Here is a 140,216-nt window from a genome sequence, read left to right as displayed (position 1 = left end):
GTAAACAGTCACCCAAGGGACAAAAAAACATGGAGACATTTGAGCCTTCAACAATGTGAAGCAAGAGCTTTCTCACAAAGCCTTGACTCCTCACATGAGATGTCTTACTCTGAAAAATTTATCCTGACTCCCAACAACGTTCAGGGTTTGACCTAAGGCATGATTTATAGGCTCCATCTTAGGCCTTGGCTGGTGGCTCAGTGAACAGGTGAGCTGATGAACTAGTATGTGTGTGTCTGACAGGCAGGGTTTGAGGCCTGGCTCAGGTTACATGGTTGCTTTATACGCATATCTTTGTGTATAGATGATGTAAAGTAAAAGATAAATCTTTAAAAAAAAAACATGTCTATTTGTAGGTGCTGGTGGCTCAGTGGGCAAGTAAGGGGGTAAATCTGTAGCTGGCAGTCATTGGCCAAGGCTTACTTGAGGTGTTGGTTTTTTCCTTGTAAGCACACAGTGCTGTGTAGAGGTGATGTCAAGTAAAAGATAAACCCCTAAAAAAAAGCTCCCTCATCAGCTGGCCCTGGTGGCTCAGTGGGCTGGGGGTGAGGTCTGGGCTGTCCCTGCAAGCACACAGGATCGAGACTGCCTCTGGTGAGCTGAAGGGGCTGGAACCTGGTGGGGCACTAAATCTGGCAAAGTGAGAGAAAGAGAGTGAAAGCCAGTATGTCCCACCTGGGGCTCCTGGAGAGGTGGAAGGAGGGGTTATGCTGCTCTGGGCCATATATAAATTATAGCTGTTTATTATTACACATACTACCTTTTGCATTATTGCTTTATTTTTTCCTTTTATATATATATTTTTGCTTGCTGTGCTATATCAACTATACTGTTTTTGTTGTACTATTCACTTAAGTAACTTTATTCTGCAAAGTAAATAAATGTTTACAGATTAACATAACCCCCCACTTCCCCCCCTCACGCAGGCTCAAGGTTTTATAGTTCATCCCCACATGGGTTTGGATGCAGAGTTCCAGCACCAGTCTCAAACACTCACTAACTCATCGAGCTACTGACATAGACAGGCATGATACTTTTTGTGGACATTTATCATTTTTCTGCATTTATTTATAGAAAGAATTAAGTAAGACTTGAACTAAGAACAGCAGGGTGGAAGGTGAGCACACTCTTATGATACCACAGAGCTTTACAAAAACCTGCCTGTTTTTAAAGAGTTTATCCTGAATATGGTTTAAGCGCCACGCCCTTCTTTCAGCCTTGCTCAGGAATTCAGCTGACATGTCATTCAAAAGATGGGCTGAACGGCTAATTTGGTGGCTCAATGGACAGGCAAGGGGAGGTAAGACATGTGTGCATGACATTCATGCTTCAAGGCTTGGCTGCCATTAAGAAAGAAAAAAAAAAAAATCAATTTTCTTTATAAGCACACGCACAGTTGTGTCAGTCATATAGAGTGGAGGATAAATAGTGCTTGTTGAAGGCACCATTGGTTCAGTGGTCTGGTGGTGTGTGCTGGCTTGGCACTATGAAGCACTACATCAGTGCTGTTTGTTGGGACTTTTGCCTTTTCAAATGCAGCAGCGTTTGCAACCCAGACTTTCCACTATTCACTACACCATCCAAGGTCAGATATCACATTTTCATTTTCTGCTATAAACGTATGAGTAGATATTTAATATTTAAATTAGACCTTTATCTTCAGTTAGTTGCTGAATATATCACGCATAAGAGGGCAAATTTAGACAGCAACTCTCTTCACAAATATCAAAAGTAGTAGAAACTTTTTCGGGAATACATGTAATACTATTTCCAGGTGAAATCTGTAATAACAAATCAACTACTTTGTCTAAAACAGGAAAATAGAGGAAAGTTGTCGTTAGAATGCTTTAATGTATAAAATATAAGACTTGAAATGGGAACAAAAGAATCAACCAAACACCTATGTAGTTGTTTAGAAAAATTGTACAAATTATACAAAAATTAATTCAACATTTGGAAATAAGATATGTGTAATTCCAAATTCCAGTTCAATCATCATATAACTAGACACCAGCCTTTCTTAAAAATGGTTTATAAAGTATTAGCCCACAGTGGGCTGCCAGCCATCTTTCACTTTAACGCAGATGGATTCCAGATCTCCTCACTTGCCGAAGACGCTCCCCGATGGAGCTTTGGGTTTGTCCAATGCCGTCTCTGTTCCAGTGCGCAATCCGCTAAACACAGATGGAGCTGTCTTGCCCACACGTTCTGAAATCAGAGACAATGGACATATCACTGCACCCATCCCATAGTACTTTTTATCCTATTCTATTACAATGCTTGTATGCAGTACACTGGATGATGCACAAAGTACTCTAATGTATATACACATTAAGATCTATAGACCTGTGATGTAAGGAATAAAACACTTTATTTTTTATTCCTGTTGCTGTTATAGTTAAATAATCACCACCATGGTGGTGTGATGCGGCCTGAGGCGAACCAGAGTTACTGTTACCATCTCAAAGCTGATTTCCATTAACACCACATCCTGAAGAGTTTTATTCCTTTTATACCACAGTAATTTGCCAAAACTAACCATTTACATTTACAAGAACAAAATGAGGTATATTTATAGTTGCATTTAATGTGGAACATTTGCGAAACAATTTCGTTTCAGTCATCATTTGCATTATAGCAGCCTCCCTCACCAGTCCATTTTTTCCTCTCTCATGAAGACAATTAGACAAATAGCTTTCTTTAAAATAGCTTTAAAATAGCTTTCTTTAGTTACAGCTTTACCTCTGATTGTTACAAATGCTGACACTGGACACTCCTTCCATAAATGTTAAATACACATCTCCTCACCAACAACCACACCATTGCAACAATAATACACAGAAGGGTCCGCCATGGAAGTGCCAAGAACAAGAACATTAGCATTAATACAAACCTGCAATTTTTCTTATAGCCAAAACTACTAAAGAGCTGTTGACCAATCAGAATCGAGCACTGAACAGCACTGTGGCTTAAGCACTGTGACTTAATGTAATATTTCTTATATACTTAAGCAATATTGCACAAGCAAGAGTGCTGTTATATTGAATACACACCACGAGGCCGCAGGTCATCTCATCTGTGCTGATATTCAGTACAACAGTACGATTGTGAGTGTGATACTGCTTTTATACAACAGTTCTATTAGTAGAACTGCTCTATTTTTGCTCCATCCATGGAAATAGTACCCTAAGAAGCCGCAGCTGGATAGAGCGTTGCGTGTTGCCATATAACACAAAGACTGACTGACAGCCTGAAGTAGTTACAGTTTCATAGTAACAAACTAATACTAGTATTGGAATATTATGTGAACACATCAGACAGAAAAACAGTGAAATATTCCAGTGCCGTTATAATAATATCAGCATTCTTGGAACAGAGCTTGACCAATCAAGTTAGTGGACCAGAACTGTTGAATATTTATATTTACACTACAAATAGTGGTATACTATTAAGGTGAAACATTTGAAACTAATAATAGAAATAACGACACATAAGTGAGTAGGTTTATATGAAGCCTTTAAAAACAGAACTCCTAACTTAACCTGAAAGCAGTTGGGATAATAAGGAACGTGTAAATACAGTGGACTGAGATGGACAGACTCACCACACTCCACCATGACTTCATACGTTTTACTCTTCACTTCTCCCTTCAGGCCCAGCTTACTGCGGGCCCCTTTCAGGTCCTCCTCCTTCATAGGCGGACGCTTCTTCTTCTTCACCTCTCCTGGCTGAGGGAGTCAATCAGACGATAAAAGAAATCTGACTTGATTCTCGGGCGACAATGAACACGTTACATTTGCATATTTGTCGACATAAGCACGTACCTGAGACATGTCGTATGCCCGTATGATCCTGACTAGCAGCAAGCTGGCCGTTTACTTGTCCCACTCCTATCCCTGTGTCCTTTATATATCTTTCTCTCAGTGTTATCCTCTCACTGGTGCTATCTCTGTCTTTCTGTTATCACAGTGTATTATTAGATATGACGTCAGTGACAGTGTGGCCAAAGTGGATGATCCTTCTCATTGAGGGTGACGGCCATGAACAGCTGGACGAAAAAAACCCAAAACATTCCCATACCTCCCACATAACATTATACTTCATCTACTCTACTGAAATTACTATAATGAGACCCACTATAATGCTTTATAGTTTTATTATGACACAGCTCTGTATAATGCCCTTACATGTGACGTACAATATTCATTTAAACAACAAACTATGTGTAAGTGTCACATCAGGTCAGTTTAATATATAAAACAGAAGTTTGTATAAAGAGGTTTTATTCTCTTAATATATGCCCTTGAATATATAAAATGAGTTTTAACAACAGGATCCAAATTGAATGTTATAGTAATATTAGATAAAATATTGTAGTAGCATGATTCATTTTTCAAATATAGGCTAGATAGTTTCATTTCTTTAAGTAAGATAAAGCCTATATTGCCAAATGTATCTGGCTCTTTTAACACCATAGAAGTATGACACGTTTATTTTAATTCTATGATTATGACGTATGAGAACAAAGACAGTCATAATAAAGAACCAAGAAAAGGTGTTCTTACAAATATTGTTTTTCATAAACAGCCGTTGAATAAAATTGACTGTCTCTTTAAAAATAAACAATGACTTTAATTAATAAGCCCTAAAACATTCTTGACACATTAACCACTAATGATTTTGTCAACTGAGCAGATCCTAAAACAGGTCTTAGGCTAGACACAGGGACAGTGACGGGGACGTCTATAATCATTGGGACATTTTCCGATAGAAGCTTGGTCACAGCAAAACAAAATAACAAAGCACTTTTTTTCTGGGACAATGAGTCAGCCTCAGTGAATGAGTGCAGCAGTCAGAGTGTGTGGATGTGTGTGTGTGTATTTTTGGGGAAAGCAGGCTATGAATAGTCACTGAGGCGATGTGTCTGGCACTCTGCGTGATCTGGTTAGACTTAAGAAACACTGGCAAACGCTGGCATTAAAGAGTCAGTATTTTATGTACTGGAAATATCTGAAGTTAGAAATGTCATGAAAACACTTTTTTTGCGATACGATATATATTATTCTTCACTATCAAGCTCTGCTTTATTGTTGAGGAAACGTTGCAGGTCCTGTGAGGAAGATATACATGATCAACATGGCAAAATGGCAGCTTTTATTATTCAAATAAATAAATAAATAAATAAATAAATAAAAATCCCAAACAAAATCAGTCCAGTATAATACGTATTCCTGCTAAGTATAACAGAAAAAAAATAAATAAATATTACATATATATATATATATATATATATATATATATATAAAGGTCACAGATTACTGATATTTCTCTAGCTTTTGTTATCTGAGTTTTTAAATCTCTTAGCTTCTGTCTTGCAATAACAATTCACAGGACAAGACATCTTATTTAACAGTGTTTTGGCTTTGGCTGGAAGTCGGTTAATGTTAGTATTAAAAAAAAAAGAATTTATTACTTTATTAATTAATTAGAGAAACACCCTATCCTGGAAAATAACATGAACATGGTCAGTACAACTTTTTTTTTTGTAGAAATACACTATCCTGGAAAACTATCCTGAATTAAATATGGTCAGTAAAACAAAAATGTGTTTAATTCTATATTATTTATTCATTTATTTATTTTTATTTTAAATAGAAAAACCCCATCTTAGAAAATAACATGAAAACAATAAAAACATAACCTGAATAACCTGAACATTGTCAGTATAGTAAACATTTCCTTGTCCAATAACAAAGGCCCGGTACTCTAAAGTCTGCTTCATTAAGATCAACAAGCCGTGCCCTAATGCTACATGTTTGTCTGTGTGTGTGTACGCTGACATGCTGTGTGTATATTCCAGGCTATGCTCAGGCTGTCCATACAACACCTACAGTGAGTGCACTGTGTTATGTCTGCAGTCCTGCTCTCAGTTTACACTTACCATGTTTTCTCAGTAACCGGATGCTCAGCATGCTCACTCACATCGTTGATGCACTGTTTATGAACTCCATTGTGGTTAGGATTCGGTGCTCTCACCACCTTAGTCTGGGTTTGATTCCCAGTCAGGGAAGCAGCTTTACTATATATGCATTAAACCCATGGTGTTCTATGTTGAGAATAGAGGTTATCAACTGTGGTTCATGTGAGGATGCTGTCAATGTTAGACCATGCTTTGAGCAGGAATATCAAATGTTTTAGTGAATAAGCAGTGAGACTTGGTGAGAAATGATACCAGGAACAATTGGTGGCACAAAATAAAGAATAATTGCTCTGTATTTTTGTTTGTAGTGGCAGTAAGTAAGACACACCTAGTGCAGTGTTAGAAGTATCAGCGTTCTTACTGACAGAGCCTTCAGAGGTGCAACTCTCAGGCTCTAAAAATCTTTATTATGTAAGCCACGGGTTACCACACATGCATATTTTAGTGGTTTTCCTGCTTCCTACACACCTGATTCAACTAATCACCGAATTAACAGCTCTGTAGGAGCTGAACTGAGTGTGTTAGAGCAGGGGAAACACTAAAGTGTGCAGGACAGAGGGTTCTCCATGACCGGGGGGAAGAACCTGTGGTGTATGCATTAACTCACTGGTGTTCAACATCTGTAGTCATTGTTCTGAGTGAAAAATAGGACCTTGGTGGGATTTGAAAACAGTGAACTGAAGAATCATATTTTAACAAATTAACTCATTAATTCACTTTTTTTTAGTTTGAACAGAACAAATATACTTCGTAGACCCCTGCTTGAAGAATTAAAGAATTTACTACTATGTAGAAAGATTATCTTTCAACAGTTAGCGAAGAACTAGATTAACAAAAAGGCAAGTGACACTACAGGGATCACCAAAACCAAACACCAAATCACATGCGGTGCACCATATTTGAATCCGAAATCAAACCGACCGGTCAGCAATGAATAAGATATCTTTCTTTTGCGACCGCCTGCTGTGCCTGCGTGATTGCTAACATATTGTGTGGATTATCCAGGGTATGCAGTGCATTCGTTCATCTCCACGGGTCATGCTTTACATTCCGTTCTGGGCTTGCCCCATGTCAATGTTCCTCAGGTGCTGCAGTCTGTGCATGTTTCTAACTATAGCTAAAACAAACCCCCATCTCTCTTCCTGGTGGTCTAGTGGTTAGGATTCGGCACTCTCACTGCCAGGGGCCGGGTTTGATTCCCGGTCAGGGATGTACTATTTTGTTAAAACAACACTGTGAAACGTTTGAAAGTCTTTTTTTTTTTTAATAGTCAGTAGGCAGTAAAAGAAATTTTACATTGTTTATTGAAAAAGCATGTAATGATAACGCAACTTGTGAGTAATCCCAATCATGTAGTAGTTAGTATTTAAAGATTTTGGTGCCTGAACACCAACTTCACCGAAGTGTCCATGATCAGTGTTTATCAAAACAAACATAGTTCACCATCAGCATTACTGCCAATCATCACAGTACTCCAAAATCAGCAGGCCAAGCACGGGCACGAGAACCTCGAGACATTAGAACACACTCACGCCGACACCAGGAACAACTGGCGGCACAAAAGTCCACAAAATGTGAGAGTTTGTACACTGATTCTCTCAAAATCCTTAGGGGAAAATGCTACAATTTATACAGAACGCCAAAATCCGAACTTTGCTACAGACAAGGCATAATGTATGAGAATTACCGAAGGGGAAAAAAAAAAAAAAAAAAAAAAAGAAAAAACAGTTCTATGCCTATCACATAATACACCAGATGTTTTATACATTAAAAAAAACAAAAAAAAACAATAAGAACAACAGTGACACCAAAGTGATTAAACAAATTGTGCAAAAGGTGACCAACAAATCAAAATCTCCCACCTGGACTAAGGAACCGTAAAACACTGCAGAACAGAAAGTCACACAGACACAAACACACAGACAGACGAGCATCACCCAAACACACACTTTGCAGAAAAGGATTTTCACAGTTATGCAAGGATGTTCCACTGTATATGAAACCATATGAATAAATACTGTAGGTAACTTTAAAAAAACAAAACAAAAACAAAAAAACCCACATTTGTTTTGCTTTATACTGCTTGCCAAACCATTTGTTCCTGAGATCTTCGTGCCACACAAGTTCAACGTAAACATGATTAAACCGCCACACTTCTTATTATTATTTGTTCTACATACAGTTGACGAGACAATGAGCTAACAAGACAGAAGGTAAATGTTAAGGTAGAGGTGTGCTTGAAGACTGGGTCAATTCTCCCAAGTTAGATTTTGCTGCTTCCGTCCTCCACATAAAGTACATCCAGGCTGAGCGGCCATTACGGCCATTACAGCCATTACAGCCATACAGCAAATCCAGTCTATGGATATGAAGAAGCAGCACGGATCACCAGTGCACTCTTTCCTTAGTAAGGTGGTCGATATCATATAAAAACCGAAAGATCTGAGATCAACAGTGGTTTGTAAAGAGACTTGGCTATAGAAGCCAGCAGGAAGGAGTCATGTTCCTCTCCCATTGTTTCGGGGGTCCAAGACACTCCCACAGCTTCACAGCTCCATAATCAGTACCTAGGGCTTTGTTCAGGAGTGTGTTATTACTCCTACCTGCAGATCCACGCACAGATGGAGGTCTGGACACATGCTGATCTCTCTATCAGACTAGCAGAAGGCAGCAGAGTGAGTCTGTGACAGGAATGAGAAGGTCTAAAGCCTGATCTCACATCAGACAGGAATGCCCAGTCGGTGTTTCTTTTTCTTAACAGTTTTGAGACCGGTGAGCCTGCGTACATCCTCGTCGCCGTCCGAATCCTCCATTTCGTCATCCGCCGAAAACAGGATCTGATCAGGGTAGAAAACTTACAGTTACTTTCTTAAACACACATCTTTAAGAATTCAGTAACAAACATACACACACACACACACACAAAAAAAAATATGTCTTAGGACTAGTTTTGGTTTTATTCATCATGAATTGCTCATTATTAAAAATGACACACTAGTGAAATGCAATGAAGTTGTGATTAATATGTAAAGAATAAAACAATTTAGGCGTGTGCTATTTTAGGAAATCAATCAAACACTACAGTGGTGTGGCGTGGCCTGTCATGAAGTTGAGTTACTTTTCCTATAACCGCATACCATGAAGACTTTCATTCACTTTCATATTTAGATAGTTATAGCTGTATATTACTACCATATTATATAACTGGTGCAAACTCGTAACTTTTAGTCCATGACCAACGTCTATGGTTTAGTTGTAGCAATTTTATTGCCTTGCTGTGGCGAGGCGGGATTATGGGCGATTCATTTCCTGGTGAATTTGTAAACCTTGGTTTAACAACATGTCCTGTAGTGTTTTATTTTTCTTTCCACGGCAATTTGCCAACACTAACATTTTTTTATTTATTAAAAAACAACAAATCATATTTTTTTAATCTATTTACAGTTACGTTTAATGTTGTGGAACGTCCATGTCCATTTCACTTGCTTTATAACAGCAATAAAACAGTCGTCTGCTTACCTACATTCTCATGAAGTCACAGCAAAAATGCAGCTTGTTACAGAGAAAGTCCTCCGTCCTTAAGACTTTCCCCATGTTGAGAAACATTTTTTTAATAACTGTTCCACAGATTAACACTGGAGACTCCTTCTAAAAATGGTAAATAAATCTCCTCTTACAGAAAGCTTCACCATACCAACAATTACAGGTTTTTTCTTTGTTAAATAACAGCACACATTTAAGTCTCTTTGTTATTATACTTTATTCTTATGCTCCAAAACTGTGCAACTCACTACCTTCTGATCTTAGAGAAGCCCAGTCTTTTAGTGTATTTAAATCTTCTCTCAAAACTTATTTCTTTAGGATAGCTTTTACCAGATGACTTTTTTTTAAATGATTAATTATTAATATTATTGTTATTGCAATAATTATTGTTATTGTATTTTATTATTAGCTGTTTTTGATGTATGCTTATATACTTTGTTTTATGCTATGTACATCTGTTTCTATTTTCTTTTCCTATGTAAACAGGCTTGAGAGGTCTTTTTAAAGGTGCTATATAAAATAAAACTTTATTATTAGGCTTAGACTATATGAAGTGTCTGCCATACACGTCCGTGTGTACATTGTTACTATAGAAATGATCAAGAAGTGTATTAATATAAACCTGTGATCTGCATTACAGCCAGAACTACCTTCAGAGCTGCTGTTATAGAAAATTAATCAACACCCTCTGACCAATCAAATTCGAGATTCAACAGCGCCGCGGTATAGTGGTGATTTAAATACTAAGAAAAATAACTGATCATTTTACTAATTACAGTAAAACCCTTTTGTATGTGGAAATTAAGAAAGAACGTTTTGATTTTTCTTTTTTTTTTTTTGATTAATACCATCATTGTAAGCATCAGGTTCAGTGCAATCTTTTTACACACAATATTTAGAGAAATGTAATAAAAGGAAAGGCCATAATATGAACCTGAAAAGCTCTTTCACTTCACAAGAAGATTCAAATTCATTGCCACTGCAGCACAGGAATCATAAAAGCGAGATGCTTAGAAACCCGGTATACAAACAATTCAAGTTTACACACACAACCTGTGTAATAACTTCTACAACAAATGACGCAACCATACTAAATGATCTGAAAAGCAAGGGAGAGTTAATGGTTCATAAGAACTCTTTGCTCCATGAGCACAACCCTCATCCGTCACACAGCTAATGAGAAAATCAGAAAGAGTAGGTCCTGTGTAAAGGATATGGGGCGAGTCATTCTCAGCCACACCTGCTTCATAAGCCTATAAAATAAATGTCTCACATTCAGAGCAAACAAAAAAAACAAACAAAAACACTGAGGCAGCCAAGACAGCAGGGTTTATGGGTGAAGCCATGTTACGTAATTACCTCTTAAAGCATTAGATGTCACTCACCAAACCTCATTAGCTGGTTTATTAGTTCATGTCAACATTCTGACCAAAAATGTTTTAGACAATCTGAATCTGTGAGCTGTTAAATTATTTCTCAGTTTAGGAAAGATCCTAAGTCCAGCTTTAAGCTCCTTCCTGAACCCAGATGTGTGCGTGCGTGTCTGTGTGTGTGTATGTGTGTGTCTGTGTGTGTGTATGTGTGTGTCCTCACCTCTGATTCGGAGTCGTCGTGAGAGAGCGCTCGTCTGTAGCGCACCTTGCTGCTACCTCGTGAATCGTCCCCAACCTCTCTCTCCTCCAGCTTGGCTTTTGTCCTGCCTTTCTTCATCAGGAAGTTATCGACGACCCAGAACATCAGTGCCTGGCCACGCACACAAAAATTTATAACTGCTACTAACTCAAAAGATCTCAATGTCTCAGTAAGGAGTGTTGTTTCACCAGAGGAAATGGACGTTCTACTTACATTAACGAAGAACGGCACGATTAGCATAACGAGAGCCAGCTCCAGCTGTGGGTTTGTGATGGGGTTCAGCATAGCCAGCTGTGCACCGTGTACATCCAGGCACAAAAACAAGACATAAGAGAATATTCAGGATAAAGTTGAGCTTACACGACACTCCTTTCATCTTATATCACATATTTTTCACATTTACTTGCTCTTGTCTAATTGGAAGATGCATGTAAAAATCCTCCTGTAATTATAAGCTGTTAAAGTCTCCCAAAATGTTGATTAATTTTCTATAACAGCGGCTCTGACAGTGGTGCCAGCTGCAAAATTTATATTAATGCACACATTTTAATACATTATCTCTAATTTCTATAGTATACATACACAAGGAGTTTTGTGACAAATGCTCCATATAAACAGATTTTTTTTAAAAAAATGCATGTAATCATGGATATGATGAAGTTTTCTGTAACATTTATGGAAGGACTCTCCAGTGTCAAGGCTTTGTAACAGCCAGAGATAAAACTGTGACTTTAAGCGTTCACGTCTTTATAGTTTCCCAGTCTTACAAACTTCAAGAGAAAGAAAAAAGAAAGAGAGGCTGGTAAGGATGTTCCACAAACTTAACTATAACTATAACTATAACTATAACTGTAACTATAAATGGATTAAATGAATGAAGTGACAGTCTTTGCTCTGGTATAAGAAGAATTAAACATGCCAGGATGTGCTGCTATTGATTTTCTTCCTCTAACAAAACATCTCCTAGTGTTTTATACCTTAGAAATATATAAGAGCCTATAATATTTAATGGTTTACCAGTGAAAGGAGAAAAGGGTGTGTTTACATATTAATATTCTATTATTATATATCTATATTCTATAATATTAATTATATTCCTATTCTATTCTTCTTCTTCTTCTACTTATTATTACATTCTATTAATATTTGCATATTAGCAGAATCTGATTTCTTTAGCGAGAATATTTTTTTAAATATTGTCTTTAAAAAAAATCAAGGTTTTGAGTGACTTTAATGTGAGTTTTCCAAAATTATGACCAAATCCTTGGGCTTCCATTAAAAGACAAACTAGAGCCCGATACTGCAGAATGTAGAACCCATCGCTCGTATACATACAGGGATAAAAATAAAAGCTGCAACTCAAATCAAATCTTCAGTGTAAAATGCGTCACTGACCTTCTTCCACTGAGGGATTAGAAGCACCAGGATGATGACCACCTTCTCAAACATCATAATTAGGATGTATAGCGCACACTGGCCTGCCCAGGCAGTGCATTGTACTGGCTCCCCTACACACACACACACACACACACACACACACACACCAGTGACTAACAATATATTGCAAATGGAGCATTCAGAATACATTTTGGCTTCCTTCATTAAAGACAAACAATATGCGACCATGTTTAAACCTGCCTAGCCTAACAGCATCAGCACCAGCGTACAATATGATGTGTAAGAGGAGAATATTAATCCCAGCCCCTTTCATAAAAAAGCCATGTTCATAATCCTCTATCATACTACATGGTTGAAAAGAAGAGCTGAATGGATGACATTTGCACGCTAGACGCATATTAGTGCAGGTCTGTGACGTGAATAACAATTTCCTCATCAAGCCTGACAAGCCTTTAAATAAGCACGGACGCAACTGCTTTGTGTTCTTCTGAGCGAACCATTCCAGTGCTACGACTAATCAGTATAAATTACTGGGCGTTAATCAAACAGCAGAATAATTATCACACCCTAGCAGGTTGTTGGTGCAGAAACACAGAGGTGAGTTCACGGTACACCGATATCAGAGACACGCACTTTAAATGTCTATAATGTTAAAGGTGCTTCTAGACCTGTAATTACCATATAATTTCAAAGAGACATCAAATAATCTTTGCAATATTACTAAGCAATAAATCTGACTAGTTTCCTTCTTTTAATTCCAGGCATTCCTTACATATTTTTCAGGGCCAGAAATGAGCTCCGCCCCCTTCTAGGACAAACACAACAGAGCTGCTCTGTTGTGCTGCTTTTCCTTAAGTTCTTAGTCACAAACGAGGGGGTGGGATGAATTATTTACATTTTTTTAATAATTCTTTTAGAGATATTCAGTACTGCTATCAGCAGAAAATGCTGGATTGGATATCAGATATATAAAAATAAATTAATCTGCTCAGATTCTGTAACAAATCTAGCCTGAACTATAGCTCATTGTAATGTAACGTAAAGAGACATAAAGTAGGTCATGTGATGATAAATTAGCCACTGAAGTGAGTAGTGAGTGGCTATTTGGCAATTTTTATATTGGAATTACAGTTAAATTGGCTAGTTCGCAAATTTTTTTGACACATTTCCACATGTTTCTTTCTTTCTTTCTTTTTTGTTTTAAAGTTGATTAGAATAAAAAGCCGCAGTCTGGACTAAGATATGCTGATGGCTGTGTATTCCTTGCTGAGGTTAGTTTAAGCAGTTTTACATCTTAAGTTAAGTTTTAATTAAAAATTAATTAAATAATAATAATAACAACAACAACAACTTCCACTATTAAAAAAAATAATTAATTAATACAATTACTGAAAGAATAACAATAAATTAAAATATTTAATTTTAATTAATTAAATGATTTATGGAATAATTTAAACATAATCAGCACTGGCATCAGAAAAAAAAGGGTATTGTACAATCTCTATTTTTATTGCAACTGCAATTAACTTTGCAGACAGCAAAGGGCTCTCTAAATTACAAACTGTACCTTTAAATTGAAACTAATTATGACTAAAAGACTAAAAATGAACTTTTTTTTCAAATTGAGGATTAACCTGTATTTCAAAAGGAAAATGAAATTTAAAAAATCTTTACCATACTCTCCGAAGCGCAGCGAGTCCCACTGCCTCCACTCGACCACGGCACTGACGGCCTTCACACCACCATAAATCACCAACATGCCCAGTGTAGCATCCAACAGAAAGTTTATGAGGTATCTGGCGGCATGACACAGGAAACAAGCTCACACACAAGGAAACGTGCACCATGAGAAAGAACACAGTTACACACGACGACAGCAGTGACGACACTAACAGCACCGGAGACGCGGACTCACAGTGAACACGGGTCCTCCTCGGTGAGGTCTGACAGGTACACATTGGCAAAGTGAATGAAGAGCATCCCAATGGCCTGTTTGGAAGTGTCAAGAAACCTAAAGGAGGAGTGAGAGGGAGGAGACATGAGCAGTGGGCAGGGCTAAGGGGCCCCACAGACTTTAAATGTCCTGTTTATTCAATTTTTAAAAAATGTCATATTGACTGCACATGTGAATATGTTCTATCGGGGCTTCATAATAATTACCGCAATCGTTGTCCATTTTTTTTAAATAGAGGTACATTTAAAGGAAAAATCCCCCCTCACATGTTAATCTTGTGATCTTCAATGGCATACAAGATTTATTTTTTTTAAATAATGAAATTCTTTAGTTTATTTTACACCAAAGTTGTTCGACTATCTGCTCATAGTGGTACCTGTAGGATTTAGCTCTTGCTTCATGTCTACCTAAAGAGAGCGATGCAGCGGCGCTTTAGTCTGTCCAGCTCTCTCACCTCTTCTTCCGTACACTCATGAAAGCTTCACCTTTCATGCTAATACCCAAGTCAACGTCACTGCTAACTAGCTAAGCCAACATTTGTGTCAACATCTCCACTATTTCTATGCACAATTTCTCATTTATATGACATCGAACACTTTAATGTTTAAATTGGTGTGCAAGGTAAGAATCTCTTGTGCTTTTGTTTTTCAGACCTATCAGTGTAACCTGACCATCATTCCTTATGTTTGAGATCGCTGAAATGTTTGATTGTTACTGTGCTAGCAGCATGGGACACAAACACAAACTTCTAATGGAAACAACAAAAATACAGCACCAACCAACAAATTAGCAGGAGAATCACTAAACACACCATGAATATTTCAATCTAAACATATTTAATGTGTTTCAGGGTGGACTTTTCCTTTAAGCAGCAATCACGCAGGCTTCAGTATATACACCAATGCAATAGAATTCTGATAAATTATACAGCATCGCTGTGACTCAGTTCAAACTGTGAATGCCTTACCAGATCCTCCAGGGTCTTCTTTCGTGCTTGGGTTCTCTGAAGCGTTTCACTGCAGTGGAAGGACAGAAAAAAAAACACACACACGCACTGAAATGAGGTCTGAGCCACAGATTGGATCAATAACAGCTACCAGGAATATTCTCTGCTAGATATAGCTGTCCAGCTCTAGTCCATGAGGTGCTGGGGGAAATAAATGCTGCAGTGCAATACTAAAATCCTCATAGAGCACTCGAGGAGTTATTTAAAGTACTAGTAAATAAGACAAGCTTCCCAATAACAGCTTACTATATAGAAAAAAAAATGTATCTAACCAAATCTCTCTAAAAAGAAATGCATTATAAAGTCCAGAACAAATATCAGACGTTTGCAATAAAAAGATGGAAATTTAATTAGAACATAAGATTCATAAAGCAAAAAGCATTCTCCCTAAAAAAAGCTTTGACCAGAGCACCTTTTCTTGCTCTTATATGCTCAAAAAAAGCACTCAACAACTATACCACCACAAATATTGTGAACAAAGGAACAAACGTACTTTTAAAATATTCAAAAATTACATTTGTCACCCCTTAGTTGATTCTTAATCTTTATTTCTGTTCCTTCATACAATAGAAAATCACACAAAGTAATCACGTGAGGTAACCTTTAAAAGCATTCCTTCAAATATTACTCAGCAGTTTCCCTGAAAGGTCACATGTGCAGCGTCTGAGTGCAGACAGCGAGAGACTCCAAGACTACGAGATCAGATTTCACATCCATAATGACGAATCTGCATTACTAAATAATTCATTGGAATAATATGCAAGTCTGCCTGCTAGGCTGCCGCACACCAAACTATCAGACAGTCCCGTGCATGGCGTCTGATAATTAGACTATGATGGATGGTCCTGTGCAGAAAGACAGGCAGGGATATTCATCACTTTTATTTTTTTGTCTATACTACAGCAGCTGGAACTAATCTGACAGAACTGCTATTCAGACAGCGAGTGACAGCAGCTATCAGAAATAAAGCTGTCGCTGTTTCTGACAATGGTTGTTGTGTTTGTAGCACAGCAGCAGTGTATGCAACCCTTTCCCTGCTTCCTTTTACAAACCACAACCTAAATAATACGTAAATTGGGATTGACAAGCAGGGAGGTATAAACACTGCTCACAAAAAATCCTAGCAGGCAAAAAAATAAAAAATAAAAATAAAAAATAAAAATAAATAAATTTAAAACGGTGGACGAGACAGCTTCATGCTGTCATTCTACTGCGTTTTTTTTTTACTGTTGGCTCACAAAAGCAATTTTTGCAAATTCACACGTCAAACTCACGTATATAAAGCGAATGCTACTAGTAAGTAAATGCGTCTTTCACGTCCTGTGTCCTTTCCCCTTCAGTGAATTACCTTTACCACTCTAAGAAAGGTGTTGCCTCTATAAGAAGAATTTTATTTGTGTTTGGTCTGACTGTTAGCTCTGTGAGGTGAATTTTATTTGTGTTTGGTCTGACTGTTAGCTCTGTGAGGTGAATTTTCTTTGTGTTTGGTCTGACTGTTAGCTCTGTGAGGTGAATTTTCTTTGTGTTTGGTCTGACTGTTAGCTCTGTTAGGAGAATTTTCTTTGTGTTTGGTCTGACTGTTGCCTCTGTTAGGAGAATTTTATTTGTGTTTGGTCTGACTGTTGCCTCTATAAGAAGAAATTTATTTGTGTTTGGTCTGACTGTTGCCTCTGTAAGAAGAAATTTATTTGTGTTTGGTCTGACTGTTGCCTCTGTTAGGAGAATTTTATTTGTGCCTAATTTGACTATCGCTTTAGCTAAGAAAACAGAAAAGCATTTTCAGGTGTCCTGTATCGTGTCAAAATTTGTAAGTGCTACGGCTAAACCTTAGCTGTTAGTCATGGACCAAAAGTTAAATGTTTGATCCAGTTATATGATGAGTATCTACGTAAGGAAACATTTGTGAGTGCACTGTTATAGGAAAATTATCAAAGACAGGGTGGCGTGATGAGGCCTTACAAGAAGCAGAACAAATGTTTTATTCCTTTTATACCACAGCGATTTGCCAACGATTGCAAATGTTTATTTATTAAAGAATGAAAAGTTGTACTTTTTAATCAATCTGCAGTTATGTTCAATGTAGTGTAGCATCCGTGATCCACGTTATTTCATGTTATCACGTACATTATAACAGCTTTTACAAGTTACAGCTTTATCACTACAAAGTGACCAAGCACCAACATCAGAGACTCCTTCCAATGGCCGATGAGTATTGTCATATTACTGCATTTTGGACTTTTGGACTGGAGTGTTTACTCAGATTATCAGTACATCCTTGACGACCCCGGTCAGACCACGTCTCAGTTTGGTTCAGTTTCTAACACATCTCTGTAAATTAACTGAGATTCAACACTTCTTGGTAACCTGACTGAAATGTGTTTAGAATCTAAATATGGCCTGGCTGGGAATATTTAAATAAAATATTCATACAAACTAGCTACCACGTTAAATCCACTACACCAGCTTTTCCTTTATATGCACCTTATATATAAGAGGAGAAAAATCTGATCCAAAGGTGTTTGAGTTTCCATGATGTAGAAATGTGCCAAGTTAGTACGTCCTGTTTGATCAAGATATGAACCAGGTGTAAGTCACACACACACTCACACGCTTTTACAAATAGTAAATCCATCAGATTAGCTGTAGAGCTAGTGATTAATGTCACTAGCATCTGAGTACATGTCTTAGGTTTATAAGTGCAGCAAACAGATGAGTGTTTATTTTTTCCCCCAGATAGATGAGCTAAATGAGGAGTTTTGACAGTTTGTCAATCAAATAAACCACACTCCTGGTTTGATGGTTTCCGATCCAGTCCTGGAGGTGTAGTTTCCAGCACAGTTCGACATCATTTTTCTGGTTGACACGTCTAACAAACATGGTAATTAACTGGAAACAGTGAATCAGCTGTCTGAAAGATGAATCCACATTAACATATATATATTACACACACACACACACATTCTGCATTCTGAAAATTTGATTCCAACTTTTGGACCAATGTCTCTACTATTTCTATGTTGGATTTCTCACCAGAAAATACTGAGTGAGAAAAGAAGCACTTGCTCTTTTTGTTTTAAGGAGTTAACAGCAAAACTGTTTGCAAAAATGTTTGAGATTGTTAATTTTTCTTTCAGTTATTGCAATGCTGCCTTCAAATCCTGTCAGAAAGATCACACTTACTACGCATTTGAATACCACCATGCCACCATGTGTCAAGCAAGAGATAACAAAAAGTCACGGTGGCTGCTAATATGAATGTGATGTCTACAGCAGATGGCAAAATTTTGCATGTTCTGTTAAGTTCTTCATGTTCTGTCAGTAAAACAAATTTCAATTTGATTTAATTATATTTTAAAAACGAACACTGTCACAAAGAAACTTAACAGCTATCGCGATATAGATTTATCCCTAACGAGCAAGTCAGAATGCGATGGTGGCAAGGAAAAACTCCCTGAGACGACATGAGGAAGAAACCTTGAGAGGAACCAGACACAAAAGGGAAGGGAAGGGCACTTCTTGTTGGTAATGAAACAAAAAATAAAACAAAAAAATTAGTTTGCTCACTTGCTCATTTTTTTCCCCTGTCTAAACCCACTTGAACACACGCTATTGAACTCGTACGCACGAACTTCCGAGGAGGACTTGAAGGCAGCATGTCCGCACTAACCAGCGTCGCCCTGTGACATCATCACGGCACACAAGTGCTAACTTCATACAGGAATAATGAAAATACAAACCTCAACTGACAAAGTAACACTTGAATCTGTAACCACATCACTACTATTTCCATTTAACCCTATTTCAGTTTCAGGCTGGAGTTTTCCTTTAAAGTGTGTGGAACTTACACATGAGGGTGCTGAAGGCTACCACCCCGAGCAGGCCCTGCAGGAAGATCCCGAAGCTGTCCATCAGGTCTCCGTTAGCGCATCCCTTCATCTCCGTGTCCGTGGGAGAGGAGTTGGAGGGCAGCAGCGGCCCTGACGCGGCTCCTTCCCCGGCTCTGGACACCAGGTGTCCGGCTGCGTTTCCTTCCTCGGGTCGGGACAGCAGCATCGCGCTGACTCCGGTGTTCGCCATGTTTACGAGCTTTAGCGGGATATTTTCAACTCCTCAAAGAAATGACAGAGCTTCCGGAAAGAGAGCGGCCTCTCAGGGGAAAGTGTGTGTGTAAAATGTTAGTTAATGTTTTTTTCCATCCTTCATTTTCTCCTGGAAAGCTCAGTAAAGCGGATATATTATTATATAACCCATATTTATTTATTTATTTATTTAGGTTTAAACCAGTCTACCTAACATCACTAAGGACGCTATGGATCAGCATCCTAATGAAGCAACCAGGTAGCACTTAGCAAGGATGCTAATGTGCAACTAATCATAATTTCCTCACCAAAACTGGTTTGTTTGTTTGTTTGTTTGTTTGTTTTAACTTAAAACCGTGTATTTGACTTCTTTAAGTCTTGTTTATGCTAGCTTGGTGTGCTAGTTTTGTAGCTACTAACCTACAATGAACAAAACAGCAGGCTATGTCTACTAAATATCAGCCTTTTCTCTTTTTTATATTTCTAGCAAGTTTAGTTTGTATAAAATGTCATTTTCTTGCGTACAGCAGCAGCGAAAGCGCCTTTAACATCCAGCCCGGGTGATGAAGCTCCTGGGTCGCTTCAGTCTCCGAGTCGTCTGGTCGTTTGGTTTTATCCACATTTCCACAGAAGAATCGTAGTTCTCCTCCACATCACATTCAGAGGGATTTATTTTCATCCAAACCCCCTTCAACTACATATAAACACGTTTAACACCGCAGCCTGCGTCCACCCTGACATCCTACTCAACTTCCCCTTTCCCACGTAGTGACGTCTTTAAGACGCGCGCAACATGAGAATTCTGGGAATTGTAGTACACGTGGGTGCAGCCTTAAAACTACAACCATCAGAAGTAGAACCATAGTAGAATCATGATTCACAGTTTCATGAGAAAAAAAAAAAAACGACAGGGCGTGATGTAATAGATAAATAATCAGTAACACTGTGGTGTGATGCAGAGTCACCACTTATAAGCTGATTATTTTCCATTTTTCTAAATTCGTTCATTGTTTTATATTTAATGTTGTTGGATGTTCTTTAGAAAAAGAAATGTGGCAGGTAAGAGGACGACTGTTTATAGCTGCTATAATGTAACTGGAACTAAATTGTCTTACAGAGTCACGCTTTTTGTCCTTTTATTGTTACATTTAAGGTTGCAGGACGTCCATGAGACAAGTAAGTTCATGTTATCACTGACATTAGACGTTCCCTTACTTCCCTCGCCCGCCTCATTTTCTTCCTCCCTTGGAGTTAATAAGACAAAAAAATGATGCCTTTTATTTTATTGAGAAATCGGAAAACACAGACTGCTGTCCTGAAGATTTTTCTGACACTGGAGACTCCTTACATAAATGCTAGATAAACATGTTCTTACTGCAAACTTCAACATATAAATGATTATAAGTCTTTCTATGTTATCTTACGCAATTATGTCGAGCATCCACCGTTCAAGGCCCTGTGTATGAGCTGTTACTATAGAAAAGATACCGTATTAGAACAAGCTCATTAATATAAACCTGTGGTTCTGTTTGCAGCCGTAACTACAGTCAGAGCTGCTGTTCAACACCTTCTGACCAATCAGATTCAAGGATTCAACAGCGCTGTGGTAAAAGTGTGGTTACCATAAAGTCCCACAGTTTAACTATTCTATAGTGTGCCGGAGTAAAACCATGATATCATCATGGTTACTATAGCAAGGGCATGGTTATAGAGAGTCGTTCCTCTTATGGCTGCTCCCGTTAGGGGTCATCAAAGCAGATCATTGGTCCACGTACTTAATTTGGCACAGTTTTTACGCTGGATGCCCTTCCTGATGCAACCCCCCCCAGTTTTACCCGGGCTTGGGACCGGCACTGGGAGCGCACAGTTGCGTGGGGTTGGTTCCCTAGCCAGGAATCGAACCCGGGCCGCAGCGGTGAGAGTGCCGTGACCCAACCACTAGTCCTCCAGGCACGTGCATGGTTAACCAGAGTAAACTGTAGTAAAACCATGGTTCCGTTTCACCCCTATAACCACCAGGGGTGATGTAGGACACCTAAATAACCTCTTGTGTGTGTACACACAGATACTGAGACATGTCAACAAGGTAACAGTGAAATATGATGCAAAATTGGCTCGTGGTGGTGGAGAACCCTCCCGAGTAAGGTACGTCAACCGGCTGAGTTGAGGACTGTCCATCTGGCCCTGAAGTCATGAAGTTCTCGCTGGTTCTGAGACATGGCTATGTTCTGGTCTGCTCAGACAACACTGTGACAGTGAGTTATATCAGCTATCAGTTCTGCCTTGTGCTGCAACATTCTAGATCTGTACAAGAGCTCTGAATGATTAAAGCCTAAAAAGAGAAACGGTAAAAAGAAACTTGTGTATTTCCATTAAACATTCCATCACGTCACTAAGTATTCAATGAAGTACACAAGGCAATTCGAGTAATTATGGAATTTATTTACAGCACCCTTTCTGAGAGAGACAAAACATTAGCTCCAGTTTAGTTTATTTTCTTTTAAATAACATTTCACAAACATATACAATTTAAATGTAAAATTAACATTAATTCAAATGTTTTTGACCAAACTGGGAAAAATGGGAACAAAATCAAACATGGCAAGAAGACACACACATAATATGCTTGCAAAATTCACCATTTTTAGCACAAATGCTTGAAGATGGAACGAGATAAACAGGAAAATGAAATCAAAATGAGGTTTGTGGAACTCCTCTTGAGAGCACTCTAAATCCAAACGCAATGCTTGAAGCCCAAACTTTACGAGTTGAAACCAGTTCTCGACTTGCATACTTTATTATTTTAGAATCGGATAGATCATCCCAAATTTTTATACAATAACCTGAATCCTTTGTGTGCTTGAATACTAACCACGACATTAATCACATTAACATTGTTATATTAAATTAAATGTCATTTTTTAATGCAGCGACACTTCTCTGCTTGAACGCAAGTGTCAAACTTGGGGGGGAAAAACAGTGCTTTTAGCATCTATACAAAATCCCACCGCAAAAACCAAATACCAGGCCTGAAAATGAATGTTCATGTTTACTTACAGTGTAATCCCCAAACTTTGTTATTTAAAAAGAAAAGGAACTGGGACATTTAATCCCTCTAAAGGGAATATCTGATATTTACACTTATATACAGACAAACTACTATGTACACGTTTGCATACCACTTACTATACACGGGCAATTGGTCTTTGTGCTTAAGATTCTTGCATTGTCATCCGCTCAACGATTATTAAAGGTTTCAGAAACAAACAGCTCGCTTGAGCCTTAAGGAAAACACTACCTAATGACCGATTATTCACTCTAATAAATCTGGTAAAATCGCCTATAACGCAGGTTCAGTCTGAGCAGAGCTTCGTGACAAACACCACTGATTTCTCCCACACCAGCTTCCCCTTCAGTAGCTTATTTCTATCTAGAACAAAACTCTAAGGAAAAAAGAACACACCCACACACGCATACACACAATGAGAGATAAAATAAATCCTCCCCCGCTGTCTGATCCTGCTACTCTCAGCTGGCAAACTGCTGGTAAAACGCCAGTTTGACCCTCTCGATGTGGTGGCACAGCTTAATGGCGGGACCGAGTTTCAGGTCCATACACTCCTGCACAGTGGGCAGGTTTAGCAGTAGCAGGGCCTGGCCGTCAATCTCCTGAAACAAACAAACAAACAAACGATGAGAAAATGGCTATGCACAGAGTGAGTGATTACTGCTGCAGGGGTAAAAGATTTCAAAAATACCAAATGCTAGAGGTCAGTAGTGTACATCAATATAACACATACTGTATCAAAGAGATGCTAATTGTAAGAAAAGTGACTTTTCACTTAAACTGATCTAATTTTACAGATGTGAAGCTCCCTCTATCAGATGATGCAATATGCATCTTGATACGTTGTATATGATGCAAAAATTATAGTTAAGTAAATAAAGATTCAATACATTTTAATTCACTAATTATCTGATATGACTCAGTTCAGCACCAATATTCGTTTTCAGATTCAGTATGACAGGATTCGGGATTCGTTTCGGCACTGACGGGATTCGGTTCAGCACTGACGGGATTCGGTTCAGCACAAATACGATTTGGTTTTGGATTTGATAGGATAGGATTCGGTTCAACACTGACGGGATTCTGCTCAGCACTGATAGGATTCCGTTCAGCACTGATATAATTCGCTTCAGCACTGACAAGATTCAGTTCAGCACTGACGGGATTCGGTTCAGCACTGATAGGATTCGGTTCAGCACTGATAGGATTCGGTTCAGCACGGATAGGATTCGGTTCAGCACTGGCGGGATTCGGTTCAGCACTGACGGGATTCGGTTCAGCACTGATAGGATTCGGTTCAGCACTGGCGGGATTCGGTTCAGCACTGGCGGGAGTTGGTTCAGCACTGATATGATTCGGTTCAGCACGGATAGGATTTGGTTCAGCACTGATATAATTCGGTTCAGCACTGATATAATTCAGCAGCACTGATATAATTCGGTTCAGCACTGATATAATTCAGCAGCACTGATATAATTCGGTTCAGCACTGATATAATTCGGTTCAGCACTGATATAATTCGCTTCAGCACTGATATAATTCACTTCAGCACTGATAGGATTTGGTTCAGCACTGGCGGGATTCGGTTCAGCACTGACGGGAGTTGGTTCAGCACTGATATGATTCGGTTCAGCACGGATAGGATTTGGTTCAGCACTGATATAATTCGGTTCAGCACTGATATAATTCAGCAGCACTGATATAATTCGGTTCAGCACTGATATAATTCAGCAGCACTGATATAATTCGGTTCAGCACTGATATAATTCGGTTCAGCACTGATATAATTCGCTTCAGCACTGATATAATTCACTTCAGCACTGATAGGATTTGGTTCAGCACTGGCGGGATTCGGTTCAGCACTGACGGGATTCGGTTCAGCACTGACGGGATTCGGTTCAGCACTGATATAATTCAGCAGCACTGATATAATTCAGCAGCACTGATATAATTCAGCAGCACTGATAGGATTCGGTTCAGCATTGATATAATTCAGCAGCACTGATATAATTCAGCAGCACTGATAGAATTTGGTTCAGCACCAGTAGATATTCGGTTCAGCATGATACGATTAGATTCAGGTCTGTCAATAAAGCTCAGTTTAGTTAAATTTAACATGCTTTGATGTGTCCTAGTTTTGACTCTCAACAATTTGAACAGCAATTTAAAAATATATTTCTTCATTGTCTTTATTTTTTCTGAGAATTGGTAGAATCCGTGTACACACACAACTGGCACAATAAATGATTTGTAGTATGTTAATGTTCTCATCTTTAGTAAGCTAACTTACTATTTTTTGCCAAACCCTAGATTACTCAGTTTACACACACCTGCGTCTTTACTATAATAACCACAGCGGATTTGAGACTGGATGTGACTACAAACAAATCGGATCTGCTAATATGTAATTTGCAATGCAGATCCTTAGAGTAAAAATAAGTTGTTTTTTTTAAATAAACCAGATTGATTTCTGCAGTGTGGAGTGAGTAATTTTATTTACTCACGTAATATACAGTACATTAAGCCTAAATTAGATACTTTGCGATAGTCGGCGGTGAAGAAAATAAGATAATCACCTGATCCATGAAGATGCGTGCGAGTGGAGCACAGTCGGTGGTCCTGATGAAACGCACCACGTCTGTAACGCTCCACTCCAGGGGACTGCTGTCCAAGCACAGCTTCTGAGGAGCCTCAGGAAAGGGACTCTGAGTGATACAGAAACAAACCTTAGACTGGGGTAACAACTATTTCAGTAAATTGATGTTACTGTAATGAAAGATAATGAAATATTTGTTAGAAACGTCTCTGTTATGACCTCTGTAAAATGTCCTGAAGTCAGAAATATATGCAAGATGTGTGCTATGTGTACTACTTGTAACAAGTATAACAAAATGTAACATACAGTCTACGTATAATTTTGTATGGTGTGATTACTTTGGGTGATGGAGGTCTGTTCTCGTCGTCTGAGTATGAAGGAGAGCGAGCTTTGCGGCGTCGGCGGGTGGGCCGGGGGGTTTCAGGAGGAGAGGGTGAGGGTGTCGGGGGCTGTGATTTCTTTTCTGAGTATTCAGAATCTTCCATCAATTCGTCCTGCTCGGAGCCGCTGTCGTCGCTCAGCGAGTCGTCTTCATCCAGGTCTTCCTCGTCAGCGCTTCCCTGAAGAGCCACAAACAAACCAGAGGCGCTTTAACACTACAGGTGAATAGGGCAATTTTCAAAAACATAAATAAGTTAATTATATTATTACATTATATATTATTTACTAAAATATTAGTCAGAATGCTGATATTCATACTACTATTTTTTTGTATGGGAACTTTGTCAACATTATACATTTATCTATGCAAATTTGTCTTCATCTAGTTAAAGAGTAAATCAGTAGACAACAAATACAGAAATCAAATCTTTTGTTGTTAGAATTTCACTGTGAAGACATGCTCCAGTGAGGAAAGTTTGATGGAATATCATTTTTTTATCATTGTTAAATCAGGAAAACACCACGCACTGTTATTATCCACATATAATCAACATTTTGGGAAATTCTTCTGTAATATCTATCTAAATATGGACAAAAGTGAAAATTTCTAGAAACAGATTTTTGGTGCTGAATATAGAAAAAAACCTGGTTATGAGGAAATGGTATTAAAAATAGAATGTGATTTTGTGGATTTCTGCTCTAGTGAGTGTGATTTATAAGGTTTATAAGGAAAATTGACATGCTGTGATTATGCCAAGTGGGCGGAGTTTAATGCAGTGGTCATGAGTAGACAGTTGAGTTTAATTTTCTGTTGTCTTTTGATATTTTCATTACTACACTTTAAGGTAAGACGTGTTTCTACCTCTAGTATCTTGCCTTAATAGAAAAGAAATTCTTTCATCTGTGAGCATATGTCTACATCTACTAGGACATGGCAATAATAAACTGTAACACTCAGGATGTGTTAATCCGTAAATGCGTCCTATTTTGAAAATAATGGACAAAGATATGAAGTGAAGTGACGTTTCGTTTGCCAGGTCCTGTATTTTCAAACACTGGGATGCTTTTTGCTTTATCTTGTTATACTAGAATTTAAAAACATCTATGTTCTTCTTTTCATTAATGAATGATGTGAACACACACATCATTACGCCTCTATTTACTACCGTTGCTATGGTTACATCTCCGAGGGCATTAGGTCACTCTGTTCTTGTTGCATTTAACTGAAAGTTCCTTTTTTTGCAAATCTGTGTATTTTTTTCTTACTTTTTTAGCAGAGCAATTTAAAAAAAAAAGCAAAAATCTTAGTAATCTTAGCCTGAACTGACACAGTTTTTGACCCTATCTATGAATATAAAAAATAACAACAGCCAAACAGAAACAGTTCTCTTTGCCATGGTACAAATAAATGGAATTATGTTTAATATGTGGCTTTTTCAACTGAATAGCATGCATCTAGCTTTATTTGAACTTTTCTAGCATGCAATGTGATGTATTTATTGGTGTAAAGTTACCTGAGGAGACCCTGCAGGCGTGTTGTCCACGGAGGCGGAGGAGCGTCTCTTCTTGTGGACGAACAGCTGCTTCCTTCTCTTCTTCCTCCTGCCTCGTCTCTTGACACCCGCATCCATGTTGGAGTGGCCTCCCGGTGGACGACCTACACGTCGGCTCTTCTTCTTCCCATAGTAATATGCTAAAAAAAAAAAAAGAACACAGCATAATTGAATTTGCATCCAAATTAAAAGGTGTGGTTGGCCTTGCAAATAACGAAGTATTCGGCAAATGGCTATTTAAATTAGGGATTTGAAAAAGCTAGTGAGAAGGTCACTGCAGAAAGCGGCTCGCATATGAATGTTACTCACTGTATTTGGTTTTGGTGAGCACGGAGCAATTCTCTGAGCAGCGCTCCAGCACCATGCGCGGCCCGAACAGATTAGGACAGCACTCCAGCTTAACGCAGGTTCTTCTGCAGAACTCAGCCACACGGTCCGCGGTGCGAACGATCTCCACTGTTGCTCTGTAGCTCTTCCCTTTGTATCTACAAAGTAGACATGCACACTCGTTAGGAAGGCTAAAATCAATCCCAAGAGACAGGGATGCAGCTCAGGAAACATGCACCAAGTACACCCCAACAAATCATTTTCATTTTTCTTATTTTTTTTATACAAACATGTAGGCATCCTCACTTGGCTTTGAGAATCTCTCCATGACCCTGCCAGCGTCCCTCCTGGTCCAGCTGGAGCTCACGGAGCACACGACTGGGCTTGTAGGCTGAGTTAATCAGCAGGGACAGCACCTGAATGGACACACACACACAGGAGGGGTAAAACCATCCAGTTTATTATTGAATGTTTAACAGTGGCAGGTTTTGTTCACATCAATTCACAGAACAGGTTAAAGAATTCTAAAATAAATTGACAGGCATTGACAGTAGAAAAATATTGAAGTTATTCTAAAATTTTCCCAAAATGAGTTTCCATGATTACATTTCTTTGGGGAAAATAATTTGAATGTGTGGGGCAGTGAAATGTGGAAAATTGTGGCTACAGCCATTTTGTTAGCCTTTTTTAAAAAACAGAGAGCTGAAAATCTTGGAATGGAGTTGAAAATGGAGTTAGTACTGACCATGTGACAGGATTTTATATTTTATGATGCTGTAACCCTGGCCTGTCATCTAAATGATGACACAACAGGAAAGGGGGTGGACAGTGTAGTGTGTATTGGAAATGCGTCCACTTTTTAGATATTAATAGGATCTGGATTTTTATGTGGGTAGAAATATAGTCTAATGGTAATTTATGTTGTCAAGCAATTTCTTATGCATTAAAAATGTATGATATTCAAGGTAATGTATTGAGTAAATATAATACTAGAGAACAGAACAGAACAGAACACAACCTAATAGAATCAAACCCAACAGAAGAGGACACGAGAGAACCGAACACAATAGAACACATCCGAATACGTAACACTGAACAGAGTAGAATAAAACAGAGCAAAGTAGAATAGGACATGACAGAACACATAAAAAAAATAGAAAAGAACAGAACTGAATAGAAAACAATATAATAGAATAAAATAGAAATGAATGTTCTATTTTATAATGTCAAACAATAGCTCGAATGAACGCAGTGAAATGAAAAACAACAGAACAGAACAGAATAATAAATATAGCTCAGAATATGACACAACAGTACCGAACAGAAATAAACATGGACACAACAGAATACAACAGAAGAGAACAGAATAAAATAGAATAGAATAAAAGGCAATAGAAGGCAAAAGAATACTACAGAACAACGAATAAAGAAAATCAGCAGGGTTCAAAGAGTGATTGAGACATTTATGATAAAAATGCAGAGAGAGAGAGAGAGAGAGAGACAGAGAGAGAGAGACAGAGAGAGATTATGCAACTCTTCTTGTAAGGACAGCATGATGGAAGGTATTGTGTTCATGACTCATTGCAATTCCTGCTGATGAACACTGCACATGGAGCCAAAACAGCTGCACTTTTCTTTAATACGTACCCACATTTTGGGTTTCCATTCAAAAGACAACACTGTAGGTTCCTTGTTAAGATTTGCCAGTACATATTGAAAGTGATCAGAGATCACAGTAGAATAGAATAGAATAGAAGACAGTAGAATAAAAACAACAGAATACAATAGAAGACAACAACGGTATAGAACAAAGAATAAAGAAAAGCAGCAGGGTTCTGAGAGTTACTGAGACATTTATGACAAAAAAAAGCATACCTCCTTGAGCACCAGGACGCAGTTACCCGGACCTACACACTGCGGCAGCTCAGCGATGCGGCCCTTATTGAGGTACGGACCGGAGAAACACCTGTGGTTAAAGTAGATCTTGGGGCAGCTGTACTTCCCATTAGCCTGACCTGTTACACAACAAATATTCTTCCAGTTATTGAATATTCAATATTCATTTGCTCTCAGATGGATGGATATGTTCTAAAGCAAACAGGGACAAAGGTTTGAGACTGTATAATTCGACTTAAAAAAAAATGCTGCTACATTTTTCACATGAATATTAAAAATAATGCGGTGTTATTTAACAAACAAAGTGTGTATAATGACTGATATGGTAAACTGTTCTGAAGTTTATTTAACATTTATGGAAGGAGTCTCCAGTGTCAGTGCTTTGAGGTAACGCTGCTCCTTTAAGTTTTCAGAAAAGGGAAAGACTTGAGGAAAGAAGACTTTCTGGTTTCTGGGTAACACAAAAAAACTAAACATTAATTTTTTTATTAATTTTAACTTCAAGTGAGAAACACAAAGAGGCTGATAAGGGGAACAACTGTTTTTAACTGTTATAATAAATGAGAACAGGAACTAACTTGTTTTGCTGATGTTCCAAAACATAAAATGTAACTATAAATGGGTAAAAGGTGACACATGCCGTTCTTTAATAAATAAAAAACTGTTAGCGTTGGAAAATTAGTGTGTTATAAGAGAATAAAACAGCCAGACTGTTAAAGGAAAATAATCATCTTGTGGTTGGTAACAGTAACTCTGCTTTATCATACCACCCTGTAATTAATTATTTTCCTATAACAGTGCACCCCAAGTGTTTTGTTCCTTACTTATCACTGCAGTTTTGAAACTTCAGAGGGTTTGTGTTAAAACAAATGAACAAGGAAAAGCGTGCGCTCTTTAGGGTATGATAAAAGGACGTGTATGTGTGTGTGTCAGCATGTGTGTAGGTGTTTTCCAAACACTTACTCATCTCTGTCTGGCTGTTCAGAGGCTGTTTGAGGGCATCAGGGGAGGAGTCTTTAGCTGGCACTCTGCTGTAGGTGTAAGACAAAGAAAGGATTAGTCTGCAAATACTGAAATTATACACAGCTATTTGTCGTATTCAAATGGTGATCCTTACTGCCTCTCCGGTTGCACGACGGCGATTTTCTTCTGCTTTTCAACTGCAATGAGAACCAATACATACACAGAAATCAATAAACCTGCAATGACAGACTTTGACACAACTGAAGAGGCAACATTGTGCAGTTTATAAATGATTTAACAGAAACGTGAAGATCCTCATGCAGCTGGTGCAATGATGAGATGAATGATGAGGGAAATTCTGAGAACATAATAGTGAGGGTGTGTGTTAAGACAGAACAACAATACTGATACATGTGCTAGAAAATATTCATCTAGTCCTGCAATTGCTGCCTGTAGGGGTGTATGTGATCACTGACATTCTCTCTCTCTCTCTCTCTCTCTCTCACACACACACACACACACACACACACACACACACACACAAAATAACCTTTGGGTTTGCAGGGGTACTGAAGAGGGTAGCCATTGGTTTCACACCAACTAACAGGGAAGATGTCCATGGAGTCCATATGAGTTATGATCTCTGGAACAGGTTGCTTCACTCCTGTAGAGCACAGAAAGAGAACTAAAGTTAAAGAAGCATTATGTCATTTTAAAGTCCTCTTCTGCCTGCTATGAAAACGCTAACAAGGCTCCCTTTTCCAATCATCCAACCCCACCCCCTCTATTGAGACTACATACGTCTCTTGTGTTGCCTTTTTATGAAACAGTGCTGGTTAATGTTCTAAATGACCTACATAGCTCAGGAGTTAAGTTCATACTATCACATACGTCAAATCACATACATAAAATGTTTCAGTCAGGATTTAGGCCTCATCGCACTACTGACAAGCGCTGGTTACAGTAGTAAATGTTCAACTACTGGCTTTGGATCAGGGTTGTGTCTCTTTGTTTGTACTACTTGATCCCAGTGTAGTTTGCATACCACGGATCACAAGTTTATACTAGATGATTGCATGACTTTGTGACTTTTGCACAGTATGTTTGGTACAGCTACACTACTTGATAAAATCATTTGCAATTAAGAGCTTGCTATATTAAGGGAAAACAAATGTTCCAGCAACTGCAAGCTTTCAAAACAAAATATTGCAGAAATGCGTGAATCACCTTCTAGTCTAATCCAGATATGTTGACCTTTGACCTTGGTGACTGTGGCCACGTGAATGTTTTGAGGGCAAACAGGATTAACTGCCTCCAACATCATGGACTCTTTATAGCACTGATCAGATGGGTCCTGATACAAGGAAAGCACACATGCAAAACTTCTTTTTACATAGAGCTACAGGATAAGTTCAACATGAAATTATACATTTATTTTGTATCTCTGGTGTTCTAACACGCTATAATCACAGCTGAATTATTGTGGAAAGAAACAAGACCCACAGAGGGGAAGCAGTGTTGCGGGGCTGGCTCGGCCTCGCACTGTTTCAGATAGTCAGCCCAGTCAAAGTCCTGCCCTTGGTACCCTACACACACAATAGACAAAAGACATCATTTAACAAGCAGTGATGATGAGAGTACCATACTATTATCTGCATCACTGTCATTTGTTCATTCTTCTCTGGATAATACAAAAGTGCCTCAGCCCAAAGAACTATTCAAATATTTGAAACACAAATTATCTGCATATTAGTCATCCTCAACACTGCCAGCGACGCCTTAAATGTACCTTTCAGTCCATCTCTGTTCCAGTGTCAGAGATGACTAATATGAAACGAAGGGTTCACCATTTGTAGGATGCTACAGAATGATTTGTGTTTGTTTTATGCTTAGCTCTTAATCTGAAATTATTCAGGGCTTACCATGCCATTTTTATTTACTTAAAAATGTTTAACCTCGTATGTGCTATTAGAAAACACACTGCGTGACGCATTACATTCGATATCTTCAATTCTGCCTGATTTCAAACCATACAAATTTATGCAGACCAGAAAAACAAAACATTTTGGATATGGAAACATACTTGCAATTGTTTCATTCATTAGTGAGACCTATGGCAATGGAAAATCTAAAGAAACTTTTTGCAAGCATACATTTGAAATCTGTCGTTGGCACATGAGAAATTCCAACATCCCCTTTATCTTAAAGATCCTACAAGAGACTGCAGTTCAGCAGCTAAGCTCATAGTTACACTTGAATCATACAAAAAAAATCTTAGACAGGATTGAAGACTTATCACAGTACTGAAATAGCGCTGGTTAAAGTAGTAAATGTCCAGGTACTGGATTACACTCAGTGTTGCACCTCTTGTACTACTTTGATATCAGTGCAGTTTACATACCATAGATCACAAAATTCTACTAGATAGACAAGAAAAGTTTAGGAATAAAGAACAGCTCTTTCCCGGTTCAGATCTCATGCGAATGAACATTATTATTCTTTCAATATTAATGGCATCCCTGTGCATACAAAAGTAAGGTTTGGTGTTCCACAAGGTTCTGTTCTAGGGCCACTGTTCTTTCCTCTATATATGCTGCTGGGCACAATTATTTGTAAAAAGACACCACTAGCTTCAAGAGACCTAAAAGCTAACATAAAAGGTAGAGTAATGTCAAAGGTGAGTATTTTAACTGTTATACCTGGGGGTGGACTGAGCTTCACTCCATTCTTGAAACTCCACTGAGCAGGAAAGATTCCAGGACTGTCCCTGTGACAGACGAACAATCTGCTTCCTCCTTTTCTCTCGGCTTCCTCTCTCATATCATCCATCTGCACCAGGAAGAACTGATCACTGAACACCTGTAAAGCAAAATACACATATACACAGTATAAATAAACATTGTCTGAGTAGAGTGCAGATCAGAGATCAGATTCCCTACGAGGACTGCTGCTTATGAATAAATGTAATTTGGCTTTTATATATCCCAGTAGAAGCAATGGTCATTTTGTATTTTTCTTTCTCTGGGTTACAAGAACACATGCTCATGCAAATCACCTGCTTTTAGCGTGACGAAAAAAAAAACAACTCCCATAAACACAAGAAAATAAGGAAGTGAATCTCTAGCACTAACCAGAGATCCATTTCTTGTAAATGCTTTAAGGCATGAGGGCATGAGGAAATAAGGATGCTCTTATGTTAACCAAGAGTAAAATTGCCTGAGAAAAAAAAAAAAAGCTGAGGAGGCATGATCATTAATTTTTGGGCATGATGACACAGCAATGTAGAAGCACCTCTTATAAATCAGTGTTTGTAAATATGTGGGAGTTGCATGCTTCACCCTGCTGTGTAATAGCATGAGGGAGTTTAGGAGGGCTGCCGAGGCGGCGTATGACTGCCTCCGGGGAGGCAAAAAGAGAGAAGTTAACAGGAATAAAAATAAGCAACTGAAACAGAAATAAACTAAAAAAAAAAAAAATTCAGAGATGTTCAGCACTAAAATGATATGCTCAGTGCTAAAATCATGATTACTCATATCTATTACTGAGTCAGTTTAGGAACAGTGACATGTATCATAACATTAAAATGTTATCACAGAATGCACGTTTATATTATACAACATCTTTACAAATAAACTTGGGATATGTGTAGGAATAATACACTGCCTGTTGTTACAGTGAAGTGGAGGGTGGAAATAAAATAATATTAATATAGAAATAATTAATCTATGAATTAATATTAATTTAATATTAATAAATAGGCAGCTTGTGATTAACCACTCGCTAATTTTGAATTAGCGCACCAATATGACAGTCAATACTGTTTAATCGAGGAAACCAAAACTTCTAATCATGATCAAAATATGACTACTTGAGCAGTTCTACTGAAAAGATCCACAATATAAAGATATTTGGTTAATTAATGTCCAATTTTATGAATAAATTCTTTCTTAAGAAATAGTCTGTGTACAGACTAATCAAACTGTAATAATTAATCAAGTTGTAATAATTATTTCTGTAGTGACATGGAATTGAAAACCTCACTGGAGTTCTGTGTTATTGCATCATAAAATCTAAGAGCCAATCAGGTACTAGCATGCAACATCAAGAGAGTGGTCAGGTCCATGTAGGGTTGTGTGTTTAAAATATGCATGTTCATATAATCTGGATATCTTGATGAGGGTAAAAGTGTACACTTCCTGTTACCTTAGGCAGAAAGATAAGAGTGTGTTATAATTTAGCTCTAATGGTAAGACAGATGAGTGTGTCACCTGGGCAGGTGAGTGTGTTACCTTGGCAATGGAAGCAGGGCTGATGGTGAAAGGCGCAACAGGATCCACTGCCTCCAGCTTCATCCCCTCAGCAAAGCAGTGCGGAGTGATGGCTGGACGATCCTGCACACACACACACACACACACACTAAACATCAGCCTACAACCTGTTATGCTTTCCCCATTTACACATTCATAAACTTGCACATTCAAGTAAATGATCATATGTACCGAAGATAATCATTTGCTCACCTTATAGAACTCCTCACTAATACTCGAATCCTGTGGCTGATTAGTGATGGCCTGTCTCACTTCCTCCCATTCCTCCTTAGTGCGCAGTGGAAGCAAAACTACACACAAATGCAAGTCATACAAAATAATTAAGTCAGAATAACTACGACTTAAACAAATATACAGCAATGTTTATCTCCTACAAGCTAGTGGACTCTGATCTATCAGATTCCACATCCCCTGCTGTATTGATCTGCTAAACTGTAACACAGCTCACTGTTTAAGCCAAAGTGAAAGGATAATGACTGAAAAACAGTCAGACAGCAACTCTAGAAGAACTTTGCAATCGGTGGAATGTAACGATATCTGGATTCCCACAAAGAGTACTATAATCATCACGAGCTTGCTCAATAGCCAATAAATTATCATTAAATATAAATAATGTGATTCATTCGATACAAACCAATCGTACATATTTATATCTGAACATGAAGGACCATAAAGCCTAACAGTAGGCTTGCGGACAAAGAATTGTTTTGCTCCAATTTCCAACTGGAATGTATCTATAAACCAGTCTCTGCTTTCTACAGAGGCAGGAAATGTGCTTCCCAAGATGTGGATTGCTAAATAATACATTTTGGCAGAAATGCTTTCAGTTATAAATTGAAATGAATAAATAGGACTGCATTCCTAACAACTGTTCTAAGCTACATGAATCATATTTGTAGAAAAAGTGTAAAACCCCATTCCTATCCCATTGAAACCAATTAATACACTTATAAAACATGCTGTTGCTTTCTAATTGCTTTCCTAAAAGCTAAGCAGAACTGAAAACTGCACTAGAGAAAAGCTTTCTTGAGCCTTGAAAGTCACATTAAATGATTTCTGGTGTTGAAGGCATTACTGAAAAAAATCCATTTGGAGTTTCTCTAAAGGCATGCTGGGGAAAGAATTTGGAAAAAGTGGATGTGTAAAAAGTTTCTCTGAACTTTTTATCCATGGCACAAAGTCATATGTTTGGCAGAAACCCAAGACAGCTTATCATCCTGAGAACACCAATCCCACAGTGAAGCATGGTAGTGGTACCATCGTGTTGTAGGGATGCTTTTCGCCATCATGGGAAACTGGTCATGGATAAGTGCAAGATGGATAGAACCAAATACAGGGGAATCTATATCTATTGTTAGGAACCTGTTCCACACAACCTGTTCCACTCTGCAAGAGACTTGGGTGGAGGTTCACCTTACAGCAGGACAACAACCCTAAACATACCACCAATGCTACACTGAACCTGAATGTGTTAAAATGATCCACTCAATGGCCAGACCTCAATCCAATCGAGAATCCGTGGCAAGACTGTTCACCGATGCGCTCCATCCAATCTGACAGAGCTCAAGAAATTTTACAAAAAATATCACAATCCAGATGTGCAAAATTGATAGAGACATATCCCAGAAGACTTGCTGCTATAATTGGATCCAAAGGTGGTTCTACCGAGTAGACACTTAAGCAACCAACAAATGTCTGCTTTTTGTTTAATTATCTTCCAGAAAAGAGTGGTGTGCACTCAGTGGCCCGAGCCCACATGGCTCACCTGATGGAGGTCTGAGGGTGCAGCCATGCTCTTTGGCCCAGCCAGGGAGGTGGAGCAGGGGGTTCAGGTAGAAAGTCCAAGTGATGGAGTCTGTGTCGGGGAGTCCTTCTGTGCCAGCGTAGCGGAGACGGAGTCGGCCTCCGACGTTATCCTCGATCGCTGCACCCCAGGCCACTCCGGCATCCTCTTTATCCACCAGCTCCACACTGAGACCCGGACTCAGCAGGTCTACAGGGTTGCAGCCACGCTGGGCCTAAGATTCACGGAAAAATAAAAAAGCACACCCTTAAGACTTTCCATGCTTCCTCTATACACATATAGAGGACACGTATTACTCATATGTGTAAACTATACATATGTTTATATTACTCACCCCTTCCAGCAGGTTGACCGGTGCGCTGCAGGATTCTGACAGAGATTTCTCCAGCAGGGACTCCCAGTCCTGATGTTTCTCTCGCACACCTAAACACAAACACCACCCGTCAAATAAAATACAATTGTTGTTGTGTGCAAAAGCATTCACACAGACCCCTCACAACACCCGAAACCCGACTACCTTCTTGGAAATTGGATCTTTTTGCTTTTACCAAGCTCTAAATTGCCTTTCTTCATTTTTTTTAATTGACCAGAATTGGATGCTCAGTCAGCGTGAGTGTAAATCCACTTGGCCTGTGCAATACATGCTACTAAACATATTACACAGTGCGTCTTGCTGGCATGTGAGCAAAGAGTACTGGCACATTTTGAATGGTGTATAATATTGAGCTGTAATCTAAAATAGAGCACAATCTAGCCACAACACAGGTTGGCCCATCCCCCCACTTCCTCAACACAGTACACAAATCAAGTGTGAACTTGCACAATGTTGCATGATGCTGCCAGGAATAAAACCAGCTGAATTATAATCATATCATAGGTTAATGATGTGCAGCTCTTCCTGGACTATGCATTGCTTAAAGGGAGGGTATGATGCAGATTTTTTGACCGACTTACTACTCAGCACATGGGTGGTGCGTTTTCATGTATATTTATTACTGGAATAGAGTGCAATTAAAAATTAAACACTAATTTTACTCTCTAAGAACATGGAGCATTTGTGAGGATTACAAAAAGACGTATTAGCTGTTGGAAGAAAACAATCACCCATAACCCCCTGCTCTCACCCTCAGGCGGTCTCATGGGTCGACCCTGCTGCCTGCTCCAGCCGATGGGGTGCAGGTCTGCGGTCATGACGTCACACCAGAAGTCGGCGCGCCGGTCGTCCTGGTAGCCTTCATAGCGCAACAGCAGCAGCTGGCCACAGGTGGTGATGATGGTGGCCACCCAGTAAGCGCCGTCGGGTTCTCCACGCACCAGAACCTCCAGCTTCATACCCGGAGTCAGACCAGTCTGCAGACCTTGATCCATCTGAAGCACAGCAGGTTATTTAACTGAAAGTTACATTTAATTACTTTTTTTTTTTTTACTTATGAATGAAAGTATTACCTCCAAATTAGCACTTTGAAATTCATTTTGTTCAAGTGGTTAACTGTCTGATTCCTATTATGTATTATATAAAATAGCAAATGTGTTAGCATTAGTGAAAGTGAGTGAAAAAAAATTATATTTCCATTTAAAAAAAAATAACTTATTTCCAGTACATTTCCAGTACTGGCTGTATGTAACCAATCACAACAGCCCTTGTGGTAATGAAATAAGGTAATATAACTATACTAAACTATTTATAACAGTATGTATAACAATATAAGACTATTTAAAAAAATCCTTTCTGATGAAAGGAGTATTTGAGTTAAGTGTAACATGGAATAAAATACAGAAAACACTTTAAAATCATGCAGGTTGGTTGCAGTTAATCATTTATGATCAGTTGCAGGGTTTATGATCCTTTTGTATGCTTTATTTAATCTCACAGGACTATTTTACATCACACTGATTTTGATTTTATGGGCAGCTGAAAGCTTCATTTCCTTTTATTTGTGAGTGCTCGTTTTAATTTACTTATGCTTCATTTCTCTTTAATCTATTATCTATCATCATTTCCCTATATAATGTTTGCCAGTTGTATTTTTTTATTAGTTTTTATGATTTTATCATAAATATACAGAAAACGAGACGCTAGTAGGGCTCAGTAGGGCTTTGCTGATTAATAATATACAAATGAACTGAAAATTAAATTACACTCATACACTCACACATTTGCACAGAGTTTTTTTTTTTATGAATATGGTTTAAATTTATTTTTTAGTAACTGGAAAGAATAGAAAGAGGTTATTTTACAATAAGTGTGAAAACTGCACTTCTATAAAATGTACAATCGTTAGAGCATTTGCATGGCTGTGTGTTATTTCATGATGGATATGCAATTCTGAGACTAACTGCACACCCCAAATCAAGCTGTGTGTGTGTGTGTGTGTGTGTTTGTGGCATCAGCAAGAGCATGAAGCAGGAGAGGAGTTTCAACACCGAGCTGTTTGCTTACATGTTTGAAGGCATGGTGAGGTACAGACAAAGCCCCCGTCTCCTCCAGATAATCGTCCCAGTTAAACTCTGACATGTCCTGACCAGAGTCCGCGTCTGAAACCGCACAGAACATGACATATCACATGCTACATGTATATCATTAACCCCCCACACAAACACACATACACACGCACTCATACGGTAGGTACTAATAGGTGTTGGCAATATGTCAAAAACATATTAAGCTATGTGAAGACATTTTTATGACACAGTTTGGATCAAGGTTTATTGAGGTTTTGATGACAAAGCACATAGCTTTCCTGAACATATTATTAGCTTATTATTGTTCATGCAGTTTAATAAGTTCAGGCCAGGGCTGGGTGATATGAGGATATGATATCCATATTATGATAAACTATATTACAACACAATTGTCTGAGATATTACAGGTATTGCAATATCTTTTTACTACATTTTTATGGTTTTTTTTAATTAATGTTTAAAACTATACGATTTTTTTCAGTGATAAATATTTCCTTAGTTTATTTGGCATTATTGGAAGGAGTCTCCAGTGTTAGCGCTTTGTAAAAGCCAAAGGTTAAGCTATAAATTTAAGTTTTCCAACACAGGAAAGTCACAGGAGCAGTTTACGCTTTGTGGTTTCTCCCTAGCATGACAAGTTGTAATTTTTTGTATTCTTAACATCAAGAGGAAAAAAGGTGAGATATAGCTGCTATAGCTGCTATGACACAAGTGAGAACAGGAACTGACTTGTTTCATAGATGGTCCACAACATTAAACATTAGATGTAACTATAAATGGATAAAAAGTGTGATGCGTTGTTCTTTAATAAATTAAAGCGGAATGAGGAATAATACACTTTGAGATGAGCTGTTATTAAGCATATAAAATAAGCAACTGTGAGGTGGTACCAGTAACTCAGCTTTGCGTTGGTGCTGGTGATGATTATGTTCCTGTAATAGCATGCACCCAAAGTGTTTTGTTGCTTACTAATAACAGCGACATGTTGCTGATTCAGCCAATTTCCACTAAATTTCCACTTTCATTATGATCCAAATTAAATGCATAAATTTAACTTATTTTAAAGTCATTAGGATCTCGTATTTTAACTGCCAACTAGAACATTTAAACGTGTGTATTAATGGCACATTTGCAATTATAAAAAAAAAAAAAGGAAAAAAAAAAAAAGAAAAAAAAAAGAACCTTACCGGACTCCAGCGCATCTTGGCTCATTTTGTAACTGGATCTCACAGGGCCTGTAGGAGGAAAAAAAGAAGAAGAAAAAAAAAAAAGATCAAAAAGATGTAAGAGCTGAAAACGGCTTAAAAGAGTGTGAAAACAAGAGAGAGAAATGATGAGAGGAAGCGAGAGAGAGAGAAAGGGAGAGAGAGAGAGATCATGAGACAGAGATCAATGCGGAGATAAGCAGGCGTTGTAAAAAGCCACATCTGACCTGTCAGTGTGTGTGGGAGGGAGAATGTAGAGTGGTTTTTAAAATACATACTGATGCTTTGAAACAGCGTGATGCCCAACAGCTAAACAACTTCAAGGCATAATTAAAAAGCCAGACTCGTCTGTGTTTGCGTTTCTGCTACCAAAGCACTGCCCTCAGACTAATACCCATAAACTAAAGAATTAATCCACTGTGTGGGAGATGAAAACCAACATCATGATTGGGAATATTTCCAAATATATAAGGAACAAAATCAATAATGGTTTTAGCTTTATTACAGGTGTAAACATCTGTCCACTTAATCCAGCATCATGAATTACGAGATTTAAGTCAGAAAATGGCCCTCACCCAAACAATCAGCAATAACATAAAATGTCCTGGGCTGAAATTCCCCAAAATACTGCAAAACAAAAAAGGTTAAATTGCCGAGCAAGCATTACACTGAATACTCTCTCTCTCTACTATTTGTGAAACTGATTCTGATTTTCTTTTTCAACAAAGCTCATTGCGATGTCTACAATGATTAGGGATCACACACACTTCAACCCAGAAAAGGACACACACACACACACACACACACACACACACAAAACTATAGCTATAGAACAGCTATTTTCCCACAACTGCCACATGGGCCGTGACGGGCGTGAACGCTGCACACATTTGACACTCAGCCCTATTGATGTGCTAATACTGTTGAAGGACAATTCTTCTTTATCACTGTGATCCAATCTGCTTTGAAGGACAGTTGCATCTGCTTTTAAGTTTATTTTTTTCTGAACATACTTATTGTCTGCAAATCACGCATAACAACAAAAGCTTCAACCAACCAGTGCAATAAAGAAATTTATTTTAATAAACTACACTGTGATAATCACACAATTACAGATTGTTGCTTATCTAAATGTCCAAAGCAATGCACAAAAATCGACTAATAAAATAAGACGAATTACATTCTAAAGAGGGAAAAAGATGCCTTTAGTACCAGGGCTATATATAACTATATTAAAACTTTAACCTCATGTTACAGGTATATACACTGAAAACATGTCATGATAAATCTCTCACTCTATAAATAATATATATTTTACCTCCTATATAATATAATGAGTACAGTACTGAGAAAAAGGGCATTGTTATAAACAATTTCAGAAACTGCTTCAGAAACAGTATCTGAAGTTTACATAGAATGGCACGAAAAACAAAATGCATCCTGTGAGCGGCAGCTTGCGGGCGGAAACACCTCGCTGATGAGAGAGATCAGAGGAGAATGACCAGACAGCTGACAGGAAGGCTACAGTAAGTCACATAACCACTCTTTCCAACCGTGGTGAGCAGAAAAGCATCCCAGAATGCACTACACATTGACTCTTGAGGCGGATTGGCTACAACCGCAGAAGACTATATCAGCTTCCACTCCTGTCAGGTAAGAACAGGAATCTGAGGCCACAGTGGGTACAGTTTCGCGTTGTGGCACTGAAATCCTGCCTAATCTGTTTAATCAAACCTGTACAATGCACGTCCTTCCTCTGTGGACTCTTTCAGACCTCAATTAGCTTCTTTCCTGTTACCAAATTCCACCATTTATATGACAAGTTTAATTTCAAATATAGTAACAGGAAATCCTCTTTCATTTTCGACAGCAATTTCAATCTAAAAAAAAAAAACCCAAATCAAAAAAGCAGTCACTTGATTTTCAGCAAACATATTTATATCTACTGCCAACTAAAGCATCGCGTGTTAAACGCTAACTAAACCGAAAGTTCGGAAACTTTACTGCTCTTAATGTATGAAACTTTGAGAAAAGACTCACTCATGCATTCTCAAATATAAACCATTTAACACTTTCAAGGAAAAAAAAGCTTAAACGTACAGAGAAAACAGTTAAAACAAAGTGGCATTAACTCCACAGCTCCATTCACCCTGAGCTGTCAAGCTGTCTTTGTGATGCTTGACATCTCTATTAAAGGAAAGATGAGGGAGCGACAGGCTCGCCCTGACAGGCGCTAGCTGACCCGAACCACCCGCCGTGACCCCCCCCACCCCACCCCACCCCACCTCACAGCCTCACCGCCACCACAGCCACCTCCTCCTCCATCACATTGTACTCAGTGTGGAGCAACAGAGACGTGGGGGATTGTGTCCCAGAGCTCCCCAATGTTGGAGTGAAAGAAAAGGCCAGCCTCAAAGCCCCGCATGCTGCTCTTTCCATTCAGAGGCAGACGATTAGAGAAGAAAAATGGCTGAAATGAAGGAAGGAAGGGGTTGAGACAGAGGAGGAATCTGCTGTTTCTGGTATTTCTGTAGCGAATAGTTGGGACATTCCACTGGACTAACAGTAGGAGATCAATAAAGTCGCCAACGACAGAATGCAGAAACATAAAATGCCACTCACACAAATACACACAAACACAATACAGCGTAAATAATAACGTCCTGCGTCTGGATGTGACATCAACTGAAATGTATATATTTGATAGCACTAAAAGTATTGGGACATGGTTTCAATAATCTATTGAAGCCCAAAAAAATTTTAATTAAACATTCTAACCAGTAGCTAAAGTAATAAAATGTGGTGAGCTAGTTAGCAAGTTAAGTACATTGACACATTTCGTGTAGCCATGTCATTATCCTCTTCAATACAAAGTTTCCGGAGTATTTTTGCAACCTCGACAAAAAATCAGCAAGTAATTACATACTAAAAGTCTGGCTAGCGTTTTTTTCCCCTTCTTGATATGGTTAACCACGAGGAGAATGCATGTTGTTAGCAGGAGCATTATTTTTCAGGCGAAACAAACATACCAAATGATTTCATTCTTCTGCAAAAGTCAATAGGGAGTTGATTTTTTTTCCCCTTCTGGTTATTGAACCGATTTCTCCTCCAGGCAAATACTAATAACCTGAACACAAAATTTGATTTTTTTTTTTTCCAAGGCTACTGATTTGTCCTCTATGCTGCTTATACATAAACACCCTCTCTTTAATCACAATGCAAATACTCAATCATGCTTCAATGGAGAAGTATAAACCAGGCTGTAGTGTTATAACATTCTCATTACACATGCAGCTACTTATACACTAAAAAATCATGACAATGTGATAGCTGTACAGTTTAACAGCACAAACTTATCATGCTGAACTCCACCCCAACCACTCAAACACCCACCCTGTGACCTCTAACCCCACTATTATCACTAGTCACACAGCCATAAATAGAAAGTGCAGACACTGAACTGGAGCTTTATGTAGCACAGAGAATGTTCTGGAGCTGGTCCTTTAAAGCCGCTCGTCACATGGCAGGAAAGAGTAAGAAGCAACGCAACAGCTGATATCTTGTGTGAAGCTCCTGACATCGGAGCATCGGACATTCGAACCATGACCTGAAACACTGCACCACTATCTGCGGTTTGGTTGGTTGTATTTATTTAAAATAAAATTAAAAAAAAAAAAAAAAAAAAAAAAAAAAAACAATGAAATGACAGATTGGTTTTTCTCAATGTCAGCAGGCAACCTACGGATAATCTATGGTTAATCTGTTTAAGAGAATTCTTCAGCCTGCAATATATACCAAACCATCATTGTATCTGTCCATCAAATATCAGTGAGTTAAGCATTGTGGTAAGCAAAGGAGCTCATTTTCATTCAGAAATAAGAAAACTACTTATAATGGACCTGACAAGTATATAGTGAGTGGCACATTTGCTGCTCTTCCTTGGTTCAAAAAACTGGAAGAGATTTGATGCAGCACGTGCGTTAGTGCCTAGCACAAATAGTGCAAAATGTGACGTTTATTTTCATATAAAAATAAAACCTGCTCTTTGTTTTAAGAACCACTAACGATAAACCTTGATTCTCTAATCAGTGAACAGGTTTTATTTTTACAACAAGTAATAGGATTTGAAGTGTATGTAAAGTGAAATTACATTACATACACCAACACCGTAATATTAATAAACTACACCTTGATAGAAATTTTTGGCCGTCCAGTCACTGCGTCGAGACACTAGTCCTGTACAACTTCAGCATCAGTACCAGCACCTGGCTGAGAGATTGAACTTCTCCTGACCTGTTTTTTTTAAATGCAGACTGAAGCACAGTCTCTTCAATAAGCACGTAAATTAACACTAATCACGCTCGTATCACATTCCTGTTTCTGGCTGAGCGTGTCTGCGCTAGTACGAGGGAGATGCTTTCCAAGTAGACAACAAAGCACTTCTGCAAGTCGCTCTGGATAGGAACGCCTGCCAAATACTGTAAACGCAAATGTAATTTATTCATTTGGCAGGTGCCTTTATCCAGCGAGACTTAATCCAAGTGCAGCGCTGTTAAAGGAGCCGACAGTCATCCAAGTGCTGCAAAACCTACTGACTAGAAACACTACTAACATATCAGTCAATCAAATGACAAGTGACTGATAATAATAAATAATAATTATAAATAAATAAGCAATAGTAAACTTGAATATAAGAGTAACTAATATAAGAGTAATTTGGATTCATTTCAATATTCATCAGTTACTGAACAGATTTATTGAATGAATATTGGACTGTGTGTAAGAAAGAAAAAAAAATCTCCAAAATCAGCATATTAAAAGAGAAAGCATTTTCTCACTACAATTAAATTTTCCTCCAGTCAATGCAGGTATTGTATGCTTTTGACAAAGATTTGTCAAACATAATGATGTGATGGCGTGATGAAGCAGAGTTACTGTTGATTATTTTCCAATAACAGCACGTTTTATTCCTCTTACACCACAGCAATTTTTATTAAATTACAAAGCAACATGTCACACTTTTTTATCCATTTACAGCAAGTTATTCCTCCTATCACTTACATTACAGCGGCTATAATCTACAAGTGGTTTATAAGGTATGCTACTTAATTATTAAGATAAATATAAAATTAGATTTCTGACGAACAGCTGTTCTGCGGCATAACAAATAAACTAAACTGGTTATAAACCTCCGATGTCATTTTAAGCCTCACCTTTGATTAAACTGAGGCACAATGCAAGACTTTGTTATTATCCTGCTGAGGGATCATGTGACTGTGCAGGATGTTTACATCTTTAGTAAATTCATTGCCGAGAATATTTGGTTTGATGTAGGCCTGGTCAATTTGAAGAGATTATATTGATATTTTTATGATTTTTTCTCGAAATATCGCATGCAAGTTTCATACTGAATCGTTTTGTTTGGAAAATGTTAATATGTACAGATTTGTTTGGTTTTATTCTTTTAACAATGTTAAATATTGTACTTAAAGTAACATCAATTCTGTTTTTCAGGCTTTTTTTTAAAGTAACTATTATATTGGGAGTTTTTTTTTTATTAACCAACCTACACATTGAAATACATACCATGTACTGCAGAAATTACTTCAAGTATTTTTGCATTATCGCCCCCCTCTATGACGCAGTGTAACAAATCTCCAAATGTTTTATTTAAACACTCGTACCTGGAACAGTTAACTCACTGTTTTCCAAACTGCTCCTCTGAGACATCAAATGCACCCCATTTTGGCTTTCCTGGCATGAATTCGCTTGGTCTGGCGCTCAGAGAGAGCAAAAACATGAACTATAAGGACTACCAGGCCTCCCTGAGAACTGAATGGGGAAACATCGGGTTAACTGGGCATTCGATTAGTAGGGGTTAAACCCCTCCTACATGGAAATAAATCAGCAGGAGAGCACTGAGTAGAAGAGCTGAGTCTACAAGCGTTCCGCAGAGCGAGTGAAGAGGCGCTGTTTCGAGAGTTGATAAGTTCAGATGTGTGCGTTAATTCTGCCTGTGTTAATGATGTTTACTTGTCCTGTGTGTTGCTACTTTTAACTCTATTGGCTCCCTTGTAAAAGTCTCAGTAGAAGCCACCTGGATAAATACTGCACAAAAATAACAAATACCATGCAGACGTGCACGACTGATCCGTGTTCATGTCAGCAAGCTTATGGCCGTCCCTTGTGGGCGTGGCCTGTTCAGCTTCTTTAAGTTTTGATTATTTCCTAAAAAAGTTACATCTTGAAGTGTTTTATTCCTCTTAGACTACCACAGCTATTTACCAACAATTACAATTTTCATTAAGTTAAGAATCACATCATACTTTTTATCCATTTATAGTTAGTTGAGAAACACTCACAAAACAAGTTAGTTCTTGTTATCATTATGTCATAGTAGCTATAAATAGACGTTCCCTCTCCAGCCTATTTTTTTTAGGTCTCTTTAAGTTAACAAGTCCTAAATTAACGCAGCTTTTCACGTGACTGAGAAATCCCAAAACGCAAACTCTTCTGTCCTGAACACCTGGTGGAAAGCTGTTACAAAGCGCTGACACTGGAGACTCCTTCCATAAGGATATTTTAAAATAAATGTCTCCTTACTGAAAATTCCACAGCAACATTTTTCTTTGTTAAATAAAACACATTTTAATCCGTTTATTATTAGCCTTAGATTATGCGGCACGTCTGATGTACAAGGCCATGTGGCTTAAACAACGATGTTACTAGAGAGAAGATAACATATTAGAACGAGTAAATTTATATGAACTATATGATTTGAACTACAGCCGGAATTACTGTCAGAGCTGCTATTATAGAAAATTATACAAAAAAAAAAAAACACTTTCTGACCAATCAGAACTGAGAATTCAACAGCGCTGTGGTATAAAATGTTTTAATATTTGGGTAAAGCTGAGGAAAATACAAAATCACTGCTAAAGTTTTTAAGTCACTGTTGCATTGGAGCTGTGGCAGTAATGAACTACTGGTTTGGTCCGACTACTTTACTGGTTTATCGCTTTAGTCTCTCATAACTAATTTGCATAAAATCTCAATTCAAATGTTGCTTTTCTGCTTTTGTGTTCTGGCCTGTTTTGTGAAGGGCGCTATATAAATATAACAGGGTTAGGCCATGATCTATCTATAGGCATGACTCAGTGAGGCAAGCCAAGATACTTCCATCCCACTTTCTACGCACATGTTGCATTGTGGGAGAATATCGCCAGCTGAGACTGAGACTCAACAAGAAACGCTGACGCCTGATGAGACGAGCGCACCGACAGAGTGCTTAGCTAGCACCGAGAGACCAAGGTGTAACTTGTGCAGGGTGCAGGTGCAAGCTCTGGGGATTTCACACACAACCCGGTGCAGTTATTACACCATGGAAAATATGGACAACACAAGACCCTCAGTTGGCATCAAACATCATTATTAACAATCATTATTATTACATATCAAAGTTGTTCTGTACTTGTCTCTAAACAAATGAATAAAAGATACTTATACAGATGCACTAATCCCACTTGTGCCAATATAAATAAAATAAAAATTAAGAATAAAAACGCATCTGAACAATCTTGTGGTAAATGAGTCTGCGCTCTACTGTCTTCTGTTACCGAGTTTCAAAAAAAAAAAAATCACAGGCAGGACTTGACAGTTGGATTTAGCCCTCACTTCATCTCTACCTAAAGACAGCGATGCAGCGGCGCTTTTCTGTCACCTCCTCACTGCTCAGACAGATCAGCTTCCAAAGCTTCACCTCTCATGCTAATACCGCCATCAACACCATCGAACTCATCATCTGGCAGATCACTAACGAGCCGAGCCGAATCTCTGTCGTAAGTGTGTCGTATAACCGTGTTGCATTCTGGGATATTCTGGAGTCCAACACTGGAGTTCTCATTAATGTGATGTTAAATACTGAGTGGAAAAAAGCTCTTGTTCTTGTGCTTTCAGGACGGAAAAACGAAACCTGACAGTGATCACTTATGTTCGCTGTTGAATTCTCGATTCTGACTGGTCAGAAGGAGTTGATTAATTCTCTATAACAGCAGCTCTGGTGGTAGCGCTGTCTGTAATCCAAACGACACGTTTACATTATAGCATGTGTGCTAATGCGTTATCATTTCTAAAGTAGCAGCTCATTCACAGGGATTTGTATGACAGAATAATAATTTAATAATAAACAGGTAAATAACATGTTATTTTTAAAAGATGTATAATTTTTGAAGAATTCTATGAGGAGAGGTTTATATAACATTTACAGAAGGAGTCTCCAATATCAACGCTTTGTAACGGTCAGGATGTTTTCCACCACGGGAAAGTCTTCAGGACGAAGGAGGTTCCAGTTTCCTGGTAACATGACTAGCTGCATTTGTTTTTTTTATGTTGTTGTTGTTGTTGTTGTAGTATTTTATTTGGCCTTGATACTTTTGACACTAATTTAATTTCATATATTAACTTCAAGAGAGAGTATACAATACAACTGTTATAACGGAAGTGATAACAGGAACTAGCCTGAGCAGACGATACACAGCAAAATATTAAATGTAACCAAAACCGGTTAAAAAGCGTGATCTTCTGTTCATTAATAAATTAAAAATTGTAATCATTGACAAATTGGTGTTGTAAAAAGCCCTATTCAGATTGGATTAGTTTATCAGGGGGATGTCTGGAGACGTCTACAATAAAAGAATAATCACAAAGTATACGAGAAGCATCGATTTTTCATTTTGAAATTCGGGAAGTTTTTAATATCTGGGGGCGGGGCACTGATACACACGCCACGGGACTATATAAGGCAAATAGCAGCAAAGTTTTTTTTTTTCCTCAACATGAGGTGACATTTGCATAGAAAATTGCAGACGTGTATCCATAATAAAATATCAGAAGAACGCTGAGAACAGGAGGTACATCGGCCTGTCATTTTCTCTAAGGAGGAAGAGGAAAAACACCGACATGGCCGATCCGGATGGAAATAAAATCGCAGAGGAGATTCTGTAAAATAGGAAATTACCCAACGACCCTGTGTAAAAGAGGAATGAAACACTTCAGAACCTTCCGTTATAGGAAATGAATCACTTCTGCATGCTGAGAGTAACCCTGCTGTCGTTGATTGTTTTCCTACAACAGAATGTCCTGTCATGTACTCTTTACTCCTAGCTCCACTAGCAATGTCACCCTGTGACGTCAGTACAGCACCCAACCTTAAACTTCTCAAAAAAATAACACAGATACACCACCAACCACCAGATCACCAGCTGAACCACTAAAGATGTCTGAACCATCTGCACAGAAATGTTCTGAATGTGTTTCAGGCTGGAGGCTTGCTCTGAGAAATCTACAAAACTTAAGGGTTAAGGGTGTAATAGTAAAGTCATGCACTGGCTTCCAGCACAGCAGCAATGCTAATGATCACTCCTAATTCTTCTTTTTTTTTAATTTCAAAACAGCACTAGGGAACTTCCATGTGAAGGTGAGCAGAAAAGCAAAGGCTTTCAGAGAACAATATAGGAACTGCAGAGACATGGTGCTCTTATGCAACCCAAACCGCTGAGCAGCTTTCAGTAGGAGCAAGGATTCAGAAACACACACACACACACACACACACACACACACTACAAATAGCGTTTACAACATGCATAAATGTGTTGGGAAATATCTGGCTTGTTTTTTTTGTTTGTTTGTTTGTTTGTTTTTGGAGAAAACTCCAGTCTAGATGCAGCATTCTGCTCCAGATAAATAACCGGCAATAGCCTTTCCACACACCAGCAACTTTCACACATAAAGACACATGACTAAAGCATGTTTTTCACACCTCACACCATCAGCTGCATGTGTTAGAATGGACATTCTGCTCGCAGGGGCTTTTCTGCTCCATGTGAGCGCAGGCTCGAGCTCGAAAAACCGCCCGGAACCAAGTCAACTTCAACCCAAACGTCATTCGAGCACAAGTCATCTTTTATTTTATTTTATTTTATTATTTACAGACGAGAAAGAAAACAGCCCTGAAACGCTCACAAACAGCTCGAGCCGACACACTAAGCTGTGAAGCACGCTAATATTAACACTCAAATTGTTTCTTACCTCCGAGGAGTTTTTTTTTTCCTTTAATAGATGCCGTGTCTTTTTTTTCCGCCTTCGTTAGTCGTTCACGACCTCATTCCAATATGGCCCAAAGTGCTACTGCGCATGCGCGGACCTAGGAAGCCCTAACCTCCCTGTCCGCGTGCTAAGCATTCATCTCATCTTGTCGGATTACAACAAATTTAAATTTAAAAAAAAAAAAAAAAGAGCATCTCGCTTTATTTACTTATTAAACCCGGAATTTTAAGTCGTAGGTAGAAAAGACGTGATGTTGTGTTAGATCTGGGTTTATTTTCTAGGCTGGTTTGGAAGAGATAGAGTGGCACGCGACGCTGCTGTTAACCTGCTCAGGTTATCTCACAGGATAACTTACTTAAACCTCATGAAGTTTGCATAAATAAGAATCAGTAATGCATCATGTCTCACTCATCCTGCTTTCTTGGCTTTGTGCTTGAGAGAGATTGAGAGAGTGGGTCGACTTCTGCACTGTTCTGCTGTGACTCTCACTGTAATGTTAATATGGCGGAATATTTCAGCATGGGTGCGTTTGTACTAATGACTAAACTATTCACTTTCTTTAAAAAAAAAAAAAAAAAAAAGAAAAGAAAAAATGTTTTAACGAGATAGCCAGGTAGCAATTTAGTCAACAAGTACCAAACCTAAAAGTATTATTATTTATTATTATTATTATTATTATTATTATTTACAAAATGTATTATAATTTATTATTAAATTATTTACAAAATTTACTGAACTTGTACTGTGATATATTATATTGTATTATATTATAGCTACATAAATTGCTGTTGCAGCATCAGTTATTGCAATGCTATCTTTTTATTATGGTCAGAAATAGTTTACTGCTATTGTTTTTTTAAAAAAAAAATTTTATTATTTATTTAGTAGTAAAGTAATTTATTTACTTACTAGTTCGCATATGTATAATAGGCGTATGTTCTTCATTTTTAGAAGAAATTTTGCTTTTACCTTTTAGCACTTCCAGGGTTTTACAGGTAAATCAGACAAAGGCGGAAAACCACAGACATGCAGTTACACACCGCGACCACAAGATGGCGACAGAATCTACATTTTCTGTTGGTTTCGGTGAACTGTTCAGCGGTTAATCACAATAAAGACGCTATAGACGAGCTGTGTTTCTTTTAGACTTCGTGTAATTTCAGCTTAGGTGTACATTGTGAAATTCTTGCTTTTATTAACAATGCGCTGGTTACTATAAACGTGTATTGCTTATAACATAACGGGTTTTATAAGTATAAGGTTTGTTTACAATGCTATTTTCTGTATCCAGTAACGTTATTACATTGATTTTAAATAAAGTAATTTTTTATAAACTGTTTTCAAAGTCACTTCAGCTAGGCTGGATTGGTGGATTTGTGGATGTGGGAGTGAGAGTGTTGCTGTAGCGCCCCCTGGTGCTGCGGAGTCACACAGTGCAAGTCGAAGCATGCGGTGTTAGAAACGCGGGATTGAATGCGTTTTAATTGTGCGGGTCGCTCCCAGATATTTCCTCAATCCGTATTTTTAATATGTGGAATAAAATTATTTAAAAAATCAAGCACATAATAGTGTAAAACAGCAACTACTTCTATTTCCGCCCTTTCAGTTTCTCTTAATAAACACAAAGGCATGCTGGGAAACACACACACACACACACACACACACACACACACACACACACACTGAGATGGAGGCTTTAGAAAATGAGTAGGAGCCTAAATAAATAAATGACTATTTCACTGCACTATAGCTTTCACAATTTCTTTTTCTTTCTTTCTTTCTTTCTTTCTTTCTTTCTTTCAGTTTTAATCTTATTTAATGTTAATGGTGGGTTTTGAGCTACAATTCCTTGATTTTCCCATTTAGTTTATAGTAACTTCATTATTTTCAGAAAGATTTATTCTATTATTATTATTATTATTATTATTATTATTATTATTATTATATCTTAGCATGGTATTAATGCAACACAGCAAACACAGTTTAACAATACTAAAATCAGGGTATTGATATTTGTAACATATCAGTTGTATGTTATATGATGTCACTTCATTGGTCATAAATGTTACACAATTACACAATCTCAATATTTGCTTAGGTAATGCCTTAGAACTTTTTTTGCAAATTATGTGGAAATAATAAAGATGCTACGCAGCAGAAACATATACAGAAACATGTAAACATGTTTACCCATGTCAAAAAAAATCTAATAATAATAATAATAATAATAAGCTAATAACACACACAACTCCATTGCCCTAATAAGTTGATGTTGATGTTGATGCTGATGTTGCATGGCCTGCATTTGAATGTCAGAACCTGACTGGCTTTAATATTTTATGACACAATAGCACTTACCTGTTCAGTAATAATATTCACACTGATTTTTTTAGTTTCTGAAAAATAGAATTCTCCTGATAAAATATTAAATTATTTATTTACTTACTTATTATTATTTTTTTAAAAGGCATTTTATAAAATTCAGGGTGACTTTAAAATACATTCGTAATCATTCTCCTCATTTTTCAACCTGAATTGAAGGAGGGTTAATAATCCTTCCTTAATAAATAAGAAGGTATTAATAAGTATAAACAACAGACACATGATGACTCCAGCCTTCTGGGATAAAGATGCTTTTTATTATATTGAGTTTTAAAGTGTAATAACAGTTTTTTAAAAAAAAATCCTTATCTTCCCAATAATGACAACAGGTCAGAACAATATACATACATTTATATATATACAATCTTAATTCTTTTTTTTAAAACCCTTACATGTTTAATAACATTATATATACTATATCTCAATTATTAATTTATGCAGATATTAAACCTCCACCCACTTTTTATTCTGTAGCAAAATCTAGTACCATAGACCATAGGAACAAAAGCATGATTTCTTTCAGGCTGTAGTTTCTAGAACAAAGGAGTGTGTTCTTGGATTAGCAGGCTAGATTTTCTGATCTGAAAAATCTCAAATTACTAAATGAATCCAGCTTCATAGAGCACTCCTGCTTCTTGATTTAAGGGAAAACCTTGTGTAAAAGCAAGCGTTAAAAAAGTGCAACACTAGAAAAAAATAATAAAAGCAACACTGCTGAGGAGTAAGCAGAATCACTGGGATTGAAACCCAGAGTAACAATCTAAGATTCCCAGTCCAGACAAGGCTAGCATTTGGATTCCACGTGGAAAATGAGGTCTAAGCTGTGAGTGGGAGCAGTTTTCCTGTCTGTCAACCAAATAAGCTGCAGATTAAGCATTTGCACATCTTCCTATATTATAACACCAAAATACAGTACGTAAGATACAGTTCATTCGATTGCAGGGCTTGATCATGAGAAAGAAAAAGAGAACCATAAGCATATTCAGTACTTGGTCCCTAGAGGGCACAGTGGCATTTGTTTGTGAGCAGGTTCTGTTCACACTGATCTGTGTCTGTACCTTCCTGGTCTAAAACACTTCATTCACATTATGAGCAGAACAGCAAGCTTGGGCAGAGTGTGTGAGGGCAAGGAAACGTGAGTATTTGTGGTTTAGACCCTGCAGATGGTGGCTGTGTCTAACACTGGATGGACCCCGAGAGCACCAGCGCCCTCTGAATACGATTGTGTGTGTGTGTGTGTGTGTGTGTGTGTGTATGTGAGGTGAAGTCTCGGTTACAGCAATGAGGGACATGTTTCATTTCTCCAGAATGACCTCCATCTTGGGGTTGATGAACGAGAAGCCGGCGAACGCCGACTGGTCCATGGAGTCGATCAGGTTCTTGTCGCTGTGTGAGAGGCGGGGCTTCTCGCTCAGGAACTCCCGGTCAAAGTTGCTACAGTCGTTGGGGGATTTCTGTGGTTGGAGGAGAGCACGCGTCAATCAGAGCGCAGACTGATAAATCATCTGGCTTGCACACGGTAATCAAACACGAGAGCAATCATACTGACTGCGTTATGGTTCATTAAAAATCAGTTCATTTGTCATTAGGGTACATTCACATGAGACGTTTATTATTTGACCTTCCCAGCATGTGCACCAAACAAGTCTGCATTATTTTTCTACTCCACAACTCAATGTGATAAATTATATAAGTTGATGTTTTGTACAAATCCTGAAAACCTGGGAAACTGCAAAACGTGGGTGTTAATCTAGCTAAAGAAGATACTCGTAATTGTTTTGTGTCTTTTAACAAACATTAGTTTTAAAACGATATGTTCAGAGATAAATTGATGAATTTTCCACATAAATAAGTGGCTGGCTACAATCTGTATCTTGCTAATGCTTCACATGTCTTTTGTACCAAATATTTGTACACACTTGGGAAAGTGTGCAAAGCACACCAAACCCTCCAGCAAGACATATTAATTGTAATAAAATTTTCTCCAACAAAATATCAAAGTATAGTTTTGCATACAACCATTTGGCTAGCTTCGATGAGAGAGAGATGAATCCAGCAAAGCACAGCTACTACTGGGACTTTCATCTAAGCTGAATCTTTGCCATTCATGTCCCAATATAATGTGTTTATTGGGATAAAAACACTAAACGGGTATAAAGTGGTAACGCAGTCGGTGTAATCGGGGCATTAGAGTGAGTTATAGAACAGTGCTCCAATTGCCGGGAGTAAAGGTTATTAGCTTATCTAAAGCCCAGGGATCTTAACCTATGTTTCTAGACATCTTTCCAGCTCTTAATTAATCATTCATCAGCTTTTGTTTGGTTTAATGATAAGATAAAAAATCACAGAATCACAGACTCTCTAATGACTTGTTATGTAATTAGATTATTCATCTTGATCATGAATGTAATCACCAGAGTTTTGACCAGACTAACAGTTTGTCAACTAAAGAAGTTTAGACCAGACAATGCAATAAATCTAAAGACCATACCACTTTAGGCTTGAAGGGGGGAGTGACCTCTCGCTTCTCAAGTACAGGCCAGTTGATTGTTTTGAAGAAGGCATGTCCACGAATGTTCCCCACGACACCAAGCCGGCGGGTGGGTTCCCGCTCGAATAACTATAAAACAGTGATTAGACACAGCTGTAAGTTTGATTAAACATTGTAAACATTGATTAAGCACACAAAAAAATAAATATTCAGCAGCATAGTATTACATTTTTCTATAAAAGGCAACCTATTAAAAAAAAATTTCCTTACTTTCCTTACATTAGAAAAGTTTAGTACAATTTCACAAAGAAAATTAAAACTTTCATTTATAAACATAAAGCGATTTTATAGCAAAAAAAAGTGCACCGTTTTAATTTGAATAATCAGCACGAGCTTGCTAAGTTTAAAATGTGTACAGTAATAAACAGGTAGTGTATGTGTGTATTTAGTAATTAGCATTGTTTGCATTTATACAGCACACGCAGCAAAGAGAGCAAACAAGAGAACGCTTTCATTAGCTTCCGGTTTACACGTGGTTACCTTTTCCAGCAGGTCCTTGGCCTCCTTGGTGATCCAGCGCGGGTAGTGAGGCGTGTCCATCCTGATCGACTCAAACAACTCGTCCTCATCATCACCTTGGAACGGCGACTGGCCAATCAGCATCTCATAAACCAGCACTCCAAATGACCACCAGTCCACCGAGAATGTGTATTTCTGCCCTAATAAGATCTGAGCACAGACACATACATGCACAATCAATGTCTTCCATCTTTGGTGTTTGTGCTCAGAATTGACCAGCCTTCTTAGAACTGTTCAGAAAGCATTTTAATAAATATTTATCATAACCTATTGCTGCATTACACCTTTTAAGCAACCCCATTCCTAGTCATTATCACATGATTTACATTCCTTTTTGGAATTTATGGTGACTAAACCTCACTTATGTTTGTTAAATAAGCGCAGTTTATTTGGGATACTGTACACCAGAGACCAGAGGAAAAGCTAGCAGGCTGGTAGGTTAGGCATCTGTGTCAAAATTTAGCCCAGATACTGGATTAAACACATCAAAATCAAGTGACCACTCATATCAGCTTATAATGTATACTTCGGAAATCACTGCTATAGAGAGCACAAACACACACCTCTGGTGCGATGTAATCAGGTGTTCCACAGAAAGTGGTAGCGCGATTCTCTCCAAACACGTTCTCCTTACACATGCCAAAGTCTGCGATCTTAATGTGGCCGTCTCTGTCCAGCATCACATTATCCAGCTTCAAGTCCCTGAAAAACACATAAAAACACATCAGAGAGCACGTCACGATCAATATATGATATTATGAAATACAAAAAAATGTTTAAAATGACATTATAATAGGATATTACATTATATCCTTCCCTGAAGGCAGTTTATTGGCTATTCAGGGTAACACAGGACAGATACGAGGAAATACCGACAAACATTTACCAGCATCTCACCTGTAAATAATGCCTTTGGAATGTAGGAACTGCAGGCCACAAATAATTTCAGCAGCATAAAACCTGCAGTAAAAGAAAGTACATTGTTGGGTTCAAATTAAGATACCTCTACTATACGGTTTACATCCAAAGCATCCAACCCATCTCCGAGCACATAATGCACATAAAAAAGGTAACGTTTCTTTAATTCGCATTCTTCACTGTACTGGATAAATAATATAATGACATACGCTGAAAGTCAACGGTCTATACTTCAGCATTTCCATTTAAACTTTAGGCAACGGGCCCAATTAAATCATCTAAAATAAACCATCTTAGTAAGGAATATGTGTACTCTCCAGCCACTTTATTAGGAACACCTGTACCTTGTTATTCATGCAATTATCCAGTCAATCATGTCTCAGCAGCGCAATACATAAACTCATGCAAATACAGGTGAAGCGCTTCAGTTAATGTTCACATCAAACTTGTGAATATGAACCCACTGACTACAGTAACCACAGTAACTCTTTACAACCGTGGTGAGCAGAAAAGCATCTTTACACATCAGATCTCAATGCCGATGGCCTACAACAGCAGGTTCCACTCCTGTTAGCCTGCAAAGGCTCACCAAAACTGGACAGCTGAAGACTGGAAAAAGGTCAGGTGATGTTTTTCCAATCTTCAAACGAAGCTCTTTACCTGTATCTGCACAAGTATATGCATTGCACTGCTGCCGCATGATTGGCTCATGGGAAAATTGCACGAATGATCAGGGGTAGAGGTGTTACCTCTAGACCGGTGAGTCTACAAGTGAACAGAGATTTTTTTGACTGTTTTTTAATTTTATTAGAAAAAATCTAGCTCCGATTAGTAACTGGAAAAAGCTTAGATTTACATCACTCTAATTAGGCCCCTACAACACATAAGCTTATACGTCTTTTATCTATAAGATTAAATGCTTTGTGCACTCCCTTTAATAAAACATTTACCTAGAGTCCCATTAGGCTCTGAGTGCAGCCAGTTAATAAGTACTTAAGTACAGACATTTAGGTCCCTGGGGGAACACTGGGTTATTTCACATTATTTATTTGCTACCATGTACCTTTTTGTTTTGTCTATGGCACAAAGAGTGATTAAATTGTTATAAACCATAAGAAACTCCAAAACAGGCAGTGTATGTCTATTCTTGAGATATCTAGGATTGCAAAAAGATAGGATATAGTTATAACTTTAAACAGTGTGCCAGGTCCTGGGATGTTATATCAGCATTATTGTTCTTCTATTCCACATTCAGGTTAAAAAGAACATCACTGAAAGTCTTCATGTTCAAGAAAGCATACAATAATCCATATTTAGAGCACCTTTCAGTGAAGAACCAGATCATCAGGTTCATCAGATCATCCCTAAACACTCTTCTAATTTTAGTGTAAGGATTTTTTCTTGTTTGGCTGGTTGTGCAGTTCTTTATAGGAAACTGTCAGTCACTCACGTGGCTCTGTAAAGATCAAATCTGCCTTTATCCTGAATGTGAAACATCAAATCTCCTCCATTTAGATACTCCATCACAAAGAATAAGTGCTCCTGTGGAAGCAAATATACCGAAAGTTGATTACAAAAACATTATGTCATTAGATAAAGCAATTACTCTGACAATGTTCCGCCAAAATGACAGACCGACACTCAACTCGAAACTATTTCTTTGTTGAACGAGGCAGACTGGTATTTCCATCACGTGTAGGTGACAGATTTATTAATTATACTTAATTAAACCTAGATTTGAATTAAAATGAGCTTTGAGTTTACAATCAGGATACACAATAAAACGTACACAGTGTCCTTTCTAGCTTCCAACTTTCTGTTGTTGCAATACTCAAACCTAGCCTATTAAACAAAGCTTGAAAGCACAGTTTCCCCTGAGAACTTATTGCACCTTGGTCTGGATGGTGGAGTAGAGGTGCGTGAGGAAGGGGTTTTCCCAGGCTAACGCTAGCACCCTCTTCTCCACCATTGTGCACTCCACGTCGTCGTCCATTAGTACCACGTCCTTCTTCAGCGCCTTCACTGCAAAGAACTCGCCGCGGCCCTTCAGCTCTGCCAGCAGCACCTAGCGCATGCAAACACAGTACTGAAGTTTCATTACATTAAGGCAAGATAATGATACTATTATTGCTTTTAAATATGTTCTGATTGAACCAATCTTTATTGAAAGCATGTCGATGCATACGCAGTTTTGTGTGTATACTGTGTGTGCGCGCATGTGTGTGTTCTCACCTTGCCGAAGCTGCCTTTACCCAACACTTTGTGAAACTCAAACTGGTCAATGGAGAGGCGTGTGGAATGTGTTTGGTGTGGGACGGCGGAAGGTGTGGGAGTGTGACCATCCCACAGCTTGTCATATGGAGTAGTATCTGCTAATACATACACCAAAAAAACAGGACAACACACAACAAATCATCAGCAGTGTTAGGATTATTTAGCAGTAACACTCACATAATTAGATCATTATGCTCATAGTCATTTCTGACACAACAAATTTTTCTGATCCACTGATGCATTTGTATACAAGCTGAATGATGCTGACTTACATTTTTCTTTAACTGGGAATTAGGATCATTATTTCTGACTTTAAACCCAACACTAGGCAAAAGAAAACTTTGGTAAACAACGTCCTCGCTTGACCAATGGCTTCGCAATTATTAAAGTAAAAACAAGAACAGAGAATCAGATCAGCACTGGATGATGTTCAGAGCTGTGATGTTGGTATCTTATTGAAAATAAATAAATTTGTAATAAATTTTGTAATTTGACAAAAATATTATATGTATTATACGTTTGCTAACAATTTCCCAGCAATACAGCAATAATGCATTTAAAGATAGATAGATAGATAGATAGATACTTTATTTTAAAGTATACAAAATTTTAAGTTTTTATATTTAAAAATAAAATTTGAATTGAGATTTTATATCTTATATAATTATATATAATTAAAAAAAAATTTAACACTGAAAGTAGAAAAACAAATTAAAATCTGTAAATGTTTGACCATCCAATCAGCTGCTTTCAGTCAGTTATGAATTATTTAAAAAAAGATTTAAAAAATTAATGAAAATAGATATCAGATATCCACAAGAGTGTATTGTGATGTGTCATGATATTATATTGTCATATCACCCAGCCCTAAACATTTAACAATTTATTAACCTTTATTAACTTTATTAACACTTTATTAACACTTTGCTTCTTCTTCTCCTTCTTCTTCTTCTTAAACTCTCAACAGTACAGTGTATCTGGAAAGCCGGATAGAAAAGAAAAGAAAGAAACATGATGGAATAATAAAAGCTTACCACTAGGGTCCAACGGCACACGTTTGGCTATATCCTGATAGATGCCAATGTCTGACAGAGTGGGATCAGGACGTTTTGTGGAGGATTTCTGAGCAGAAAATAATTAATTAACATGTTATTAAATACTATCTTTAGCACCATCCAGCACCATGAAGTCATTACAAACAGAGAGCCAGCAAATACAAACTAGTAGGAACTAAATGTAAGTTGATGTAAGTGGCTGCAGGTGCACTGATAACTTTAAGTATAAACCATGCTGTGGGTCACCTACCATGCTAACTTGAGTCAGAGCTTCGGCTAGAAGTTTCTGGTTTATACCACAGAGGTTGGCTACTTTTGTCTGGCATTTGTGGTGGACGTTCATCGCACAGTCTAAATGGAGAAAAGACAAATATTTAGATTAAAAAGGGTAGAGAGAGATGGTAACAGCAAAGTAGCTGGGGGTACGTTAGCTATATTTATATACAAAGTTAACTGAACTTAAAATGAACCGTTTACACACACCTTATACTCAAGTACCTCACATATCATTCAAACCACATTTATGGCAAGGATAGTGGCATTTAGTGCCAGGAGTTAACATGATAAATGTGTGAGTCTTGTTAGAGTGTAACAAGCAGCTTCAAGCAGCGATTGAAACAGGATATTTAGGTGAGAAATAAAGCATGGCTGGACTTTGGGTTTAATCCATTTGGATTTGATTAGACTGTAAAGTGTGTATTCCAAAACATGGAGTCACACCAATGAGCAATAGTGACCCAGTATTCCTGGGGAGTATTATTTATAACTCAACCAAACAAGCATTTGGTAATTCAGAATAGAGCAAAAATGAAGAAGAATTTATATCCTGCATCACTGTGCTTTGAAATGTTATTTAGATGCATATGTGCAAAGGTTGGAATGCAGAGTAATCTCCTATTATACAGATTATTATCTTGCTTGATAAGATTGGTTTATTTTAATCCAATTTTGATGTGATTTTTTTTTTAAGTTCTGGGATTAATACTTGTTTATTACTCTGCATTAAAATGTAGGACATGTGAGGGAGGGGAGGTGAAAGAAATTGAGTAGACAAAGCTAAAAAAGCTATATGAGCTACATGGGAAGACAGACAGACAGACAGACATATGTCCTGTCTCACCTTCACATTTGAGGCCCTGCTTGACCATTCCCCAAAGCAGACTTCCGCAGTGATCGCAGAAGGTAGGACTCATGTAGTTGTGCGTCTTGAAGCGATGTGGCATGTCAATCTTGAAGCGCTCTTTCTGGAACTGCAGACACACAAAGGAGCCATAATTTACCTGCCACAGTAGACCCAGAGGTCTGTGATTTCGAACGTAGCCTCGACCCCGCTGCATGGTGCCCCTCTAATGAACAGAACCCCTAGAGCTTCCTGCCCTTCCTCTATCTACTAGTAACTACTACCAGATTTCTATAGCCTTGAGAAGCTCAGATATCAAGTAGTGACTTTTTTCTATGAAACAAAAGGTCTGCATTGTAAATTTTCCCAAACAGATCTCTGGCTCATGAAATGTAGTCTAGTGGCTCTGTAGCTGCCTCACTGCCTCTAGGTACATGACTGAGCTGCATGGGCTTTAAGAGCGCACATGCGTCTATTTATTGATCAACGGAAGACTCTGATCCTTGTGAGCCTTGTGAGTCTCTGAAACTCCCAGTCTTTCCTGCTGGAACTCGACCATTTCACACCCAGAGCTGTCGTAAATCTTCTTGCTTTAAAGACGCACCATGCGTGATATGGTGTCGATATGGTGACATTTTTTAGGAGATGTTTATTTAACATTTATGGAAGGAGTCTCCAGTGTCACCACTTTGTAGTGGTCAGAGGTTAAGCTGTAATGATTTCCAACATGGGAAAGTCTTCAAGATGGTGGCAATAATAATTAAAAAAAAAAAAAAAAAAAGAATGCCTTGTCGTGTTTTGCTCCTTACTTATAACTCTCTCACTGTCATCACTTGTCATCTGGCCACCCACATCAAATGTCACATCATTAGCATGGGAAGGAACATTTAATACGTTTACAATATTTAGAAGGAATGCAGTTTTACAGATTCATTTCACATCTATTATTTTAACACTTCTGTTCCTAATGGCTAAATTCTTTCCAGTTGTCTTAGTATATACCCATATTTATATGACTTGTCCAGTATCAAATTCTACTTAGATCAATCTCTTGGATAACTACCCTCTAACAATTACAACCAATTCTCCAGGCTGGAGGTAACTCTACTGGCCAATGCAATCACAAGACCACCTAGTTGATAGACTTTTCAACTGAAGTGAATTATAAACAGTCCCATGGTCACCGCCATGCGCTGTGGGGCTGATAGGAGATACCTTACTGCTCACGTGTGTGTTTACTTAACAGATAAACAGTGTGTTGGTCCTTACCACAGTGTCTCGGCTGTTGGCTGCCGTTCCTGTGCATCTCCCAATGATCTTATCAATGCACTTCTTGTGAATGGCCGCATTGCACTCTGGGAAAGAGACAGAGGACAGGGTACAGAGCTTACATAAGGTGAGAATCAGTATTAATTAAGCTTCTTGTACACATTTCAAATGTGTCAACAAACTGACTGCTTACTAACTTAACTGCAATGACTAAAATGTGACTCACTTTAACTAGGATTAACATGTCATCCAGAAGGTAGGCCCATTTATGATTATACTGGAAATGGAATGTTCTTAGACCAGAATTTTGTTTTGTTTTGCTTTTTGGAGCAAACATCTCTCACTGGTTAGGAAAAAAAACCACCTGATTCAGAAGAATCAGGTTAGATGTGTGAAACTTGTGGCCTCTGAAAAATGTAAAATGACGATCTGATAGCCAGTGGTACAAAGAGGGCTGACGTCAAATTTCATTATTTTTGTCAAACAGGTTGATGTGTTACTGAAGCCTTGTTTTTAATGTAGATGTACTAACAGTGTGTGTTTGTGTGTGTGTGTGAGTGAGTGAGTGTAGAAGAGATATAAAAGCACTCACGTCTGCATTTGTAGCCTTGTTTGTTAAGTCCCCTGTAAGTGGACAGAGAAAGTGTTAGTGTATGAGCTACATTAAGGCTTTATCTGTAGAGATCAGGTGATACTACAGCCAGGCCAAAACTATTGAGCTATTTTTTTGAGACACACACACACACACACACACACACACACACACACACACACACACACACACACACACAGAGAGAGAGAGAGAGAGAGAGAGAGAGAGAGAGAGAGAGAGAGAAGGAAAGAACAGCCCAGGGTATTTGAAGTGACTGCTGAAAAATCACAGGAATGCCTCAGAACCAGTACAGACACACACCCAAAACACTCACACACACATGCACACAATAACAGCCATGCCTTCTTCCTGCTATAAATTATGTAGCAGACAGGAGCAGGAAGTTGATTATAGTTTAGATTTATCAGCTAAAGTAGATACTAAGCAATATGTTTTATTACTATTACTGATGTTTGGGTAATAATGCAATATTTCCTTATAATCGTGTTTCCATCCAACCATCAACTCACCAGACGAACTCTCGGCAGACGGAGCAGAACGTAGGCTGTTTGAAGAAGGTGGCGAGGAACTCGTGGTTTTTGATGAAGTGAACCTTGGCCTGTTTGATGGCTCCTCTTCTTCGATTCAGTGTTAAAATCCCGTCGTCCTCTTTCACCCTGGTTGATGCCTTGCTCTCTGAAAGTCAGGTCAATCAAGACGTTACGGATCTACAAAACGCTACACTGCAAATTAAGGACACTTGTAATGAGAGGCTGCTAAGGTTGTTGCTAAGATCAAGTACATGATTACTAGGGTCTTCACAAGAACTTTTGGTGCACCTGGATTCTTAAAGTAAGGTCCGAGACACCCTAGGTGTTCAAGACGTATAGCCAGGCGGTCTATAATTTTATCAGCATATTGTTTTTAATGGCATAAAGTCAGTGGACCTCACTATTAACTACTATTGGTATAGTTATTATTTAGTTTTATAATTATGAATGAATTATCTCACACTAATTCTTAAAGATTCTTAAAGATTCTTAAAGGAACTAGATTCTTAATACTAGCTGATATCTTTAATAGTTTATGGGTTCAGTAAATAAACAAACAATAGTACATAGTACACATTTGCATAATGTGCTGAAGATGGCCGTGATTTTTTTTTTCCGTTGGCTGCAAAATGTTTGAGCCCCCAGTTCCCCCTCCCCACCCCCCGCTGAAAAGACTCCCCTATTTAAAAAACAAAACAAAAAACATACCACCACTCGGAGGGGAGTTCCAGTGTATTGTTGAGACATCGCTTTTCATACTCCCTCACTTTACCCACTGACTCATCTTTCCCCCTACTGGGGTGGTAAGACCCGGCAAACGTTCCGACCACAGCCACCCATTATTCTTTGCCAAACGTTTTCCAAAGTCACGACGGACTTGTCAGTTGTGTAAAACTTCATATTATGCAGTATAAAATTTAGCTATTATGCACGTACATGTATAGAATTATTGGCTCTCACACAGAGACTGATGGTTTGGCCTAGTTTAGTTTTTGTCCTATTTCACGGGCAGCACTTTTATTTGCCTTTTATATGCCACAAAAATGTCTAATCCTTAGGAAGAGCTTATTAATCTGTAATGCTGTTAGACTGTAATTCACTTTAAGTACATTTTGTTCAACCGATCACTACGGATATGAGGATGCTAATTTCTAATAGCACTCTAGGATTTTCAGCGCTGAATTAGCGCTAGGATAATGCCAGTGTTAATTTACTATGATGGGCGTCAAATAACCATAACTGCCATAGCAGCATGACTACTGTAAAAATACTAAGAAATGCTCATACCCCATGGCTAATGCATAATACATGTGTAAGCCAAAAACCTTATGTATTACATGATATATATAATAATGGTGTCATTATATGTCTTATGTATTCACCATGTATATATAATATTTATAATGCCATTGAGCCTGCATTTTAATGGGTGAGACAGATACAAGGAGCAGATTGTGGAAGTGAAACTGGGCCTCTGACTCATCTGACAACTAAAGTAAACAAATAAATGGCATTGCGGGACACAGATGAAGAAGAGTGTCAGTGAGGTCAAGATGGAAGAAAGAGGGAAAACAAAAGAGCTGAGAAAAATGAGGAAAAAAGTAACAGAAAGAAAGAATGAGAAAGAGAAAAGAGAGACAGTGGCGGCATAGACAAAGCCAAACATGTTCCAGTTTATGGCTTATTGACAGGACACAGTGTTTGGTGTGTGTGTGTTTTGGATTAGAAACTGCTGTCGGGAGGCCTGCTCACACTCTGAGGTCAGAGCGGAGGCCTGTTCAGACATGAGCTCTATAAATAGAGGCATGACTGTGCCTCCTTTCAGGAAGCCTATGAAACAGGGGTGGAACCAGCAAGGGTGTCTGCCATCTCAACCGTTACACTCCACAAATACTCCAGTAACACTACACGCACACTCCACAAACACAGTCCTAGCCACGGCAGTAGGTGCTAAATCCTTCCGTACATTCCCGCAACAGCCCCATGACGTTGACGTCCTAAACTTCTAAGAACGAAGAGTTAAACGATAAATGTCCATTTTCCTTTTTGATCTCCCTAAACTTTCTCTCGCACCTGGTGCTGCTTTTTTTTTTTTTTTTGCTTTCATCACTCAGCAAAGGTTGAACCATGATGATAAAGGTGGTCATAACACTGTATCACCACTAGGGTGCACTACATAAGTACGCATATATTACATGTACAGCGGGGTCTGTGTGGCCAGAGAGTCAACAATTTTATTCAATTTTATTAACAATTTTATGAAAGACATTACTGTGGTAACTGTCAATTCTGTTACAGTTGATGTAATTATTATTTACTATATTAGTTATAATCCTAAATGGTGGTTCATAGGCTCGAACAGGTTTAAGCTAAGGTAAAAAACATACACTGATCAGCTATAAGATTAAAACAGGTGAATTGAATAACATTATCTTGTTACAGCGGCACCTATCAACGGATGGGATACATTAGGCAGCAAGGGAACAGGCAGTTCTCGAGGTTGATGTGTTGGAAGCAGGAAAAATGGGCAAGTGTAAGGATCTGAGTGACTCGGACAAGGGCCAAAATGTGATGGCTAGAAGACTGGGTCTTGTGGGCAGGTCTTGTGGATGTTCCTGGTATGCAGTGGTTATCACCTACCAAAAATGGTCCAAGGAAAGACAACCGGTGAACCGGCGACAGGGTCATGGGTGCCCAAGGCTCATTGATGCGTGTGGGGAGTGAAGGCTAGCAGCCCGTCTGGTCCGATCCCACAGAAGAGCTACTGTAGCACAAATTGCTGAAAAAGTTAATGCTGGCTGTGATAGAAAGGTCTCAGAACACACAGTGTATCGCAGCTTGCTGCATATGGAGCTGCGTAGCAGCAGATCGGTCAAGGTGCACGTGCTGACCCCCGTCCACTGCCGAAAGCACCTACAATGGACATGTGAGCATCAGAACTGGACCACAAAGCAATGGAAGAAGGTGGCCTGAATCACATTTTCTTTTACATCATGTGGACGGCCGGGTGCGTTTGCATTGCTTACGTGGGGAAGAGATGGCACCAGGATGCACTATGGGAAGAAGGCAAGCCGGCTGAGGCAGTGTGATGCTCTGGGCAATGTTATGCTGGGAAACATTGCGTCCTGGCATTCATGTCACCTACCTAAACATCATTGCCCCTTCATGGCAACAGAATTCCCTAATGGCAGTGGCCTCTTTCAGCAGGATAATGCACCTGGCACACTGCAAAAATTGTTCAGGAATGGTTTGAGGAACATGGCAAAGAGTTCATGGTGTTGACTTGGCCTCCCAATTCCCCAGATCTCAATTCAATCGAGCATCTGTGGGATGTGCTGGGATTGCAACTTACAGGACTTAAAGGATCTGCTGCTAACATCTTGGTGCCACATACCACAGCACACCTTCAGGGGTCTTATGAAGTCCATGCCTTGACGGGTCAGAGCTGTTTTGGAGGCACAAGGGGGACCTACACAATATTAGGCAGGTGGTTTTAATGTTATGGCTGATCGGTGGAAATCTGAACCCTAAAAACAAGTATAAACCTACTTGAATGTAACTACAATTTGAATATGACCATTTTTAGCGCTTTGTATTTTCTAGATTGTGTAAATATGCACTTTGGGTGCAACATTCAGTAATAAAATCTTTCCCTTGCTACTAAAAGTTTGAGAACTCCTTTACTACACGAAAATGCAAAAATGACTGTTAATAAACTCATTCTCCATGACTCACGTGTCACATACGTTTATGAGTATATATACTGTATAAGTGTCCACCCACCCAAGTCAGTATCTTCAACGAAGAACTGCACGGACATCATGACCTTCCCAGAGGGCTGCAGGTCTACCCAGAATTCTGCTCGTCCGTTGCCCTTTTTGCAGCGCTCCGCAAGGACAGACACACCCACTGTGGCCTCGGAGAGAGGCTCCTCAGCAGTCTTCATCAGGAGAACCTGGATCACACGGCCTTCGTAGATATGAGCATCAAAAGTGGACTTCCACGCTGGGTACATGGTGGGCTTCCTCTGGACGAGAGTCTTTCCCCGCTCTGGAGAGAGACAGAGAGACAGAGTTGAGATAGCAAGTTAAGTCTATTACTAGCTTAGAATCAAACAACTTGCTGTGTTTTACAAATTGGTTTGTTAATTTCTGCTTAATGGGGCTCTTTGGCTGGCCTTATCGCATATATTATATATTACTTATTACATATATTACTTATTATTTCCTTTAGTTAATTGTTTAAATCCCTCAGTAGGCTACCTTTAAAAGACAGTTGCTATGGTTACGTCACAAACAGGGAAGTCACTCTATTTTTGTCACATTATAACATTTGCATCCACTCATGCCTATAAATAATTCCTTTCTCTGTAAATCCTTGTCATTGGGCTTTTAAAAAAAAATTTATTTAGAAAAATGTATGAACATAAAAGGGCGTAGAGAAGTATACATGCAGGCATAGCCTAAACCTTTAATTAGGCTTGTTGTCATGGTCACAGAGAATCAGGTGCACTGATTTATAAACTGTGATGACATTTTTGACATGACATACATTAGAGATGTCCAGCAGCCAATCAGAATCATGATAATGCCACTAATTATAATAATATCATATCAGTGCTTCACAGTATTAATATGAACTAGGAGGTTTATTATGTAGGCTGCATTGTGTGTGCGTGTGTGTGTGTGTGTGTGTGTGTGGGCATTTTACTCAGACACTCAGACATACTAACCCGTGCTGAGAGACTCCTTCATCTTGATGGCACAGAACGGTGCATCGGTCAAAGGAGGAAGGCTTCCCAAACTAAAATCGTTAAAGGCGATCCGCAGGAACGGAGCCATGGTGAACACACACCTGAAACACGCATAAAGAGAAACATAAATCAAACAGATGTTCAAACAGCTGTGTGCAGAGCTGGATCTATATACAGGAAATGTCTTAGGAGTTGCCACAGAAAGAGAAACTTCCACATTAGAACATCCCACACAGTAACCGCTCGCACGACAGTGAAAGCCATTTTTTCATTTCCTTCACACTACATAACTGTCGTGGATTAACTGTACGTTTGATGTGTTTTATTCAGGCTGTAAGAATCCCCAATGTCTGTGAAAAGCTTGTACATAGACATGTGATCATGTGTGAAGCGGAAGTCATTACAGAAATGAACTAAATGTGCAGGCATGACTAAAAATAAATGTGCTAATGTCACACAAAACTGTTAGCAACTACAACTATTTGCTTTTTAAAAAAAAAAACCTTGTGCATTTTGAGTTAACGCAGCCTTTCATCATTTCTTGTTCCCCTTCCTTTCGTGAAAACCAAAAATTTCACACATTGCTGTAGTCTGCCTGAAACACTTTTTCCTGTGTTTGCATCAGCTTCATGTCCTTTTATGTACAAAATAAAATGTAAAAAATGCTTTCATGAACTTGAAGTTTCTTAGATATCATTTTCCAAACACAGCAACTGAAGTTGGACTGAACTGCATTCCTGATGGCATTAAAGCTCAAAACACACCTACACATGTCCGCAAGGGCACACACACCGTCTCTCAAGTGATTCCACCGCCAAAGTGTGTCACAACTGGCCTTTACACCATTTCATAATATGACACAGATTACAGTTCTGCTGTGCAATGAATATACATCTACTCATATGATAAGGGATCTTATGACCCAGGGACTTTACAGGGTAAAGTTGTATTTCTGTAAAAACGAGGAAGCAGTTTGGAAGCTGTGGTTTCTAACTGGAAGGAAACTGTTTGCAGATACAGCAGGCATGGACAGATTTCGTTCTTTTTTGCAAAAACCATCCAACAGCAGGGCTGCTCCTGAGACCCCTTGGCACTTAAACCCCCACGATCCTCCATCTGCTCATGTGTTCACTGAATTCAAACCAGCACAGACACTGGAAGAAGTTGATCTCACATCAGATCACAAGTTTATTGGCACTTAAACCAGTTTGGACAAAAACAAAATTATCTCGTATCAGCATTTGAGTTCAAAGGCACTTAAACAAGCATAGACGCTGGAAAAAACAATCCCACGTCAGCTCTTTAATTGCCAGTGAATCTTAGATCAGCTTAAGAGTTCAAAGGCACTAATAGATAGATGCTGGTTGAAGCTGATCCCAGGTCAGCGCACAAAGTCACTGGCACTTAAACCAGTTTGGACACTAAGAGAAGCTGATCTGAGAGCAGCTCACAACTACACTGCACTCAAGCCAACATTAACACAAGAGCTGGAAGAAACTGATCTCAGGTCAGCTCACAGCTTCACTGCGCTCAAGCTGGCATGAATGCCGTAAGAAGCCGATCACAGATCAGCTTCTTAATTTCGTTGGCATGAAAACCAGCGTGGATGCTGAAAGAAGCTGATCTCAGGCCAGCTCACAAGTCTGCTGGCACTCATCCTGGCATGCGTTCAGTGGGACTCAAACTGATCCCAGATTACAATACAGTCACAATGTTGCTCAAAAACAAAAAGACGGGGGGTGTGTGAGTCCTGGGTTTTAGCGCGTTGCTATGGTGAGGATTAGACGGCGACTGAGCTGCAGATTCCAGACTGCATTTTTGCCCAAACAGTTGGTTCCTGAGTAGCATAGACAATTTTCGCTGGAACCCTATAGGTCTTGCTTCTTATAACAAAACGGTGGAAAGTTCAATGTCATCCCCTGAGAAGCTTTCACCCGAGTGCATTTTTCAACAGCAGATAAGCTAAATATTTTCCAAAGCAATGACATATGCTAACATTTCGGTACCCACGCTGATAAGGCATGCTTACATCATAACAGGACATTGTGAGTAGCAGCCAGGCATCTATAAGTTGGGAAGGGACACGAGAGTAAGGGTCCTGTAAAGAAGGACGGAACAAACCGGGTGGGACGTGTGTTTCTCTGCACCAGTGGAGCGCTGATTAAGAGCAGGAATGAAATGTGGAGCAGGTGGAGTGGGACTGAGTGGGATTGTGCGTTTCAAGAGCTGTTACACACTCACACAGAAAGCGCACATTGCTTGCATTGTAGACACTGACTTTTTAAAAACACACAAACAAATCCTGTCACCATAAGAATATTTTCACACAAATACAGTATGGACAAAGCCGACATCCTGAGAAAGAAACAATTTTAAGAATGGACCAAAATTTCTCTCTCATATAAACTGGGAAAGACACACACACACACACACACACACACACACACACACAGACACACACAGACACATGCGCACACACACAGACATAGCTGCAGATGACGTTAAAAAAGACCCACTAGTTTCCCAGGAGAGAGTGGAAAAAATGAGCACACACTGCAAAGGAGGGGACAGAGAGACAGCGAGACAGAGAGAGAGAGAGAGAGAGAGAAAGAGAGAGAGAGAGACAGACTGACAGAAAGAGAGACAAAATATATATGAGATGCAAACACAACCACAAACTTTACACCCTTACAGTCTTAAATGCTTAAAATTGATATTGATTTTGTATTAATCCATTCTGATATATTTCATAATAAATTACTAATCCCTTCAAATCAATTTCTAATGCAGTTATGAACAAAATGGCTGACTGTTGTCTGTAGTTCTCCAGGAGTGTGCTTATATTTGTACACACTCCTCTGTCAGGCATGGAAACGTCCCTGCATCCTTGATTACCGTTGTGGCACGCATCCTGCTAAAGTAAGTGTGTGTGTGTGTGATTATAACCGAGACAGCCTGGCTGTGCCATATAGCCGGTAGCTTAGCAAACAGTGCGTCCAAAAGATACCTTAACAGTTATGACTGCGGTGGCGGTTTAGGGTTGTTTGTCGTCTTCGTTTAGAACACGGTGTTGAGTTGCGATGTGCGGTGTGCTGAACTGCAAACATTGTGCAAACAGAAGTTTAACTCCTAGAACTACATAACATCATGATAAAAGCAATCTTTAGGATATGCAGTCAAGCTTTCTCCACCATTAAGAGTTTTGTGGAAAAAAGCAGTTTGATGGAAAGCAGAAAAGTCTGACACTGATCATTACTGACTAATGAACAAAAGGGAATTGAACGGAGCCAATCACAGGTTTATATTAATACATTATCTTTTCTAAAGTAACAACTTACCCAAGGACAAAAAACAAGCCTATTAATTGATGTGATGTGATGGTGTGAGGAGTTGTACATTTAACATTTATGGAAGGAGTCTCCAGTGTCAGTGCTTTGTAACAAATCAGATGTAAAGCTGTAATTAAGTTTTACGACACAGGAAAGTCTTCAGGAATTTTGATTTTTATGCTTCGAGAGAGAAAAGAGGCTGTTGAGGGAATGACTGTTTACAGCGGCTATAACGCAGGTGATAACAGGAACTAACTTGTTTCGTGGATGTGGACGCTCCACTACATTAAATGTAACTACAAATAGATAAAAAGTATTTTATGTTGTTCTTAAATAAATAAAAATCCATATTGTGATTTAAGAGAAATAAAAGTCATCTGGATCTGCTTAGAAAATCAGTGAGTAGTGATTAGTAATATACTAAAATATACTCCTACACTGTTAGCGTGTATCACTGTTTTCCCATTACTACTTGCTGTTCATGAACCCGCCCCTCCTGTTGATGGACAGCCTAGAAATAACAACTAATAATAGTTTGGTTTTTTTCCAAACTCCTTTCAGAAGCACTTCAGACAAAGCGTGAAGGTTTGTTATCTTTCAGAGGCGTTGTTAACAAAATCCCCTTAAGTGTATCTAATGCGTGATGAGTAACAGGTCAGCTTTTCACCTGTCACGCCAAAGTGTGCGTGATTCGAATGTGCCAAATCCTGTGCCAACAATTATCTAAAGCAAACAGCATAAATGACAAAGCACTGGTGCTGCAAAAGCAAATAAACATTAGATATTACACACAAGTGAAACTAGGTTCTTCTCTGTCTAGTTACACAGGTGTAATAAGGCATGTCTCTGAATCTTTCTTTACCCACATGTACACACATACACGTACATTATGTACTAACACACAGCTTGTCTGGTTCATTACTAGTTTACACACTGTGTGGCTGCCCGACTGGTGTGTTTGTTCAGCCGTAATAGCAGTTACTGTGAGACAACCTGGCAGTGCAGACCTGTGTGTGTGTGTGTGTGTGTATATCTTAGATACCTCCTACTCTCCTCTTAACCTCGTCTCTGGTTACGTGAACACACACACACACGCACACATATTCACTGTTAAAGAAGCGCAAGTCAGCAGAGTATAGTCAGTAAGTAACGACTCTGCGTGTTATTCTGGGAAAAATCATTTTCTTCTTTGACATATTATATTTCTTTTCCAAAAGAAAGGCCGGCTTGTGAACAGACATTTGCCCAGACTGCAGTCAGCACATTTTGCGTTCTCGACAGAAAGATAAGCTCGCTCTCTCACTCTCTCGTTCCTTTCTTTCACTCTGCTTTCAGCCCCTTTTCTCTCACAGAAGGAGTTTAGGATTTCTAAACCAATAAACTTTAATAAGGCGCTCATTCAAATGAAGCGTGAAGCTATATGAGGTCCTGGGGGTCAAGTTCATGGGAGTGTGTGTGTGTGTGTGTGTGTGGGAGCAGAGCTTCCAACGTTTTCTGAGGAAGTGTTGCTGTGAATGGTGTAAAGTCTTTGAACAGGAATCATTAAAACTTGGAGCGTCATCGCTGCAGGAGCAGAAGCAGGTGGTCCAAACACGTCACATCACCAGTAACAAGCGACACAGCTGTAATCCCGTCCCTATTCAAGGTAACAAGCTTGTGTGTATGCATGTATAGCAGGGTGCTGGTTTGATTTTCATTAATATTGCCACATAACGTGGGTCAAACAGGACTGCATCAGTCTTTAGTAATAGGGCTGAGTGATAAGACAAAAAATATCATATCACAATACTTGAAGGCGTTTCAGCATTATACTAAAAATATATATCAAAATTGGTGTTTCAGTGTTTTTGTACCTGTTCCGTAAAGTTGTCGACACAAAATACCAAACAATTGTTTTGGGCATATTTTAACTTTAATTATACAGCTCGTCATCTTTGTGAAAACAATACAATTTTTTGATTACTCATCCTGTACTAGTCTTGCATTCCTCTAATTAAATCCTCTCTAGATGACGTATGTCCAGCCTCCAGGGGTGGGCCTTGCATATCTCAAATGTTATTGGTTGTTGTGTTAATCACTCAAACACGACCTCACTCTGACTTCTTGCATCTTGTATGATACAAAAATAACTGATACAGAAACAAAGGAAAAAGAATTTATGAAAAAATATGAATATTTTACAAGTTTAAAGATTCAAAACTGTACAAAACTTCATCAATAAACAACGTCAATAAACAGATAATGCGCCATAATTTTGGGACTTTAATTATAATCTCAGCATGTGAGTTCTGCTTCGACACTCATCTAAAAGGCAGCAATCGGAGGTTGGCATAGAATTACACAGATCTCACAGGACAGCTACAGATTCTGGAGCAGTGTTGGTGAAATGTAAACAAAACATGCTAATGGACTAAAATAAAGACTAAAATAAAATAAGATAAAATAAGACTAAAATAATGCCTTCATGAGAGTGGATCATGCTGGTTGATGATGTAAGCAGACCGCAGTAATGTTCTTTAGGTATGACACGAAGAACGAATATTATCGCACAGACAGCCAAGATTTTTTTGGGATCATCTTGTACAGTGTGACAAGTACTAATCTTAAAAGAGCGCAGTAATCGCACAGTATAAAACTGGCTTTACTGACAAATGGTAGGACTGGTGATCATGTGACTTCGCCAAAAAAAAAGCTGCTCGCTGTAGTCACTGTTCTTGTGCTTATTTACATCTCCACAGTTTCTGGACTGATGCAAGACTTCTCTGCTCTACTCTGATTGGCTGATGGGTGTGCCAAGATACTAATATCATGGACAATCCAGTCTTGAACATGTCTCTGTGATCCAGGTCCTTCTGTTGAGCTAAACACTGAGCAAAGTGTGCAGAACTGGATTTCAGGAAGCCTTCAAGAGCATTTAGTCACTCTGGCTGAGGAAAGACTCTTGTCCGGAACATAAGGAAGCATACAGTCAGGTCATCAAGCTGCTTCTGATCAGATATGAAACGGCCTAAACGAGGCAGGCTAACCTGTTTATCCTGCCTGAGGTGTGTGTGATGTTTAACCATCAGTCTCGGCATACTTTTCTTCTTACCAACACCTGAAGCCTACGTGATGTCCTGTGTCATCAGATTTAAGTTCCAGCAGAACATCTAGATTCTAACAAATGGAGTAAACACAGAAATGTGACTACTATTTCTCAAAGCTTTCAAGTCCCAAACATGCTCTACTGGATGGAAGACTACCAGATAATGAGATAGCTTTATCATTCTGACGCACTCGAATCCGTTCTCAAAGTAGCCATATGTGTCCTTAGCTTATTCATACACTTGACAATAGGCCTATGTTTCTCCTTCAGACAGGTCTTCTTGATTCTTTTAAATGAATCAATATGATCTAATTAGAGGCAGCATCAATTCAATACAGAGGATCGGGTTTGGTTCAAGGCGAGTGGGGAAAAAAAATGGTGGCTCAGATATCGGAGGAAGAAAAATTTAATTTGAGTCGATCTTTAACAAATAGAAAATTTGGAATTGGAATTTTTTTTAATTGGAATTGTTTTCATATAAAGAGGCTGAATTGATTTTTATTATATTTATGCTTTGCACTTTATTATATTTGTGGAAACTGTGGTTTTGTCTATGTTGCATTTTTAGCCATGTATTTATTTTCCTGTATTTTAGTGTTTAAGTGTTTTAGTGGTTTTAATCAATTTAAAGTGTAGTTTCTAAAGAAAAAAAATCTTATGGATACACAACATGGATGATTTCCCCTATGTATGGAGTCTTTGGGGATGCCCTGTGGTGTGAAAATATATCCTAAATCCTTACAGGCAACTTAAATATATTTTTACTTTTTTTTTAAAGATATATTCTAGGTTTTAGACTTTACTGATACAGGAAAGTGCCAATTTAGATGCTTTTATCGCTCAACTTCCCCCTGATGCACTTTTCTGAAACAGTCACCCCTACTGGCTGCAACAACCTGCACTACTATCTATCTATCTATCTATCTACCTACCTACCTACCTACCTACCTACCTATCTATACTTTTATTCATGGTTCCAAGACAGAGTTCAGTTCCAAATCTGCCACACCTGAAACATTTTGCCAGTGTGTTGAGCACACATTACCGGGGTGACGTGTGTTACATCTGATTTAAAACACTGCAGCGAGGAAAATCTTCGGCGTGAAAACCTAAAGCCGTCAAGTGACCTCTCCAGGTAAATTTCCATCAGATTTGGATGGTTTGAGAAAGACTTTACATATTAGTTTCAGTACTGTGAGTGCGATCGAAGCCACTCTTATTAGCTGTTGTTCTTTCATTCTTTCTCATACGTGCAATTCTCAATGTCATTGCATGCAGGGGAATGAAAGCCCAGTTCTTCTTGATACACCAATTGCAAAAGAAATAATGATGAAAAAAAGTAAATAAGAGGCTGAGAAAGAAAGAAAGAAAGAAAGAAAAGATGTCAAAAAGGGTTCAAGGTCAATGGCGAGGTAGGTGCCATGTGACTCATTTCAGAAAGCAATTGATTTCTCTCTCTTCCCTCAGGCTCAGAAACAGCAGCCTCTCTCTCAGCAGTCTCTCTCTCTCTCTCTCTCTCTCTCTCACACACACACACACACACACACACACACAAACACACAGCTCTAAGTCAGTGTGAAAAGGCTGATTCCTCTATAAAACAGGGCACGTTGTGTATTCCAGACTCCCTGTTTGCACATGTGCAGTGTGTGTGTGTGTGTGTGTGTGTGTGTGTGTGTGTGTGTGTGTGTGTGTGTGAGTGCGTACATGCAGGTGTGTGTTTGTGTGTGAACAGTACCAGGGTACAGTCAAACCTGCTGAGCTACTCTCTCTGATTCATTATCACAGACAAAGAATGCAGGAACAGGTCTGAAAACAGGTCTGCCAATGTAAGTGAGTTTGTGTGTGTGTGTGTGTGTGTGTGTGTATGTGGCAACGACTGAGAGTGTGCATGTGTTGGTGTGCATGAGACAGATGCGTGTTAAGAGTAATGTAACTCAAACGTAACTCAAAACTGTGTGTGTGTGTGTGTGTGTGTGTGTGTGTTGGCATGTCTCCCTAAAGGTGAAACGCCTTTTGCTCTTGTCTCTCGGTGCATTAAGCCTGGTATCCATTTCTGCTTTGTACACACTTCACAAAGACTTCATTAACCTCACCAGGCCACCCGCTGCACTCAGAGCACCTCCTGTCTGCCAACCACCAACACGAAGCAGCACAGTGTGTGTGTGTGTGTGTGTGTGTGTGTGTGTGTGTTTCAATAACAGTCCTCTCAGTATTGTGAGTGAGGATAAATATGTTAGCCAGACACTGTTGTGTATAAGTGACACAGAACAAATATGGGTAATAAACACATGCTGTTTGCTGTTTGAAGGGTGTTAGCATGCAAAAAAAAAAAAAATAAATAAATAAATAAACACATGGACCTCTAGCATACAACAAGCTGTTAAAGACAAACACCTAGCCCTGCACATGTAAATAGCATCTCTGTGGGAGCCACACAAGCTATTTTAGAGTTACACGATATCTGTGTAAGAGCTACATGACATCTGTGCGAGAGCTACGCGAGATCTGTGCGAGAGCTACACAAGATCCGTGCAAGGGCTACACGAGATCTGTGTAAGAGCTACATGACATCTGTGCGAGAGCTACGCGAGATCTGTGCGAGAGCTACACAAGATCCGTGCAAGGGCTACACGAGATCTGTGAAAGAGCTACATGACATCTGTGCGAGAGCTACGCGAGATCTGTGCGAGATGTACAGTACACGAGATCTGTGAAAGAGCTATACAAGATCTGTGCAAAAGCTACATGAGATCTGTGCGAGAGCTACACGAGATCCGTGCGAGGGCTACACGAGATCTGCGAAAGAGCTACACGAGATCTGTGCGAGAGCTACACGAGATCTGTGCGAGAGCTACACGAGATCTGTGCGAGAGCTACACGAGATCTGTGCGAGAGCTACCCGAGATCTGTGCGAGAGATACACGAGATCTGTGAAAGAGCTACACGAGATCCGTGCGAAAGCTACACGAGATCCGTGCGAAAGCTACACGAGATCTGTGCGAGAGCTACACGAGATCTGTGCAAGAGCTACACGAGATCCGCGAAAGAGCTACACAAGATCCGTGAAAGAGCTACACAAGATCTGTGCGAAAGCTACACGAGATCTGTCCGAGAGCTACACGAGATCTGTGCGAGAGCTACACGAGATCTGCGCGAGAGCTACACGAGATCTGCGCGAGAGATACGCAGGTGCATCTCAGGATGTATATGCAAGATCTATGCAAGAACTAAATGCAAGATATCAATGCAAAAGTTTCATGCAAAATCTAAACAAGAGTTACATGAGAGCTACAGGAGAGATATGCAAAGTCATGCAACCACTATGTGATACCTACTTAAGAGCTATGCGAGGGTTAGGTGTGAGTGCTAGACGCTCTCTCGTAGCTCTTACATAACTCTTCTGTGAGTGCCATCAGTTAGCTCAGGTTTGGTCTAGATCAGCTACTGTTCTGTGTCCTTAGTGTTGCACTGAATACAATAAACACAACATTGTCTTGTAGTGTGCAATTTAATAATGAAAAAACTGAAGAGAATGAATGAATGCTACAGGCTGTTCTCTTTGGTAGAACTGATAACAGGAACAAAAGAAACCACATGTTTGCAGCGTCAACATGCTTGCATATCAAAAGAGGATGAGCCACTGTGCATGTCAGAACAGAGCTCTGTGGTCAGTAGAGTAATACTGCGAGGCAGAGCATACAGACGATTTAAATGTGCTCTTTAAGGCAAACGAAGTAGGGGGTGTTCACCACTTCTTTCTTCATCCATGTCACGTCGATTCAGCACCAAAAACAAGCGAGAAATTGACGAGTAGTTAAAAAAACGAGTGTTGGAAAATGAGTCAGAGTCGAACCAGCAGACTGCGCTGAGGGATACAGCAAAAGCATGTTCTTTGGATGAGTGCTGATGTGTCACCAAACACAATTACTGGATAAGAAGCAACTCCAGAGAGACCAGGTGGAAAAGAAAGAAAGAGTGGAGATAATATTATGCACATAATGTAAAAATGCAAACAAACAGACTATCACTGTAGAGATAGTATGCAAAATATTTCCAGTGCGTATCCTGTATTATAGGTTAGGGTTTCGGGTCACCCAGAATTATTAAATAAGAAATAAAACACATTAGCACATCACAATTTTTTATTATTACAGAACGACACGTCATATTTTTGATCCGTTTAGAGCTACATTCAGTGATGTAGTTAGTTCCTGTTATCACTTATGTAATAGCAGCTATAAACAGTTTCGTGTTAATAATCCACAAAAATGCGGCTTGTTACCATAAAAACGCAACGTCCAAACAAACTGCAACGTCCCGTGGTGGAAAACTCAAAGTTTTACTTCTGACTGGTACAAAGTACTGACACTGGAGACTCCTTACACAAAATTGCACTATATCAAAAATTTTAGGTCTTGCCTTGTTAAATGAGACATTCTTCATTCATTTATTATCAGAATATTATCAGGATTACGTACAGCATAAATCAGATTGGAAAACCAAATAGCACTCTGGTATAATAATCATAAATAAATGTCATATTCAATACCAATTCCAAATCCAAAAGTGCCTTATGGATTGACTGTGGCTGGCACAAAAGCACTCCTCACTCAGCAGCTAATGCTTTACATCAAGAAAACACACAAAATTAGAGTCAAAAACAAAACACTGTGCTTAAAAATAATCATTAGACGCGAGAAAAAAGCTTTCCTCCAGTTTTTACAGCTTATCTGTGATAACGTTACTAAATCTACGGCATAAAAATGCCTGCCTTTCATTTATTTCAAACTGATGATAAAGTGATAATTTTATCAAAAATTTCTAGTTGAAAACTGAACACAAAGCCCTGTTTCAGTCGTGTGTTGTTCCATCCGCCATATTGTTTTTAATTCATCTTAAAATACATGAGCAAATAAATGATGCAATATGTCCATATTAACTACCTACACTGTTACGACATTTCAGGCTGAGACAAATCATAAAAAAACATTATTCATGTATGACGTCATAAAATTTCCACTGTCATAAATCCCCACAACATGACGGACAATAATTAAAATATCAGGTGTTGGGTAAAAACTTTGGTAGTTATCCAGAGAGATGTCATATGATCCGGGACGTGGCTAAATCTTAAAATGTAGAACAAGATCTCTGTATCTATTTCTCACAGTACCCAAAGTCATTTATGCAGCCTTGGAAATACTACTCCAGCCTCTGATATTTAGGACACCTACGTAATTAATCTGACGCTTTAACAGAATTGGAATTATTTTTAAAAACCTGATTTGCGAGGCGTGAAAGCTAGATTATCATTATGAAAAGATGCAGTATATTAAATTGGCATCAGAAAACCACAGAAATAAAAATTAAAAAAGGATAAAAGTAACAGAGGTGTATACAGGGTTGTAGATTAGGGGTGGCAAAAACAACCGAATGAATGATATGAGATAAAGTGGGTAGGTGAAAATTAAAAAAAGGATAAAAGTAACAGAGTTGTATACAGGGTTATAGATATGGCGTGGCAGAAACAACCGAATGAATGATATGAGATAAAGTCAGTAGGTGAAAATAAAAAAAAAGGATTGAAGTAACAGAGGTGTATACAGGGTTGTAGATGCGGGTTGGCAAAGAGGAGGCAAGAAGCATGGCACTACCTGATTATGTATTGGGGAAAAAAAATGAATAGTTTTGTTTACTGTACTCTACTCCATACACTTTCAGTTTAAAAAACAAACCAAGGTGCTAAACTTTATCTCTCCTTGTCACTGATGTGGTACGCTTTAATATGTACTGTTCACCTGAAAAACACATTTAAAGCACATACCTTTTAGAGTAAAGCTTTAAAGAGACACTATAGCCACCTTTCTAGGTGTACTACAAGGAATGCTACAGCTTAGTACCCCTCTTTTTCTGCTAGTCTACCTGTTCAAACTGATACACAGTTCCTCACACAATGCTACAATGCTAATCTGACCTGAGGTGGTGGCACGGTTCATTTCAAGGCTGGCAGCTGCCTCCACTGTACAGCAACTGATTAAAAAGTCTGCCTTGTCAACCTACAAACATAGAGTTTAGTTAATGAATGATGTCCTTTGTCTTCCTTTCACTTGCCCACGTGTATAAGCGACTTTTCTACAACATATGACATGAAACAGTGCAAGAAAGAAAAAAAGAGATAAAAGTAATCCTCAGAGATTGTACACCCAAAGTCCCGCGAGCTCTGCTTACGTAACGTCGCGAGCGCTCTGCGCTCCATTAAACACCCGCTCTAGAACGGTTCTAGCTCACGGTTCCTTCATTCACTGCGCTAAAACACATAATATACAATACACAACCGTGTTTTATTGTCTTTCCTGCGGCTTGAACGCTACAATAGATGAAACAACACGCATGTTATGGTTACTTCCTGTCCAAAAGTGCATTCTTTGTTAACCGGCGGTTTAACTGAACTTCACCGCTCTGGTGAATTGACAACGCGGCGCTACTTCATGCTGCTAAACAACCCACAAGCGCAGTTTTTACATGATTTGATAACCAGAAGAAACATGAAAACACTTCTAATGATCCCTGGTATTCATATTCCTATCTGCATAAACGTAAAAAGTGAAGTCTCGGGAACTTTTTGCAACTATAAGCTCATTTTTAAACCAAGTCTTCAAACTTACCTCAGAGAAACGACCAAGAAATCTGCGTAAACTAGTCCTTTCTGGTGCTTAACAAAGTGACCGGAGAACACAACACACGGTGTGTATGAGGAAGTGTGTGTAAGAGGGAAAGAGCGAGTCTAAGTGTAAGTGTGTGTGTGTGTGTGTGTGTGTGTACCCGCCCCGCTGTCATAGTCATTGGCCACGTCCAGAAACCGCATACTAGCATACTAAACAGTACGGCGAATTAGAACGCTACCAGCGCGTCACTTCTCGCGCGTCTCCATGGCTACGTCTAAGCACTGCATACTACCGTACTATCTAGTGTGCATTTTTTTTTTTTTTTGAAACTCTAGCTATTTAGTACGGTCGCGATTTTTTGAGAGTTGTCATGGTGACGCGATGTGACGTTTCTACAGGTGAAAAAAAGGGCGTGGCGATTTCTACACGAGGACATTTAGTCCACACGTTTTTTTAAAATAACATGATACCTTATATCTTGATCTTTGTGTGTTAAGGTTTTAATTTTTTTTTTTTGGAAAACAATCGTGTAATCTCTTCCTCTAGATTTCTTTAAGAATGTACATAATCCTAAATGTTTTTTTTTAAATAAATTTTTTTAATAACATTATGGTTTATAACTTGACTTTTGTGGTTAAAATTAAGATTTTGTCCTCCTTGAAAGATAAATAATAATAAATAATTTAAAAAAAATCAATATTCTAATAACCTGATACATTATAACTTGGACTTTGTGTAAATAAATAAATAAATAAATAAATAAATACAAGTAAGATTCCTCCACCCCCGAAACATCACTCTATAAGGTCAAGTTCATTTTTTCACTTCTCACTGTCAAGATCTTCTCACTTTTTCCTGCTTCATACCATAAATGTTTGGTTCAGACAAAATATTCATGAAAGTAGCTGACAAAATGATGATTATGTTCAATTAGTTTAATTAGAAATAAAGAAACTGAAAACAAATCATGTAATCTCTTGCTGTTGTAGATTGCTTTAAGAATAAGGGGAATAAGGAAGTAAGTCTGAAGTCATTTTCCATGAAACAAGTGAGGCTGTGTTGCTTGAGGTTAGGCGTGTGCTTCTACAGGCACCTTCAGAAAGCCTGCCTTTGTTTTGCATGTGCTCAGGTGAGGTAGCTGTCACGAGTGAGATGGAGTCGGGAGATCCCACTCTGAAACCTGAGCTCAGAGAACTCCTCCTTGCTCTTACCTCACAATACTGGAAATCACACAAGCCTATAACATATTGCTCTCTCTCTCTCTCTCTCTGCCTCTCTCTCTGCCTCTCTCTCTCTCTCTCTCACACACACACCCATTGTGAGGTCACATGACGCCTACTTACTCTGCTACACCCTTTGCTCTAAGTCCAGGCTGTTGCATATATAAGTAGTGTGAGCTCCTGTGTTGCTATTTATAACAACTTCTTCAGCTGATGCTAATAAGACCTGGAGTGTGTAACTCATGAATCTGTATGCCCAAATTTACTAAAAAGCTCCAGAAAATTCCACCCTAGAGAAAAACTGTGTGTGTGTGTGTGTGAGTATGTGGGTGTGTGTGAGATCTTCAACTGCTCCTGAACTGTCGCACTGTTTCACTTCTCTTCTAACTCCTAGAACCAATTCTTTCTTAGCTGTCTGTCTCTTCTCCTTTTCAGTCCGTTCTTCCTTTGTTTCTCGCTCTTTCTCTTCTGCTTTGCTCTTATCTCCCTCTCCCTCTTTCCCCCTGCCTGCCTTCCTTCCTCTGGTTTGGGTTTTTCACAACCATGTAATCTCTTCCTCATCTTGTGAATTTCTTTAAGAATCAGTAAGAACCTTCATTCCAGAATAAACTCTGAGATGATCAGATACACTCTTTATGTGAAGGGAAGAAAATGATAGTGCTTGGCTGTCTCACACCTGTCTGATTAACGTGTTACTCAAGTATAAAGTTGGCAGATACAGTTTGTAGCCTTTTTTTTTTTTTGGAACCTGGGAAAATAACCTCATACTCCATTATGACTCATCTTCTGAGTATCATCAATACAACAACTTGTGAGTATCATCAATACAATTATAAGTTTACATATTAAGCAAATCTTAGGCCCATCCTTCCTTACTGTAGGCATGTAGATTTGACTGGTATTAGTTTAAAACCATTCGATCACATTAATATAAAGTGAATAATTCTATAACAGTGATAAAACTAGTGGGTGATAGAAGCTATCCATCTCAGTCCTGCAGATCTTTGGACCACATTTTGAGAACAATAGGTTTAGGGTTTTAGAAAGAACTTTGACAATGTATCAGTGGTTCTAGATTCAGTTTTAGTTTTGGGAGTAATTACGGGAAAGTATGAACTAATTACTAACTTAATTGTATGGTGTCTTTTTTTATGTTGTAGACTGGCGACAGAACTAGTAGTGAGACAGTATGGCAAAAATGCTGTGATACTTGATGGCTAGGGCAGTGGTGGTTCAACCATTAAGGCTCTGGGTTACTGCTCAGAAGCCCCAGGCCCTTAACTCTCTCTCGTTCCAGAGGCAGCGTATCGTGGCTGACCCTGTGTTCTGCAGCCTCCTAACAAGCTGGGACATGCGAAGAAAAGAATTTCACTTCTTTCACTTCTTCTTTTTCATGATAATGGCAGTGCCTCATTTGTAAAACCTGTGATAAACTAGAACTTCGGTAATAATTTTATTTTATTGTCTACAAACATTATGCACAGGGTGCAGGGAGGCACAGCGGGCAGCATTGCGCATCTCATCTCCAGGGTCCCTGGTCCGATCCTGAGCTCCTGTTCTACCTGTATCTCTGTAGGTTTCTTCTGGGTTCTTCAGTTTCCTCCCACATCCCGAAACCTTGCCAGTAGGTGGATTGGCTTCACTAAGTAGCGTCTGTGTGTGAATGTGTGCGTGCAATGCCTTTATGGACAGAGTTTCCGGATAGGCTCCAGATCCACCGGGACCCTGACCAGGATAAAGCGGTTAATGAAAGTGAGAAATAATTTAACACCAAAAGGAGAGGAAATGGAACATTTCATATAAAAGATATGTTAACAAAATGAGGTTGTCAGACCTGAATTAGGGGGAAAAAATCTTAAGTTCTTAAACATTATTGTTTTGCTTGAAAAAGTCGATGGTTAAATGTATAGGATGTTTGGTGAACGGTTAGAGGAAAATTGCATGGTTGGCCATTTGTAATGTCAGTCATGGCCTCTTTTTGTGAAAGTAGGTGGAAATTACCAGACTCTCTAGAGAAATTGAGAAGTTTGGCTTGCGAGACTATAAAAGTAGTGACAATATTCACTATTATCCAAGAAATGTGTATTGTGACATTTCACAATATCAGTATTATGTTGGTTTATACCTTCCATAGACTTCCATAGACTTACTCAGACAAAACTCTTTTTGCTTCTGTGTCATAGGAGTTTGCCTGCAAAATGGTGCTCCTTATAACTGATAAGTCGTATTTAGGTGAATTTAGAGAGAGAGGGAGAGAGAGAGAGAGAGAGAGAGAGAGAGAGAGAGTGTGTGTGTGTGTGTTTCCTATCTGTTTCCACTGACCGGAACAGAAGCAGTACAGATGACTGGCCCTGACTGGCCCAGCAGCACTGGTCTGACTAATGACCTTTCACTATGATCAATTGATTATACAGGCACTGGTGTGTGTGTGTGTGTGTGTGTGTGTGTGTGTGTGTGTGTAATGTAATGTAATGGAGCAGCAGTACACCAGACGGCACTACCAGGCTAAATGACAGGAAAGGAAGCTGCCAGGGTGGAAAAACAAACAATGTCCAAAAAAAGGAGAAAAATGACAGACACTCATTTGCACACACTTTTTCTCTCGTTCTCCTGCTTTCTTTCTCTTTCTCCGTCTGTGAATTCAGCGAGGAGAGGAATTATGTTTTTTGTTTGTTTTTTCTCCCTTTTTTAAAAATGAAGTACATTGAAATCTCTTTTTGTGGCTGTCTGTGATTAATGATTGTGTGATTTACAGTATATATTAATCACACACTTCTTTTCAATGCTTCTTCTTCTTCTTCTCAAATTCGCAACAATTCATGGTTCTGAAGGCTGGCAATAAATAAATAAACTTTACACATTGAGCCTAATTATAAATACTATAAAATTGTTCTTCAAAGGGGATTTCCCAGGCATGACGTAAGTCCGAGCATGACTGTGCTTAGAAAAGGTGTGACCTCATTATTATTTTTTTTTTGCGCAAGAAACTGTATGTTGTGTCCTCTAAACATTAATCAAGATAATAATGGTGACTTCATGGATAGAGTGATAGGAGTGGAATCCTGCCCAGTCGCCCACACACACACACAAACAGATAGAAATAGATAGAGAGAGAGAGAGAGAGAGAGAGAGAGAAAAACACAAATACACAAACACAGACCTGTTTTCAGCCATATATGGAACTGGCGAGAGATGACACACAGAATGACACATCTTTTCTTTTGTCTCCTAACCAGTGAAACTAACACACAAGTCTCATAATACACACAGAGTGTGTGGCTTTTACAATAAAATAAAATGATAATAATCACAGCTCTACAAAGCCGTTGGTTAAAGGCAAACACGTACGCAAAAGAAGCATCACTGAACAAACGTAAGGTGGTTAGGAGTTGATCTCATATAAGTTCATTTGGTTTAGAGGTCATGTAAGTGCAGCATGGAAACTGACCTTAAACAGCACATATGCTGACAGACATGATGAGTTCCACACATACATAATCTATATGGACAAAAGTTTGTGGACACCTGACCATCACACACATATGTGGCTCTTTCCCAAACTCTTGCCGCAAAAAACTGGAAGCACACAATTGTATAGAATTTCTTTGTATGCTGTAGCATTACAATTTCCCTGGAACTAAGAGGCCCAACCCTGTTCCAGCATGACAATGCCCCTGTGCACGAAGCGAGCTCCATGAAGACATGGTGTGTGAAGGTTGGAGTGGAAGAACTCGAGTGTCCGGCACAGAGCCCTGACCTCAACCCCACTGAACACCTTTGGGATGAACTGGAACACCGACTGAACCCCAGACCTCCTCACCAACATCAGTGCCTGACCTCACTAATGCTCTTGTGGCTGAATGAACACAAATCCCCACAGCCACGCTCCATAATCTAGTGCAAAGCCTTCCCAGAAGAGTGGAGATTATTATCACATCAAAGGGGGAATAAATCTGGAATGGGATGTACAAAAAGCACATATAGGTGTGATGGTCAGGTGTCCACAAACTTTTGACCATATAGTGTAGTTATACTCTTAATAACATACTACCAGTGGCTCCTCATCCAAAGTGTCAAGTGTATATCTTCATAAAGTCCTCATTCACAACTCCATACATTGCATCAAAATACTAATAACCTTGTTTGAGTTAACAAATGGTTTTAAAAATGTTGCTAATTGACAGATCTAAGATGACGCTCTATTGTTTCCGCAATCGTGGGCCAGCGTGCTCACTACCCCATTTATCTCCATAGAGCCTACTGGGGCAGGAATCATGCTGCTCCATGCTCGACCTATGAACATTTGTTAAGCTGTTAAGCAGCAGACATGACAGTTGATGACAGGGTTGTGCTTTTTTTTTTTTTTTTTTTGCCAAACTGGGCTAGTTTTGTGGGCACAAGTTCTTGTTGTATATAGCAACTAAGTCGTATAATTTTCCGCAAACAAAGTAACGTGTAAGAGCAGACAGTGTGTCTATGACGTACAGAGCCATTTTTGTTATAAGATATATGGTAAAGATTAGGAGAAGGAAAGAGGGATTATGGAGTGCATAATATCTGTACATTAGAAATGCGTGTGCACCATGGTGATCATGTTGTCCTGACTAAAAATGAATAAAATAATATTGTGCCATTGCTATAAAGGTTATAAGCTAATAGTGAAATTTAATAAATATATGAGATGGAATGAAACAGGATATTAGAAGGACTTCATAGCCAATTTCATAGTTGGCTTTTTACAATTATCTGTAGCTGAATCATACATTATCTGAATTTATAATTGACTGAAAATTAATGAATGATGTAAATCTTTTAAGTCGATGTTTGATCTCCTGTATTATTTCTAAACAAGTGTATGATATTCGTCTATCAGGGCTATGTAGTTAAATTAATCCACACCTTCTGATCAGTTAGAATGGAGAATTCAGCAGTGCTGAGGTATAAATATCACCTGTCTTCTGTGTCATAGAGATGGCTATCTCTCTCGAGAAGCTGCCTAATCATGTAACCCATTAAAAGTAACCTCTCGCTTTCTAGCTGTGGTTAAACACCAATCTGGCTCACTTTCAGGCTGAGGTTTTGTGGTCTCTGAGTGACAACTGAATGTCACATTTTTAAAAATGGTGTCTCTTAAACTGAAAGTTTGACCTTATGTCAAACAAAATGGGTTTAATATTTACACTAATTCAGATGTGAGTAACTGAGAGCTTAGCAGTTCTGGGATTTGAACTCAGAACCTTCTGGAACCTCTGGAGCTACAGCTGCTACAAAGAAAGAGACAACAGCTACGTTTACATGCGCATCAATATTCCGATATTAATTGGAATCTGGCAATATTCTAATTAGTATTGAGTCATTTAAACGCCGCAATCCGATTGCCCCGATTCAGATTAAGACAATATTCTGATTGCCCAAATTCCGATTCCCGTCCCTGGGATATGCCTGTTTTAATCGGAAATTTGTTGCATGTAAACACCTTATTCAGAAAATCCACTGAAAGGAGATATATGCGAATGCTCGGTCCGCAAGGAATTGTGGGTGCTAACAGATGCTTAGCTGTAGGCTACGTATTTAGGAATGGCAATTCAGGCATACTTACGACAACCATGTATACAGGAATATTCCGATGCCTGTACGCATATAAACGTGGTATTCGGAATATGGCTGCAACCCGAATATAGACCTTGTGAAAGAAGTCTTAGGGGAATTCTCTATTTTTTGAAATCTTATCTCCACACGCACACAAATACACACACACACACACACACACACCAACAATAGTTTCATTGTCAAGGTTTCTCTCTAATTCTCTAGCCCAATGTTTCTATCTGTACTTTTCAGGTAGGAAGACAGCGAAAATAAATCTGTCCCCCACAACCTGTCCCTCTGTCCCTACTTTATCAATCTCGTTATTGGGTCAGGAGAGACTTGAGGGAGTTTAGCAACTGGAGCAGCCCAGTTTCGGCAGTTCAGTTTCTCTCAGTCTCTCTAGGTTTCACTGCCTATTTGCCGTACGCTATTCGTTCCCTGCAGATTCGCTTTTCTCAATTTTTTTTGTGCTCTCTCTTATCACACAACTCATTTAACCAAAAAGGAACAAATGGACCTGAACAGTCTCACGATGTTCAGGTCTTTTTGTACTTCAATCAAAACTCTTCAGCTACCATTCATTTGCTAAATCTGCTCTCTGTTCCCAGGTTTTGCACGTATAATAAGCTCCAACAGCCACCTTGACCCTGACCTCATGTTACATCTTTGAGAGGTCTATTAATCTGATGGAAGCCCACAGGCTTGTTCAAAGTGGTTTGCATAAGTATTCACCCTCCTGAACTTCCCCATGAACCACCCACAACCCGCCAATTTAGCTCTGATACAACCAGTTGCCATTAGAAGTCTCACAAGTAGTTGAACAGAGTCAACCTGTGTGCAATTAAAGTGTCACATGATCTCAATATAAATACACCTGTTACAGGAAGGCCACAGAGTTTGTTAAAGAACACACCTAAACAAACAGCACCATGAAGACCTAAGGAGCGAGAACAGCAAGTCCAGGACAACATTCTGGCAAAGTATAACAAGCAGGATTTTGTTACAATTTGGAACGTCGTTAAATCCGTTGTTTAAAAAAAATGGAAACATTTTGCACAGCCACAAATCTGCCTAGAAGAGGCCGTCCTCCAAAGGTCAGAAGGGATTAGTCAGAGAAGCAACCAAGAGGCCAAGGGGGTAAATGTTTATGCAAGCCACTGTAGGAAGACAGTACTGTCCTAATAATCATTTCATTCATGCACCAAGGAACAAATCAGATATTCTGTGAATATTGCTGTGTCCTATACATCCATGGATCTCAGAGACTCCCACAGGTCTGTGATGTATATCAAGTAATCAAGTTTTTAAATCACATGACAGTGGTGATTACTATAAACTGGTATCACTGTTGTCATGGTTGTAATTTAGTTACCATAGTAACCAAGACTAATTGTCTGGCCACTTAAAATGGAAGGGGTTCACCTAAAACCCATTAACTAAAAAACAAGCTTTGTGTTAATAATAATCTAATTGCAGTTTTAAGTAGAAGCAGGAAGTGCTGTTAATATGACACACACTGTTTCAGATCTGCATCTGGATGAGTGGAAAGGTCAGGAATAAACTGATACGATGGTACGTTTTTTGGAGAATTGTTCTTAAAATGAAATCTGTTCCATGATCATAGGGAGGTCCTTGGATTTTTTTTTTTTTTTTTACTCTGGACGGATGCCACCTCTTCTTGTTGTGTGATATTGTTGCCCCTATCTTCATAAACAGATATTTATTTGTAATACCGTTGACTTGTTATTTCTACCAGCCTTTCTGTAACCCATCACGCCTAAGTGGTCCTTTTCCACTCGTCTGAGAGCTTTTTCACTAATTCTGTTATCACGGCTAAGGTTACACATCCTAAACCAGCCTCATACAAAGCCATCACAATGAAGCAGCACCATTAATATTTCAGCGGATGAAAAGAAATAGGCCGAAATGTTTTGTGCAGTTTCTTTCTGTTCATTCACATCAATTATTCACAATTCGTCCCACTTTACCCAACTGTGCCTGGGGCCTGATGATAAAGCTCATTATCCAAACCTACAGTAGTTATATCACCTTACTCAGCCCCGAGGTCTGATCATCACAAGCGGCGAGAGCTTGAATGCAAAACGATGTCAGCGATAAGGGGCTTCTCTTACACGAGGGGTCCAGATAAGCGTCCAGACTTCGGGCCTAGCTCACACAAGCAGTGTGTGTAATTACAGAGAGAGAGCAGGCACTTTAGGCCCAGTGACCTTGGAGAGCTATTAATTATTTAGATACGAGTTTTTTTTTTCCAGGCTGGTCTCAGGGAGATAAAAATCAGATCTGAATTAAAAGTCAGGCCACATTAGTGTAATGCTATAACGTATTCCCATTCAGTTACTGATCAACAGGAAGGAGAGTGTTAAGTATTCATAATTACCATCCAGTTCTTCTTCATGATCACTACAGCGGGAACTCATGGAAAGCTCATTGTGAGTAGAACTGTCTGTGCTGCCCCCTATCAGCTACTCAGTGAAGTACGCTGGTTTAATGGAAGCTAGAAACTGATAATTATATTAGCTTTTAATTTTGGAATTACGCTCCAGAAGATATTTTCAGTGCAAACTTTTATTGAAATTAGAATAAAACCAAGCCATTTTCATAGTTATGGGGCTTTATTTTATGATATTTTCATGATTTGTGGATTATTTCATTAATGTGGATTATTTAATTAATATGTAGTTGAATATTTTAATATTTGTATTTCAAGCCTTTTGAGCATTCAAATGGGCTAAATAAATAAAATAAAAAATAGTATACATTATACTTTTATGTATTATTACATTACATATTATTATTATTATTATTATTATTATTATTATTATAATCATTAAATGATAATTTATATGTAAAACAACAACAATAAAAATAATAATTCACCAAATGTACAATATATTTTAATATAAAAAATAAAAAATGTATATAATCATAAATAATATTAGTGCCTTTTCTTTATTATTATTATTATTATTATTATTATTATCATTATTATTCATAATAATAATAATAATAATAATAATAATATTTTTAAAATAATTGTCTGTATGTGACACATCTTTTTACTACATTTATTTGAACAATAATATCCCAAATCCATACAGCTGGTTCACCTTAATAATAAAGTACAAAAAAAGGTGTCAGTTTGTAAATAAACAAAAAATAAAAACCAAACTGTTATTTCCTCATGTAAAAAACAGATAAAACTATTGATAAAACTGGCATAACTTTCTTTTTCTTACTTTATCTATCAGTGCAAATAAAAGAAAATGTATGTTTTTTATAATTATGTACACAATTTCATTTACATTGCGCTAGATTCTGTGGTTTATCGTATATATAATCATCATAATGTAACACAGTGTGTGACTGTAACCTCAGCTGGCAACAAAAGAATAAGATACTGTGCATCTGTAGATCTGATAGAAAGTTCAGTACTGGCACTTTGTGTTTTTTTTTTCTTTTTATGGGATAAAAATGTCGCCTTTGAAACAAAGAAAGCAGACAGATTGCAAGATGTCAGGGGAAAAAAGCAGAACAGACTTCTTTATAGTGTACAGTAAAAAGTGTCAGTTGGTGTGAAGCAACTACAGGAAGCTTACAGTATCATTTGCAACACATTCGTCTGTTTTCTCAGTGTATCATCAATATGTACAGCAGAATAAACCTGGATAAATTCAATACTGTGTCATCACTGTGTCTCTTGTAAGCTTACAAAAAAAAAAAAAAATTACAAATCAGTGCAGCACAACAGATATTTAAGAAACATATGTTCTCAGTGTTCTCCAGTCTCAGCCCTGTAGAATCCCATATTTTTAAAATTGTGCTGTTCTGATTCAGCATGCAGGGGTCTATACAAAGACAGATCATGTTTTTATTTCGATCATACACCTTTCACCTCCCCGGTGTGGAGACATTTGTCATAGAGAGTGATCCCCTGTGGACAAATTAGCGTCAGTGATTTGAATGTGGCCCACAATGCGGCTCCTGACATCTGGTTACTGTGTATAGAAACAATGCAAAACCTGCGAGTGACAGGTGGAAAAACATTCATACGTGTACTTAACCACAGTGCTCATGTAAATAACAGCAGGAATGGACATCCTAAAGATATTTATAATCAGCCTATTTAAAGAGAACTGAACTTCTGGTGCAGGCTCAGACTTTATCAAATTGACTGCAGAATTCAGCTAAGTCTACAAATATGTAGAGAAAACAACAGGCTTGGGCAGAGATCAAGATCAGAATGCATTCTCAACAAAGCTTTTTCATGCATCGTGAATACAGATGATAACATCATTGTAAAATTGACCACTGACGCAGTGGTATGCAAAAAAAAAAAAAAGACTTTAGAAATGTAATGAAAGTAAAATTCTAGACTAAAACCAGGCCTTAATATGACACAGTAATGATAGATCATGTAGCAGGAAAGACTCAGCATCATTGTCAGTCATAATCACCGAGATAAAATGAAAACAGTTTTCCAAATGACGTGTTTAGTGTGTCATGTTCGCTTCTTTAGTTCGGAAATGGAGCTCCACCTCAGATCAACCTGAGAAGTAACAGAGGTCTGGCTGTAAATATCTTCATCAAATCAGTCATGTCATTTGCTGATCTAGAAAATCTACACAAAAAATAGACAAAATGAACTGTTGTAGCTGAATGTTGTGTCATTATGAAGGCAGTCATCTTAGATAACTAAAATTAACTGACAGTTGGTGTCAGTCTACTTCCTAAGCCCCGCCTCTCAAAAATTATAATGAGGACATTTTGGTGTCAGTCCTCCCCCTTAAGCCCCGCCTCCCAAAAGTCTGAATGAGGACATACAGCGAAAATGTTATGCGGATAGTAATATAGTAGTATTTTATAGTTAAATTTGTAAATATGGACTATACAAAATATTAAATAATGAGATCACATAGATTAATGATGTTGATTTGGGCATATATTTGTCAAAAATATAAATTGACAGACTGATTTCTATTATTTAACTACATTCTACTACATCGTCGCTCCAGTGCAAAACTAAAGAAGCAATTTTTGCACAACGATTTTTCGAGTACGAGAATCTGTGAATTTTTTTTAACAATTCCTGTAAGCCACAAGAGAAATTCAGATTGGATGTGTAAATTAAAAAAAACAATGATGGAAAACTATGGCACAATTTACATGCCCTGTCAATCAAATTATATTACAGCCTAAATTCTAGCATCTAATGATGAAATGTACAGCTAATATACAGTCTTATATCAAATCTGCCTATTGTAAATAGATTTCACACAATACACATCAAACCATATCATTGTGTATCAAAATTCAAATGATATTTAAACTTATATACTGTCATTTTTTTACTTTAAAAATTGAAGCAGATAAATCCAATGTGTGTAAAATGTACTAAAAGATTCCTCTTTTTTATATCACTTATTTACATTTGGCATTTTTCACTTTTGCTTCAGCGAGAACATGAAAAAGGTGAGTCAAGTAACACTGTCTTTTCTTCCATCGTGGAATTTCCAGTGATCGTATACAGAAACGTCTCTTTTTAAACGTCTGTAGTGAAAAAAAAGGCGCAAATAATCCTTCAAGTGGGAGTGAGTTGTGGTTTAACATACGCTTTCCTCTTCATCTTTGTTTAAAAACCCACTGCTTACAGTCACGCTGCTTCAGTTAATACTATAATACTGTGGCTTCCTCCATGGCATTCACCCATCTGTAAAAGAAGAAAGAAAGAATGTGTACATGAAAGAGAAAGAGCAGAAAATTGAATATAAAGCTGTATATATGTCAAAAGTTTCTAACCACCCTGTATTTTCACAGTTTAGTTTCAATTACTGCATTTGAAATACTTTAAAATGTAAAAATCTAACCAAAGAAATAGGTACACATGAATAGAGAAATGTTTACACCATAGCACTGCTGAATTCTCAAATCTGATTGGTCAGAAGGTGTTGATTCATTGTCTATAACAGCGGCTCTGATAATAATTTTGGCTGAAAGATTTATATTAATGCACATGTTCTAATATGTTATCGTTTCTCTAGTAACATTGTGGGTTTTCTGTTTTCTGCGAGGAGATGTTTATTTAGCATTTTTTGTAAGGAGTCTCCAGTGTCAGAGTTAAAGCTGTAACTTTAAGTTTTCTGACATAAGAAAATCTTCAGAACAGGACTTCAGGACTTTGTGATTCCTATGTATCATGACAAGCTGAATTGTGTTTGGTCAAAAGTGAGAAAAAAAAGAAGCTGGTGAGGGAACGACTGTTTAGAGCAGTGTTTATAACTTTTTGTCTCCACCCACAACATTCAAAGTAACTATAAATGGATTAAAAAGTATGATGTGATGTTCTGTAAGTAATAAAAAATGTTAGCGTGGGATGTGCCCTAATCATCTTCAGGGGTGTTTTATTCCTTTCTTAACAAATTGAGATAGAAATGTTAGAAATGACTTTCTAGATGGAACAATCTAGATCTAATCAAATCAGCAAAGTCCAAACTTTTTTTTTTTATTAGTCTAATTATGCACTTTAGGCACCACCACTGTTTGTGGGTGTTTTTTTACCCTTAGGCTTAATGGTTTCACACTCCACGTGCTCCTGCCTTTAATAAAACACTCATTAGAGCTGCATTAGGATGTTATAAACTATAATTAAGTTACCATATTAATTGCTATTATGTTTGATTTTATTTGGTCTGTCGTAGTGCTAGTTATTAGACTGCAATAAAACATAAAAAAATTTCCATGTGTTCAAAAACCTTCCATTTGATGTATTTGTGTGTATATTGCATGTGTGTCTGTAAGACAGACAGACCTTCGTGCGGTGTGATGATCATCCGCTCTGAATGTGTAGTACAGCGTTTTTTTGTGGTAGAGCTGAAAGACGCCGTCTGTGTCGTCGCCCTCGGATTGATCAGACAGCTTCACTGTGAAACCCTGAAGAGGCAAACTCTCACTCGCTACTTTATCCTGAAGAGAAGGCGAGAGAGAGGGAGAGAGAGAGAGAGAGGTTCAGTAATGAACATGAATGTGACAAATCAATGGAAAGATAAGCAATGTGATTTGGCTTAATCATGAATTGGAGTGTGTACATGTAGATATCATCTGCTGGTTGGGAGAGAGTTGAAGACAGTTAATTGTGCTTGTATGTGTGTGTGTGTGTGTGTGCGTGTGTGTAGAACACACTAGGTCCCTTCATTACTCAAGCTGTATTGTTATCATGCAATTTGACTGTGTTTACATGTACACTAATAATATAACTGTAATTAAAGCTCAGATGCTCATAATATAACTGTTAAAGTTTCCATGCTAATATACCTGTTATTATAGCTTTTATAAGCTTTAATCAAGATAACAAATAAAGACACCCTGAGTTTAACTTGACCAGTTATCACAAATCTGATATGTTTAGCTTCTCTACATCTGTGTATTTGTACAAACAGAACTGGAGAGAAAAAAGGTTGTCATGGAAGCAGTAAATAGGTTGCAAAATGGCTGTAGAGGTGCATATGTTATGTATTAAGAAAAAAGAAAATGGGTGATTTGTTATAATCTGACTCATGAAAATCCAAACTTTTTACATTATCAGATTACTTAAGCTCATATAAACATGATGAAATTATTGCCAAAAATCTGCACATATTTAATGTGACCTTATGAGGATATTTGGCTAGTCCCCATAAACAGATTTTCTAAAACTGGAAGCTTTTGTAATAAAGACATTTGGTTATGTCTGTGGTTGGGTCTAGGTGTAGCATTATCACTGTGTGTGTGTGTGTGTGTGTGTGTGTGTGTGTGTGGTGGTGTAGGAGACTCGGTGTCCCCTCACCTCTCGAGCTGTGAAGGTGTAGAGCACCTTGTCTTTGAGCAGGAACCACAGCCTCTTCCATTTCCGCTTGCTTTTCTTCCGCCTCTGCAAACTCCCACTCATAGTGGAGCCTTCAGCGCCCACCGACACCTACACACACACACACACACACATATACATATATATACACACACACATGCACACAAAAGTATAACACAGAGGAATGGGAAGGAAACAAACACACAAATAAAGAGAGAGAGAGAGAGAGCACAGTAATACCTGAGCGAGGGGTGATGTGCTGCTCTTTCTGTTCTTCCACAGGCTGGGAGGCTGCAGGCTCTGAAATACAGCGGACAGAGGTCTACTGGAACGCTGTGTGTGTGGACTCGCACTACCACACGGAACAGGAACATTCCCACCTATACACACACACACACACACACGAAACATGACTCACAGCTTAGAAGTGTCTGAAGACGTGCATTTATTTTAACTGATTACAGTTTGATGCCACTACCAACTGGACTATTTTTATTCACTAATCAAAAAACAATATTTTTCAAGACTACATTATTTACGACTTTCAAAAATGGGAGAAATGTTCAAAAGAAAAAAAAACATATATTTGAATATCCTGGTCACCAGGGCTGTTTCTTGGCACAAGGGTTATAAGTGGTTGCTTAGGGACCTTGGACCACCAGGGGGTGCCATGATTTTTTAAAATAGATGCTTTCATATCATTTGGTAAAAAGATTTATTGCTGTATTCCACTTACCTCAGGAGTTTTTTTTTTTAACCTCTGTGCATTTGAGCTACAAATTGGTTTGTTAGCAATAATCTAGCCAGCTAACTGTGATTGATATTAATTTTAAATATATTAATTTAATATTAATTTAATAACATATTAAATGTTATAGAGTTAATAGGCTAATATGTCTGTATGTTGATTGCTCTAAATGAAATACTCACATATACAGTATATCGCATTTAAAAGTAAAGAAGTGCTGCTTTGTTTACTATTGATGCTGTGGGCAGCCATTTTGATTTGATGTCCCTTGATGAACTTGAGGAGACCAGCCTGAGTTTATGAATAGGGATTAGGTTTTCTTTTGCTTTGGTAAATTCTGAGTTATGAATTTTAGTCGAATGTAGTATTAACATAAGACAGTCGCAGGGCCCCCTTGTGATGTGAAAAGAATAGAAACTGCAATTACACAACTAAGTCAGGTAACTAACGTCAGAAGACCACGAAGAAACAGTGATCGTAAAGTGTTCTATATGCTATATGGAGGAAAAATGCAAAAAGAAAAAAGCAGAAAAGGAGAAATGGATGTTGGATATAAAATTCTTATGATTATATTATAGAAGATTTTTCCTAAAAAAAAATCAAGCAAGCAGAGAAGTGTTAAAGTGTTATTAGCTCACACAGCTTTACTCAGGGGTAAAAACTTTTTGGAAAACATGCCTCTTTTCTTGAGCTCGGTGTAACAGCGGTCACACACTTTAGCCATTCGATCCTTCAGATACTTCAACGGGTATCTGTTTCTGGAGCAGGAACGACACACCACCTGCAGGTGGGAAACAGAAGTGTAATTAATAACTTAGCTGAATTTAGCGTATTATTTTTGTTATATGATTATTTGCTTTATCATACTTTAATATGCTTTAGCTGATAAAAACATGTCTTAAATCATGATTTTAAAATCATATGATTGTTAAATTGCCATTCTATTAAATATTTATATGTATATGACATGTAACACCTATAGCAATATTTCAAATCTGTTACACTGTACGTGCGCAGGGATATTTTGTGGTACTGTTGTGGATGAGTAGGTGTCAGGTGTCTGTGAGATTGCGTGTGTACCTTGCCACACGCGTTGCACTGGTGCCTGCGCAGAGTGAGACTGAAATCTGATGCGCAGTTCATGCACATCATGGCGTGAGAGATGGGCACCAGGACAGGTGCGGCTTCTCCCAGAGACATCCAGAGCTTCTCTCTCGCCTGGAAACACCACGGAAAATGTCCCACATCACACAGGGATACACACTACATCCACCGAATACCCCGTGTACATGTATGAAGTCAGCACTTGGGTTAGGAAACCGGAAACTAAGCCTGACACAATCTCTCTCTCTCTCTCTCTCTCTCTCTCTCATACACACACACACAGCAATCTAAGTTTAAGTAGGTAAAGATGGTGATCACCTCGCTGGAGGAGCTGAACGTATTGAGGCCTGCGGCGTGGTCGGCTATAGCTCGGCTCAGAGTGTGGAACCAGTCCTCCCTCTCTCCTACAGAGCTGTGGAAAGAAAGAGAGACAGAGAGATTGATATAAACTAGTGTTGTTTATCCACATGTTGATATAAGAAAAATTGCTGAAATACTACAAAAGGTCTTTAGACTTCACTGAAATGGTGTACTGATAAATAAAAGATGTCACATTAAACATAATTTTCAAATAAATCATGACCAAGCAAGTGTGTATTCAAGTATCTGCATGATTCTGTGTGCTTGGCCTGCACTATTTTGATGACTGATTCATTGATGTTCACAGATTGTGGTTACCAGATGGAAAAAAATGAGTTTTGGGTTCATATAATTTGGCATGCTTCTGTTATCAATTTACAATTTCTACAATTTTCTGGAAACTTCAGTCTACTCGGCATGTCATCTTGTTGCTCCTCTTTAAAATGTTCACGCTGATAAAAACGTTTTATTTTTGCATTTTTCTTTTGACAGATTTTTTTGGAAATACTTTTGAATTTTGCTGAACATTCAACATTGGAGGGAAAGATGGCTAAGTGTACACCTGATAAAGGATGCGCATGTGCAAACGAGTATAAAGACGACTCCATACCTGGCTGAGAGGGTGATGGTGACATCATTGACCTCTATCCTTATTGTGTTGAGGACGTTATCGATGACCGGTTTGCTAACCTTCATGCACACACACACACACCCATACAAGGACAGTGTTAAAGGAATCACGCCACCAGATATCAAATGTACACACTTCTTCTACAGCCATGACATGTTTCTTGCCCGGGTTTTTGTGCACTGGAGCTTGGACACTAATTTAGCTAATAAGTAACATAAAATATGTAAAAATTCAGGTTCTTCAGTGTTGCCCCTCACGCTTTCTGACATTGTTTAGGTCTTATAGATTACTATAATCTATAACAATTACTTTAATTTGGTATCACTCCACCTCCTTGGTCACGCTTCTCAACGTTTAATGGCATAATTCCACCAGAAAACTGGAGATTATGTGTATGATATTGAAGTTCCAATTTTTTTTTTCAAATTTTTTAAAACCATTTATTTAAAAATGAGATTACATAACGTATCGACAACAACTAAGTTACAATGATAGCTTAGCAAGTGAAGTGAAGAAGCAAATCTAACGTTTCTCATTCTGAGATTATTATATAACAAATATAAGAACACTGAGCATATTTCTAGGCATAGAAATAATACTTTCAAGTTTAAAATGATCTTATTCTATCTAGAAATAATCTTATATTTATTTTAAAACCATCTAATAATGAGAATGTGCCAATGTGTCTCTGTTTTTTTTATATATTTTTTACATGTGCATAATATTTTCCCCTCTTTTCTCTCAGTTTTTTATTTTTAGTTTTAAAATTGATTCTGCTTTCTTTTTCATTTTCTCTTCCTTTTCTTTCCTTCCCCTTTTCTCTCTCTCCCTCAAAAGTGGCTTAAATAGCCCCAGAAAAATCTGTTTTATATGTGTGTGTGTGTGTGTGTGTGTGTGTGTGTGTGTATGTGTGTGTGAAAAAGATTTGAGGTTAGCTTAGGAATTTAATCACTAAAAGAAGCAAATTTCAGGCATCTAACATGTCTTAGATGAATAATTAAACAAAGAGTCAAATGAAATTATGTACATTTTCTCTATTAAGCATTCAGCAACTAAAATTCTGCAAAACTGCTGAATGAAAGGAGCTGAAATGTGGATTGTACCTTCATCCCACTAAGAGGAAGAGTATTCTTCATCCTGTATTTCCCATCCTGCTGAGGGTAGGTGTACAGGATCATGTCATTCATCTGCAACACACACACACACACACACACACCAGGGTTATGAGTCTTGTCTCATATAACTCCAAATTATATAATGTACACTGCAACTAATTATTTATTAATATAAATCTACATACAAACTACACAGACTTCCACAGCCTGGCATTTCTATTTTTCACCAGAAGAGAGCAGTATAAGGTTGTTATTTTTCCACTTTCCTCACATTCTGCAACATTATGCATCTCTGTTTTGATCCCTGAGAGCACAGTTCACACGCTGCACACAATAGATATAGTTTATCTTATTTGCTTGACTTGACAATGATATTGTAATTGTGGGAACCCATACTTACACATATTCTCTCTCTCTCTCTCTCTCTCTCTCACACACACACACACACACACACACGCACTCACTTCTTCAAACCATTCATTGTGTTTTACTTGACAAATTTAGCATCAGACAAAAGCAATGACATCATTGGGACGCACAACGTGCAGTGCCCCAAACATCCGTATCTCAGAGACAGCATCCAGGAATTCTGCACCAGAGATTCAGAGAAAGAAACCTGGGCGGAGGCTCTAAACAGCGACAACAAAAAAGCAATAAAAACAGCAGACGCAACACCCATGAGGAGTATACTGCCACACGCCTGTTCTCTCTCACGCTTAGCAAATCATGTAGAAATTCCATGACCCAGCTGCTTCGACTTTAAGACAGATTAACATGACAGTTCCTCGTTCCGGACAGCTCTGAAGGTCAGTACAGGTGATCACAGCGGTGGTTCCGTTCCCTAAACAGCTCAGCTTTGCACTTGGATTGTATTTCTGAGTAAAAATCATCTGCTGTCAGACTTTAATAAATAAAAATTGTAACTGTTAGAAAATCAAAAATTAGCACATTTAGCACAAACCCCAAATGTTTATCCAGTATAATTTTCTGCACCAGTAATATTTTCTATTGGATATTATATAATGTTAGAAGTATGACTATTCCAGATTTCCTTTATATCATTTATATAATGCAAAAAAACTCATAGAAACAGCACCCCTTTTTTTAGGCCCATATCAGATCCATGCAACTGAAAGCTCCTTTTTTCTCATAGCAGTGATATTGCTGTGACTTCTAAGCAAAAAAATAATGTTTTCAGAGCATTGACAGTTGATGGATTTTACCTGTGTAGAATACAAATATGTGTGTATGATTTGTAAGCAGGGATGCGCCGGCGTACCGGTCACAGCATGAGTGATGGCTCTCACTGCTGCATTTGACTCGCTTTCATTTATTACTCTATAAATTAAAGTTGAACCGAGACAGCCGTCTTTACTCGTGGACCCTGTGACATCAGGTCTGACTCGCAGCCAGCATTACAGACGCAATCATCAGTCATATAAACTCAAACTGTGGCATCAATCAGGGACACAGAGTCAATAGAGGGATCATAAAGGAGAAAACAAGAGGGAGGAGACGGCAAGAGAGATAGACGAGACAACTGTGAACAAACAGTGGTGTATTTAGAGCAGTAGTATGTGTGCACAAGTATGTGCATGCATGACATATGATTGCACATCAGGGATGCACAAATCATAAATTCATTAGCTAGCATATCAGACACGTGAAAGCTCCAATGAGCTGCCCAGACTCATGTTTTGGTTTCCCAGAAACCTATAAGCTAACCGTTTCTGAACATTTGGGGCCCCTAAGTGACAACTTACCCACCCAATCATATTATTTTACATGCAAGAATGAATAGAACTAATACTTCATTATGTTAGATGAGGGAAAGCACTTCCTACTCTGTATAGTTAGCTACTAACTTTTTCCATTTCAGTTACATCAACAAGTGGAACCAAGAAAGTGGACAAATCAACTAAACCTAGTTAATCAGTATTACTTTCTTCACAGTGTTTCTCCTCTTCTTTTTTTTTTGCGCACTTCCACCCCAAATAGATATAAACGCTTCATGGTCGTTGCTTCTTTGTGATCTTTAGTTGTATACATTGCAATTTTTATTCCTTCACACCCCTGCTACTGCCTGATGCATAAACAATTTTGCCAAACGATAGTAAAGTGTGCTTTTTTGTATATCTGTTTTAAAAATCATGGTGCACCCCAGTGGTCCGAGGTCCATAAGTAGTGACTTACACCACTTTCTAGCAAGAAAAAGCGCTGAGGGAGCGTAAATTAACCCCAATATATGACTAGACTCTGTGTAGCCATAATGAAACCTAAATCCAGCTTCTAGGTGGATGAAGCCTGAAGCTCTTTCCCATGTATTAGTGTGCGCTTGAATGTAGCTGAATGTCACTAGAGGGTTCTGCTGACTGTCTTGTCTGGCATTAAAAAGGAAACCGTCATCCACCAAACATCCTGGGAGGAAACAAAGCCTCGAAAAACAAAAGCAGCTGAGAGAGGAGTGTGAGTGAGAGTCTAGTGGAGAGGCTCTTAAACCTGACACGGTTGTGATTAAATCTCTGTAGCAAACTGTCACGCAAGTCAAGGTAGGAATGACAATCAACTGAACATGTCCGTGTTCAGGGATTAAAGGAGCAGTTTGTAATTTTTAGAGCCTTGTGAGGTGAATCAGATTTAAAATAAACACCTGGAATAAACACCAGAATTAAAATAAAATAAAAACCTTGAAAGCCTTCCCTTTTCCTCCAAAACTGGCTCCATGTATTATGTTGAAATTACTTATATATGTTTTGTGGCTTGTCTTATTATGAAAAGGAGGAAGAGATTCTTTCTGGACCAGAAAAACCTGAAATGAAGAAACTAGCATGATCCTTTACATGGAAATATTGCTAAACAAAGTTCTGAGATGCTCTAAGAAGAAAAGCGACAAGATTTACCAAGAACAGATGTCGAGGCTGTCGGCTCTTATGGGAGACCTTCATAAGCGTGCCCTCTTTCACAAACACCTGGAACACACGCACGTGCGCACACCCACACACACCCACACACACACACACACACGCACACAGAGCAGATGGTCGTCTCATATGAGTGTCATAATGTTTTATCAGTGAGGTGCCACAGTAGTAATCTCATTGCTAGATGTACTGCTGTGCTTGGAATGTATCATCATATTAGCCTAATAAATGACAGAATAAATAAATAAATAAACACTTTTTAAAACTTTTTAATCTTCAATTTTCTCATCTCATATCTGCTCATGTGGGTAGGAATCAGAGAGTGACAAAGATAGGAAGTGAGCATGTCTGTATGAAGCACTCACTCTTCCTGGCTGCAGCAAACATCTCTTCCCCTTCACGCTGTACTCAATGTGGACCAGACGCAGCAAGTTCTCCTGGGAAACCGCGAGAGAGAGAGAGAGAGAGAGAGAGAGAGAGAGGGGAGGACAGAAAGGGAGTGGGAAAGAGACAGGAGGACAGAGAGATAGGAAAATACGACAGAGAGAAACAAAATGAGATGCTCTTTAAGCCTTTGTTTGTTCTGCAAATGAGAGGGAGGAAGACGGAAAGGAAATAGCTGTTCGGAAATGAATAGCAGTGCGAGAGATAGAGGAATCCTCTGTGTGTGTGTGTATATGTATGTGTGTATTTGGGAAAGCCTGTGTTCCAGTCTGTGTGTATTTGGGAAAGTCTGTGTTTCAGTCTAGGCCTCATTCCACTGCACACTATGCTCTTTGTTTCGGAACATCTGGCACGTTTTGATGACATCATCTCTCCCCGCCCTTGACCGTAGTATCATGCGGTAAACATTTTGCCAGAGCAGAGAACCCACACACTCATACGCACGAACTTACCCCTTCATTTAGGTTGTCATTGGCCTGGTCTGCAACCTCTGACACAATCACCAACGCAGCTGCGTGTAAAAGCAAATTAGAAACGGCGTAAAAATCACAAAACTTTCATTGTCTGTGTGTGTGCTCAGCAAAATGTTTTCACAAAGGATAGTGGAAGATGAGTAACCGACCAGCCTTGCTTTGCCAGGGAAGCCGTAAATCTAGTTATGCAGAAAAAGCCAACACTGCTTCATGCTTGGAAAGTCATACCTTTTTTTTTTACAACTTCCTTTGTATGAAATGGAATAAAATCTTATAAATTTCTCATGAGTTTGAGTTTAAAAAAAAAAACAACAACCCAGTATGAACCAGCTAGTTGGCATAGTAACATAAAAGACTAATTGCTGTAATGTCTGGGATGGAAAATTTATTTATTCCTCTTACAGTACAGCAATTGCAATAAACTTGAATTGATTATCAATTAAAAATGCCATGTTGTACTTTTCATACGTTTGGCTTTAATACAATCTACTGTTAGAGCTGCCGTTATAGAAAATGCTGGTCACTTCTGGCCAATCAGATTGGAGAAGTCAGCAGTGCTGTGGTGTAAGTATAATGAATAATATTTTTTTTTTAATGCTTAAACATGTAGGGAAGAGAGGAGAACAATACCTTGTGTGTCTTCATATTCTTTAGAGTCAGGGGAGAGGTTGTTTAAGTAATCTGGAAAGAATGAAACGGAGGTACAAAGCAAATCTTGAGTGCCAAATACCAGAAAACTCCCAGTCTGAGTCGAATAAGAAATATGGGGAAAAAAAATCCCAGAATTCAAATAAAGATCTTTCTACTCCCCTCTACTTGTCTACACATTCACAATTATGTCCAGGTTACCTGTGAGAAGCATGCGGTATTGGAGTACACGCACGATGATCTGCAGCAGCTGGTGTTTCACAGGAATCTGCACTCCCTCTGAATTCTGCTGCTGGAACACACACGTGCATACATCACTTACAAATGTGTAATGTAAATGCATCGCAATACAGTCTGACACAGATGTGTGTAACCCACACAGACATCCTGTCATGACCTTCAGCCTACAACACCCAGATCATAGATACCAAACACAACTACCAAAGAAAAAAAAATCATTCCAAGGACAACCGGTGACCTTTCCTTACATCGTGACTGCAGGCAGAGACGGAACCTCAATAAATCTCATTCTTTTCCTCAATTATTCATTATTCACAGTGAAAAAAAACTGAGAATGAGTGAATTGGTCAGGCAAAAGGAGAGTGCAAAAATCAATCAAACCTTAATTGACTTGGACAAGTCTTTGTTCAGGGTGACTCGGAGGAGCCTGCAGGCTCTGAGGGCATGTTGGAGGTCAGATAACTCTCTGAGATCGGGCTCGGGGATAAACAGATATTCAGGGAGCGAACCGCAAAGCAGGTTCGATAAAGAAAGGTTATAATTAGGTAGGACATGACCTGTGAAAGTACACTAATGTGTATGAATTCACAGGGGAGGGTTGTATGGTTTGAGATAAATGATTTCTGTAAAAGTGTAACAGAAAGCCACAGACACCAATCATGCAATTATCTAATCATGTGGTAGCAGGTCAGGTAACAGGTCAAGGGCTCAACGATCTCAAACAACCACTCTTTACATCCGTGGTGAGCAGAAAAGCATCTCAGAATGAAAAACACATCATACCTTGAGGCTTGATGGGCTACACTAGCAGAGGACCATGTCTGGGGTTCCACTCCTGACAGCCAAGGACAGGAATGTGTGGCTACACTGGGTACAGACATCCTCAAACTGGACAGCTGAACGTTGGAAAAATACCAGGTGATGTTTTTCCAATTTCAGAAAATTGGAAAAGGTCCAATTTTGGTGAGCCTGTGCCCACTGTAGCCCCAGTTTCCTGTTCTTGGCTGACAAGTGTGGTACCCGCTGTGTTTTCTGTGCCCATCTGCCTCAAGGTTCGACTTGTTGTGCATTCTGAGATGCTTTTCTGCTCGCCACGGTTGTAAAGAGTGGTTATACAAACTGAACAATAACAATCAGGCTTCCAGATTTTCTTATACCAAACCTGGTCCTGTTGCTTCAGAAGTGATATGATCAGATTACACAGATTACAGGACCATGAATGTATGTTTAACAGCAATCATAATATTGTGGCATATCTGAATATGAGGCATGGCTTTATACATTACCAGCTGTAGCTTTTATCATAATAGCCAAATTAATTTTTGTCCATATAATTAGCTACCAGTGAAGACAGTGTTGAGTTGAAGTAATTTAGTTATTTCATTCATTTCATAAATGCAAGAAGTATTGATCTCTCTTGCTTTTCTACCTCAGAGAGTTCCAAGGGCATTTCACACTTGAGTCTGTACCCCAAATCAATTCAATTCCAGTTCCTTTTGAACAACAAATCAATTGCACAGTTTTTATTGGTTCTTCTTTTCATTTTTATTGACTTCTTAACTTTTTCCAACACTGACCCATGGTCTGGGTGAAGCATTTTAGCCAAACCTGTTTGATTACATGCAAAAACAGTAACGACAGTGCTTATAAAGCTTATAAAGTTATAATTCAAACATCTTCTAGTTGTATCTCAAGAAAGCGTTCAGTTTAATCTGCAGACCAAAACATTTGACGTCATTGTGATATGTGAAACAGGAAGAAACATGATGTCTGGTCCTGGGATTGTATTGTGTTCATACAGGGCGTGGTCTACACTCAAATTCGTGAGAAATGAGCTCCAGATCAACATTTTTAAATAGATCAGAGATCTGTTTGCTGGGATAAAATGCCCTACATCTGTCAGATTACACACATCATCGATTCACAGAAATATAGCAGTCATTTTGGGATGAAATTTTCTCAGGAAAAGAGAGGGGAAAAAAACACAGAAATTGCACATTATTAATGAAGCACTCTTCACTTTATCTCCACATGTCAAAAGAAATACAGTGTGAATAGGCCTTAAAATGCTCTTTGTATCATTCCATTCTCCTTTAATCTTCTGCCTGTCAAAACCTAGTTTTATTTTCTCGTCATCATGCTGCTGTAATCATCATTCCTACATTCTTTCTCCCTCGCCGCACTCAGATGAATGCCCCCTTGAGATTCATTAGTTTCTCCTCCCTTTCCATACATCATATTTATTTGCTCCTTTCATTTAACCTCTAAAGCAGATTGAGTAGAGTAACCTGACCTGTGTGTTAAATCCCTCTCGTTGTCCTGAGAGCTAGCGCTATGATTGCAATCCAATTGACATTAGTGCTGAAGAAGTGGACTCTTCAGCCAGCCAGTGTGTGTTTCCTTGTGTGTGTGTGTGTGTGTGTGTGTGTGTGTGTGTGTGCATGTGTGTGTGAGTGAGTGAGTGAGGGCTGATATTTAGCACCTTTGAGCTGCACTGGAAGTGAGCCAGCCATTCAGAGGGACAGTGGCCGATGCCAGCGTGCAGATAAGCTACACAAATCACCGTGGCAGTGCGAGCTGAGGCAGCGTCTGTGCCCGGAGCTGATTTAATTCAAAGGAGGCTGCTTCACTAATTAGCTTTTGTCCGGCTCATTGCCTGGATGTGTGTAACAGACTCGTTGTGTCTGTATCTAACCTCTTCCACCTGTATGTTCTAAGAGGCTGCAATTGCCCAAATTAACTTACACACACACACACACACACATGCACCAACAGACTAAAGGCACAACATATCAAGCATATCAAGCGCTGCTACTAGCACAATGTGCTGTTTTGTAGTAAATGAAAATGTAATCATTAGCAAACTGCAGGATATATGGTTATTGGAAAAGAATCAACTTTTAGGGAAGCACCTGATGTATCCATGCTCCATATGCTTCATCTTTCAATTCCTTTGAGTGCTCTTTAAGTACTGATAAGTCTTTAATTATTGTGGACATTGATCAATTTCTGAGTCACAGGAGACAGAGCGAAGACTCAAGATGGTACCAGTCCGAGTATTGAGAAGAACTTCATGTTTCTCTTTTTTCTCATTCCTAGTTTTTCCAAGTAAATATGTCTGAGTTTTTTGTTTGTTTGTTTGTTTTGTCCTTTTCTTCTGATTCAAGCAACAGATTAAACTTTTTTATTGTTAGAGAAACCTAAATAAAGAGACTGTTTGGGATTAAATCCACCTACACACATACCAAAGGTGATTCATCCTCCCCTGGCTACTGCAAGAAACTGGAGAACTCAGCACGCAAGATGCTTTCTGTAGTATTATAATACACTCTTGAAATCCTTAAGGGTTCTTCAGTCATCTCTTTGGTGAAAGCTTTAAAGGTTTTATGTAGAACCCATATAGGTTAACAGTGTTTCCATATCATTTTATGGAAGCAAAGTATCCTTAGGTATCCAATTGATTTTCTAAGAGTGTAGGTCAGGGAGTTACTAATATACAGTAAAAGAAAAAGCAATGGGCTTAAGGTATGTGGAAGGATGTTTGACTATGCTTTAAAGAATAGATGAGTGAAAGTCAACCACGCAATTTTGGTAAAAGTTTGGTATCAACCCGGACTCCTAAAGTTTAAAGTGGAATTGTACCAGAAAGTTGGTACTTTGTGAACTTAGACTGTCCCTGCTATATCACCAAATTGAAAGACTTTACTGGCCTAACAGCTCCAGGACAAAACCAAGAAACAAGTGCGGGACACCAAAAGGTCTTGCAAATATGGTTCATTGGCAAAAGATTCACTTAGACACAAAGGTGAATGAATCAGTACCAATCATTGCCATGCACTGAATCATTTCTTTTGTTCAATTGCTGCCAACAATCTTCACAATCGCAAACTACAAAATTTAAATGTGGAAGTCAAAGCACTATGTTTCCAGGTTTGACAATTGCACGTGCATTGAACTGGATGAACTATATCCCTTGAGTCAGTGAATTTTTTATGAATCCTGCTCGAGCTGGGGATTTCCTGCAATAGTAGACTGTGTTGGGCTGGGTGTGAAAAATAATTCTTCTAAACATGGACATACAAGCACATTACAAAATAACCCAAAACACAGGTACTCTATACCTGGGCAAACCGTGCAAATAAATTAATTGGACAATGATTCAGGATGGACAAGAATTCATCCGATTGAAGAGAATCAAATGATTCAATTCACTAAAAAAGACTCAAAAATTCCGTCTGTAATGTGTTGGTGTAGCGATTGCATTTTCGTTAAGAGGAAAAGTACGTACATTTCAGGTTTTTGATAACTTATTGCGTAATAGCCAGTCCACACACATGTATATTGCTATAATTTTGTTCTTTAAACATCTTTAAATCTACTTATCAAGGGTACATCATACTTATAGATGTTCGAAATCATAACGGAATCTGTTTAGACTCGGACTTGGAGCGGTCATGTTACTGTGTCCTATTCAGGTTAACTAAAGACTTATAGACTCTGCTTGACAAGAGATTAAACAATGAACAGTGCAACTTTGTCTACAGGCAACAAGTAAAGGAGCAAATCGGCTCTGATTAGAGAAGTGAAGGAATCAATTGAGGAGCAGTTAAAGGTAATTGAGAGGAGAGAGAGGAAGAAGAGAGATGTAAGGATGTTCATTTAAACAGTGTTGACCTTTTGAGGCTTGCACAGCAGTTCTATTGATGAAAAAGAAGCTGTGCTGAAAAAGCAGTTTCTCTCTGTAGGATTGTCAATGGTGTGTGTGTGTGTGTGTGTGTGTGTGTGAAGCTGTGTATAGTCCCGGATATAGTGCTCTGTTTAAGAGAGAGGTGTCCAGTGCTGAGCTAAAATTTTCAAATTGATATTCAGAACTATTTCATTTGCTTAATAAACATAAACCAAATCCAAATTCATTTACAATATGTGTCCACGTTGAATTGAGCTTTGTTTTCATGTTGTCTTTCAAGAACAGCCTATATTTTTAAGTTTTTTCACGTTTCAATATGCCATGTTAAAGTTTCTCGAGTTTCTTAAATTCAAATATAGCTACTTTCAGCACAAATACATTTTCTTCTGATTTTGTGCCTAGTATATTTGTTCTTTACAATTTTTTTTACAATCTTGTAGCAAATTTTTAAGTTTGTAAAACGGTACGTTAGATACATTCCCGCGAGATCACTTGGTTCATCAAACATAAATTGCCTGATCATTCAAAAAAAAAATGTGGAAAAAGAGGCAAAGTACAATTTCATTTAGCATCAAGTCAAATTCAGGGATTTTCTAGACATTCTTAGCAGTTACTGAGCAAAAAAAATAAAAAAATTGAGAACACATTAATTTGACATTGTATTATTATTATTATTATTTTAAATTTAATTCTGTTTATAGCCTTTTTTCCCTCAGTTCTATTTTCTCAATTAATGTTTGTAAAATTTTCTTTCTATAAGCCAGTGTAGTTGTTCTGTAAAGCACTTTTTTAACAAAAAAAAAAAAAATCAACAATCAGTGTTTACATAGTCTTACATGTGTTATACAGTATTTCTAAGTTGTAATTTCTCCTTTTCCTACTTTTATAATTTCCTTTGGTATTACCCTCTATCTTCTCTGTCGTAGTTATTTGCTACAGTTCAGTCTTCTGATTTTGAATAAATAATTTTATTATTAACAGCATTACACTTTCAGATTTTCTTATCACATAGCACTACTATCAAACACTTCACTTGCTCTAATACACACCTATAAATATTAAAAATATTATTGATTTACAGCACAGAAGATGAATGTGGATGTTGTGTTTCCAATATCTGATGTATTTTCACAAAACTAGCTGCTGTAACTAATATTTTAAGTTGGTATAAACGCTATAATACATCACTTTGCACCTTGCATAATGCTGATGTTGCTGTAATATATCACGGATACTGTTGTAAGCAGCTATAAAATCTCTGTAATTTGAAAGTGCTCATAGATTAGATCACGTTAAACAAACTCTGACACCATCATCTGCTCAGAACAGTGGCTTATTTCACCATTCATCACTGTCTCTCTGTCACAGCTATAGATTGATTAAGCCTTCCAGAAAACCCCCCACACTTTAAGAACTGCTGAATACAGATGCTCATGAATATTAATGAGCCAGGACAGTTGGCCTCTTGTCATTGGAGATTCTAATCTCTGTTTAGACGTGTGGTCATTGAATGCACCGAATATCTTACGATGCGTATTCAGAGACCACACGTGAATAAGGATCATGCACAGACCTCTGTAAATCTTTTTGGTAACACTTTCTGTGAATCCTGCATTCATAATGCATTTTAAATGCATTTATATCATGTTATATACAGCACAGAACACTGTATAATACATGCCTTCCATAAGCCTAAATAAACACTCATATAGTAGCATGAATAACACTGTATAAAGAATGTGTATATGACTTCATATTGTCAGGTTCATAAGAACGCTGTAAACACATTCACTTGAACCTGTAATGACTTGTCATAATGCTCTATTATGTGTTATATACTGTACAATGCATCTTAATGTGCTATAGGTATTATACAAGATTGTTGTAATCTTACATGATGAAGTTGTAACTTCATGCATTATAATGTGTTATTCATGAACCTATAGCTATTTGTGAGTAATTTTGCAGGCTTATGACAGGGGTTATAAGGTATTATTTATGCTACAGCATATAATACATTATAAATTTATTTATAATGCATTATGAATAAAGAGTAACACTCTATGAAGGTCATATCTATAACTGTGAGCCCATTCATATCATGCTAATTTGCATTTATAAGGCATTATACACATGGTTATAATTATTTATGAAAATGCATCACACTTTATAGCTATCTTTATTATGCATTATGAATTTGTCAAACATTTTGAGATTGTATAATGCCATATGAATGCATTATAATATGTTATGAATGTGTTCATAGGTCACTACACAATACAATTTATAATGGCCTTCATAGAAAGTGTTCTCAAAGAAAGTGTTACCTTTTTTAGTACCTAAAATATTGACATCAGAGGTTTCGGAGCATACAGCAGGTCTACAAATATCGTTTCCACTGAAATCACATCCAATTCTCACCTCGAAGCGTTTGACGACATCAGCGAGGGCATTGCTCCGTCTGCAGCTCTCCTCCAGCAGAGCCATGCTGCGGTCATATCCGCCAATGTAGGTCACGAAAATCCCAAACTCCTCACGGTGCGCCAAAAAGACATCCACCATCTTCGGGCTCTCCTCCCTGAAGATGAATGAGTAGCATTAGACGTCTTTGCAACAGCTGCAGAGGGTATTCAAGGACATGTCCTGTCTTAATGATAGTACCTTTGTAGTGGATATATCTCCTCTTTCACATGAAGGTGTATGAGGACTAATCTGATGGAGCGTAGTGACACACATTTGGGAAACAGAAGTTGGCGGGGACTCATAATAGTGGCTTTGCTTTTTTAATTGCTGGTTTTCTAGGTGATTTTTTGATGCCTATCAAACTTGTGCATTCATATTTTATATGTATGAGTGCATTGTTTGAAGCAACATGCCATAAAATGTGCATTTGGTATAAATATGAATGTTGATCTAATACATTTGTCAGTGTAGTCATAATTTGAGTGGAGGTTTTCCTCCCTTAATTTGTCTTGTTTTGTGTTAGTTTAACATGTGTTATGTATATTTGTGTGGTGGTCTGTGAATGCCTAACGGAATACCATGGATAACAGCATGGAAATATTTTAAATACTTTCTAACCTTGTCTAAGCTATCTTCCCGAAAAGATCACATTTGGTAAGGAGCCAATTTAACACACCCAGTGGTAAAAAGAGTAAGTCTGTCTAAATATGTCTAAAACCTCACTAGCTAAGTGTGATTACCTCGCACAGTGAATGTCATGCTTTGATCCAGTTGTTGGATAGCTACGTGCTATAGCAAAATGTATATAAACTACATGACAATATATATATATATATATATATATATATATATATATATATATATATATATATATATATATATATACATACATTTGGGATATCCAGATTTCAAACTCCTACAACTTGAAATATAAAAAAAATCACCATGTGAAGATTGGCCATGAAAACGGTAAAAAAAATTGCAGAATTGTTGACAACCACCTAGAGAAAACAGTTACATAAAAACCTCACACGTAGTAATTCTGCGATGAACCAGGATATTGTAGCCCAAAACCTGGTTTTCAATTCCAGCAATAAGATAATGATCACAAATATACAACCAAATCATCAGAGAAATGCTGGTGAGAACACAAAATCAACGTTTTGCTATATGGCCATTTTGGTCTCTTAATTTATTGAAAAACTATGGTGTTAATTAAAGAGGTAGAACTATAGAAGGGAGCTGAAGAATATAAAGAAGCTTGAAAAAGTGTCCCAAACCTTGCTAGACAGGTTTGAGTAGGGCAGGTAGAGGCTAGTGCTAGTGTTGTGCTCTCCAGGCTAATTGTGTGGGTGCCAATAATTTCCATAGGGTTTGTTGGCATGGGAAAAAAATGCAAAAATGTTAGGCGTGAAAAATAAAAGTTAAAATAAAACCGTACAGCATCCCTATATGTTTAAGATCTCTTTGGACTTAATCATTTTACATTTCACATATTTTGCTCATTTTCTCGTAGGGTGCCAATAATTCTAAAATTCACTTTACATGGTTATTTGACAACCATAGTGAAATATTGTGCTTTACAGAGGTTAAGAGCATCAGTAGTGTATGTGTGTACTGTCGTTTCTCACCACTGTTGTATGCGGGAGTCCAGTTGTGTAAGGATGTGTGTGTGGAGCTGGTAGGCCTGAGGCAGGGTGCTGAGAATCTCGTCCATCCTCCCCTCCTCCACCACGGGCTTGCCGTCTTCCCCTACTGCCTCGTCCACCGCTGACCTGAAATCCTACACAGAGAATGAGAAGGAGAGAAATGTAATACAGACGTTATAGTAGATTGTGTAGTTTTATGTACTGCTAGCTCACATCTTCAAAGGTTACAAGGTTAACCTGATCACTTCTCCAAACAGGTTTCTGTCTTGTCTCAAAGAGATGAAACTACAGATATGAGAGGTGTTAAGGATGTGTGTGAGAGTGAGAATCCCTTTATCCTTCCATACTGGCTCTATGCAATATGCAATGAGTATCGTGTACATTGTTATGTCATTACAGAAAAAACCCCCAAAAACCTCAAGCTGGTTAAAAGTTGCATCTGTAGTTGCTACTCGCTAGCATCAGCATTTAGTTAGTTTTATTTATTTATTTTTTTAGATTAGTTAGAATGCTTGCCAAACTGAAGGTTTAAAGCACGTCGTGCTTACGAAAAGCTCTTTAACAATTTAGTTGTCATTTCGTGTTTTTCAGCTCATTGTGAGCTTTGCCTTTTATAGGGTTTTGTAAACATGACTTTACGGCTGATGGGCATTTATCAACATGAGTATGAAGAAAAGTAGCATTACGCAAATGTTCTCGTAAATCTGGTGGGATTTCTTTTTAGTTCAGATTGGCCTATAAATACATTTACTTTACTAAATGATTGAGAATTGAGCTCCATTGTTGGCACCTTTTAAAGAAACAGAGAAAGGAATAAGAAATTGTAATGTAGTACATGAAAACGGAGATAAGTAGTTGGTTAGTCCTTCTCAGATAGGATAAAAAAAAGACAATATGAAACAAAAAGATACACCTGCAGCACCAATAAATTACTGGGAATAACAGTATAGTATCCGCTAGTCTCAGAAGTAGCATGAAATATCACTTTTTGAAATATTCGCTACAAAGAGCCGGACTAACACGCCATCAGATGCTCTCTTGGATGAACGATTGTCTTCTGAGAGAGCTGCTTGAGACTAAAAGGCTTTCGTTTGCTCTCTTTCACTTGACTTTGTGTATCTGGCTGCAGACATTATCTGCAAAATTGCTGCTTGACGTCTTTACAACAAGAGCGTGTAACAACGTCATAACAATAAATAATAAAAAGCACTGAAGTGTCCAGCAAGACCATTTTCTGCAGCTCATCAATTTCACTTTTAAGCCAGCAGTGACAAACATTTAGACACACACACACACACACACACACACACAAGGTGATAATCCCCTGAAATTCCACAGGAGCTTCATGCATTAATCAATGGGTATTGATCTCTCCTGAGTTTTGCATTTGTCAATGCTCACTTCGTGCTACTTTTATGGGACTCCTCGTGGCTATGAAAACATTGTCCTTCACTCTGGTTCAATAATAAAAATCTGAAGAGACAGCACAAAGAATAAAGAACTTTGTGTTTCATTTTTTAAGAACTTTCACTGCTAAGAAAGTATGACAATTATCTCCAGCCATGCGATAAAATGCACTTCGATTTACATTGCATTTACAGTATTTATCTGGCAGACATCTTTATTCAAAATGACTTAGAAGCAAGAGGAAATCCAACAGAATTTAACAGAGCTAATCTTTCTGTCAGTTAAATAAGTACCAGATAATTGTAGGAAAAATAAAGAGAGCCATGACTGGAGAAGTCTGGAGAAGTAGTCTTACTCACAAGGACTAAAAAACACTAACAAAAGCATTCAAAGTTTAAATCATACAACTTTTTGTAATAATATGGGCAAAAAATTTAGAAGTGCTCTCTTCAGGCATGGTGAATCTGCAGAGTGAAACACGAAAGAAAGAAAGAAAGAAAGAAAGACAAATCACACACAGAGTTTGTGTTACCTGAAAACATAAATCCATCACAACTACAAAACCTATAAAAATATGACAGTATTCCATAAACATGAATTCATTCCTTAAGTAATGCATTCACCTTGTATGAAAAAGCAATCATAGTTGACAGATAACCAATGACAGCCGAGCTAAAGTTTCATCCGCCGTGTTTGTTTTGATCTCCTTATAAATCCCAGATTCTGAGAGTCGGGATAATTGATGATTTTTGAGCATAATCTGAAAGTGTGGTGTTTTATTTTGGGAATTTTGGGAGGTTATATCAGGGTTAGGAAAAGTTATCTAATATTCCTCATTATGAGATAATTATAAAAATTATATATTGCCTATTCTAGACATATTTACAAATTTCAAGCATAAAAGTGTCTTCTGCTGTTGGATAATTTGCTTCTTTCTAGAAAGAAACCTTTAAAATAAGCAAAACAACCTGCCAATATAATAAAACAATTTCAAGCTTAAAATAAGTAAAAATATCCAGAGATAGACTTAAATCTTAAAAAAAATTCAACAAAGAGAAATATTATTTGACTTTGCCTATATTCAAGATATTTCTACTTGCTATTTCTACTTTTTTGGAGTTGCTTAAAAGCATAGAAGAAATAAAAATGTGTTAACGAAAGAAAACTAAGCGAGTAGCTGTGATATAACTACAAGAGCTGTAATGCATTACTCTAGTTCATTACAAGGAAGAGTTAGATTGATGTTGTAACAGCAGTAGGAGGCACCTGTTAGGTCTTCTTCTCTCAGGCACTCTAGGGCTTGACATAAACTTTTACACAAATCCATATTCAGTAGGGTCCTCAAAGTCGCCAGTGACGGGAGAAGAAAGCACTGATTTAACGCCGGCATCGGCGATCTTAATCAAGGTGACTCCTCTCCTCCTTTCTCTGAATCTCATTGCTATTCAATGCACTACACACACGGTGATTAATGACATCTATATCTTATCACATTAACACTAATTGTGCTATTTTACATAAATATTAATAGCATATCAATATTAAGGCAAAGCATTTCCAACATGCAACTAGCACATAGCACATATAATCGAGCTCTTTTTCCCTCTCCCTGGATGTTACATAATGCAAATATAGTAGCTTATGTATGTAAATGAGGGTCATATGGGCCAATGCAATGCGCTACAATCTGCATGTATACCATTAGCATTCTTTAGTAGCAAACTGATAAGCAATTGTAGTGACTAGTGCCTGTTTTATTCAAATGAGGCAATTACACTGCTGAATATAAAGTATGGTAATTTACATCAGGACAGCAAAACTGCTTCAGAGCTCTGTGGCCTCTGATAAATTATGCTACATTACATTATTTCTTTCATTCTGTCCCCTCTGTCTGTAATAATAGGCGATGCAGGTTTAATTAATGGCAAAAAAACAATGCACAAAAGTTGGGCCAAGGTCACTGTCATAAAATTTCACAGAGTTATAAATATATCTCCTTTATTCTCTCTATTTCTATGTTGCACATACTGTACATTCATGCAACCATGCATGTAGAGATACACTTAAGTCATTTATATATATCATATCTATATAAAGACACATATATATTAAGATAAATAATCTATGCCTAATTCTAAATCTAACCCCATCTTAACATAAGCAATCAGAAGCAACTAGTTTTGCCTTGGAAAAAAAAAACTTTTATAAAAAGTGCTTTGTGTCGTCAGGACTATCCTGCTGGTCAGGACAATCCTGCTGGTCAGGACAAGATGGGTTACACCTGTTTCTACATAATCAAGACTTTTTTTTCCTGAGCATTCGCAAACACACACACAGAGCTCCCGGATCTAGAAAAGATATTCTGCCTGTCTGAGGAATCGAGCTAATGAAAGCCACAGCAGCTCCAAACAATCACAATTTTATGTATGCGTCAAGTATGCACGCTTCACTGTCTCATATGTCTACACACACACACACACACACACACACACAAATAGACACACAGAGGGGGGACAACTCCAACAAAAGGCATGTGCGTAGATACCACGTCACACAAGAAATGACATTTTCAAGGTGATGTTCTTAAGGCAAGGAAGTCATACTAACTGGACAAACACTGATAAACCTGAGCTATATAGCTCACATATATGTGTGTGTATGTGTGTGTATGTGTGTGTATGTGTGAGTGTGTGCAGTCATGTCTGCTTAGGCATCAGTAATTAGGAGACTCTCACTGAGTGTGTTTACATGCACGCTAATAAGACAATTATTATCTGATTAGCAGAACAGTCATGGGGTCACACTATGATATTCGTTTTTTATCGGAATAAAACGGTTATCAGAGATATCAAAGAAGCCTGGATTTTAATCCAAATTACCAGGTTGTTCAGCACATCTATACCATCAATCTAACATCTTTAGTTTTTCTACCAAACCATATAGAAAAGAGCTGCCCAGGAAGCAGTAACACGCTTGGTTGTAAAATTTGCTATGACAAATCTCTAGTAATGACTCAGGGAGCAAAAACTAGCTGTGTGCTCTGGGTATGAAGGACACCATACTCTCTCCTCTGTTCATCACAGCGGCACTAGCCACTCGTACGAGATGGTGACCTCATGTATGCGGAAGTGGGCGATAGCGATTTCCTCTGAGTGTGTTATGCTGCCCTGTGATGCAGCATGTGTCACAAGTCTCAGAGGAAGCACGTCTCAGCCTTCACCCTAGTATGATAGGGGAGAGCTGGACGGTGGGCGGGAATCGGCAGGAGAACAAACTGGGGAGAAAATGGTTTACTGGAGGGTTTCAAAATACTGTATAGGTGTGTGTTTTGTGCATTTCAATAGAAATCAGATTATTGGATATTTCTCTATCCATACACTATTTGGTACAGAGTTTTCTCATTATCAGTTTACTCTCTCTAAAATGAAATTTCATACAAAAAAACAATTACAATAAATATTTATATCCATCCTCCAGTGTTGTGCTATCTGCTCCCTGTAAACCAGCAGAGAGTAAATGCTTTAATTAACATATTCATGTACAGACATTAAATTACTACATTAACACAGACTCCACTCATTAACGCCAGTCATCCTCGTGTACTATCCTCATAAGCGAGGCAATGTACATCAACAATAAACCCCCTAGGAGTCAGAGCAACATTGGAAATTAGCACATATTCACACAAAGACAGCACTGGTGCTCTAATGTAATTAACTGGCTTTTTAAAACAGTGGGTGGTAAAGTTTCACAAACCCCCAGCATGCCAGTTAGCCACATAAGCATTTTGCACAAAATACTCATTATGTAGCAAAATATGAAAATAAGGCAGGGAAAAAGAAACATGGTGTCTTACCTCTTGAAGTATTTTCAGTGTCTTCACATGTCTGTGATCACATTGAGAAGAGAAAAAAAAATATATAACTGGAAAAATCTGAATTTTCATTACATATAGCTTACTTAAACTATAATCATGTTTATCCTTGAATGAGGAGATGCTGATTAATTTTCAGTAACAGCAGCTCTGACAGTTGTACACTCATTCTGATATGTTATCATGAGCGTGTTGTTATTTTACAAAGAAAGAAAAGGCAAAATCATTGATAAAGTGAAGCTTTCTGTTAGGAGACGTTTATTTGACGTTTATGGAAGGAGTCTCCAGTGTCAGTTCTTTGTACGGGTCAGTAAGTTTTCTGCCAAGGAAAGTCTTCAGAAAGGAAAAAGAAATGCTAGTGAGGGAATGCTATAACGTAAGTGATGTAACCCTACATGCTCCACAACATTAAATGTAATTATAAATGGTTAAAAAAGCATGATTTATCATTCATTAATAAATAAAAATGTGTAATCATTGGCAAACCGATGTGATGTAAATGCAATAAAACACTTCAGAATGTGCTGTTATAGGAAAATAATCCACGATGGGGTTGTGACAGTAACTCCGCTTCGTGCTGGGCCGCATCACACCACGCTGTCATGGATTATTTTCCTATAACTGCACATTCTCAAGTGTTTTATTACTTATATAATGTTGTGTAACACTGTAACTTGAGCTAACAAGTTCTTTTTGTAAGGACGGCATCAGTAGGGATCAGATAGGCTTCACATATGCAATGATACTCTATGCAACTCAATATGAGTTCAAATGTCACATTTATAATGCTGGAATTGCCCATTATCCTATTTGAATCAGGCCGTTTCAAAGCTCTTATAAGGAGCCACAAGTTGGAGGATAAATGTTATGCATCGATGAGTGCATTATTGCAATAATACCAAGCAATTTCCTTATCATGCTAATTGACGCATTGTCAGAGAGGCTATGCTTTAGTAAACAGGGTGATGAACAGGATATTAGGATACTGTAACAACTGAATACACTACATTGTGTATTATACTCTCTATATACACCTACACCTGAGGTTCAACCCTAATTGTTGATCTCAGGAAGTAGGAAGACTGACCTGGTCTCTCGAATGTGATCTGTAATATTATTTCGAAATCGTGCATTCACACTGGCTCAAAAATGAACACACACTTACTCTCTCTCCGAATCCAGCAGCTCTTTGGCTACGTAGTATGCTCTGGATCTGCCATCAATCTGCAAGACACAAAAGACAAAGATTCACAAGAGAGATGGGTTTTGAGGAGGGTTTTAAAGCATTCCATCATGCTAAACACTGAGAAAGTGGGAGAGAAAAAACAGCCGGAAATAAATCGGAAGTGAGATGGAAAGAGTGCGCGACACAGACAGAGTGAGAAATCACACTGATCTGATTTTTTTTTTAATCCGACCCTGTCAGAAAAAGATGGATCGTTTCATTAAGGTGCAACATAAACGTGAAAGCTTTCTCAAACGCACTGCTTTTGGGCTCGGATGCATTATGGATGAGGGGCCGTGCTCATGGCAAGCACAAAGCACCCACTGATTTGCAGGCTAATCACAGGCGGCTGCATGCGCTTGTCACTGCTGAATGGCTATATTTAGGAGGTCAAGGCAGTTTGTTATACTGACTGGGACATCAGAGAGTGATGTAGCGCTTTCACTTTAAATCCAACAGCTTCTGCTAACACTGTGACACGCACACAGGCTATGCTTTGCCATTCTATCATAACAAGATACTGAAGTAATCCAGTCAGCCAGGATATAGTCTAGAGCTGATGTTCCTAGATATAGTGTAGAGCTGAGGTTCCCTGGATATAGTAGAACTGATGTTCCCTGGATACGGTCTAGATCTGACATTCCCTGGATATAGTAGAGCTGAGGTTCCCTGGATATAGTAGAACTGATGTTACCTGGATACGGTCTAGATCTGACATTCCCTGGATATAGTATAGATCTGCGTTTCCCTGAATATAATCTAGATCTGAGGTTCCCTGAATATAATCTAGATCTGAGGTTCCCTGAATATAATCTAGATCTGAGGTTCCCTGGATATAGTGTAGATCTGTGGTTCCAAACCTTTTACAAGAACAGTTAAAAATACAAGTGGTAAAATCTGGTAATCAGAAAAACAACACAGCACTTCTACAAGGGAAAAAAAACAGCTCTTTGGGAATTTAAATTTGGAATGTGATGAAATACAAGAGTGACTTATAAAAAAATCTGCCAGATTGTTTGGATCTGAATTGTTATGAAGCATTAAAGCTAGCTATCTGCCTACCGGCACATTTAGTAACACTGTAACTATAGTTTCTTTTTAATTTCAGGGTTACCATGGAGAAAAAAGAAACAAACAGATAGGTTTAGTTTCTGTAGCTCTTGAAATATAAGAAAGTGTGTGCCAGGCAATTCTTTTCAAACCATTTGGAAACTTACTTAAGTGTGCTTTCACAAAAAAAAAAAAAAACTCACAGATCACGGTGCCTTGTATGCTGACACTGTAACCATAACATTACTGTTACTAGCTAGTTCTATCTCGTATAAGATAACTAACTAGCCTAGCTTGCTATCTAGATTAGATTTATTATTATCAGTAACAAAGATTAAATAAATATTAGGTTAAGTCTGGCGAAGAGAAGGTGTTTTCCTTTGGTGTAGCTTTGGAGGCTGAAAATCAAGAGAATTTGAGCTGTTTGTGTGAATTGAATGTCCTCCAACATAAAGTAAAAAAAAAATCTCTTAACATGACTTGATGCTTTTCTGAAAAGTTTAACTTTTTCAACTTTGGAATCTCTGCTATGAATAAAAAATTGTCACTGGAGTGCTTTTTTAAAATATAAAAAACGCAACACTTAAAAATGGCCTATTGCCGCCATATTATCTGCTTTAAACACACAAAGTTATACTGTGTTAGACTTCAGACTTGTTAGACATTCACAAACTCTTGCTCTCAATCTCTTTCACTCTTTTTCTGAGGCACTTGAAACTTTTTCAAGAGATGATTCGAGATGAAATACTTGGTAACAGCTTTTCCTAATATATTAATGACATACCAATACATAAAATACATAATATTTCAGTAACAGTATTTGTTATTACGTTTCATTCTATTACAAAATTTTAGGGGATTGTCTACAATCAAGGGAAATGATCAAGGGATTTTCTCTCGTAATAAAAATTTGGACTTAAATTCATCATTTGTATGACCTGTTCTACATTTCAGTGCACCTCATAATCACTTTGCTAGCTTTTTTTTTTTTTTTTTTTTTTTTTGCTTGCTATCATGTTGATCTATCTTGCTATCTTGGGCTGAGCTGGAGCATTCTCAGCCCTTGATTTGCTTTTCTTTTTAAAGCTGAAGAAAACAAGGAAGCGTGCGTCACAAGGCCAGGGTCTGGGCTGATACTGCATGGGCAGAGGGAACGGGTGGAGTGCCACTGTCTCCGTGCTTGGAAAATGGCCGACAGGAGAAATATGAATCTGAACCTGACAAAAGTGCACACACAGGGAATTCCACTTATAGAGGGAGGCTCCTTGTTTTTGTCGGAGAGAGTGTATGAGAATTTGATTACGAGTTCAGATTTACAGGTCAGGGGAAAGCATTCAATACAGAGGTGGTTTTAACTCTGATGATTTTGAGTACATTATCATACTCATTACCTAGAACTAACTTATTATTATAATAATATACCATTCCACATAAACATCAGAATGCATGATTTTACTTGGTGAAGTTTTCTTGGGGAGACATTTATTTTATTTATGAAAGGAGTCTCCAGTGTCAGTGCTTCGTAACAGTCAGAGGTAAAGCTGTATTATGACAGGCAACATCTTGAGAGAGAAAAAAAGTGTGTCTTATGAGGGAACAAACTTGTTTCATGGACGTTAACATAACTATAAATGGATAAAAAGTACAACGAGGTGATTTTGAATAAATAAAAAATATAACGGTTGGCAAATTGGTGTGCTAAAAGATGAACAAAGCCCTTTGAAATGTGCTGTTATAGGAAAATTCTGTGTCAGGCCGCAGCACACCATCTTGTCGTTTATTATTTTCCCATAACAGTACATCTTGTCGTGTTTTATTCCTTTGATATAAAAGAAGCAAATCTATAGACTTAGGACTCAAAAAAGACGCATCTGTTTATAAACCCATTTAACAAGTACCACCATTCTTGCCAGCATTACAAAAGCTTTAAAAAAAAACCTGATCCAATTGTTGTTTTGGTGTATCTGACCTGTCTGTCATAGCTCTGATCAGCGCAGCCTTCCTCCTCCTCAGACGTGCGTCCGTGGTCTTCCTCTGTGACAAGCGATGCAGGGGCAGGACACACTGGGAAAGGTTCTGTGTATGCACTGAGAGAGAGAGAGAGAGAGCAAGAGAGAGCGAGAGAAAGAGAATGAGACAATGAAAAATAATAGAAAGACAAAAAAAAAAAGAGAAGGAATTTCACACAATTGCATCATAATTTAATATAAAACTATCTCCTATAGTGTTCACTGTAATAAAGCATTGTGGGTCTGGTTTTGGTTTCTCTGACTTGAATCTTGCCCATAGCCTCATTGTGGATTTTGAAATCCAAGCCCCAGGAAATGATATCTAAACATCTTGTGGGTAGCTTACCAGTGAACATATATAAAAATAATCTTTTTATATTATTTGATTAATTACATTAATTTGATTAATAAAATTTTGTTCAATTTTGTGTTTTTGGCCATTTTTACATATTTTAAATATTTTTAATTTCCTAAAATATACTCAAATAATTTCGGCTAAACTGAGATTCTGTTCAATCCTTGTCTTGTGCTACGAATAAATCCAGATTCTGATTTCCACTCTAAACCTGAAGGCTTAATCCCAGTCTGTCAAACTGGTAAATCACACACCATGCTGGTTTCCTCTGCTGCCTCTAGCTGACATGTTAAATGCACTTCAGAGAGCAACAAAACGGTAACATCCCCAACTGCTCGCTGAGCTAATCGACCATACCACTCCACATTCCAACTGCTCAAAGAGCCAAGAGGCCACCATGCAGCCATGATGCACCCCTATTACCAATGTGAATGCCCTTTATGTCACTTTTCAATGAAAAGAAACCCCACATAAACGTCTCAGAAGAGCATATTTGGTATTAAACAGCGACCACAATGTCCAACAGAGTGGAAATGATCCTTTTGCCAAGGAGAAACCTATTCTCTCCCCTCATTTGGACTAGTCCTGGTGTGAATCGTTTTCTCTCTTCGTCTCCTCTGTGGCTTGGAGTAGTAACACGCATGGCTGGGGCCAGATTGGGAAGGCACTAACAGGCAGGGGGTGAAAGTGAGCTCAGTAGGCAAGCAGTGGGCACTTAGAGCACTGAAGCACAGACGTGGCCCCAAGGAACAAATATGCAGGGATGGAATTAATACACAGATGCTTGTGCAGCCATAAACCCACACATCTAGCAAAAAAATTCAAAATTTCATAATTTGAGCTTGTTTTGTCCCACTTTGTCCTATACAACTGAACACAGAGGCTTCAATGGGATTAAGATATTCACTAATATGGAAGTATGTCTAATTTATAAAAATATACATAGACATACAAGCTATTTGCATGAGTCAACTTGTATAAAAAGCTCCAAAGGTTATGTTAGGGTTAAGTTATGGTCAGGATTAGCATTTTAGCATTTTCATATGCTTCCAGTCATATTAAATCTAACAAACCTATCCAGGCAAATTGCTCTTACTCCTTTAAATTCATTACATTTTTATGTTTCACTGAACACCTGCAGATTATGAGAATATTCCCCCGCGATTGGTCCGTTCTTGTCGTATTCATAAAGTACTGCCAAACTGAAGTGCGATGTTGTTGTTCTGTTGTTATCTTAAACTAATCAGTCATTAAGTCAAACAGCAAGATATTAAGACAAAATAATGACATAATATTTTGAAATAATGAGATATTAAGACAAAATAAAGACATGTTTTGTAATAATCAGTCATTAAGTTGAATATTGGGAAATTAAGACAAAATAATGAGATATTAGCTAAGACAAAATAATATCATTAAATCTTGAAATAATGAGTCAATAAGTTGAAATAAAGAGATATGAAGACAAAATAATGAAATAATAAAGTCAAAATAATGGGATATTAAGGAAAAATAATGACATAATATCTTGAAATAACGAGTCATTAAGTCAAACTAACATTTTTCTTTCTCAACGTTTCTCAAAATAATGAGATATCTAGTCGAAATAATGCCATAATATCTTGAAATAGCTCAAATAAAATAAGCCAAATGAAATAAGTCAAAATATCTTAACATATCTTGAAATAACGAGATAATAATTGGAAATGATGACATCTGTATATCTTGAAGTATCAACATGTTCAGATAACAAGTTATTAAGTCAAAATAATGACATATCTTGAAACAATGAGATAATAAGTTATAATTATATAAATAATAAGCTCTGAGTTTATTTCACAATATGGTGAAACACAAGGATGTTTGGTTTCCCCCTCAGTGGTAACAGTGAAATTTTAGTTGAGTGCTTTCTTAGAATTTTACTAACAACTTCCACAACTGATATTTCCAAAGGTTTTATTTTCCTTTCACTGTCACTGTGTCTTTAGATTGGCTGTATAAAAGACTTCAGCAAAAAATCCCACAAAATGTCCAGTTCTAGCCAAATTTTCTTTACATACAGTCAAAGTCACATGATTTTCTTCTACTCTCTCTCTCCCACACACACATACAGGAAGCACACTGGAACACTTTGTGCACAAACACATACAGGAACGGCTCGCACACACCCTCAGACACTTGATCACTGAAACATGAACTACGCATTTACACACAGATCCATCATGTATGAGGAAATTATATTCTCCTCTGAGAGGCGTGTTAATGATTTTAACACACTGCTGAAGGGTGATGCGACTGTCAGCAGGTCAGAGAGTGTAGTGTGTGTATGTGTGCGTGTGTGTGTGTGTGTGTCTGAGACACATCGCCTGTCTCCTGTGTACAAAAGGTCGTTAAGGTGCCCAGCTGCACCTCATACTCATCCCTCACAAGGTCGTGAGCTATGCACACACACACACACACACACACACACACACACACCACATGCAGTGTGATGAAGTGTACTTTACGAAATTCTCATTTTTTGATAAATAAGGGATACTAAGTAGTTCATAATTAAATGACAATTGTGGAAAATATTTGATGCTCAGCACCAATCATAAACAAGAGTCTTTCTCTCTGTCTCTCTCTCTCTCGTTTCAACTCTAATCGCCCTCAATTCAGTTCATTTTTTCTATACGCACCCATTTCTGAAACACAAATCTTCTTGTTCCAATATACACTAAACTTCCTGCATAATCTCTTTGCATTTCCTCTCCTCTTAAAATCATCATTAAACTGAGGCAATTATGGAGCTGAGAGCTTCTTCCCTAACCACCGTGCTTTAAAACAGCCAGGAGCTAAATTTAGAGCCCTAAATTACTGCCAGAACGCATGGCTTTCCAATGCTATAACATCTCCGTGTGCGCTTTTTGTCTGTCTGCTTTCGGTGAAGGCCTGTAATACAGTCTGTAATGCAATTGATTTCAACTTTAAGTGCTAACAGCCAGTGCTTTTATCTTCCAATCCATGCAATAGCACTATTACAGAAGATAAGCATCACTGGAATGGCTTCATTACCAGACTTCATTTAACATAAGAGAGGAAATTTAGATGATGGTAGGGGAGAATGACGAGTAGGCGTCTATTAGGTGAGGAAAAGTACTGTATTGGAACATATGTTTGAGGTAGAAATGCAGAATGAAGGTGTGGGAAGCTGGCATGTGTTTCGTTAATAAAGCAAGTGGCATTGTGGTGTGTCTAATATTTTTGTGATGACGAGCAGCAATAGTGTTTTAACAAAATTTCCACACAGTGTAATGTTTAGCAACACAAAAATGAGTTATTGAAAGAGAAACTGAAAAACATGTGTAACATATGTAAGGAAAAACATAGCATGCATATGTAACTTCAAATATTATAAATATGAATTAAAATGTTTCTCGACTATGTACCTTCTTTAATTTGCTAAATTTGAAGTCAAGATTTTGAAGTCAAGATGTTCAAGTTTTCCTCATCTAGAGAGTCTACTGTGTGACAGAAACCTGCATGTACTTTGTCATTATAAGCTTTTCTTAACTCCAGTACATTTATATAGACTGACTACATTTTGCATGAAAGGAAAACTGTGAAATTTCTTAATGAAGTAAGGAATAAAACATGCTAGGGTGTACCATTATAGGAAAACAATCAATGACAGGGTAGTGTAATGCAGCCAGACACAAAGCGAGTTACTGTTATCACCCCGAAGTTGATCATTTTTCCAATAAAGCATGTCTTGAACTGTTTTATTCCTCTTATACCACAACAATCAGTTTATCAGTTTGTAGTTATATTTAATGTTGACAGAAGTAGTTAGTTCCCATTATCACTTACATAGTAAGTTATTATAGTAGCTATAATCATTCCTTCACCAGCTTCTCTTTCCTTTTTTTTTTAACCATTACAAAATGCTGACACTGGAGACTCCTTCCATAAATGTTAAATAAACATCTCATTACACAAAGCTTCACCATATCAACACATGCACTTTATTAAATAGTAAATTTTTTTCAAAATCTGTTTATGTTCAGATTTTGAAAAACTTTGATTTGAATTATAAAGCAGCCAGCTCTACTGGCAGATCTGCTGTTATATATATGAAAATAAATCAACACCTTCTGACCAATCAGAATCGAGAATTCGACAGTGTTGTGGTATAACGTGAGATATATATTATTCAGCTCTGTTAAAAGAAAATATAATTTCACACACACACAAAAAAAAAAAAATGAATCAATGCAAATAAATGAGGATGAGTCACTGGATTTTGTTCAATTTTATAAAAACGAAATCATAAAAAGAAATGGAAGTAACTCCAAAAGTTTTGTTTGGGAAACACCGGAAAATTACAAGTGTCATTAAAAGAGTGTTTTTAAAAAAGGCCTAAGTAAGAATTCATCATTTATTTATTGGTCTGGTGTTCACATTGTGATAAAGACTATAGTTACAGGGTGTTTTTATACAGCCAAAATTTTTTAAAATCTCTTTTCAGGTGAATATTCTTTGAACTGGTTTGACTAAAAGGATTAATCAGATTGCAGACTGCAGGAGCTACAGCACCAAGCCACATAACACACCATAAAAGTCATTTTACTGCACTACTACTGTAATAAAAATTTTTAAACACACAGAGGGCTGGGAACCATGACAACAACAACATCTTTGCAGTGAGCCAGTTTTCCTGGCTGTGCCACACCTTGCGTTGTTGTCCAGGGCCGCAGGGGAGTCTGGGAAACAAGTGCTGCCTGTCTCCACCCCATCCCGCTGACCCCGTCTCCTCGCCCCTGTCTAGCATTTCCTGTAAACACAGGTTTCCTCCCTTGGGACCACCTGGTAATGAGCTCAGAAGGTCGGGCACCAGGAATGCTCTGGACCGGACCGGACCGCACCAATACGTAATGATGGATATATAACACAGAGCTGATGTCATTCTCCTACAGTTTTCAGACATCTAAATTGAAAAGGCTGTAGAGTCACACAAATTTAATAGCATAAATCAAACTGTCTTTAAACCTTTTCTTGCTCTTCTCCAAAAATGTTGAGCTTTTCTGAACCAGACCACAAATACATTATACAACGGAAGTCCCATTGCTGTCATACTACAGTACTTAAGCTACTGTTAATGTTGCTGTATATTTGGGTTGGTTATATCGATGCAGGAAGTCTTAGAATTACTTCATCATAATATTTAAACTTCTAAGTCCACAACCACAACCAGCTCAACAACATTCTAATATTCAATACGCAGAATAAAGAAAGAGGATTGCTCATTTCATTCTCGTCTAACATTGCATTAATCATATTGTCCTGTTTCTGTTCATTTTCCTTATTATCACCTATACAAATGATAATCACTGCACTACAACTTGCCCAATTCAGTATAATTTACTGCAGACACTGAGGGAAATGTCAGACTAAAACATTTATTTCATAAAAACTTTCATTCATGTTCCTATTATACTGTATTTTGGTAAGACCCCCATTTACAACACATATTCTCCATGAGTGTCCTTAACGAAATTATACCAAACAGGCCACACACTCTTGTGCATAAAGAAACTTGAAATGAAGAACAGCACAGGAAGTTTACGGTATATTCAAATGGGTTGATTTGCATATTATGTTTGATATAGGCATTGGATTCTAATCTGACTAACCAGAGACACCAAGTGCAACTGGATGTGGTTGCAAGGTCCATGAAATAACCAGGTATAAAAAGCATCACACGCAAAAAAATGAATAAACTAATAGTATTGTATTCATGCCATTATGGATTCACAGCCTCTTAATCATAGCACGGGCACAATTTATAACAAACCCAACAAGAGGAACCTTCTGATAGATCAGGGTGCGAAAGTTATCGATCACTCCTGTCACTGAGCCTCTGCCAGCAGCTGAGGCAATGTCAACCTCTTTACCGAAGGTGTTAAAAACGTCACTCTGCCAACAAAAGCAAGTCAAAGCAGCTCCAGTGTCCAAGGATCTACCCCAGACGAAGTGTGGCTAAGAGGGTCTGTCCTTTTTGGAGTGCAGTCAGCACAAAACACTGCAAGATTGTGGACACACAATGAAAGAAATCAATAATGTCAGCAGGAGAAAAGACCCCCCGTCTCACTGGACTGCTCTCTGCAGGATGCTCGGAGTGGCATGTAAACAGTGCAGAGGCTTCCGTCAAGATACGGACACGTATAGAACACAAAAGGAGTTTACCAAAAAGAGCAAAAGGGTTTAAAATTGCAATCCAAAAATAGGGGCTTTATCTCTCAAAGTGTTTTTTACGAAGAACAAGGTGCAAAGATTTTCCCTGTGCCACTGTGTTGGGTTGAGTCTTTCTACATTTAGTGCTAAACAATATGAATGATACACAGCAAGAATGAAAATGAATTCTGCAAATTTCTCCAATGCTCCTCTGATGAAATTGGATTAAAGTGATGCCCAGTGGCTGTTTAAAATGGTTAGTGTCTGTGTCACCATTGGAGATCATTTACCAGAGGTGTGTAATGATGACTCCAGGGTTTTCATACGGAGGAAAAGAGAGAGTAGAGAGGGTAATTTGGCCATAGAAGAATTAGAGACTGACCCTTTCCATGCTTGGGTAAAGGCTCTCACAGCCTGAAGCCCAAGAAGGTTCAACAATACAAAGACTCGAACTGCATTATTATTATACTAATACTATGTGGAAACCCATCTTCTGTACCATTTTCTGTTAGATCTTCTGTACCAGGCTTAATGGAATAACAGTACAAGCACTGCACAGTAATACCAGCCACTGCAAGCATATCAGTCCACCTCCACTGATGTATACTTAATAATATGAATTAAGTAAAATGTTCTCCAAGAATACAAAACCACTCTTTATTTGCTAACCCCTTCTCATTTCCTCCACTTTATCATTCTGATCTCAGACTGCAATAAAAAGTGAAAAATCACCTCAGATTCTAATCCATTTTCTTCATTTACCCCACTATTTGTAACACTGGTTCTATCTGGCATCTTCCAGCGTGCATACACTGAGGTTACCTCACCAGAAGAACCATGAAATCCAGCAAATGAGAAAATGAGATAAGCCTTCCCGCAAGCACAGTTCATCTTCTTGAACCCAACGAGCCTGTACCCTGCAGGCTGCTCTTCTAATGCACCACACAGATTGGAAACCTGGGTAAGCAGGTGCTAGCAGCTTATTCACATCTGGATCTTTGTTGTCTTACTTGGGTTATTAATCAAACCCTGTTGTAGCTTCTGAGCATATTATATGAAGGGTAATAAATTTTGTTATTCGCACATCGTCTGCACAGCTGTTTATGACTGTAGGCTCAAGTTTGATTATGCCAAAAACTGTTATTTGATTATGAAAGAATTAAAAACCAATTGACCTTTGGTGCACTGTAAATAAAATTGCAATATAATGAGAAACTTCCTGCCCATTAGTACAGAAATGTACTTATATTGAAAACATTAATATCACTGTCTAAATCTGGCTAGGAAACAAGCCTACAATTGAGCATCTAATATAGTGTTGTTTGTTCTGCAAGCAAGTATTAGCAGGAGTATTCTCAGACAGAGAGGTGAAGGCAGAGCTATCAGACCAGCCAAGCACTGATCCCATTTCCTGTTACATTGTTTTGGCCAACGCTTCCTCCAAACTTCTGTGATGGTACTGCCATTGTGTTTGGAGGAAAAGCTTTCAACATTCCCAACATGAGAACTCTCCTGTGACTTATAGTGTGTTAATATGCCACTGAGAGACTTACATGCAGTACTAAACTAGGTCTTGTAGACTATTTGGACAGGATAAGATTTGCAGACTTATTTCTATTAAGTAACGCTGGAGGATGTCTGTAGTAATTATGATCGAGTCACACAGCACAAGTGATCTCTAAATAAATCATCGAAATTGGCGTATTCACATGGGTGTCATATTAAAATATCCTTCCTCATTTTAATACAAACTGACTGTTTTGATCTTTATTATAAATTATAATTATAAACAAGTTCTGCTTGATCATTAGTAGGTCAGGTGACCATAACATGTATGTAGCTGTGCCTGTGCTAGGAACTCAATAACTTACCTAAAACCACTGGAAGCACCACTTCTCTAAGGAGTCCTTTTAAAAATGCTGTCTATATTCTTTTGTTTTGAGTTTTAAACTTGGCCAGTACTTGGTTTCGTTTTGGTTTCGCTGCGAGAAGACAGAAAAGGGCCCTTCCTGGAATGTATTTGTTCTGAAGAAAAAGCATTAAATCTCTTTCCCACTGGATATAATGGAATGGAATCTTGAGTACATATACGCCAATCTTGCAATACCCACTTTTATGCCATGTCTACAGTCTAGGATAAGGAAAATCCGCCAATAAATACGGCTTTAAACAAAACGACTTAAGAGTGCATATACGCCAATCATGCAATACCCACTTTTATGCCATGTCTACCATCCAGGACAAGGAAAATCCTTAGATCTTACTCACCTCAATCTTTTACGCATCTGTAAGCTTGTAGGGAAAAGTATATGGTTTATTTCCTATCACCTATACTACTGCATGGTATCACAATTATGCATATTTATGTACATTTCAACAATCAAAGTAAATGAAAATGTTTCATACCTCTCTGTCTCTTGCTCTTGTGTGTTAGTTTTGTTCTCAATTCCTGCAAAGCTGTTCATGTCAACATAACCGTCATTCTCGTTTGCAGTTGCTGTCCGATTTTGGTCGTCAAAAAACTCAGTGATGGTGACGGCCCGAGTGGGCCTCCCTGAAGGAATCTGAATATTCTCATAGTCTGAGCTCATGGCTGGAATGTTTTCATAGTCAGAAGTATCAGCACTTGGGAAGGAGATGGATCGAGGTTTGGTGAGTGGGAGTGGCATGAAGGGAGGCCGAGAGCGGTCCTCAAAAGACTCCACTCTGGAGATGCCCCTGCTGCCATAAGTCTTGGGTACACCTTTCTTCTTCTGCCTGTCTTTGTAAACTACAAAGGTGGCGGGAAAGTCTGAGTTGCGTTGTGGTTTCATGATGCGAGACTGAAGCTGAGGGGAGCTGCCATTACTCCTCCGATCCAGCTCTATTACTCGAACAGGCCCATGGTGGCTAGATTCAGATGATGATCTGGAAGAACGCACGCTGCCATCAACGTGTGATTTGCTGTCGGTTTTCTTCCTAAACTTCAGAGCCAGGAAACGCTTGAATGATGTCTTCTTCTTTTTTGGTTTGTCATTAGACTCATGTTGAATAAGTAGAGATGGAGAACTTTTAGTGATAGGTCTCTTGGTGATATAAGCCAGCTCAAAGGGTGGTGGGATGTCAACAAGAGATGTAGGTGTAGACACACCACTAGATGACTGGTGGCTTCTTTGAGAGAAGCTCCCAGAAGAGGTGATGACACAAGGTAGGGAGAGAGTGTCATCTGTCCGTTTCACTCTGTCATCCACTCTGGGTGAATGACTGCCTTCCAAATGGGCAGACAAATTCATGTCTCGGCCCTCCGCAGAATACGATCGGGGGTAGAACAGAAAACGTCTAGAGTTTAGTGAAGGAATCATCCGATTGGACTCTGAATTATCTGAAGCCTTTAACAGATCTCCATTTTGGTCCAAAGCCACAGTGTAGTAGTCATGAGTCTGAGACTCATTGCCTGTCTCCTCGGGAACAGTCTCAGGGACATATCCGGGTACTTTCCCAGAGAGTGACCGTGAACGAGTCACAATGGTCTTTCTGTCCAGAGTGATAAAGTTCTCTCCTTCCGAGTCAAACCCTGCCTCCTCGTAAATGTGCTCATCACTATCTGAGTCAGAGTCCTCAAAAAAAGGCACTATGTGGCAGTCGAGGTCTTCTATGTCCTCCTCAAATGCCTCGGTGGTGTGGGCAAACACTAAACGGTTTGTTAACTCAGGAGTCCTGCCCAAGTCTAGGCCTGGGGGCACTGTAATATCGCAAAGTCTAAGACGTGGTTGGCAGCTGTTTCTCTTACTCACGCCACTTTGTCTGCGAATGGCTGAGCGCTCCTTTGTGCTCTTCCCTTTAGTTTTACGTGTCATGTCCACAGGTTCGTCTTCGTCGCCTATCTCTACATAATCCTCAGAGGACACACACTCCAGCTGCTGATCATCTCCATCCTGGGATCGAGAATCTTCTATGTCGGCATACTCATCCACTGCATCGCTGTTTGATGTTTCTCTAAGCTCCTGCTCCAAGGGTTCATCAGATGAAGTCACATTGTCCTCCACCTGAGCCTGTTCTTCTTCTACTTCTGCTACATCATCAGATGAGACATAAAAAGGCTCTTGAGTGGATCCCATCTTTGTCTCAGTGTCCTTTGCTTTCCCCTCACTACAATCCTCATCTGTACACTCCAGTTCAGGATCTGAGGTGCTCATAAGATCAGCAGGCACCACCTCTATGACCGAATATGGCTCAAACGCATCCTCTACTCCCTCTGAGAATCTGAAACGTCCTGATTCGTCTTTGGTGGCCCGTTCTGGCTGCCATGCACTGGTGTCATCCAGAGGTCCAATTACATCATATGGGTACTCCTCACACAGGGAGGGCTGACTGCCATTCATTGCCTGCGAGGAAAATCCAGCCACTGCATTTGACATATCCTCAGTGCTGCACTCTGCACTTGGAATTGTGCCCTCTTCACATAGCTTAGTGGCTGTAGTATCTATTGGGGTTCCACAGAGGAACTCTCTCTCATTGAAATAAGGCTCCTCTGTATCATCAGCAGTGTCTGACGTCAGCTCCTCGGCATTATCTATCTCTGCATACGTACTGCCCAGATTTGAGGTGGATTCTTCAATTTCTTCATAAGGGCTCGGTGTGCCATTGTTGACCTCTGATTCATCCCCTGTTTGATACTCCATGGCGGTCTCTTTCTCAGCAGAATCATCTGCTGTATCATCAGGAACACCTGTGCCTGGTTGTGGGTGTATATCATCTGTTTCTTTGATGTGGTCTATAGCAGATGAAACAGTAGTTACAATAACATCTTTGACCTCATTCAAGGAACCTGCATCAACTACTTCAAAGTGGCTTTCCTCATCTTCTGCATCTATCTCATCTCTTTCTTCTACCCCCATCTGTAGCACTTCCCCTGGTTCTTTATCATCAATGCCATCATGGTCGTTGTGGTTCTCTATTAACTGTTCAGAAAGATCCTCTTTGTGGGTCTCTCCTGGTGGGTCAGCTTCATCCTGTGTGGATTCTGATTCACTGTCCTGTGCTAATTCCAATTCTGATGTGACATCTCCATTACTAACAATGCACTGGCTGTGTTCACCTTCTTGCTGGGTGGAGAGTTTTGGCTTTGGAGCAACTGGAGGTTTAGGACCTCGGGAAGGCAGACAAGGTCTTGACATGAGGGTGGAGCACACTGTGATGGCTAGACGACTTTGGGTCTCTGGTTGAGGTGTATGAAGTCGCTTCTGATAATCTGTAAAACAGATGGAGGAAAGAATGAGGTAAAGTTTTTGGAGTTTTGGTGCAATATGAGGCCAAAGGATTCACAGCCTGGTCTTTAAGTGGTCTTTAAGGAGCAACACCAATGACCTGTATTCCTATTCCTATGCATGGACACCACGGCATAAAAATGCCATGGTCAACTGTAAAAATCGTCTCTCTCTGATAGAGTACATACTTGCTGATAGTCAAGTAATATGCATGCCTTAATGAGTTGTTATCTTAATGAGTTCCTGCTACCCACAATCCCATGGAGGCATGTGCAGCAGTAGGTTTATTTTCTTTGCATTTGATGATTATCACAGCAGAATTGTATGTGATATCTACAAGTTGGCAAGTTTCTTCTGGTTTCTAGTCTATACTGTCAGTTGTCAGTCACTTGCCATGACAACGTATCATCCTAAAATAATACATTTTCTTGCTAGCTAGTGTCGGCTACATAAGCGTATATGCACAATAATTACTTACAAATACATGAGTCACCTTGTTTAGAGTAACATTATTGTATGTGACTAATTTCTACTGTCAACGATATCTTTTAGGAAATATTTAGGTAAAAAAACATTCTTTCTGTTTAGACTCAACCATAGAGATAAAAAAGCTCAAATCATGTTTATGTTACACTTTAAAATAATTGCACAGGTGTTGCTCTCCAAATGCCTTTATTGTATCAGAGTGCTAATTGCTAAACTGGACCAAGTAAAGCGATTCTGTGCTAAGTCAGCACCTACACCGACTGTAAAACTTTTCCTAGCCAAAAACAGCAGAAACCAAAATAATAACCTTGTGACCCCAGTGATGAAAACCAAACAGCATCCTTAAACAGGGTTAATGTGAATTTGAGGCCTCTTTGGTGCAACACACCCTTTCTCTTAACAAAACTTATACACCCTTTGCCTCTTCCTGTTATTTAGTACCTGGCTTGACGCACGTCCTACTAAACTCCCTGTGCACTTGGTGATCTCCCCGCGAAGATGTTGTTTTCCCAGCGGCACAAATTAACTATTCCAGCAGACACTCCTGGAATCTCAGTGCACAGGAAGTGCTTAGAGAAAGCACATTATTGGCGTGCCATGTTTAATCTAGCTATTTTTCAAAATTTCTTCTGATTTCACTGGAGTTCTGGCCATTCCTCCAATGATTAACAATGGGAAAGAAAATCCTTCAGACTGATTTTTTTCTGAAATCATTTTTCCCCCCCTAGAATGTCAAAGAACAATAAAAAAGAGAAACAATACAGACGTCTGAGTTCAAAACAGGATATGAATTATGCAACAAAGAATTTGATTAAAACAGGACAGAATGGGGGAAGACAGTAGGCTGGGCCTTTGGATTGTGTGAAACCAACAGGACATGATCTCAGCTGGGGCTGGTGTGAAACATAAGCCATCTGATAATGAGGTAGTAGGTGCATCAGCTGTGATAAGCGAGAGGAGGGGAAAGGAGAGAGATTACAGGAATCACTTAGTGAGAATAATGGACTGCTGCACCATCTTGGACATGATACATTCAGTCATTTGTGTATATATAGATATATATTCTAATCATGCTAGTTTGTAACCTCTTCCTAAAACCAAAGAAAATATTTTAAGAAATGTGTGATGCTCTGTTTGCACACAGGAAGTTGGATTAACACTTTCATCTGTGTCTCGCTCATCTGAGTTAACGATCAATGTATTATGCATTGGGTTAATTTAGCACAGGGGATTTCTCTGTGCAGATGTTGTGTGCTTATTAACACAAAAACCTTGCTAAAAGGGAAGGAATATGATGATGGAAACCTCATAACCTCATAACCTATGCAAATTCAATTCAGATTCAATTCACACTGGACATCTTCACAAAAGTGACTTCAAAAAAATCCTTCTGAGATGATAATGGTGAGGAAAAGCTGAGGATGGCACGAGGATGAAACCGGACACAAAACAGAACCCACGCTCTTCTAGATGACACCGGGATAGTGAGATTATGAATCATAAGTGGAGAAAAGTAAAAACAAACTGTACTAAGTGTGAGGATATTGTGAGTAAGAGTCATGGGGTGAATACAGGACAGTTTGTATGATTACAGCAGCAGCTTTTAGGTACAAATCTACAGTATTTACAGTACCTAGGTGAGATTATGCCCTGAAGAGTTGAACTGTTTTGGGGAAATGTTCCCCAAAAAACACAACCAGGGATGTAAACACAGTGTTTATAAAGTAGCTAGCTGTTCTGTCTGTTAACAGTGTGCTTCCTTTTAATTAGTAATGCCAAAAAAGGTGAGTATTGAAGTCAGTTTCTTTCACCTGTGTTCATTTTCATCCGGATGTCATCCGTCGTGGCGTCTGAATGTCCACATCGTTTCCTTCTGCTCTTATGTGCCGGAAAATCCAACACAAATATTTCCAAACGTATCCCGTCGTCACTCCGAGACCATTTTCACAAAGAAATGAACATTAAACATGACTTCTATAGCTTTTCCCAACTAATTTTTTTTTTTTTCAGAATTAAAAAGGGATTTAAAAGCCGGCTCGTGTCATCCCTGCAGCAGAGAGAGAGAGAGAGAGGGGGAGAGAGAGAGAAAGAGAGAGAGAGAGAGACTGAGAGCGTGTTCTGGCTGCTGCGCGAGCGGCGCGCGTGCCTCACTTTCTGCGCTCGAGCGCGGGAGGTGTGTTTTCGCGCGCGCTTCCCGAGGAGGTCGAGCTAGTCCTCTAAACCAATCAGACCAATAAGCAGCTCATAAGCACTTCATGAATCACATATGAATATGCATAGTGATGAGTTTGCACTGGGGGTCGTATGATTTAAGCGCAATGCAAGCAAGGGAGAGGTGCCAGTCATGAGCTCGAGATCTTCTGGATCTGGTTGATATGCTGCAAAACCTTCATCTCTCCTCAAATAGATGCTATAGAGCAGCAAACTAGGGGTCACAACCCCATCCGATCGAAATGGGGTCATGAGAGAATCTCCTCTTTTGTTTTATTCGTTTATTTTACAAATTAAAATCACAAAATAACACCCTAACAATGAACTTCTACTGTTCTGAAATGCTACTCGAAGTCACATTTAGACAAAAACAATTAAATTAGGAGTGTGCATGCTTTTTTTAGGCTTTTCCCCTCTCCTGACACACTTCGCTAGCACAGGAGTTCAGCAATAAAAATTTACACACTTGTCCGTTTATCTAGCATTGATTGACAAACACGAAAATATGCCGAAACATTTACTGAATATGGTGATGGCAAACAGTGAGGAGAAATCCAAATGCCGAGGCCTGGGGTTACAGAAAATTCATAATGTCTATTTGGGGTCATTTGCCCAAAACATTTGCTATAGAGGATGTCTAAAGTATCATTAGCAAAATAAGTAGCCTGGAGTGTATATTAGATGGTAAACAAGAGGACAGGATCTGTTCTATTTTTCTTCCAAATAGGTGGTTCCAAGTAGGACCCTTTTAGAAAGTTATAATTGGTAAACATCCAAACAATCCTTAGAGAACTCTTGTGTAAGAAAGTAATATGGATCAAATGAAATTATGAGATGACATGGCACTGTGGTCTGTGTAGGGTTTGCTCCAGGTTCTGCGGTTTCCTCCCACCACCCAAAAACATTATGGTTGGATTGGCTATTCTAAATTGCTCCTAAGTGTGTGTGAATGTTTATAAGTGTTTGTGTGTCTATATGCAGCCCTGCGATTGACTGGTGTCCCATCCAGGGTGTATTCCTGCCTCACGTCCCGTGTAACTGGGATAGACTACGGATCCACAGCTACCCTGACCAGGATAAAGCGCTTACTGAATGTGAATGAGTGATCGAAAGTTCTGAAGTTCCTTCATCTTCATTCATTCATTCATTGATTCATCTTCAGTAGCCGGTTTATCCTGGTCCCTTGGATCCAGAGGCTATCCTGGGAACACTGGGCATGAAGCAGGAATGCACTCTAGATGGGATGCCAGTCTATCGCAAGATGTTCCTTTATCACGGAACTCCAAAAAAGCCAAATTACCAAACAATGTACATAAAACATTAAATATGATTTGATACATACACATATACTGTATTTCTGCTGAAATGTTGCAGATGAACACTTCCTGACAGCCATAATATTTGGCAAGTTGAGCCTAAGCATGTTAAAACTAAACATGCAAATAATATTACTCAGTTTAAGTGAACTATTTAGAAAACAGCTTCTAAAAACAGTTTAGACGCCAAGCACTATCGAGCAGGTTTCCCAACTAGTCTTCTGTTGCCTGATTGGAGGAAAATAGCTCTTTAAAAGCCTCTCTCCATAACAGGAAACTGCTCTCCCTGTTTCCTGCACAACAGGCGACACTTCCTTAGCAACTCCTGGACAAAGGTGTTGATGTTAACCCTTCAACTTCTTACTGAGTTAAAGAGACGGATTGCAAACGTGACTGGTCTCGTGACTTTTTTGCACGTCAAATGTACAAAGTTTACATTTAAAATGTTAAAAAGTTAATAAATTATCCTTGAGCAATACCCATAACCCTCAGCCATGCCATAAGGTGTTTCATACACTACTATTGTACACTACTTTAATAAGAACACCTGTACCCCTGCTTATTCATGCAATTATCCAATCAGCCAATCACAGGGCAGCAATGCAGAGTATAAACTTGTGCACATGCAGGTCAAGAGCTTCAGTTAATTTTCACATCAAAAATCAGAATAGAGGAAAAAATGTAATCTCAGTGACACTGACTGTGGCATGGTTGCTGGTGCCAGATGGGCTTTGAATATTCCAGAAACTGCTGATCTCCTGGCATTTTCACACGCAACAGTCTCTAGAGTGTATACAGAATGATGCAAAAAACAAAAACCATCCAGTGAGCAGCAGCTCAGCTGCAGAAATGCCTCGTTAATGAGAGAGGTCAGAGGAGAATGGCCAGACTGGTTTGATCTGACAGGAAGTCAAAAAACTCAAATACCCACTGTCTGCATTCATGGTGAGCGGAAAAGCATCTCAGTCTGCACAACATATCAAACCTTGAGGTGAATGGGCTACAACAGCAGAAGACAAAGAACTTTAATTTAAAAAAAGGTGCATTAGGTGCTGCTAATGTCTTCTTTTTTAGTATCGAAAATATGCCAAAAGCTATTTATTTTGCTTAGATTTAAATAAGGAATAAAACACAATGGAGCTTCCTGTTATAGGAAAAAAGTCAACAATGGGGCGGTGTAATGTGAATTATCTTATTCCTCTTATACCACATCAGTTTTCCAATGCTTTTTTTAAATTAAAGAATGCCACATACTTTTTATCGATTTATAGTAATGTTATAACAACTAACAGAACTTTCCTTTGTCCTGTGCAAGTCCCTGTGTAC

General features: G+C 38.5%; 4 protein-coding genes across 8 annotated transcripts; all 4 read right to left on the bottom strand.

The window, feature by feature from the left end:
- Positions 1–1,831: 1,831 nt before the first annotated feature.
- LOC113539599 (store-operated calcium entry regulator STIMATE) lies at positions 1,832–20,360 on the bottom strand. Of its 2 annotated transcripts, XM_026935463.3 has the most exons (10): positions 19,359–20,360; positions 15,475–15,523; positions 14,469–14,564; positions 14,228–14,349; positions 12,551–12,663; positions 11,369–11,446; positions 11,117–11,266; positions 8,707–8,817; positions 3,605–3,728; positions 1,832–2,208 (listed from the first exon to the last, which is right to left on the bottom strand). In XM_026935463.3, exons 1-10 carry the CDS (start codon positions 19,588–19,590, stop codon positions 2,102–2,104), a joined length of 1,182 nt encoding a protein of 393 aa, XP_026791264.1. In that variant the 5' UTR covers positions 19,591–20,360; the 3' UTR covers positions 1,832–2,101. The 2 variants fall into 2 exon arrangements, with proteins under 2 accessions (XP_026791264.1, XP_026791263.1); XM_026935462.3 differs by lacking the exons at positions 8,707–8,817; positions 11,117–11,266; positions 11,369–11,446; ... (3 more) ...; positions 15,475–15,523; positions 19,359–20,360 and adding an exon at positions 3,825–3,978.
- Positions 20,361–22,013: 1,653 nt separating this feature from the next.
- sfmbt1 (Scm like with four mbt domains 1) lies at positions 22,014–50,411 on the bottom strand. Its single transcript, XM_053226933.1, has 21 exons — positions 50,262–50,411; positions 40,158–40,205; positions 38,948–39,042; positions 37,632–37,875; positions 36,842–36,930; positions 36,469–36,721; positions 34,896–34,993; positions 34,665–34,766; positions 33,075–33,234; positions 31,879–31,961; positions 31,603–31,729; positions 30,926–31,039; positions 30,530–30,572; positions 30,376–30,443; positions 29,392–29,531; positions 27,823–27,932; positions 27,499–27,674; positions 27,151–27,329; positions 25,594–25,815; positions 25,236–25,364; positions 22,014–23,261 (listed from the first exon to the last, which is right to left on the bottom strand). Exons 2-21 carry the CDS (start codon positions 40,180–40,182, stop codon positions 23,121–23,123), a joined length of 2,598 nt encoding a protein of 865 aa, XP_053082908.1. The 5' UTR covers positions 40,183–40,205; positions 50,262–50,411; the 3' UTR covers positions 22,014–23,120.
- Positions 50,412–52,896: 2,485 nt separating this feature from the next.
- Positions 52,897–81,494, bottom strand: prkcdb (protein kinase C, delta b). Of its 2 annotated transcripts, none has more exons than XM_026935399.3 (17): positions 81,346–81,494; positions 68,243–68,364; positions 67,294–67,560; positions 63,490–63,655; positions 62,960–62,991; positions 62,368–62,453; positions 61,099–61,228; positions 60,229–60,329; positions 59,958–60,045; positions 58,882–59,021; positions 58,541–58,714; positions 58,100–58,191; positions 56,629–56,691; positions 56,295–56,433; positions 55,693–55,881; positions 55,153–55,281; positions 52,897–54,115 (listed from the first exon to the last, which is right to left on the bottom strand). In XM_026935399.3, exons 2-17 carry the CDS (start codon positions 68,349–68,351, stop codon positions 53,957–53,959), a joined length of 2,064 nt encoding a protein of 687 aa, XP_026791200.1. In that variant the 5' UTR covers positions 68,352–68,364; positions 81,346–81,494; the 3' UTR covers positions 52,897–53,956. The 2 variants fall into 2 exon arrangements, with proteins under 2 accessions (XP_026791200.1, XP_026791201.1); XM_026935400.3 differs by having other exon boundaries at positions 58,882–59,018.
- A 10,089-nt stretch (positions 81,495–91,583) lies between these two features.
- On the bottom strand, positions 91,584–137,528 carry fgd5a (FYVE, RhoGEF and PH domain containing 5a). 3 transcript variants are annotated; one of them, XM_053227045.1, is made up of 21 exons: positions 137,175–137,528; positions 132,038–134,861; positions 123,021–123,138; positions 119,942–120,000; positions 118,759–118,789; positions 113,478–113,629; positions 111,805–111,961; positions 104,658–104,748; positions 104,439–104,489; positions 103,788–103,846; positions 103,257–103,328; positions 102,871–102,939; positions 99,959–100,042; positions 98,835–98,914; positions 98,183–98,276; positions 97,841–97,978; positions 97,439–97,541; positions 96,253–96,392; positions 95,995–96,123; positions 94,981–95,135; positions 91,584–93,882 (listed from the first exon to the last, which is right to left on the bottom strand). In XM_053227045.1, exons 1-21 carry the CDS (start codon positions 137,188–137,190, stop codon positions 93,846–93,848), a joined length of 4,659 nt encoding a protein of 1,552 aa, XP_053083020.1. In that variant the 5' UTR covers positions 137,191–137,528; the 3' UTR covers positions 91,584–93,845. The 3 variants fall into 3 exon arrangements, with proteins under 3 accessions (XP_053083020.1, XP_053083022.1, XP_053083021.1); XM_053227047.1 differs by having other exon boundaries at positions 96,022–96,123; XM_053227046.1 differs by having other exon boundaries at positions 104,658–104,745.
- Positions 137,529–140,216: the final 2,688 nt, after the last annotated feature.

This window comes from Pangasianodon hypophthalmus, chromosome 20 (assembly GCF_027358585.1).
Source record: "Pangasianodon hypophthalmus isolate fPanHyp1 chromosome 20, fPanHyp1.pri, whole genome shotgun sequence".
Classification (NCBI taxonomy): domain Eukaryota; kingdom Metazoa; phylum Chordata; class Actinopteri; order Siluriformes; family Pangasiidae; genus Pangasianodon; species Pangasianodon hypophthalmus.
This window is presented reverse-complemented; position numbering and strand designations above follow the sequence as displayed.

Excerpts from the sequence above, each read along its gene's own strand:
- LOC113539599 (XM_026935463.3), bottom strand. The coding sequence starts at position 19,590 with ATGGCGAACACCGGAGTCAGCGCGATGCTGCTGTCCCGACCCGAGGAA. Across the intron at positions 11,267-11,368 it reads TCGTGCCGTTCTTCGTTAAT|GCACTGATGTTCTGGGTCGT; the intron begins GTAAGTAGAACG and ends GTGCGTGGCCAG. Across the intron at positions 3,729-8,706 it reads AACACCGACTGGGCATTCCT|CCAGGAGAGGTGAAGAAGAA; the intron begins GTCTGATGTGAG and ends TGACTCCCTCAG.
- sfmbt1 (XM_053226933.1), bottom strand. The coding sequence starts at position 40,182 with ATGAGCCAAGATGCGCTGGAGTCCG. Across the intron at positions 36,931-37,631 it reads ACCCATGAGACCGCCTGAGG|GTGTGCGAGAGAAACATCAG; the intron begins GTGAGAGCAGGG and ends GTTTGTGTTTAG. Across the intron at positions 34,994-36,468 it reads CACCCTCAGACCTCCATCAG|TTTTGCTTCCACTGCGCACT; the intron begins GTGAGCCATGTG and ends ATTTGTGTGTAG.
- prkcdb (XM_026935399.3), bottom strand. The coding sequence starts at position 68,351 with ATGGCTCCGTTCCTGCGGATCGCCTTTAACGATTTTAGTTTGGGAAGC. Across the intron at positions 60,330-61,098 it reads GCAGGGCCTCAAATGTGAAG|ACTGTGCGATGAACGTCCAC; the intron begins GTGAGACAGGAC and ends TTCTCCATTTAG. Across the intron at positions 56,692-58,099 it reads TTTGATCTTTACAGAGCCAC|GTTTTATGCTGCTGAAATTA; the intron begins GTGAGTGACTGA and ends CTTTTACTGCAG.
- fgd5a (XM_053227045.1), bottom strand. Across the intron at positions 104,490-104,657 it reads ATACCGCATGCTTCTCACAG|ATTACTTAAACAACCTCTCC; the intron begins GTAACCTGGACA and ends CATTCTTTCCAG. Across the intron at positions 103,847-104,438 it reads AGAATATGAAGACACACAAG|CTGCGTTGGTGATTGTGTCA; the intron begins GTATTGTTCTCC and ends TTTTACACGCAG.